General features: G+C 45.4%; 1 protein-coding gene across 2 annotated transcripts; it reads right to left on the bottom strand.

Annotated features, from left to right (window-relative positions):
- Positions 1-63674: 63674 nt before the first annotated feature.
- Positions 63675-117243, bottom strand: SOX9 (SRY-box transcription factor 9). Of its 2 annotated transcripts, XM_030208525.1 has the most exons (4): positions 117140-117243; positions 67564-67998; positions 65679-65932; positions 63675-64604 (listed from the first exon to the last, which is right to left on the bottom strand). In XM_030208525.1, exons 2-4 carry the CDS (start codon positions 67989-67991, stop codon positions 63817-63819), a joined length of 1470 nt encoding a protein of 489 aa, XP_030064385.1. In that variant the 5' UTR covers positions 67992-67998; positions 117140-117243; the 3' UTR covers positions 63675-63816. The 2 variants fall into 2 exon arrangements, with proteins under 2 accessions (XP_030064385.1, XP_030064384.1); XM_030208524.1 differs by lacking the exon at positions 117140-117243 and having other exon boundaries at positions 67564-68462.
- Positions 117244-144179: the final 26936 nt, after the last annotated feature.

Genomic DNA, 144179 nt, shown 5'->3' with positions numbered 1-144179 from the left:
AGGATCAAGAAACAGTTTATTCAGAATATTCATATCAAGGACCCGACATGGTTCGTGTTTTGGCGCCAAAGCACCTGACTCAGGGGTCACAAACAACTTTCTACAAAAAACAGGACAAATTAAAATTAAAAAAAAAACCCATAATATTAAGAGATATCAAATAATGTATCTGCCTTTATGAAATATATATATATATATCTCCCTATTGGTTTGCACACTTGTCAGCCTCTACTTTTGCTGTTTTGCTTTGATTCTCCGTGGAGGCTCCTCCTGTTTTCTTGGATTAGCAAATAATGTGTTGCATTCCTTCATTTCCCCTTGGAGGATTTCTGAATAGGTCTTCCAGCAGGTATTTTGCGACCCAAAGATTCTCAGAACTCTCTGTACTTAGTTTGTTCTATCTTTTTTTGTTGTTGTTGTTGTTACATTTGTACCCCGCGCTTTCCCACTCATGGCAGGCTCAATGTGGCGGGCAATGGAGGGTTAAGTGACTTGCCCAGAGTCACAAGGAGCTGCCTGTGCCTGAAGTGGGAATCAAACTCAGTTCCTCAGTTCCCCAGGACCAAAGTCCACCACCCTAACCACTAGGCCACTCCTCCACTGTTGCTACTATTTGAGATTCTACATGGAATGTTGCTACTATTGGAGATTCTACATGGAATGTTGCTATTCCACTAGCAACATTCCATGTAGAAGTCGGCCCTTGCAGATCACCAATGTGGCCGCGCAGGCTTCTGCTTCTGTGAGTGACGTCCTGCACGTACGTGCAGGACATCAGACTCACAGAAACAGAAGCCTGCGCAGCCTTCTACATTGAATGTTGCTAGTGGAATAGCAACATTCCATGTAGAATCTCCAATAGTAGCACATTCCATGTAGAATCTCCAATAGTAGCAAACATTCCATGTAGAATCTCCAATAGCAAACATTCCATGTAGAATCTCCAATAGTATCTATTTTATTTTTGTTACATTTGTACCCTGCGCTTTCCCACTCATGGCAGGCTCAATGCAGCTTACATGGGGCAATGGAGGGTTAAGTGACTTGCCCAGAGTCACAAGGAGCTGCCTGTGCCTGAAGTGGGAATCAAACTCAGTTCCTCAGTTCCCCAGGACCAAAGTCCACCACCCTAACCACTAGGCCACTCAGTGGCGTAGCAGGGGGTGCTGCCACCCGGTGCGGTTCGCTGTTGCACCCCCCCCCCCGGGTGCAGCACGATGATACCCCCCTCCCCCCCCGACCAGCTCCCGCACCCTACCTTTAAAAAGAATATCGGAATCTGAGGCGAGGCGCAGCACCTCGCGCCTGCTCTGCACGTAAAAGAAATGTGGACCATCGGGCCTTCTCTCGCTCTGTCTGTCCCGCCCTTGCGGAAATAGGAAGTTGCCCGTCGGTCCACATTTCTTTTACGTGCAGGGCAGGCGCGAGGCACTGCGCCTCGCCTCGGATTCCGATATTCTTTTTAAAGGTAGGGTGCAGGAGCTGGTCGGGAGGTGTCAATGCGCCGAGGGGGGGGGGGAGCTGGCAGGGAGCACCCCCCCCCCGCGAGCTGACAGTCGGGGCGGACCGCCCCTCCTGCCCCCCCTCCCTTGCTACGCCACTGAGGCCACTCCTCCTTCTTGTGGTTGGAAGGTGCTTATGGTACCGGTATTCAATTTTATTCAGAAGCTCTTTTTGCGCATTCCTAGCCCCTTCTGTCTCCCGTTCTCATCCCTCTGTGGAAACCAGTAGCTCAATCATTCTCTTTTCCATCCTTGCAACTTGGGGTTTGCAGATGCAGAAATCATTTCTCTGGTGCTCGGATCAGGCAATAAGTTCATCCTGGCCTTTCTTTGTATCCCTATCAAAGGTTAATCAGCATCAATGCCTAGGCTGTAGTAATAGACACTCTGGGGGTGCATTTTCCCAGGGGGTACTGAGCACCGGCACCTTTTCTATAACCTGCCAAAATTGACCCACTCTCCCCAAGCATTAATGAAAGAGCCCAGGCTCTGCATATCGATTCCGCCTTTTCATAGATTCCGTGGCCAGTTACAGGGGACCTGGTTATCAGTGGCGGCCCTTCTTGGAGCGGCATCTCGCGCCTTTCCACCACCCCACACCGGCCACGGCCTGGCTTCTCCCCTCTTGCTCTCTCAACCCCCTCCCCCGAGTCTACTTTCTTTTTCACTTTTCCAAATGTCCTCCTCATATGCTGCCCTGCTACCAGCACTGGCCTGTTCTCTGTACTTTCGGCCCCCCGTGTCTGAGGAATCAGGAAATTATGTCAGAGAGGTGGGGCCACAGGAGAGAAAAGAAGCCGGTGTAGATGGCAGGGCGGCATATGGGAATCACTGTCGCCAATGACTTTTGGAAAACCATAAAAGAAGGTGCACTCGGGGAAGGGGTTGAGGAAGAAAATGAGAGAAATGCCAGACTGTGGCCGGGGGGGGGGGGGGGAGGGGGGGGAGGAGTTGAGAGAGAGAGTGAAGGAAGAAATGTTGGGCAAGGGGGTGGGGGGGGGGCCAGGGCACAGAGGCACCATCTTATCCTTGCCTCAGGTGGCAGCAGGGCTGCCGAGAGAGTGAGCCAGGCCCACCGCCCCCCCCCCCCCCCAGGATTGCCGCCAGTACCACTCCTGCCCACCCGAAGTACCTTGGCTTGCCCTGCCAGCTGCAAGCAATGCGGCTCCTTCCTCTGCTCAGCATTGCCTGCCCCTACAACTGCTTTCCTCAGGTCGCACATGCTCAGTCTCAAAACTGAGCATGCATGGCCTGAGGGCCCATCAACTGCTAGGCAGGCAATGCAAGGGAGGGCCCCGGCGCTAGATCTTCTCTCTCCTGCTCCAGTTGGGACGCAATTTCTCGGGTCCCGTCAGGAGAAGGAGAGAGAGAGATACCTCGGCGCCGGGCCCGTCCCCTGGAGGCCTGGGCCCCGGGGAATTTTGCCCCCCTCCCCCCCTTTCGGCGGCCTTGGGTGGCAGATAGTCTTGGATCACCCCTTGCTGGCTAATGTGGGGTTGGTCTTTTAGTGATCAACCCAACCCTGAAGGACAGCCTGGAGTAGATATGTGATAGCAATAAGGATAATGGAGACATGGTCAATGTATGACAATCATTGGTAAGAATCATATTAGTTCCATTAGTCCGTATTTTACGCACAGCATCGGTGGCCATCTTTATGCATCAATTTATAGACTTGCCCTTCACGCAGATGTCTGAGGAGACAAAGGGACTCGCCGAAGATTACAGGGAACGTCCATGAGAGAATCTGAGTTTGACCCCTGCTTTCGCTGGTTCACTGCCTGTTGCTCTAACCACTAAGCTGCTCCTTCTACAGTTGGGAAGGTAGTTACATTCCTATGGATATTACATACTGCAGTGAGGATGAGACGATAATATGCAAACAGAAGCTCCGTAGCAAAGAGACCCAGTCTGTCCCTCTACCAGGCTTCCAGCTCAGTTTGAAGTAGAGCTGGAATTAGGTGCAATGAGCCTTCATTTGGCAATTACTTGGGAGACCCCCCCCCCCCCCCACTTATTTTATATCCTCTACTCCAAATATAGTCCCGCCAAGAAGGTGGTTAAAGTCTTCAGTCTATTGGTCACAACCACAGCTCCTTCTAGAAACAGGCTGATGGGAATCGTAATTCTGGTCATTACATAGTAACGTAGTAGATGACGGCAGAAAAAGACCTGCACGGTCCATCCAGTCTGCCCAAGAAGATAAATTCATTTGTGCTACTTTTTTTATTTGTACTGTCCTCTTCAGTGCACAGACCGTATAAGTCTGGCCAGCCCTATCCCCGCCTCCCAACCACCAACCCCGCCTCCCAACCACCAGCTCTGGCACAGACCGTATGAGTCTGCCCAGCACTAGTCCCGCCTCCCAACCACCAGCTCTGGCACAGACCCTATAAGTCTGCCCAGCACTATCCCTGCCTCCCACCACCGGCTCTGGCACAGACCAAATAAGTCTGCCCAGCACTATCCCTGCCTCCCACCACCGGCTCTGGCACAGACCGAATAAGTCTGCCCAGCACTAGTCCCGCCTCCCACCACCAGCTCTGGCACAGACCGAATAAGTCTGCCCAGCACTATCCCTGCCTCCCACCATCGGCTCTGGCACAGACCGAATAAGTCTACCCAGCACTATCCCCGCCGCCCAACCACCAGCCCCGGCACAGACCGTATAAGTCTGCCCAGCACTAGTCCCGCCTCCCACCACCAGCTCTGGCACAGACCGAATAAGTCTGCCCAGCACTATCCCTGCCTCCCACCATCGGCTCTGGCACAGACCGAATAAGTCTACCCAGCACTATCCCCGCCGCCCAACCACCAGCCCCGGCACAGACCGTATAAGTCTGCCCAGCACTATCCCTGCCTCCCAACCACCAGCTCTGGCACAGACCGTATAAGTCTGCCCAGCACTAGCCCCGCCTCCCAACCACCAGCTCTGCCACCCATTCTAGGCTAAGCTCCTGAGGATCCCTTCCTTCTGCACAGGATTATTTATGTTTATCCCACGCATGTTTGATTTCCGTTACCATTTTCATCTCCACCACCTCCCGCGGGAGGGCATTCTGGTGCTAATTGTGTAAAATCCATTTTTGTGCTTATGCAGGGCCGCCGAGAGACTGGGCCGGGCCCGGGGCAAGGCCGCCCCTGGGATCCTGCCCCCGCCCCCCGAGATCGTCATCATCACCGCCCCCTCCACCCGCCTCCCTCCGTCCACCACCGGGCCGGGCCCCCCTGAATTCAAATCATAGCGCCTCACCTCGACCTCGCTCCATGTGAAAGAAGCTCAGCAGCGGCAGTCTGCAGATTGCCTCCTTTTGGGCCTTCCCTCCCTGTGTCCCGCCCTCGCTCAAGTTACGTCAGACGAGGGCGGGACACAGGGAGGGAAGGTCCGAAGGGAGGCGATTTGCAGACTGCCGCTGCTGCACTTCTTTCACACAGAGCGAGGTCGAAGTGAGGCGCTATGATTTGAAATCAGGGGGGCCCGGCCCGGTGGTGGACGGAGGGAGGTGGGTGGAAGGGACTGCGGCGCCGGGCCCCCCTTGGATGCTGGGGCCCAGGGAATTTTGTCCCCCCTGCCCCCCCCCCCTTTTGTGCTTATGCAGCCACACACAGATGTACATGGTCTCTTCTAATATACCAACCGGTGTAAAAATATGTGTTATGACATGATGGTGGGTATCCTGCCGGAAGGTGTATACAGGGATGGAGTTTGGGCAGAGTTCGCAAGTCGGAATGTAGATTAGACACTGACCTCATTTATGCATGCATTTGAATAATCCAGATGCTGGCATTTGTACCATCTTGACAGCAGATACATGTCACACCTGAAAGGTAGGCATGACGTTTGCTGCTTATAAAAACACATAGGTGCTCTAGTGTACCGAGGGTGGGGTGGTGGGGGCGGTCAGTCCCAGGAGCAGGCAGCAAGGGGGTGCACGGAGCAGGTGTGCCATTGTCGGCTCTGCCAGTCCCTTGCCCCAAAACAGGACATTGATGTCAAAGGGGGGGGGGGGGGCATCAGATCCGACAGCTGTGTGTGCCTGATCTTCGCACCCCCTTTCTCGAATGAGGAAGGCATACTTTGCCAGGGAGTGGGTGCTCTACCTTGGGTGGCTACTAAGGTAGGTATGCCACTGCATAGGTGCCCATGTTTTTTTTATAAAATAGGACTAAGTAAGCACCTATTTGCCCTCTTAAGCTAGATGTAAATGGACAAATGTGAGGTTCACCCAGGGACTCTAAGGGGCACCTCTGGGACTAATTTGCAGGTCCCTTTGCATGGCAACTGGCAGCAGCTGCCACTGAGCCAAAGGAGCAGGCTCCTCTCTACCAGAAACTTTAATGCATCTCCAAGCTAAGACAAGTTGGATTAAGATTTTAATAAGGTAGAGAAAAGGGGGATTTCTTAGGGCCTGCAGATGTGTGAAATGTTCTCTTTCCTAGGTGTGAGGGTGAAGTAGAGAAGGAAATCTGAACTGTCATTTTTAAGCAGCTGAAATAAATCTTTAGAAAGATTCTACTGATGATAACTTTAATATTAGCATTCCTTCGCCGGGGTGGTAGCTCGGAACAGCTGTGGGCAGCTGAATCATGGCCTAAATCCCTGTACAATGCCACAGGCCCCCTGCCAAAATGTGAGCAATGGTTTTCCAAGCTGGAAGAATGTCAGAGTAACTTCGGCAGAGGCAGAAAACAGACTTATGGAGGCCGGTATATGTTTAATAGGATTAGAATATCTGAACCACAGGTTGAGCTTTCCCAGCACGTCCTGGTTAAATAGTTTGTGCCTTGAGGTAGCAAACCCTCAAGAAATAATACAGAGGAAAGAACGGCGAGGAAAGAGAGAGAAGGAGACAAGAGGAGGAAAAAAAAAAAAGATTTCGGGTGATGTGCATCTTTCTTAACCAAGTAATTAGAAACTTTAGGAAACCGCAGAACCATTCTAGGAAGTGCTCAGAATGAGAACAAGGGTTTTTTTTTTTTTTTTAAGGCTACTATGTATTATTCTTGTCAGTTTCAAGCAGAACACTTGAGGCACAGGCAGCTCCTTGTGACTCTGGGCAAGTCACTTAACCCTCCATTGCCCCATGTAAGCCGCATTGAGCCTGCCATGAGTGGGAAAGCGCAGGGTACAAATGTAACAAAAATAAAATAGATACTATTGGAGACTCTACATGGAATGTTGCTATTCCACTAGCAACATTCCATGTAGAAGGCTGCGCAGGCTTCTGTTTCTGTGAGTCTGACGTCCTGCATGTACGTGCAGGACGTCAGACTCACAGAAGCAGAAGCCTGCGCGGCCACATTGGTGATCTGCAAGGGCTGACTTCTACATGGAATGTTGCTAGTGGGACTCTGGGCAAGTCACTTAACCCTCCATTGTCCCATGTAAGCCGCATTGAGCCTGCCATGAGTGGGAAAGCGCAGGGTACAAATGTAACAAAAATAAAATAGATACTATTGGAGATTCTACATGGAATGTTGCTACTATTGGAGATTCTACACGGAATGCAGAACATCCACTAGCAACATTCCATGTAGAAGGCTGCGCAGGCTTCTGTTTCTGTGAGTCTGACGTCCTGCACGTGCAGGACGTCAGACTCACAGAAGCAGAAGCCTGCGCGGCCACATTGGTGATCTGCAAGGGCCGACTTCTACATGGAATGTTGCTAGTGGAATAGCAACATTCCATGTAGAATCTCAAATAGTAGCAACAGTGGAGGAGTGGCCTAGTGGTTAGGGTGGTGGACTCTGGTCCTGGGGAACTAAGGAACTGAGTTCGATTCCCACTTCAGGCACAGGCAGCTCCTTGTGACTCTGGGCAAGTCACTTAAGTAAGCTGTATTGAGCCTGCCATGAGTGGGAAAGTGCAGGGTACAAATGTAACAAAAATAAAATAGATACTATTGGAGATTCTACATGGAATGTTGCTATTCCACTAGCAACATTCCATGTAGAAAGCTGCGCAGGCTTCTGTTTCTGTGAGCCTGACGTCCTGCACGTACGTGCAGGACGTCAGACTCACAGAAGCAGAAGCCTGCACGGGGCCACATTGGTGATCTGCAAGGGCTGACTTCTACATGGAAGAATCTCAAATAGCACCAACAGTGGAGGAGTGGCCTAGTGGTTAGGGTGGTGGACTTTGGTCCTGAGGAACTGAGTTCGATTCCCACTTCAGGCACAGGCAGCTCCTTGTGACTCTGGGCAAATCACTTAACCCTCCATTGCCCATGTAAGCTGCATTGAGCCTGCCATGAGTGGGAAAGTGTGGGGTACAAATGTAAAAAAAAAAAAAAAAAAATAGTTTGTTGGTTTCCTGATGTATTTGCTGGTCTTAGCAAAGATAGGAAAGCTGACCCATAAGAACCTTGCCTTGAGCAAGCCATAACAAGTATTACCACAGGGATAATGATTCGGGGGGGAGGGTTTGCAATACACAGAGGACAAAGATGTGCACCAATTTCAGTCGCAGTGCTGTTGGCTTTCACTGCTGATGAGGTTTGGAATAGCCAGAGCACAGGGGGATTAAAGAGACATATTGGAACAAGTGTGGGGAATACCAAGTTTTGCTGTTTATAGCACAGCACTGATGCTTGTGTGAATCTGAGGCTGACACACACAGCAACAGCTTCATACATGATTCATCCCAAGCACCTGCCATCCGCTCCGCACAGCTGGGCTGCTGAATTTCCATATCGTCTTTAATTTCAACTTGAGCTATAGAAATTGGACTGTCTTTTTGCCAGAGGACATGGTAAAGGCAGTTAGCATAGTTGGGTTTGCAAAAGGTTTGGACAGGTTCCTGGAGGTAAAGTCCCTAAACTGTTATTAAGGTAGACCTGGGGAGATCCACTGCTTATCGCAGGGGTTGGTAGCATGGAATCTTGTTATTCTTTGGAATTCCAGAATCTTGCTGCTTTTTGGGATTCCGGAATCTTGCTACTCTTTGGAATTCTGGAATCTTTTACTCTTTGGGATTCTGGAATCTTGTTACTCTTTTGGATTCCAGAATCTTGCTACTCTTTGGGATTCTGGAATCTTGTTACTCTTTGGAATTCTGGAATCTTTTACTCTTTGGGTTTCTGGAATCTTGTTACTCTTTGGGATTCTGCCAGATACTTGTGATCTGGATTGGCCACTGTTCATAGTAGTATACTGGGCTAGATGAACCTTCGGTTTGGCCAAGTAGGCCAACTTTTATGTTCTTATGTTTTGCTGCTGCCTTCTCCATTTTCTTATCATTCCATTTCAGCTCTTCCTTTGCCTAAAACATCTGGAGTCCCATTTAACACAGAACATAGAGAGAAAGATTGAGATGTTCAGGTCGGGATGTGCTCAGTTCAGGTGTTTTTTTTAAATAAAAGGAACTGTGGACACAGCACATTTTCTAAAACACCTGCATGTGCACCTGTATTTGCCCCTCTGCCTTCCTCCCCCACAGGGCCGTGCCAACACGGTAAGCGAGGTAAGCATGGCAGGGGGGCACCACCCTCTGGGAACGCCGCCGCACCATGCTCACCTCGCTCGCCGTCCCGCTCCCAACATCCATTTTCTTTGTTTTTCTTTTTAAATTTACCTCTGTGGCGGTCCAGCAGCGCAGTGTCAGTGAAGGAGGTGGCGCTCGCCTCCCGACGTCTCTAGCCTTCCCTTCGCTGTGTTCCGCCTTCTTCTGACTTCAAGGAAATGATGTCAGAAGAAGGCGGAACACAGCAAAGGGAAGGCTAGAGACGTCGGGAGGCGAGCGCTGCCTCCTTCACTGATGCTGCACTACTGGACCGCCACGGAGGTAAATTTAAAATGAAAAAACAAGAAAAGGGATGTTGGTGGGAGAGAAGAGGGCGGGCAGTAGTTGAACAATGGGAGCGGGAGGGCAGGGGAGAGACGAGCATGGATGCGAGGTGGGGGGGGTCATGGAAGGGAGAGAGGGGAATTACTGGATAGGGATTAATGGAGGGTGACAGAGGAGCATGGATGGGAGGGGCAGGGCTCAGAGAGAGAGGGGAATTGCTGGATAGGGAATTAGGGATGAATGGAGGGCACAGAGGAGCATGGATGGGAGGGCAGGGCTCAGGGAGAGAGGGGAGTTGCTGGAAAGGGATGAATGGAGGGGGCAGGGGACAGAGGAGCATGGATGGGCATGGATTGGGAGGGCAGGGCTCAGGGAGAGAGGGGAATTGCTGGATAGGGATGAATGGAGGGGGCAGGGGACAGATGGGCATGGATGAATATGGATTGCAGGGCAGGGCTCAGGGAGAGAGGGGAATTGCTGGATAGGGATGAATGGAGGGGGCAGGGGACAGAGGAGCATGGATGGAAAGCAGGGCTCAGGAGAGAGGAGAAATTGCTGGACATAGAGGGGAGGGAAGAGAGATGAAGGAGATGAAATGAGGGGAAAGGAAGAGAGGAGAAAAACTGCACATGAATGAAGAAAATAGGCAAAAGCTGAGGACCAGAAATGAAGAAGAAAGGAGGAAAGGAAAGAAATAAATGGAAAGGAAGCCCTGGAAACGGAGTTAAGAGGACAGATAGCAGCAGAATCAGATACTGGGCCAGCATGATCAGAAAAAGAAAGTCACCAGACAACAAAGGTAGAAAAAAATCATTTTATTTTCATTTTAGTGTTTGGAATATGTCCACGTTGAGAATTTACATCTGCTATCTTATTTTGCAATGTATAGCAATTTGTTTCTAAGAATATTGCTGACAATTCTTTTCAGTGTGGGAAGTGGTGAGCGATCATTTTCACGGGGGGGGGGGGGGGGGGGGGGGGGCGCCGCCGCCGCCAACTGATAGTCTGCAGGGGGGCGCCAGAGACCCTAGGCACGGCCCTGCTCCCCCAGCCCTGAAAGTCACATCTCTTGCTAGACGCCCATGAGATAATCCTACTTCAGGTAAAACATATCCCCAAAGGTCATCTGATTTTAGACAGCCATTAAGATGGTCTCTGAACTGAAATACAGACCATCTGCAAATGAAAAACTGGTCAAGTTCTTTCAAAATAAGGTTATCAATAGAAATCAAACAAAATAAAACATGGAAAAGAAAATAAGATGATACCTTTTTTATTGGACATAACTTAATACATTTCTTGATTAGCTTTCGAAGGTTGCCCTTCTTCGTCAGATCGGAAATAAGCAAATGTGGTAGCAGGTAGTATATATAAGAGAAACATCAAAGCATTACGTTGACAGTCTGACAGAGTGGGAGGGTGGGGGTGGGTCGGAGGTATGCATTGGGGGACATCAAAGCATATCATTGATATTCTAACAGGATGGGTGTGGATAGGTAAGGGGTGGGGTGATCAACAGAGACATACAGACATCCTCCCACCCTGTCAGACTGTCATAGTAATGCTTGAATGTTTTCACATATATTAAGTAGAGGAGTGTGGTAGCCGTGTTAGTCCACTCTTAAGGTTATCAATAGAAATCAAACAAAATAAAACATGGAAAAGAAAATAAGATGATACCTTTTTTATTGGACATAACTTAATACATTTCTTGATTAGCTTTCGAAGGTTGCCCTTCTTCGTCAGATCGGAAATAAGCAAATGTGGTAGCAGATAGTAACCTGGAGAGAACTCACTGACCTGCATATTTATTTGTTTACAGAATCAGTTGGATTTCCAGTGATTCACCTATCTAGGAAGATGTCTTGTTCCCTTTCAGGAAGCCAATCCAAGCACTTCTGGGACATGAAGCCTAAAGCAAAGGAAGTCAAAGCTCCCTCTAAGAAATAATCTAGAAATAGTGATAAAATATTTATGAAAGTATTTATTTTATAGCTTGATAGTGTTACAGTCCAGCATCCGGGTGGGGGTGGGGGGAACAGTGCCGGCTCTGCAGATTCCGGAAGCATCAGGCTGTGACTTTGACGAGTACCATGATTTTTTACCCATAATGCAACTTACGGTGTGCACTTGGCAAGTCACATTTTGGGTTTTATACAGTAATGCGCTGCTTCACATGCATTTGCATCTCACTACTATGTAACCCGTGGTGACCTAACTATCACTGTGGTAGCACTTGAGTTCTTTAAGTCAGAAGAAGGAGCAAATAATGCAACTTACACTTACGGAGCTTGATAACTTTTCCCTTAAGTCCTCAGAAATGCAAAGCTCCCATCACTCAACTCCATTAGGTTGTTCTCAGTGGATATTTTTACTTTTTCTCAAAAGATATTTTATTGGTGGTATGAAGAAAAAGATCAACGTTCTCAGCGCATACCATCCATTAGGGATGGGCTGTCACTTGCAACGATTTAGGAAATCTCAAAACAACACATTCCATGTCATTAACAAAGAAAAATGAGCAAAAAAGAATCATTTTCCACGGATTCTGTATAGCGTGCCTAGAGATCTGCACTGAAATCCAAACGCATTCTATAACAATGCGCATAACTTAATTGATTTAACAAGCTAATCGATATTGATAACACTACTACTACTACTATTTAGCATTTCTATAGCGCTACAAGGCATACGCAGCGCTGCACAAACATAGAAGAAAGACAGTCCCTGCTCAAAGAGCTTACAATCTAATAGACAAAAAATAAATAAAGAAAGCAAATCAAATCAATTAATGTGAACGGGAAGGAAGAGAGGAGGGTAGGTGGAGGCGAGTGGTTACAAGTGGTTACGAGTCAAAAGCAATGTTAAAGAGGTGGGCTTTCAGTCTAGATTTAAAGGTGGCCAAGGATGGGGCAAGACGTAGGGGCTCAGGAAGTTTATTCCAGGCGTAGGGTGCAGCGAGACAGAAGGCGCGAAGTCTGGAGTTGGCAGTAGTGGAGAAGGGAACAGATAAGAAGGATTTATCCATGGAGCGGAGTGCACGGGAAGGGGTGTAGGGAAGGACGAGTGTGGAGAGATACTGGGGAGCAGCAGAGTGAATACATTTATAGGTTAGTAGAAGAAGTTTGAACAGGATGCGAAAACGGATAGGGAGCCAGTGAAGGGTCTTGAGGAGAGGGGTAGTATGAGTAAAGCGACCCTGGCGGAAGATGAGACGGGCAGCAGAGTTTTGAACCGACTGGAGAGGGGAGAGGTGACTAAGTGGGAGGCCAGCAAGAAGCAGATTGCAGTAGTCTAAACGAGAGGTGACAAGGGTGTGGATGAGGGTTTTGGTAGAGTGCTCGGAAAGAAAAAGGCGGATTTTACGGATGTTGTAAAGAAAGAAACGACAGGTCTTGGCGGTCTGCTGGATATGAGCAGAGAAGGAGAGAGAAGAGTCAAAGATGACCCCAAGGTTTCGAGCTGAGGAGACAGGGAGAATGAGAGAGCCATCAACAGAAATAGAAAACGGGGGGAACGGGGAGGTGGGTTTGGGGGGGAAAATGAGAAGCTCGGTTTTGGTCATTACAGCTCTTAACAAGTAATAATGAGCACTAATTGGCACCAGTGGCGTAGATACATGGGGCCAGGAGGGGCCTGGGCCCCTGTAGATTTGGCTCTGGACCCCCCTGATGAAGTCCCTCTCGACTCCCCCTCCCACCGCCAATCCGCCGTCGCCTACCTTTGCTGGCGGAGGACCCCAACCCCCATCAGCCGAGGTCCTCTTCTTCCCGCAAAAGGCTTCCTTCTGTTTCTGCCGGGGGGGAGGGGGGGTCGAGAGGGTCATCGGCAGGGGGAGGCAAAGTTGGTGGTGGCGGCGGCGGGGTCAGCAATGGCGGGGGGGGGGGGGGGGGGCGGCGCGGGGGGGGGGGGCTAAAATATGCCCCCTCACCTCGGGCTCTGGACCCCCCTCCCGCCGAAGTCTGGCTACGCCCCTGAATTAGAATTTATGCACACAACTCGCAAAGCGCATTCTGTATTGCAGTGCACCTAATTTCTAATGCATGCAGGCAAGAAGGGAGTGGCTAAGGGTGTTTCATGGGTGTTCCAAAATTTATATGCGTAATTATAGAATATGGCCCAGCACGCCTAAATCTACTGGCAGGGATTTAAGCCACATTTTTGTTGGTGTAAATGGATGCGTGTAGTTTTAGGAGCTAGGCTGCCATTAACTCTATGCGCCACTTATAGAATATGCCGACTACATATGTATGATCTATACTTGTTTTATTCTTTTACCACATCAGCATTGTATTATATAACTTATTTTCAAATTACTTTTTTACAATTTATTTTTGATGTTTTGCTAAAGTATATTATGCCCTGGCCCACCCAAGCCCACCTGTGGCTACGCCACTGCTCTTTGAGCAGGGACTGTCCTTCTATGTCAAATTGTACAGCGCTGCGTAACCCTAGTAGCGCTTTAGAAATGTTAAGTAGTAGTAGTAGTAGTTTTTTCCATTATCGGCCGAGGACGCCCATCTCCTAAGCACGCCCCAGTCCTGCCTTCGCTACACTGTTGACATGCCTGTGAACTTTGGTTGTCCCTGTGATGGACTGCAGTTGAGGGCGCGCAAAATCGGCTTTCGATTATGCCGATTTGGGCGACCATGAGAGAAGGACGCCCAGCTCCCGGTTTGTGTCGGAAGATGGGCGCCCTTCTCTTTCAAAAATTCACCTGATAGTGACTCTTTTTTTCTCTGTGGGGAACGTAGGAGATTACAGAGTGCAAACTGTTATAATTTTGAGCTTGATGTACAGAGCTTACACAAGACTTTTATAGTTACCGCCTTTTAAGTAAAAGTGCTAGGGTGTACTTTTATGGCCTGCTTTATCACAGCCGATTTCCTCAGATCTGCTTTTATCTTTTACAATGTTTGCTTTGCAAATCTTTGAACCTGAAAAGGCTACGCCCGCCCGACAGAAATTATGGAAGAGTGGATTGGATTTGAATTGGTGCCGGCTTATAAACATTTTAGAATTGGACAAGACCATTTGAAGTCTATGTGTTTTGAAAGCAATGAAAGTTGACTGTGATTTGGCCTCATTTTAATTGATAAAGATAGGAGGAGGGGGAACTGGGGTGAAGATGTGGCTAGGAAGGAGTTAGGATTCCATTTACGGAATCTGGATGGATGTGTCATGTCATTAGCTGGTGCTTCAGGCTACTCAGAAACAGGAACAGGTTTCTCTCCCAAATTCCAGTCTGTGCGAAGGGTTTTCTCATTAATTTTCCTTTCATTAATGCGATGTATAATATTTGCATGAGGCAAGCATGCAGTGAGCTTACATGTGAATCCATGTATGGCCAATCCCATGACCAATGACACAACGGAATGGAAAGTAATGATTCCAGTTAATTGTTCATTTCTAAAATGTCACAGGCTGGCATAAAGATTTGTCATTAATGTCTTGAATACAATAATATCCTTAATACTTGTATGGCAGTTTTATGTAATCCTATTTGGAATGAGTAAAGAGCTGGACCCTCCAAAAAATGGTTAATATAAAACATCAATGATTTATTTGCAGAAATAGAAACATTGAAACTCTGTGACTAACTCCATCCAACCGCCACCTGAAACTGAACATGTCCAAGACCGAGCTTATCGTCTTTCCACCAAAACCCACTTCTCCTCTTCCTCCACTTTCTATCTCAGTTGATAACACCCTCATCCTCCCCGTCTCATCTGCCCGCAACCTCGGAGTCATCTTTGACTCCTCTCTCTCCTTCTCTGCGCATATCCAGCAGATAGCCAAGACCTGTCGCTTCTTCCTCTTTAACATCAGCAAAATTCGCCCTTTCCTCTCTGAACACACCACCCGAACTCTCGTCCACGCTCTCATTACCTCTCGCCTGGACTACTGCAACTTACTCCTCACCGGCCTCCCACTTAGCCATCTATCCCCCCTTCAGTCTGTTCAGAACTCTGCTGCACGTCTCATATTCCGCCAGAACCGATATACTCATATCACCCTCTCCTCAGGTCACTTCACTGGCTTCCGATCGGATACCGCATTCAATTCAAGCTTCTCCTTCTTACCTACAAATGCACTCAGTCTGCTGCCCCTCACTACCTCTCTACCCTCATCTCCCCTTACGTTCCCGCCCGTAACCTCCGTTCACAGGATAAATCCCTCCTCTCAGTGCCCTTCTCCACCACCGCCAACTCCAGGCTCCGCTCATTCTGCCTCGCCTCACCCTATGCTTGGAACAACCTTCCTGAACCCTTACGCCAAGCCCCCTCCCTGCCCGTCTTCAAGTCTTTGCTTAAAGCCCACCTCTTCAATGCTGCGTTCGGCACCTAACCCTTACCGTTCAGTGAATCCAGACTGCCCCAATTTGACTGCCCCTATCGGACCGACCGTTCACTTGTCTATTAGATTGTAAGCTCTTTGAGCAGGGACTGTCTCTCTTTGTTAAATTGTACAGCGCTGCGTAACCCTAGTAGCGCTCTAGAAATGTTAAGTAGTAGTAGTATTATTTTTTTGAAGTTGCAGTCTCTAGAATTATACACCTTATTCTAAATAGGGTCACAAAGGAGACTTATACAGAGGCATAATCACCTCCTTTTTCCTCTTGTCAATTCCTCTTCCTATGCATTCAAGAATCTTTCTGGCATTTGCTGCCCTTGGCCACCTTAAGATCATCAGATACAATCATCCCCAGGTTCCACTCTGCTCCCCTAGGTTCACAGGCATGACCTTGAAATTTTAGCATTAAAATTTAGTTTCTAAATTCTAGACCATTCTCTAGATCCCTCCTCATGTTATTCATATCTTCCATGCAGTGGTATGCCTTGGGCAGCTGCTACCTGGGGCGGCTCGCATTTTCCATCTCACAGATAGGCTGCAGAGAATACCTTCTCCTGCTTCCACCCACCCTACCCCTCTACCCACCCACCCCTAGAGTGACATGTCTTATATAACCTCCCTATCAACCCACTCATTACTTTACCTCACCCATTTCTATTCTTCTATCACCTTCTCCCACTACTCCAACCAGAGTTACACCTAATCACACTGACCACCCTTCAACATCTTCTGTCCTTCTGTGACTGTTCTCTTGTGCTTGACTGCTTAAATATTTTAAATTTAAATGCTTTACTTTTTGTCTATTAGATTGTAAGCTCTTTGAGCAGGGACTGTCTTTCTTCTGTGTTTGTACAGCGCTGCGTACACTTTGTAGCGCTCTAGAAATGTTAAATAGTAGTAGTAGTAGTAGTACACCGCCCCCCCCCCCCGCGGGTGCAGTGTCCCTCCCTCCCGGTGCAGCATCGTTCCCATCCCCCCCCCCACCGGCACAGCATCCCCACCCCCCTGGTGCATCACCTCCAAACCCCCCCCCCCCTGCATTGCTCTTACCTCCTGGGGTACTGTTGGCTCTGCCAGTTCCCTGCTCCCTCTGCTCCGGAATAGGAAGCAACAGCAGAGGGAGCAGGGAACCGGCGGAGCCGACAGCCGCACAGCTGCTCCCTGCCTCCCCCCCCCCCCCTACAGCATGCCCCCAGAGCGGACTTCCCCCACCGCCCTGCCCTCAGTACACCTCCGCTTCCATGGATCTGTCAAACCTTATTTGACAGTCCTTCTGCAATATCACCTACAAAAATGTTTAAAAAAGAACCAGATCAAAGACCAAAGGGAATGCCCTTATTCTCAAGGTAAAATGATGACTGGGGAGCCATCATAACATTGTACAAGTATATATGAGGACCCTAAACAAATTAATATAAAGTTTTGTTAGGGTAGATTTGAATCCTAGCTTCCCTGGCTCTTGGCCTGTTGATCTAACCACTAGGCAATTGCTCTAATCCACAATGTAGGCCTAGACTCCAGAACGCTGCAGGATGAAAACAATATCCTTTTCTGAACCTCATAGTAGTTGTAGTTTGGATTTTCATGTGGATATAAGTTAGGTTCTTGTTTCTCTTCTCATCCACATTATAAGGCTGTGCTGTGCTAGGCTAGAGAGCTTATAGTACTACTACTACTTAACATTTCTAAAGCGCTGCCCGGGTTACGCAGCGCTGTACAATTTAACAAAGAAGGACAGTCCCTGCTCAAAGGAGCTTACAATCTAAAGAACATCAATAGAAATCAAACAAAATAAAACATGGAAAAGAAAATAAGATGATACCTTTTTTATTGGACATAACTTAATACATTTCTTGATTAGCTTTCGAAGGTTGCCCTTCTTCCTCAGATCGGAAATAAGCAAATGTGCTAGCTGACAGTGTATATAAGTGAAAACATTCAAGCATTACTATGACAGTAAAATAGATACCATTGGAGATTCTACATGGAATGTTGCTACTATTGGAGATTCTACATGGAATGTTGCTATTCCACTAGCAACATTCCATGTAGAAGGCTGCGCAGGCTTCTGCTTCTGTGAGTCTGACGTCCTGCACGTACGTGCAGGACGTCAGACTCACAGAAGCAGAAGCCTGCGCGGCCACATTGGTGATCTACAAGGGCCGACTTCTACATGGAATGTTGCTAGTGGAATAGCAACATTCCATGTAGAATCTATAGAAATCAAACAAAATAAAACATGGAAAAGAAAATAAGATGATACCTTTTTTATTGGACATAACTTAATACATTTCTTGATTAGCTTTCGAAGGTTGCCCTTCTTCCTCAGATCGGAAATAAGCAAATGTGCTAGCTGACAGTGTATATAAGTGAAAACATTCAAGCATTACTATGACAGTAAAATAGATACCATTGGAGATTCTACATGGAATGTTGCTACTATTGGAGATTCTACATGGAATGTTGCTATTCCACTAGCAACATTCCATGTAGAAGGCTGCGCAGGCTTCTGCTTCTGTGAGTCTGACGTCCTGCACGTACGTGCAGGACGTCAGACTCACAGAAGCAGAAGCCTGCGCGGCCACATTGGTGATCTACAAGGGCCGACTTCTACATGGAATGTTGCTAGTGGAATAGCAACATTCCATGTAGAATCTATAGAAATCAAACAAAATAAAACATGGAAAAGAAAATAAGATGATACCTTTTTTATTGGACATAACTTAATACATTTCTTGATTAGCTTTCGAAGGTTGCCCTTCTTCCTCAGATCGGAAATAAGCAAATGTGCTAGCTGACAGTGTATATAAGTGAAAACATTCAAGCATTACTATGACAGTAAAATAGATACCATTGGAGATTCTACATGGAATGTTGCTACTATTGGACATTCTACATGGAATGTTGCTATTCCACTAGCAACATTCCATGTAGAAGGCTGCGCAGGCTTCTGTTTCTGTGAGTCTGACGTCCTGCACGTACGTGCAGGACGTCAGACTCACAGAAGCAGAAGCCTGCGCGGCCACATTGGTGATCTACAAGGGCCGACTTCTACATGGAATGTTGCTAGTGGAATAGCAACATTCAATGTAGAATCTATAGAAATCAAACAAAATAAAACATGGAAAAGAAAATAAGATGATACCTTTTTTATTGGACATAACTTAATACATTTTTTGATTAGCTTTCGAAGGTTGCCCTTCTTCCTCAGATCGGAAATAAGCAAATGTGCTAGCTGACAGTGTATATAAGTGAAAACATTCAAGCATTACTATGACAGTCTGACAGGGTGGGAGGATGGGGGTGGGTCGGAGGTATGCATGGGGACATCAAAGCATATCATTGATATTCTAACAGGATGGGTATGGATAGGTGAGGGGTGGGGTGATCAACAGAGAAATACAGCTGTTATATATACTGTCATCTACCAACATTTGCTTATTTCCGATCTGACGAAGAAGGGCAACCTTCGAAAGCTAATCAAGAAATGTATTAAGTTATGTCCAATAAAAAAGGTATCATCTTATTTTCTTTTCCATGTTTTATTTTGTTTGATTTCTATTGATAACCTTAAGAGTGGACTAACACAGCTACCACACTCCTCAATCTAAAGGACAAACGTGCAGCCTACCGTATCCCCAAATTTTAGGGTCACTGTGAGATTACAATAAGAATAACTGCTACAATCCATCAGGAATAATTACAAATATTTACTTCCTAGTTCAACTTAATTCAAATGTTTAGAAAGGAAAAAAAAACTTTTAATCACTTCCGAAAGCGAAAGTAACACAATGACGAGTGAGTCTCATTTGGCAAATCTTTCCAGACCTTCACTGATTTTATATAAAGGAATTTGTGAAAATAAATTTAAATTTCAAATTCTTTACAGATGGAAAACTCAAAAGTAAGTGATTGTATTTACGAAGCTCTGTATTTGAACGTAACAAACCCCACTGTTTATTGAGCCGCACGGCAATGCCGACACAGCCATTCAAAGTGAACGGCATTAGCGCATGGCAGCTGCTGGCGCAGTTTAATAAACGAGAGGAAAGCGATCAAGGAGATTAGCCCATCTGGACAATGACCTTCTAAGATTTTATACAGCAAACATTCCACCTTGAAATGGACATAGGTTTGTACTGGAAGCCAGTGCAGCCCCCACATACAAAGGAATAACATGATCAAATTTTATTCTAAAGTAAATCAGCCTTCCTACAGTATTTTGGAGTAATTGAATCCTGTTCATAAGGGTGACAGGATTACCAAGATAAAGAGAATTGCAATACTCAACCTGTGCCAAAATCGTCAACAGAACTAAAATTATAAAATGATCTGAAAAAAATATAAGAACATACTAACCTTAGTTGCCTCAACTTAAAAAATACTTTTCAAACCAACTGGTTAATCGAGGGTCCATCGTAAGTGAAGAATCTGTTACTATACCTAGCACTCTGGAAGTTTTCTTGACCCAAAATAAATTCCCACCATTACTTGAGATAGATTTAGGAATAGTATTCAAATTCAAACGAAACCACAACATTTTAGTTTTGTCCATATTAAGCTTGAAACACTGCGAAGAAGCCCATTCACTAATCTTCTATATGCAATTCCCAATATTTTAAAAAGTCTCTTCTAAATTCTGATGAACAGGAACCAATAAAAAGATGTCATCCACATACGATAACATGACCTCACCAGGCTCCAATATAATACGTCCAAGCGAGCTCGTATATCATTGTACAGAAGTGGAGAGATGGGAGAACCCTGCGGAACCCCACAGAGAGCCCTCCAAGGGGACAAGCAAACACCATCCTTCAGAAGAAGATAGAACAACAACCGCCAAACCCAAGCTGGAACAGTTGAGTTAACAAGATGTCATGGTCAACTGTGTCGAAAGCTGCAGAGATGTCAAACTGCAGAAGAACCATCTCTCCGCCCCTGCACAGTGCCCACTTGACAATAGAAGTTAGAGTTAACAATAAGATCTCTGTACTATGAAAACCATGCTGAGTGCCATGCGGAAGATTATTCTTGCTCGAATACTCTGATGACTGCTTACCCACTGCAAATTCTGTTAATTTTGTAAGAAATGGTATATTCACTATGGGTTTCTTCCTGAATTTGGGTGACAAAGTAACTGAGTGTAAGAAGCTCCAGGACAAGCTGTTAGTGCATACAGAAGGTTACAATCAGGAGCTGGGCTAGTGTGGTCATGGGTCAGTGGCTGGGCTTCTTATTGTGTCCTCTCCTCCTGTCAGAGGGTCTGTAGGGCATATAATGCAAACACAGTGGAAAACTCCAATCAGAAACAGCCCGTGACCTGCTCTGACCTCCAGTGACTATGTGATGGAAACATCCTGTGCTTTACCCAGGTGCGGCTACAGGGAAAGGAGAAAGGGGTAGGGGGTAGGGGGAAGGGCAGACTTTGTATGGGAAGAAATATATCTCGATCTATCTATCTTATCCTATCAGCAACATTCAAAGTTACCAATCTTTACAAAAATCAGTCTATCAAATCTATTTCTTATCTTTTGTAATCTTTTCTATGACGCACTGATTATGGATTTATTTAATAAGAAGGGTAATTCTATAAACTAGGCACTTGTCTGCTTGTGTGCATTTAAAGAATACTTAGCAGTTACATGGATAAGGGTATATTTAGCTGCAGAAGTACCAGCAGGGGGCCTAAGACCTATTCTGTAAAGGTGCGAGTAACTTACGGGGGCGTATCCATAGGTAGGACATGGGTGGCGCCCCCATTTACACACATAGTGGTAAATTCTATAAGTGGTGCCAAAATTTTACGCACTGAGCGCTATTCTATAAATGGTACACGTCCTTTTTAGAATCGGACTTAGGGCTTAAACTGCGCCTAACTTTAGGTGCCGGCCATTGCTAAAATCAGGTGTAAATGACGGCAACTAAATTAGGTGTGATTCGGCTGAATTCTATATTTCTGCCCGTAAAATTGTAGAACACCCATGAAATGCCCCCTAGCCACGCCCCCGCTAATTTACACACCTTAGGATTTATGTGCGGATTGTTATAGAATATGATCTGCGTGTAAATCCTAGTTAAGGACAATTAATTCCGATAATTGGCAGCCATTTTGTTTCTATGCAGGAGTACATGAGATATATGTTTTGAGAACCTCTTCCCTGAGGAAGTTTTTTTTAACGAAACCTGGCCATGTTGGTGGAGGGTCTCCTGCTACTAGATACTGTCGCCAGCTTATTAAGATAACTGTTATGCTGTGCTATACTACATTTTTTGTTAAAGAATTATAAAATACTGCATAAGATATATGCCCAAAAATCACAAAATCAGGGTGATCTAATGACGATTTGCACCGCAACCACTTTTTTCAATATGAAGAAAGAACAAGATGTTCTAATGGTGTGAGTTGCATTAAGATCTGATGATCCCCCCCCAAAAAAATATTCTTATATAAAAAATGTCATATTGTTGTAGATTTTGTAGTTGTTTTTCCTGCTGCAATATCAACGTTTGGGACACTCTCCAGCTTATAATCAAAAAAGAAAAACGCCTATATTTCGACCCAAATCGGGAGATGGGCGTTTTTCTCGCAAAGGCGCCCAAATCGGTATAATCGGAAGCTGATTTTGGGCGTTTCCAACTGCACTCCGTCGCGGAAACGAATAAAGTTGATGGGGGCATGTCGGAGGCGTGGTGGAGGCGGGACTGGGGGCGTGGTTATCAGCTGAGGAGAGATGGGCGTCTTTAGCTGATAATCGGAAAAAAAAAAAGGCGTTTTGACCGCGATTTTGGGTCACTTTTTTTTGGACCCTTTTTTCTCACGAACAAGTCCCAAAAAAGTGCCCCAACTGCCCAGATGACCACTGGAGGGAATCGGGGATGACCTCCCCGGACTCCCCCAGTGGTCACTAACCCCCTCCCACCAAAAAACCCCCCACTTTAAAAACTTTTTTTCCAGCCTGTATGCCAGCCTCAAATGCCGTACCCACCTCCATGACAGCAGAATGTGTTCGATCCTGTCACAGCCTTTCCCTGGGCCAGATGTGGCTCTCGGGTGCAGTACAGGGTCACATCAGCATTGCATTGTGGTGGGTGTAGGGTATTGGGCTCCGTGATTTCATTAGCTTGTGTTACAGTCTCAAGATGTTGGTAGTTGGTAGGCTCTTCTCCCATGGTGCTTTTCCCCCTGCCTGGGTCAGAGTGTGCCCTGTTGTGTTTCCTGTTGTAGTCCATGCGGTAGTGGCCATTTTTGTAAGCCAGTTTTAGTTCCCTTTCATGTGTTAGCCACGTTACAGCACTTAGTTCTTACCTTGAATGTTGCTGAAAGAGGGCATTGTACAGCATTCTGCCAGCTCTGACCTACTGCTAATATCAGTACCAGGGAGACTCGTTGCCAGTGGGGCACAACCTATGATCTGCAGTTAACTGTGAGTAAACGTGGTTATTCCAATAAAGGACGTTTTCGGAGAGATTAGTCTTCAGGTGTCAACTGGTGTGCCAATGTTATACAGCAGCAACAAGTCCCTGGAGCACTTTTAGTGGGTACCGCAGTGCACTTCAGCCAGGTGGCCCCAGGCCCATCCCCCCCACCTGTAACACTTGTGCTGGTAAATGGGAGGCCTCCAAAACCCACTGTACCCACATGTAGGTGCCCCCCTTCACCCCTAAGAGCTATGGTAGTGTTGTACATTTGTGGGTAGTGGGTTTTGGGGGAGGGGGGTTGGGAGCTCAGCACCCGTGGTAAGGGAGCTATGCATGTGGGAGCTTTTTCTGAAGTCCACCGCACTGACCTAGGGTGCCCAGTTGGTGTCCTGGCATATCAGGGGGGCCAGTGTACTACGAATCCTGGCCCCTCCCACGATCAAATGGCTCAGATTAGGACGTTTTTGAGCTGGGCATTTTTAGTTTCCATTATCGCTAAAAAAAACAAATGCCCAGCTCAAAAACGTCCATTTTTTTCGAAAATACGGTTCGGCCTGCCCCTTCACGGACCCGTTCTCTGAGATAAACGCCCATGGAGATAGGCGTTTGCGTTCGATTATGCCCCTCCACATGTACTTTAGCTATATTTAAGTTCCCACATTTGTTTAAAAAATCTTTTTTGTCTATTAATTGAATAATTGACTGTTAGCAGCTAATTATTGGTGCTGACTGGCTTGTTGAAGAGATAGGCTTTCAGAGATTTGCGAAAGTTATTTATTTCGTTAATCGATAGGCTTCAACCTTGCCTTCTTGGGATGTCTAAGTGGAGGTGGAACTGTCCAGTTATAAAAACAGATGAAAGGTCCATTAAGCCCAGCATCCTCTCTGACAGTGGCCAGTTTGGGTCTCAAGTAGCCAGCAGGACCCTCAAGGTGTAGATAATTGATTACACTGGGGTGGAGTCCCTTCATTCTAGACCAAGAGTTCTCAAACTATTCCTCAAGACACATCCAACCAGTCAGGTTTTCGGAATACTCGCAATCAATATGAATGAGAAATATTTGCATACAACGGAAGCAGTGCATGTAAATTTATCCCATGCATATTCATTATGGATATGCTCTGTGCTGAGGACTGGGTTGAAAACCCTTGATCTAGACCCTAGTTCTTGAAGACACCTTTTTCTCAATGACATGACCAAGGCAATTTGTGTTCATTGTTATAATGTCTTCTTTTTTGAGAAGAAAAGCTGTGGGATTTTTGGGTGGATAACCTCAGGTTGGTTGTATAGATTAAACTTGGGTGAGTTTGGACAAGCAGAGGATTGTTTTTATATAGATACTAGGAAAAAATGCCCGTTTCTGAGCGCAATGAAACGGGCGTTAGCAAGGGGCCCCCTCCCTCCGTCCCTCCGAGCTACTTGCCTTGTTCGCTGTGGCGTTTCCGTTTCGGCCCTCGAGTGTCATAGCTCCGCCCTCGACATCATGACATTTTGAGGCGAGGGCAGTGCAGACACTCCAGGGCACACCGGATATCTCAGGCGCCTCAACTTCCGTGGAGGCTTCAGAACGTTGGGGTTGCCTTTTATATAGAGAGATTATTACCAGATACTCTTCTTTATTTCTGCACCCACGTTCCATGATTTTCAGCATAAGTGTTTGACCCCTGAAGCAGATGGTAGATCTGTCAAAACACAGTCCCGTGTCGGGTCACGTACACATCTGGTGCTGAATAAAGTTACGTCAACCTACCATCGGCTGACGAGATTCCTTGGTCCACCCCTACTCTTTTGTTTTGGCTGTTGGTCTGTACGTGGGGGGTTTTCTTACCCTCACCTGCTGGTTGCTGTTTTGACGTCCTTTTTTTATCCTGACACATCTATAGTCCTGGCTTTTTCCAAAATGATAACCAGTCTTCAGAATCCCCCAAGGAGGGTAGTCAGTTGTAAATTATGCTCCTCATCAGGTCTCCATTCCAGTTGAAAACTGTAAGACATTTCTAGCAGGCTCAAGTGCGCCTGCTGGGGGGGGGGGGGGCCACGCTGGGTTTACGCTTCTGTCATTCATCGCCATGCACCTGCTGCAACAGGTCAACTGAAGAAAAACTCTGGAATGAGGGGGCATATGATGAAGTTAAGAGGGGATAGGCTTAGGAGTAATCTAAGAAAGTATTATTTCACGGAAAGGGTGGTGGAAGCATGGAATGGCCTCACGGCAGTGGCGTAGCAAGGGCGGGGCGGTGGGGGCGGTCCGCCCCGGGTGTGACCTCAAGGGGGTGCTCCCAAAGTCCTCTTCTTCCTGCCAGCTCCTGCACCCTACTACCTTTACAAAGAAATCTCGGAAGCCGAGGCGCAGCGCCTCGCGTCTGCATGGAAAAGAAGTGTGGATCGTCTCATCGGGCCTTTCCTCACTCTGTGTGTCCCGCCCTCGCTGATGCAACTTCCTATTTCCGCAAGGGCGGGACAGACAGAGTGAGGGAAGGCCCGATGAGACGATCCACACTTCTTTCACAATTGAAATGGTTGAGGATATTTGTGTCACACTTTCATCAATAGGACAGTTGCAAAACTGAGGTAAGAGAGAGTCTGAATATACAGTGAACTGTAGGCTGAATTGATATAACAGGTCTATTTCAATAGAATTTGAAATCCTCAATCCTTTTACTTTAGAACAGGGGTGTCCAACCTTGGACCTTGCCAGGTCGGGCTTTCAGGATTTCCCCAGTGAACATCATGAGATCTTTTTGCATACAATGGAGGCAGTGTATGAAAATAGGTCTCATGCATATTCATTGGGGAAATCCTGAAAACCCACCTGGGGATTGCGGCCTTCGAGGACTGAGGTTGGACCACCCTGCTTTAGAATGGGGGTGGGGAATGCAGGAGTACATGCTTAGGTATCCCTCCAGCTGTTACATTAATTAAAATATGTGGGCCCAATATTCAAAGGGTTTAACAGGGCAGAAGGAGCTCCTGCTCTTTTAGAAACATAGAAACATGACGGCAGATAAAGGCCAAATGGCCCATCCAGTCTGCCCATCCTCTGTAACCCCTAATTCTTCCTGTTCCTAAGCGATCCCACATGCTTATCCCACACCTTTTAAAATTCTGACACAGTCCTCGATTCCACAACCTCCACCGGGAGGCAGTGGTGTAGCAAGGGTGGCTGCCACCCAGGCCATTGCACTCCCCCCCCCCCCCCCCCCGGGTGCAGCACGATGACCCGACCCCCCCCCCCCCGGAGTGCATTTTAACTGTTGGGAGGCTCCACGCCCCTTCTCCCATCTGTTCCCCCTTCTCTCATCTGAGTCTCCCCCCCTCGACCCAGTGCCTACCCTCAGCTCCGTCCAAAGTCCTCGTCTTCCTGCCAGCTCCCGCACCCTACCTTTACAAGGAAATCTCGGAAGCCGAGGCGCAGCACCTCCCGTCTGCATGTAAAAGAAGTGTGGATCGTCTCATCGGGCCTTCCCTCACTCTGTCTGTCCCGCCCTTGCGGAAATAGGAAGTTGTGTCAGCAGAGGGCGGGACAGACAGAGTGAGGGAAGGCCCGATGAGACGATCCACACTTCTTTTCAATGCAGACGCGAGGCGCTGCGCCTCGGCTTCCGAGATTTCTTTGTAAAGGTAGTAGGGTGCGGGAGCTGGCAGGAAGAAGAGGACTTTGGGAGCACCCCCCTTGAAGTCACACCCGGGGCGCACCGCCCCCACCGCCCCGCCCTTGCTACGCCACTGCCGTGAGGCCATTCCATGCTTCCACCACCCTTTCCGTGAAATAATACTTTCTTAGATTACTCCTAAGCCTATCCCCTCTTAACTTCATCATATGCCCCCTCATTCCAGAGTTTTTCTTCAGTTGAAAAAGGCTCACTTCCTGTACATTAATGCCCTTGAGATATTTAAACGTTTCTATCATAATCTCCTCTCTCCCTCCTCTCTTCTAGCGTATACATGTTGAGGTTCACCCAATGAGTTGGCCACATTCAGCAAGATGCAATTGGGCAGTGCCACTGAATATCACCACTAACAGCCATTAGAAACGGTACTAGTACGGAGTTGGACATGAGCCAGCGATTAAACAGGTGATGGCAATATTCAGTTCTGGTGCCTGCATAGCTAAGAGACTAAATCGAACTACATAAGTAGCAGGACCTACCTTTCGTCACTTAGCTAATGAGAATGGCGCCACTGAATATCGGCCAGTGTCTAAATAGCTTCCGGACTGTCATGGCTGCCACTTTCGCCTCCACGCCAATTTCTGAGTACTGCCCCTGGTTCCTATCCCCTCCGATCACCCTTCCTGAACCCTTCACGCAAAATCCGCCCCTCTCCAAGGTAGACTCCACCTTTTGGGCAGACAGTCTTATACATTTAAAAATGATGACTTTGTGCTGCGTGTGCGTTAGCGTCCTTCGCACAGCCGGGCGCCATTGAAGAGGTGTCTGTAGGTTCCTATCCTGTGATAGTAGACGGTAAGTTTGTTTCTAATTAGGTTTTTGAGTCTTAGATCAGGATTTAGCATGTTTTAGGTTTTATATATTTTTCTTTTTCTAGGTTTGGTCTCCTGATGAAGCGCTTGTGAAACATGGTCCATGTAGAGACCAAGTTCATGTTGAAACTTATATAACCTGAGCGGAGCGTTGCTAGATATCGGTTTAGTGATTCATTTTTTGGGAAGGAAGAATACTACTTGGTATCTATTCCGCTCATTCTGCCTCGCCTCATCCTATGCTTGGAATAAACTTCCTGAGCCCTTACGCCAAGCCCCCTCCCTACCCATCTTCAAATCCTTGCTCAAAGCCCACCTCTTCAATGTTGCTTTCGGCACCTAACCTTTATACCTTTCAGGAAATCTAGACTGCCCCTATTTGACTGACTGTACATTTGTCCTTTAGATTGTAAGCTCCTTTGAGCAGGGACTGTCCTTCTATGTTAAATTGTACAGCGCTGCGTAACCCTAGTAGCGCTTTAGAAATGTCAAGTAGTAGCAGTAGTAGTAGTATTCCAAGGACCCTGAAGGTTGGATATTATTAGAACAATTTTACATCACATCAAGAAAGTAATACTGCTGTTTTGTTTCTTTTTTTTTTTGGAGTTTTATTCATGATGAATGGACTCGTGAAAGAGGATTCCATACCAGATTTTCATCACGCTTGCTTGTCCTTAAAGACCAGACTCTCCCTATTTCAAAGAGCTTAAAACTTCTAGGTGTTGAGCTGGACCCTTACCTTCAACTGGATTTGCAAGTGCGAGCGGTCACCAAGCGGATGTTCTACGCAATGTGGAGACTGCGGCGCATTAGGTTTTGTCTCACCAGAGAGCTCTTCCGCACACTGGTTCACTGGTTAGTTCTCTCTCACCTCGACTACTGCAGCGGGATTTACGCAGGCTGCCAGGAGCAACTACTGCGAAAGTTCCAGACTGCCCAGAACACTGCTGCAAGACTCATCCTCGGCAACTCGCGCATGGTTCCCGCGCAACCTCTACGTCTCAATCTGCACTGGCTCCCAGTTAGAGAGCGAATCGCTTTCAAGCTCTGAACCTTAATGCATGAAATTATTTACGGTCTAGCTCCGGAATACATGATTCCTTTAATAGACCTCCCACCTAGAAACGCCATCAACACAGCCCGCACCTATCTCCAACTTCATTATCCGTCTTGCCGGGGTGTCAAATACAAGCTGCTTTTTGCCTCTACTTTTCACTACTCCAGCCCGAAGACTTGGAATGCTTTACCTCTGAACTTAAAATCTCAATCTGATCATCACCTTTTCAAGATGTTGAACACGTTCCTTTTTGAAAAAACTTACTCCATTAGTAATTTTGCTTATTAGTCACCCTAATTGTTGTTAGTGTTCTCTCCTTATTCTGCTGTAAAATTCATGTGTTGTACTTCTCTGCTTTTGTAATTCATGTAAGCCACATTGTGCCTGCATTTGTGGGAAATTGTGGGGTATAAATGAACCTTAAATAAATAAATTTAAATGGAGCAACTTGAGTCGGTATTAAAGAACCTGAGGCAGAACTGTTCTTTGACTTTGGGGTTCATTGGGATAGTTTTAATGTTTATGTATGTTTTGAAGTGGCCACGCATGATCAAAAATTTTATGAGGTTAAAATATTTAATAAAGAAAGATTATAAAGAGTTATTTTGTTAGTATTACTATCAACAAAATATATGTTGTAATCAATATTCATGAGAGAGATTTGCATGCACTGCCTCCTGTCATGGCTCCCGCTGTGACTCGTGCCCCGCTCACCTTCGGATGCCTTAGGTGGTGTCGAGCTGGGTTCTGTGCTGCTTTCCGTCGCTCCTCCTGCAGCCTGGTCCCGCACCGTGCGCTTCGGTGCAGTAGCATTGAGGGCTTTCCACTAGGTGTGTGTGCACGCTGAAAAGCTGCCTTTTAAGGGGCAGCGTACTGCAGTTCTGGCGATACCTGAGTGGTTCTGCTTCCGGCATGCCAGATATTTAAGGAAGGTCCCTATGTTTCCTCAGGGCCTTCGCAACAAGGTCTCCAGCCCTAGCCTTGCCTCATGTGTCTGCCTTGTTCCTGCTCCAGCTTTGTCTTGCCAACTTCCTGTGAAGTTCTAGCCCTGCCTTATCTCTGAATTCCTGCCAAACTCCAGCCCCGCCTTGTCTCTGAGCTCCTGCCAAGCTCCAGCTCTGTCTTGTTTCCAGATCTTGCTTTATCTTAGATGCTTGTTCTTGCCTTGCCAAGTCCTGTCTTGTCCAGTTCTTGTCTTGTTTCTTGCACTATCTTGCTCTAGTGTCTGGTCTTTTGTCATGTCTGTTATCTTGTCTGGATCCAGTCCTTGCCCTGCTGGCTTTGCCTTGGTTTCTGTGTCTTGCCTTGTTCTGCCTTGGTTCCAGTTCTAGCCCCATTGCCTTGCTTTTCCTTGCCTCACCTGGATCTGACTCCTGCCTTGCCTTGCCTAGTCCTGTCTAGTTCTTGCCTTGTTGTGCCTGGCTGGACCTAGTTTTAGCCTAGCTCCTTGTTTTGCCTTGTTCTTTCTGGTTCCAGTTCTTGCCATGCTGCCTAGCCCTGACTTGTGTTGCTCCTTGTTGTGTCCGGATCCAGTTCTTGCCTTGCCTTGTCCTCCCTTGCTCAGTCTAGCCCTGTCTTGTCTTGTCTAGTTTTGCCTAGTCCTGTCTGCCCTTGTTCTAGTCTTGCCTCAGTTCCTGCCTTGTGCCAGCCCAGCCTTGTGTCTGCTGCAGCTCTGGCTGTGGTCCAAGGTCTCACCATTCCTGTGGTCTTGACACCTCCACTGCATGCAAATCTCTCTCATGGATATTCATTGTGGATATCCTGAAAACCTGACTGGCTGGGGTGCTTCCAGGGTCAGGATTGGGAACCGCTGCAGTAGACTGATACTGTTACTTACTTAACCTGTTTTCCTTGTCTATGTCCTGAAATGCCCAATAATCTTTGGAAACAGGTTTTGACCTCCAGACCCACTGCACTGTGAACCAGTAACCTTACTAGAAAAAAAGAAGCCACAGCAGATTCATCAGACAAGACAGAAGCAAGGACTCATTCTGTTAGGGATCTGCATTCATTTGAAATGACATGGGAAATGTTGTTTCATGACATTTTAAGCTGAAATGACAGGAAAATTCCAGATATGTCATTTTTTCCCCGCTGTGTTATAAATAGGTGTGCACTCTTTAGAAACAGTGTGATGAATAATTTGCATTCTGTTAGAAACCAAAGAAAACACTTCTCAGTCCGCGCATGCTGGGTTTTGAAACCGAGCATGCGCTGAGAGAAGAAGCAGGCGCAGAGGTAGGCAATCGACAGCGTGAAGACCAGCACTGGAGGAAGACCTCTTCTGCTGGTGGGATCTCGGGATCCCCGCCAGCCAAGGTATTTACATTGTAGTTGTGGCAATGAAGGAGCGGCAATGGTAGCGATCCGGGAGGGCGGCAGCGGCAACGATCATGGGAAGGCGGCGGCCGTGCCCCGGGCCCGGCTCAGTCTCTCGGTGGCCCTGACCATTTGTTCAGTTTCCTTTGTTGATATTGTTGCAGTGACCCATTCAGTATTTCAGATTTTAAGCTTGTACCTTTGAAAACGTTTCTCAGTGGTAAGCGCCGATGGCCATTAGTATAAATTCTATGTTTTGTTTTTCTCTTCAAGCCATGTTTTTGTACTCTGGAAGGCTGCACTCCAAAGTGAAGGATATTCAAAGCACCAAATCATTGGAAAACCAGATGTATCTACTGGCTGTCCTTTTTTTATTTTTTTTAAATAGATGCCAAAGCTTCCCCTCCCCCCTTACACAGGTAAGACCTGTTTATAGAGTGACATCATGGATTGAAACCCAAGAACAAGCACAGGGTTTTAATTATTAAACTAGGACCGCCAGTTTCCTGGCACCTTGTCATTAACAAACTTACTGAAAGAGCCAAGACAGTAAACACTGAGGACATTAACCTGGTTCGTCTTAGTGAAATGCATAAAGATGTCTGAATCATGGTTGTTTCCGATAAGCATTAACAGAAAATACTCTACCTGGATTCTTCAAGGTTGCCAACTTTTCCCCATTAGGAGGAAGGATCCTCCTTTTGGGTCACAAAGGAAATAATCTGCGTCTAGAATCACTAACTGATTCAAAAGTTACTGATTTATATAATTTTCTTGGAGATGTTAGATTTTTGCTATCAGCCGGCTCAGAAAACACATGTCAAGGAACTTCAACTTGATTTAATTGCTTGTATGAATCATTTAGCACCTAATTTGACTACGATATTAGATAGTGCTGAGACGAGCCAGCTGCCTTGGTATGTGTAGGTACCAATGATATAGGAAAATGTGGGAGGGAGGTTCTGGAAGTCAAATTTAGGCTCTTAGGTAGAAAGCTGAAGTCCAGATCCTCCATGGTAGCATTTTCAGAAATTCTCCTCATTCTACGCAAAGGATCCAAGAGGCAGGCAGAGCTTCAAAGTCTCAATGTGTGCTTGAGATGATGGTGGAGGGATGAGGGATATATATGCACATAAGTACATAAGTATTGCCATACTGGGACAGACCGAAGGTCCATCAAGCCCAGCATCCTTTTTCCAACAGTGGCCAATCCAGGTCACAAGTATCTGGCAGAAACCCAAAGAGTAGAAATGTTCCATGTAGAACCTCAAAGAGTACCAAGATTCTACAATTGTAAAGAATGACAAGATTCCATGCAGAATTTCAAAGTGTAGCAACATTCCATGTAGAACCCCAAAGAGTAGCAAGATTCTAGGATTCTAAAGAATAACAAGATCCCATGCAGGATTTCAAAGTGTCACAACATTCCATGTAGAACCCCAAAGAGTACCAAGATTCTACAATTGTTAAGAATGACAAGATTCCATGCAGAATTTCAAAGTGTAGCAACATTCCATGTTTACATCTCTTGAACTAAACAAAAAAAAAAAAAAAAACAGCACCACGGGCCTTTAAAAATGGAACACAGTTTTTTTAATGAATGAGCCTTGACAAAAAGACCTGACACGGGCCGTGTTTCAGTGACTAGCACCTGCGTCAGGGGTCACAGTGATGACGTGGAAAACTTGGGGAATAACTTGAATATATTCCTCTACAATATATTATTCCTTACCCCATGTCTCATATAGTAAAAGCTACAAAGCAACAAGGCACTTTCACTTTCTGTATCCAAACGGATGAAAAAAAAAATTCTCTTAATCATGTTTTTCTGCAGCTCTGTTGTTGCCTTTGTTTTGTGTCAGCCATAATTACCGAGCCTGAAATGTGGCATAACAGATCATCTAATGGATTAACATGGCAGAAAAAGTGCAATATTTGGATTTTCTCCTTGCAAGTCAAAATAAGAATAGCTATACTGGGTCAGACCAATGGTCCATTTAGCCAGTATCCCTTTTCCAACAGTGCCAATCCAAGTCACACATACCTGACCGTCCCAAAGAGTAGAAAGATTCAAGAATCTCAAAGAGTAGCAAGATTCCGGAATCCCAAACAGTAGCAAGATTCCAGAATCCCAAAGAGTAGCAAGATTCCGGAATACCAAACAGTAACAAGATTCCAGAATCCCAAAGAGTAGCAAGATTCCGGAATCCCAAAGAGTAACAAGATTCCAGAATCTCAAAGAGTAGCAAGATTCCGGAATCTCAAAGAGTAACAAGATTCCAGAATCCCAAAGAGTAGAAGATTCCAGAATCCCAAAGAGTAGCAAGATTCCGGAATCTCAAAGAGTAGCAAGACTCCAGAATCCCAAAGAGTAGCAAGATTCCAGAATACCAAAGAGTAACAAGATTCCAGAATCCCAAACAGTAGCAAGATTCCATGCTCCCAAGCCCAGAAACAACAGTGGCTCCCCCATGCAACTTGTGAAAGGATGACTTTGAGAGGGAAAAACATGGCCGTGTCAGGCTGTTATTTATGTGTTTTATGCTTTGGTGTGGTGAATAAATTTGGACTTTGGACAATTCTCATCGATCTGCTGTTTTGTTGCCTGCTCAGGAGAAGGCCTAAATGTTAGTCTATAAAATGTGCACATAAAGTGTTAATCCTTGCCACGCTCTGCAAAAAAATCCTTTCCTGAACACACCTTCTATACGCTGGCTCAAACAGTGCCTAAGACAGTATTATATGTGGAACATGCTTAGTAAACAGGACTCAGAATCAACTGTGGAGCAGGAGACCAGAAATTCTTCAAAATAAAATTAAAAAAAAAGAAGAGAAGACCGCTATAACATTGGAAATCCTTTTAGACACAGGCAGGGAATGATTTTGGAAGAAGGGAGGGCATGCAGACAGTGAGCATGTAGTGAAAAAATAAATCTCTCTGATCTTAAATGTGCAGCCTTATCTGGCTTGACTTGTTTTGCATGATGTAAACCAGTTGAAAGAAAAACAGAGAAGCAGCTGAACAGAGTTCCAGTCTCAGGGAGTAACGGAATGAGGTCAGACAGAAACTTTCTTCTCTCTCTCTCTCTCTCTCTCCAAAATATAGTTTGCATTTGCTAAAACAGCAGTATTTCTGGGTTGTCCAGGATCCAATGAGGTCATGTCACCCATTTTGAATGACAATGCCTTGAAGTTGCATTATGCAAAAGGAAATGCTAATAAACTCCACAGCATCCCCATTGAAAACACAAGCCTGGAATCCTCGCATGCATGACACCTTGCCTACAACCCCACAAACCTTTCCTTGGGTACCCAAGAGAGGGAAAACTCACAGGGAGCCAACATTATTTCTTTGCATGTGTCTCTCATTCCCTCTGGATGAAACGACTCCTTTCAAGGAGATGCTTTTCCCAGAGCCACACCTGTTAGGGTATCAAGACTCATTTCATCTCCTAACATGTGAAAAGTTACTCAACATAGTTCAATTTTCTTTCAATTAAAACTAATTTTTTTTTAAGCTTTGGTATTAACAGCTGATGTTTTGGAAATGCAAATGAGGCATGAGCTACTGCAGTCAGTAAAATGCAGCCATTAATGAGATTGGTAACACAAAACCTTGACTCACACAGCCGGAAGGTGTAGTTAAGTATTTTGTTATAGGGAATGTGTTAGGCTTTGCACATTTTAACTCATGTAGTTTTTACTGCAACAATAGGTTAAGAATTTGCATGTTTTTGCATCTCATTATCTCATTTGCATACATTTTGTGTTAACACTAATAAAAGACGGTTCCCAAGCACAAATCTTTTTCATATACGTAACTCATTAATGGTTGTGACAGTGTTGGAATTTTTGCTCCTTAATTCTTTTTCTAGTCCTGCTGGCCAAAGCTGATCTCTTTCGCCCTGAAAACATGAACGGTGGATCTGAGCTCACAAACTATACAGGTCTGTTTTTCAAACCTGCTGGTATGATAAAAAGCTTTGCAAGCTTATTTTTAGAATAGTCATTTGGGGATTTTGATAGCTCTAAATGCCCACTTGAAAAAAATAATCCTTAAAATGAAAAGTCACATTAATCTTCAAGGTCACTAAACATGTTTTTGATAAATGTATGTTGCCATATTGATTGTCAAATCTTGCTGTGCTGTTTTGATCATCTTTGTTAAATAGAAATGAATTTAATACTTCAGTGAAATCCCTCTAACCACCTCCGGGCTACACACTTTTGGGGTCCTATTGCCAGGGTGGCTTCAAAGAGAGGAAAGTTAATAGGACAGGAGGGAAATGAAGGCAGCAGGGTGTGCTGATGCCAAAGGTCCAACAGTAACAAGTGTTAGAAGGGCCTCTTCAAACCTCCCTCCTGAGTCCCAGAGGTATTTCTCACTCATAATTAGAGTTTGGCTTGTAATCTGCATATTAAGTACTGGTTTGCCTTGCCTCTTCCCCTCTTTCCCTCCAGTCTCCTGTAGGTGGCATGCGATGAAGCTACAATGTAGTAAATTTAAAACGAATCGGAGAAACTTTTTCTTCACTCAACGTGTAATTAAACTCTGGAATTCATTGCCAGAGAATGTGGTAAAGGCAGTTAGCTTAGCGGAGTTTAAAAAAGGTTTGGATGGCTTCCTAAAGGAAAAGTCCATAGACCGTTATTAAATGAATTTGGGGTTATCAATGGAAATCAAACAAATATATATATTGGAGAAACAGGCCAGATGCTTAAGACAAGATTCAATCTGCACAGACATCACATGAGCATACAGACTCATGAACTTGGGGAAAATCCACTATTTCTGGGATAAGCAGTATAAAATGTTTTATACATTTTTGGGATCTTGCCGGGTATTTGTGACCTGGATTGGCTTCTGTTGGAACCAGGATGCTGGGCTCGATGGACCTTTGGTCTTTCCCAGTATGGCAATACTTGTGTACTTATGTTGCATGCATGAAGATGTACTCATGATTTTCTCATAGAAATCAGAAGCTGCATCCCCTGTATGCACTGTGGTACAATCAAAACTGGATCAGCACATGGTTAAGAAAACTGCATCTCCCTGTATGCACTGTGGTAGAGACTGACCAAGACTTTGTTTTTCCAGTTTCAGCCGAAACCTTCAAGTTTGGTTGTGTGAATGTGAACTAGCGAAAGCCACTGGGGATTGTCAGAGTTTGCATCCCTCTGCTAAAAGCACAGTATCCAAGCCAGAATATGATAATTTAAATAATGGAAAACCGTATTTTATCTCCAAGCAAAATGGCTTCCACACACATGGACCGCGGCTAATAGAAAATGAAACTAGAAGCCACCACGCTTGGAGTAACAGCTGACATCATAACTCCATAGATAGTCTCATTCCTAAGGAGCTTACCATCCCAAATTTACAGACTTAAATTCCAGCTCAAATTTTGTATCAGAAGCATTGGTTTGTACCATTCTATTTACCATCTAAACTATTGTGCAAGATCATAACTGCATTACTTGTAACTGCAGTACAAAAAAAATAAAAAGAATACAAAGTGTAACCTCCAGCCCCCCCTCAGCAGGACCACCTTACAGTCCCTGGTGGCCTAGTGGTGTAGTCAGGGCAGGAGCGATGTCCTAGTCACAGCAGCCATTTTGAGAGGAGAGCTGGAATGGGCAGGAATAATTGGGGATGGTTCCTGCTTCAACTACACCACCAGGGATTGTAAAATAGACCCAGGGTGACCTAGGGGTGGGAGAGAAGGCGTGGCAACTTCTCTTTGGGAGAGGGGGATAGAGGTAGGTAGACAAATGAGACAAAGCACAAATTTTCAGCTTCCACTGAAAACACATGGTTATGTTCAGCCAAAACCAAAAACATTTAAATAATCTTTTGGCCAAAACGAGCAGAAAATGAATTTTGGGCTAGCTTTGGCACCGTAACCGAATCCAAAATTTGGTTGGCCTCTACACTGAAGTGCAACCAAGACTGGATCTAAAACGTAGACTGTGATCCCCCTAGGGACAGAGAAAGTACCTGCACAAAACCACTTTGGTTATACCACAGAAAGGCAGTAGCCTTACTAGATCAGCCTAACATTAAGAAAACTACATCCCCCTGTAAGCACGGTGGTACAGAGGTAAGAAAGTAATATCCACCGTGGAACAAAAGACAAAGAGCAGACCTTGATGAAGAAAATACAGGCTTTAATAAGTAATATTGATGCTCTCAGGATTCACAAATGCCTGACACGGCCATGTTTCGCCTAGAACATAGGCTGCGTCAGGGGCACAAAATAGCAGTTGGTGCAAATCTATAAACTCCACCAACATAGATCAGTGTGTTTGCTCCTGGGAGCATCAATATTACTTACTAAAGACTGCATTTTCTTCCTCAAGATCTGCCTTTTGTTGCAGAGAGGCACAGCCAGGACAGGATCAGTGTACCATTGAGAAAATGGCTCAGCCGGTAATCCTAATTCATTACTCTGCCCTTTGGGCTAGGCCACCTCTTTCTAATCTCTTTTGGCACACAGGTTTAAAGAGATAATCCTTCCTCCCCTCCTACTTTGAAAAAAAAAAGTCAAACGAGAAGGGTTTTTTTTTTTTTTTTTTTTTTAATTTCTAAAGAAAGTTTAAATGTTCAAGCCTGATTTCATTCTGCAATTTGTAGAAATCTAAAAAAAAATGCAATCTAATGGAAAGGCAGTGATTACATCACTTTCACATATCAAGTGTCCCCACTCCCTCTTCCAATAGGCTGAAAACCATTTTAGGAAAAGACCAATTACTGCACATCCAGTTCCCAAGGCTAGAGAAGAATTCGATGACAGGGGAGCCCTCCTTTCATCCTCTGGAGGAACTGTCACTCTTCATGGCAGGCTCAGGTTTCAAAATCCACCCTGAAAATTCCAGCTATGAGATCAGTATTTTATCATCTTGTCTCTCACCACGTTGTCGTAAATTCTCTTCCGATGAGATGCTATCATTTATGTTTGAACACCAGCAGAAACACCGAGTTTCCGGATAGTGCCACCGGAGCAGCACACCAGAGCGACGCTGGAATGCTCAATGCTAATGTGATGCAAATATCGTCGCACTCATAGCGTTGACCATTAGGAGCTTGGCGGGAGGATTGCGCTTTGGCGCGGAAGGATTGTGCTTGGCGCATGTGCAGAAGAGTACCACGTTAAGCTCGGCTCCTGTGCGCATGCACCTGGTAAAAACCTGAACGTGAAGTACATATTGGCGTCTGTTTTCTACGGCCTAAATATAAAGGTTTAATTTTTTTTTTTTTTAGCTTGGACGCTTATATTTAAATGCAGGAAATGAACACCAGCGTGTGTTTTCACTTCGAGCATTTTTAATTATTTGTAAGCACGGGGTCTGCTGTTTCTCATGACCAGAGCTTAGGAGTTTGCACGGGCTTCCTTCTGCTTCCAAATGCAATCAAAACTGGCAGATTTTACAAAAAGAATCATGAGAAATCCTCTCTTCCAACACCGTAATGCCTGCTGCGACCTGGAGTTATTTCTTGCAGTTATTTTTTTTACAATACGAGGTTCTAGTTGGAAAGATCCACAGGCAGGATCTATATTGAAGGGACACTAAGGTGCGCCAAAGAGTGGCCTGCGCTGGTGTAGATACGTATATTGGACATGCGTAGGTCCATTTCTCAGCGCACCTGCAAAAAAGGCCTTTTTTTTTTTACCGAAAACGGACGTGCAGCAAAATGAAAATTGGCACACATCCACATTGGGCCTGAGACCTTACTGCCACCCATTCACTTAGCGGTAGGGTCTCATGCGTTAACCAGACGGTAATCGCCAGCGTGCGTACAATGCCGATTACCGCCCAGTTAGCGCTGCGCACCAGAAAGTACAATATATTTTTCTGGCACGCGTAGTGGCCAGTTTTGTTTCGGACGCTCTTTTGCTGAGCGTTGGGGAGGAACACAAAATGACCTCGTTTACATGAGCGTGACTACATTAGCATGCGTTGTTTGTCTGCGTGCTCATTTGTTCCCGTGCTCCGGGCGTCTGAACATTCTACGCAGCTCAATGCGGGGACTAGCGCGACGCTAGCGGCCACTAGCACCCGCGTTTACTTGTGAGCATCGAGGCTGGACCCGATAGACACTTAGAAGGCCTGTTGATTATTTCTGGAGTGTGAACTAATCAGAAAGTATTGTTTTATGATCTCCCCCCTCCCCCCCCTTCCGAAGTCCCAGTTTTTTCACAGGGCACTTTCTCTGGGCGCTTTGTTTCCTCCTTCTCAGGCACGGTATGGATGGTGATTAAGTCCTTAGAAGATGAGAGAAAAGGCGTAGAGCAAATAATAAAACTTTGGATCCAGCGGCCTAGACTTCCCCTGAGAAAAGTGGTGACAAAACTCATCGGAATGAGACCGAGCCCACTGAGCAGAAACATGACTTATTGTTTGATTTGGCTGAGAGACAGATTAGCAGCCCCAGGTGGAAAGTCAGAATCTGCATTTAAATGGCTTTGGGATAAAAGGTATAAAACCCAGGAGTCTGGCTGTTTTGATACCCTCTTTAGCTGCACTTACCCCTCTTTATTTTCTCCACAGTCTGACCCGAGGGCACAACTTCCAATTACAAGGTCACCATGCTAATATTGTCATTTACAGTCGGTGGGTGTGAAACCATGGTAACACCACATTTATTCCAGGCTCCCTGAGCCACTTACCTCCGGGAGAAGAAATCTTCTGTTTCAGCTGCAGAAACGTTTTTTTTTGGTCTTCTTTGCCCTTTCCTATTTCCTCTGCTGGTTCTTTCTGCAAAATGTTCTTTATGTTTATTGAAGAAAATAGAAAGTTACAGCGTGAGAAAAAAAAAACAGTGAGTCGTTCTATTTTATAGATATACAATCTAGCCTCCTCCCCCCCCCAGTGGCGTACCAAGAGGGAGGGGCGGTCCGCCCCGGGTGCACGCCGCTGGGGGGGTGCCGCGCGCCTGTCTGCTCCGCTCGTTCCATGCTCCCTCTGCCCCGGAACAGGTTACTTCCTGTTCCGGGGCAGAGGGAGCACGGAACAAGCGAAGCAGACAGGCGTGTGGCACCCCCCCAGCAGGTAAAAATGCACCCGGGAGGGGTGTCCTTTCGCCGGGGGGAGGTGGCCTTTTGCCGGGGGGGAGGGGGGCCGCGCTGCCCCCGGGGGGTGTCCTTTTGCCGGGGGTGGTGGGGGGCGCCACGGGTGTCAGCCGCCCTAGGAACGCCACTGCTCCCACCCACCTCTCAATTTTAGGGTACAATGATAAAGGTGAACAAAGTGAAAGACGTCATCATTGACAATGACACAATGATCGGGGTTTTCTAGCCCATTATAAACCATAAAATTGTATTGCTATGCTTATCACCCTCCTCTCACCTATCCACCCCCATCCTGTTAGACTATCTCTGAAATGCTTTGATGTTTCCATGCATACCACCTACCCATTCCCAACCCGTTAGACTGTCAATGAAATGCTTTGATGTTTCACTTATATATACTGTCATCTACCACATTTGCTTATTTCCGATCTGCCGAAGAAGGGCAACCTTCGAAAGCTAATCAAGAAATAAATATATAGAAATGGGCCAAATGGGGCCTTTTTACTAAGCTGTGGTAAAAAGTGGCCTGCGGTAGTTTGGACGCATGAAATTGGCATACGATGGGCCATTTTTTACCACAGCTGGGAAAAAAGGCTTTTTTTTTTTTTAATTGGGGGCAGTAAATGGCTGTGTGCTAATTTTAAAATAGTGTGTGACTATTTACTGCTTGAGCCCTTACTGTCACCCATTGACCTATCAAGGACCTGACACATGGTGTTTGCTGATCGGTTGGCTGTTCTTTTGTTCTCTCTGTGGATTAACTTGCATACATAAAGGAATTCAAGCCTATCAGCTTCTTCTCAGAGAAAGTTGATTGTGACCCCTGAGGCAGGCGCTTTGGCGCCGAAACACGGACCGTGTCGGGTCCTTGATATTGATATGAATATTCTGAATAAACTGGTTTTTGAGATTATCTCCCTAATGGTTTGCGCATTTGTCAGCCTCTACTTTTGCTGTTTTGCTTTGACTTTCCATGGAGGCTCCTGCTGTCTTCTTGGATTTGCTCTAACCACTAGACCACTCCTCCACTAGCAACATTCCATCTAGAATCTCAAATAGTAGCAACATTCCAGAATCTCAAAAAGTGGCAACATTCCATGTGGAATCTTCAATAGTAGCAACATTCCATATATTTATTTATTTAGATTTTGCTCACACCTTTTTCAGTAGTAGCACAAGGTGAGTTACATTCAGGTACTCTGGATATTTCTCTGTCCCAGCAGGGCTCACAATCTAAGTTTGTACCTGAGGCAATGGAGGGTTAAGTGACTTGCCCAAGATCACAAGGAGCAGCAGTGGGATTTGAACTGGCCACCTCTGGACTGGATTGGAAGACCGGTGCTCTAACCACTAGGCCACTCCTCCACTCCATGCCTAGGAATCATGCAGGGTGCACTAATGTGGCCATGCTGCCGATTACCACTGGGAACGCCCCCCCCCCCCCCGGTAGAAAATAGAAAAATATTTTTACCGTAGGAACCAGCGGGCGCCAACCTCAAAATTACCACCAGGTGCCTGCGCTACCCGGGCAGTAGTGTTGATCTGCCATGTGCCACCTGTGCATTAGCCCTACCGCAGCTAAGGATTTTGCTGCCTGGTGGTATAGAATAGCGTGCGGGTAGATGAGTGCGCCAAACAAAATTAATGCCAATTAACTTTAATAAGCGCAGCCAATTAATTGATAGTTAACGGCTCATTAACCAATTTCTTCACACATGCATCTTGGATCTGTGCTGAAATTTCGGCACAATATAAGGAATCCGGAGAATCATGCACCAGCATGTAACTACTCCACGTGCTGATACAACTACTTCTTCTGCGGATAATGCACACCTGTGTGTACGTTTCCATGATGTCATATGTTCATGCACAGATTTCTGTACAGAAATGAGTTGCCTGCTGTTAAGTTATAGCACTGAGCAGAAAAAACCATTTTTATGTGAGTGCCTACAAACCCAAGTGCTGAGCTTCATTACAAGGCTCTTATAAATGGTTTATTACATCCATCCCTGGATATGGCCAATGGTCCATGAAGCCCAGCATCCTGCTTTCAACAATGGCCAGTCTAGGCTGCTTGTATGAAATATGTACCGGGTCCTAATGCGGAGATTAATTCCCTGTTGTTCACACTCAGCTTTCAGCAGCAGTGATGGATGAAGTAGGAGAGAAGGATGGGGGGGATCTCACCTGGGGCCCAAGCCTAGAAAGGACCCATATGGGGCCAGATTAAAATTAATGTTCCAGGTTTTTCCTGTGTAATGAAAAGTACGCCCGCTCCATGAATAGTGTGGACTGTTCGCTAAGAGCATGGTTTTCACAAATACCGTGCTTCCTTTAAAAACAGTGCACACTGTGAAGGACATAGCTTTCTGAAACAAACAAACAAAAAACAAACAATTAAACACATGAAGGAAAAAATCCTACAAACAGCAAGGGAAACTAAACAGAATGAAAATTCATCTCCTGAGAAGGAAAGATATGAGATATGGTGGTCGATGCTCATACAGGTTAAGGGTTTCGAGAGGATTCTAGATTATGACTTTGATAAACCTATGTTTTATAGCTTTTTATTACACAGTTTCTTTGGGGGGGGGGGGGGGTGGACCTGAGGGACGACATGATTAAAACCTCCTGTCTCTGCTCTCCTACACCATTGACCATTTCTTTCATTGTTTTAGTAATTGCTCCATACTTTTTAAAATCTGCCTGATATATTTTCCCTCTCAGCACTGGTTCTGGGTTAATCAGTATTCCATGAGAAAACTGACATTGGCACCCCTCCCCCTAGCCCCTCTCGGATGGTAGCTATGGCTCCAGCACAGTTCTCCCTCCTTTGAATGTTGCAATGGCTCTAGAATAACAACCCCCTCCCCCATCTTTCTTTCAACATCCCATTTTCTCTCCCCCCCCCCCCCTCATTCTCTGCCAATACCAGTATTCTCAAATCCCATTCTCTCTCTTCCTGTGCACATAGGGCAAAAGACAGTTCCAGGGGTAAAGTGGCGGTTGAGGCCCTGAAATAACCTTTTATAGAATTGCTCAGGGGATATACATTTATCTGAGCTGAGGGGAAGCATTCCCAGACTCCGAGCTGGGGTGGGATTTACACTTATGCGCATACTTTATAAAGTAAGACAGATTAAGATTGAGGGGTCTTTATTCTACCCTTGCAGAATTAAAGTTTCAGTCTAGGGACCTCACAGGTAGGCTCCTTCAGAGAGGGTTGCCCTAGCCTGGTGTTATGAAGAATTCATTTGAGAGTGAAATTTGTTCAGCACGAGCTGTTACTTCAATATAGAAGTTCATTCTGGACATAACTTAACTCTTCCTCTCTAAGATCCCCTAATGTATCTGTCACACATGAACCTTATTCTACCACATCACCTTGGATTTGTTCATACCGGAATTGGTGAACGCCGATACGGTACCATGTAAGCCAAATTGAGCCTGCAAATAGGTTGGAAAATGTGGGATACAAATGTAACAAATAAAATAAATAAATAAATAAATAAAAGTGATCATCCAACTTGTGTACTCCCGCATTCATTTTTTATCCATGAGGATTTCTAAAACTATTCATCACCACTGGCATGTTGTACAACTGAATGGAGTGTTTGTTGAGTTTATTTATTTATTTGCAATACTTATAGCCCGCGCTTTCCCGCTTATTAGCAGGTTCAATGCGGCTTACATAAAATAACAGGTTTACAAGATAACATGGAATGGATAACTACTACTACTACTACTACTATTTAGCATTTCTATAGCACTACAAGGCGTACGCAGCGCTGCACAAACATAGAAGAAAGACAGTCCCTGCTCAAAGAGCTTACAATCGAATAGACAAAAAAATAAATAAAGTAAGCAAATCAAATCAATTAATGTGAACGGGAAGGAAGAGAGGAGGGTAGGTGGAGGCGAGTGGTTACAAGTGGTTACGAGTCAAAAGCAATGTTAAAGAGGTGGGCTTTCAGTCTAGATTTAAAGGTGGCCAAGGATGGGGCAAGACGTAGGGGCAAGTACCTGGCAGAAACCCAAATAGTAGCAACATTCCACGTAGAACCCCAAAGAGTAGCAAGATTCTAGAATTCTAAAGAATAACAAGATTCCATGCAGAATTTCAAAGTGTAGTAACATTCTATATAGAATCCCAAAGAGTAGCAAGATTCCATTCAGAATCCTAAGTGCATAAGTATTGCCATACTGGGACAGACCGAAGGTCCATCAAGCCCAGCATCCTGTTTCCAACAGTGGCCAATCCAGGTCACAAGTACTACTACTACTACTACTACTATTTAGCATTTCTATTGCGCTACAAGACGTACGCAGCACTGCACAAACATAGAAGAAAGACAGTCCCTGCTCAAAGAGCTTACAATCTAATAGACAAAAAATAAAATAAGCAAATCAAATCAATTAATGTGTACAGGAAGGAGGAGAGCTATAAACAGCTATAATATAGTGTATAAAGAGGTGAACAATTAGATGTGGGTAAGTAAGAAGGGTAAGGGAGGAGGGTGGTAGAAGAAGGGAGAGGGAAGAGGGTGTATATTGGGATAGTGTGTTGTTAATTGAGGAAGGATGTATAATGAGAGTAGGAAGAGGGAAGAATTCAAAAAGGATCAATAGGAAAGCATATTTCAGGTTCTGTCTGATCCGGATAGCGTAGATGGACTCCTAATTTAAGTCAGGTCATTTGTATAGTCTTGCTTGAAGAGGTAAGTTTTTAGCAGCTTCCGGAAGGGTATATGGTCATTGACTATTCGAATAGATCTTGGTAATGCGTTCCAGAGTTGGCTGCCTATGACGGAGAAGTTGGATGCATAATATGTTTTGTACTTGATTCCTTTACAGTTGGGAAGGTGTAAGTTTAGATAAGTTCGAGAAGAGCTAGATCCATTCCTAGTTGGAAGGTCAATCAGATTGTACATGTAGCCTGGGGATTCTCCGTAGATAATCTTATGAATCAGCGTGTGGGTTTCGAAATGTATTCGTTCCTTATTCGTTTCCAATCGTGACGTATCTTTCCCATGTCTTCTATACAAACATGGAGAAATTGAATACCATGGGGATGCACCTATGTCCAACGTGGTTGATGCCAATGGTGTTCCTTTACAATAGGTGCCTAGTTGGAAAGATCCACAGGCAGGATCTGTATTGCAGGTGCGCTATGGGGTCCTATTACTAAGGTGCTCCGAAAAATGGCCTGGGCTGGTGCAGATGCGTGTATCGGATGCGCGCAGTTCCATTTTTCAGCACACCTGCAAAAAAGACCCTTTTTTTTTCTTTGTGACCGAAAATGGATCTGCAGCGAAATGAAAATTGGCACGCATCTATTTTGGGCCTGAGACCTTACCACCAGCCATTCACTGAGCGCTAAGGTCTCATGCATTAACTGGGCGGTAATCGTCAGCATGCGTACAATGCCGATTACTGCCCGGTAAGCGATGCACACCAGAAATAAAATATATTTTCTAGTACTTTCTAGTACTTTCACATGATGCTGTTCTTGTAAAAGGGTTTCTCTGATTTTATAGTTGTTTATGACAAGAAACCGAAGAAAACAATAACCCAGATTTTGAGTTTGGAATTAAAATTTAATGCCAACAAGTGTAGAGTGATGCACTTGGGGTGCAGAAACCCAAAAGAGAGATTAGTAAACTTGACTCATGAGAGAGACCTTGGGGTGTTGGTGTAGGAGTATCTGAAGGTGAAGAAACAATGCGACAAGGCAACGGCTGTGGCCAGAAGGATGCTAAGCTGCGTAGAGAGGGGCATAACCAGGAGAAGAAAGGAGGTGATGATGCCCCTCTACAAGTCGTTGGTGAGGCCCCACTTGGAGTATTGTGTTCAATTTTGGAGGTCGTATCTTGCTAGAGATGTAAAAAGACTGGAAGCGGTGCAAAGAAAAGCTGCAAAAATGGTATGGGATTTGCGTTGCAAACCGTACTAGGAAAGACTTGCCGACCTAAACATGTATACCTTGAAAGAAAGGAGAAACATGGGTGACATGATACAGACATTCATATACTTGAAAGGTATTAATCCGCAAACAAACCATTTCTGGAGACGGGAAGGCAGTAGAACTAGAGGACATGAATTGAGGTTTGTTTGTTTTTTTGTTACATTTGTACCCCGCGCTTTCCTGACTCTGGAACAATGTCAGGAAGTATTTTTTCACGGAAAGGGTGATGGATACATGGAATGCCCTCCCACGGGAGGTGGTGGAGATGAAAACTGTAATGGAATTCAAATATGCGTGGGATAAACATAAAGGAATCCAGTTTAGAAGGATCTTAGCGGAGATTGGGTGGCAACACTGGTAACTGGGAAGCGAAACCGGTGCTGGGCAAACTTCTACGGTCTGTGCCCTGAAAATGGCTAGGACAAATCAAACTCAGGTACAAAGTATCACATACCATGTAAAATAAGTCTATCTTGTTGGACAAACTGGATGGACCCTCCAGGTCTTTGTCTGCCGTCATTTACTATGTTACTCTGATTGGGGTGTGCCCCTCATCCTAGATTTAAATACTGGAGACTGGAAACAATTTGTCATGATCTGAGGAGGGAATCGGGGTGCTATCTGTAGCACAAAGTTTTTGAAGAGGGAGAGGTGCAGAGCCAATAAAAATGCTCCCCCCTCACCCACCCATTTATCTGAAATGATACATTCTTTCACCGCTGTTTCTAACATCCTCAAATGTTACTTTAGAGTCCTGCAGACTATCTGCTGGATCAGTTTCATGCTGGCACAGAGCTGTCTGTGCTGTGAGAGGGACAGCTGATAGCTTTGCCTGGGGCTGAGGCAAAACCATTGTGGCTCTTTTCTGGTTTGGGCTGCAGAACTACGGCCACGCCTCCGTCTCTAATGCAAGCCAGCTGCAGGGGGAGAGACGGCAGCTGGGCTGGGCACATCTGGTGGGCTGCAGCAGGCAGAGCAGCCCCATCCAAGACCTGGCGGCTGCTCTGTGCAGTCTTCTGAGGGCATATGGTGACTGACTCTGCTTTCCAACCTGTGCAGCATACATGGGAGTCTGGCTTTGCACACTAGGGCTGCCAACGCATGCCATGTGCAGGATCACAGGCAGGCTGCCTGGCATTGAAGACTCTGCAGGTCACTGGCAGGGTCAGGGATAACTCACTGAAGCAGGTCTTCCTCTGGGAAGGCCTCTGATTAGTGGCAACTGTGCAAAATTATCTGCTTAAAAAATTTCCAGCTTTTCAGCGTCACCGTTACAGCACCGGAGGAGGAAAGTAGAGCACCAATCTCCTCCCCCTCCCCCCCCCCCCCCCCCCCCACTCAATTAAATTCTCTGTTTGCGCAGTCACCTGGCACCAGCTGAAGTGCTTAGACACTCCTTCCCTTTAGGAATTTTGCTTTAGTTCCCGGTGCTGTCTTCATGTTCACAGTTCCTGGTCTGTTCCTTGTTCATCCGGATCAGAGTCATGCTGCTGGCATTCACTTGGACAAGGGGGGGGGGGGGGGGGGAGAAGACCTCTTCAGAGAGCTTCCCATAGGCATAAAATAATAATAATGGGGTGGGAGGGGGGCACAGAAGCAGCTGCTGCTTAATTGGGAGCAGCTTGTTAGCTGGCTGAGCAGTGAAGCGGGTGCGAGGAATGGGCAAGGCATGCCTTTGCTATTTGGGAGGGGTTGATTACACATATTAAATCAAATAGCAGAAAGGTATCGTATGCTCAATTTAGAAGCACCAAGAGGTAATGGGTCTGTTGCATTGGGAAGGGGAAGGGGAAAGGGAAATGGGACTTGATACACCGCCTTTCTGAGGTTTTTGCAACTACATTCAAAGCAGTTTACATATATTCAGGTACTTATTTGTATCTGGGGCAATGGAGGGTTAAGTGACTTACCCAGCGTCACAAGGAGCTGCAGTTGGAATCAAACTCAGTTCCCCAGGATCAAAGTCCACTGCACTAACCACTAGGCTACTCTTCCACTAATTCCACCAATAAGAGCCAACCTCATCAGTGATGTCACAATGGCTTGATTGCCCGATACTTCGCTCACTTCTCATATTGTGATGTCATAAGGGAAAGGGGGAAAGAGAAATGGGACTTGATATACTGCCTTTCTGAGGTTTTTGCAACTACATTCAAAGCGGTTTATGTATATACAGGTACTTATTTTGTACCAGGGGCAATGGAGGGTTAAGTGACTTACCCAGCGTCACAAGGAGCTGCAGTGGGAATCGAACCCAGTTCCTCAGGATCAAAGTCTGCTGCACTAATCACTAGGCTAGTCTTCCACTCCTTAGAATGGGAATTAGATCGATCTATCTATCTATCTATCTATCTATCTACCGCAAAGATCATTTTATTTGATCCTTTTCATGTCTCTCCTCTTTCTTTTTCTCCAGCAGGCAGTCTTTCTGTTTCTGCTCCTGGGGAATATTCAGTGCTGTGTGATTTTGGTTATTGCATTTCTGTGGCTGTTTTGCCTGACTTTCAATATGTGTGCAAGAAAACAGGGTTTGGATCCTATCACATATAAACATGGATTGTAAGCTCTCTGGAGCAGGGAAACACCTGCTGTACTTCAACTGTAAAGTGCCCTAAGCTTGAGTTTGGAAAGGCAGGAGTTTAAATAGAAAATCTAGGGGGGGGGGGGGGGGGATTATGAACATGATTATAATAATCAGGTTATTTTAGTGCAGGGTCTCATTGCATAAAATTTTATTTATTTATTTGTTGCATTTGTATCCCACATTTTCCCACCTATTTGCAGGCTCAATGTGGCTTACATTGTTCCGTCATGGCGATCGCCATTTCCAGAGTGAGAGATACAAGTGGTGTCACATAAAGATCATGAGTGACGTGAGTAGATTAATCAAACAAGTATAAAGAGATCACAAAATGGGACCTGTGGGTAAAATAACCAGACTTATCAGTAGCCCATGTTGATAACCCTCTCCCCTTAGTCTTGAAACAGCAGGAGGAGTTGTGGTCAAAGTTCTGGGTTCTGGATCAAGTATCACAGAGATATGCAATGTGTCTCTTTGAAGAAGTGAACAGAGGTGCCGATGCACAAAAGTCCTCGTAAAAAACCCTTTTGCTTTTAGATCCCTGGTAAAAGTTAACGAGTTTGTTGAAATAGTGAACAATACTCAAATTGCAATTACAGCAAGCAGCCCAGTAGGGAAAGCAACAGTGCATGCACACAACAGCCACCTGCTAAGCAGTGGATGCGTACGACAGTCAGTCACTAAACGTTGATGCTATGTGTGTGCCATGGTTGCACCTCCACAGCATTCCTCTGCTACACATGGCTTTCATATTTATTTATTTAGCTTTTGCTCACACCTTTTTCAGTAGTAGCTCAAGGAGGGCTCACAATCTAAGTTTGTACCTGAGGCAATGGAGGGTTAAGTGACTTGCCCAAGATCACAAGGAGCAGCAGAGAGATTTGAACTGGCCACTTCTGGATTGTAAGATTGGTGCTGTAACTACTAGGCCACTCCTCCACGTACATGCATATCTATATAAATAATTCTCACCTCAAACATTCTGAAGCTCACTCTGAGGCAGGGAAACACTGGAGCCCTGCACTTAGGCTGTCACCACTCACTGTCACTCAGGCACCACTCACTCTCACTGATAGACCCGCCCTCAGCCACGCCCCTTCCGCACATAATTTGCTACCTCAATGTTCTAATGAAGCTGCAACTTCCGGTTTGTGAGGTGGCATAGATCGGAATTTATCCCCATTACTGTTTGCCCCGCCCTCGCGTCAAATGTGATGACGTCGAGGGCGGAGCAATGACACTTGACCAATCGCATTGCTGCGCCCTCAACGTCATCACGTTTGACGTGAGGGCGGGGCATACATCGATCTACTACTTGACGACGAATGGAGAGAGTGTGAGGCAGGCAGGCTGTAGGTCACACGCAGCGAGGGAGCCAGCCAGCCACTCTGTACGTTGTGGGGCGGGGCGAGGTGAGGCGACCACGACCACCCTCAAGCACGGAGGGTAAGTTCACCAACAAGGGGAGGGGGATGGTAACCAAAGCGCCTTGCTAGCGCCCGTTTCATTGGCCTCAGAAACGGGCCTTTCTTACTAGTAAGCAATAAACCACGCCAACATTCATGTCCCCGGGGGGAGGGGGGAATTGCCTCAACAATGTGTTTTTTGTTCCAAGACAACTCATTTACAGTGCTTTTACATGTGGAACACACACATGGAAATACTATTTAAATATGGCAGGAGACTGCTCTGCTAAGAAGCCACCATCATGCTACGACAGCTCCTGATCTCCTGTACTACTACTATTTAGCATTTCGATAGTGCTACAAGGCGTACGCAGCGCTGCACAAACATAGAAGAAAGACAGTCCCTGCTCAAAGAGCTTACAATCTAATAGACAAAAATAAAGTAAGCAAATCAAATCAATTAATGTGTACAGGAAGGAGGAGAGGAGGGTAGGTGAAGGCGAGTGGTTACAAGTGGTTATGAGTCAAAAGCAATGTTAAAGAGGTGGGCTTTCAATCTAGATTTAAAGATGGTCAAGGATGGGGCAAGACGTAGGGGCTCAGGAAGTCTATTCCAGGCATAGGGCGCAGCAAGACAGAAGGAGCGAAGTCTGGAGTTGGCAGTAGTGGAGAAGGGAACAGATAAGAAGGATTTATCCATGGAGCGGAGTGCACGGGAAGGGGTGTAGGGAAGGACGAGTGTGGAGAGATACTGGGGAGCAGCAGAATGAGTAAAAATTTCTTCTTTAAAGGTAGTGTGTTCGTCTCTGTGCACCGCTAGGAAAAGGTTGTGCAATGCTTGGACTGCTCATTTAAATACTAATCAGCTTGACGTAATATATTTGCATACGATTCTTGGCTGCTACCGCGAACGGTAAAAACCACGCAAGGCCCCTTAGTGCATTATTTCCTGTATAATGTGTACACTAAACTGCATTGAACCAGTCAAAATCGGACATTCCGAGCACGGTAAGCTTTGTGCATCGGCCCCTGAATGTGAAAAAGTCACCTTTTAATGTCCAGTGTAAGAAAGAAGCATCATCTCTTCTGATTTTACCTGTTCTGATGTGCAGAGGGCCGTATTTCAGGGCTCTGAGCCTCAGGTCACCACACAGGAGCATCGGTTCCAGCTCATGGTTTCCCATGATTCTCATCTTCTCTCGAGATTCTTTCTGCAGTATCTACTGGTTTTGATTGCTTTTGGAAGCAGAAGGAAGCCCATGCAAGCCCTTGAGCACTGGTTGTAAGAAACAGCAGACCCGAACGTGAAGCACACACTGGCGTTCTTGTCCTGCATCTAAATTTAAAGTGGCCATGCTTAAAAAAAATCCAAAACGCACATTGGCGTCTGTCACTTGCATCTAAAGGTAAGCGTCCAGAAATAAAAATTAAACACACATATTCACGTTTGGGTTTTACCAGATGCGTGTACACAGGAGCTGAACTCCTGCGCATGCGCCAAGCACAATCCTTCCGCACAAACTCCCTAATGCTCAAACCTACAAGCGCGCCTATATTTGCTTATCTGTTCCTGGGTGCAGCGGGTTCTTGCACATCCCCAGTACTGAGGAAATGCATTCACTGTGCCTAGGCAGGGGTAATTTCTGATGAATTTAGCACCCTCAATCTTTTTGAAAACTGACCTGTGCACATGCAAGCTTCAGGCTTTAGCCCTACAACTCCCCTCCGTATAGTAACGTGAGTAACATAGTAGATGACGACAGAAAAAGACCTGCACAATCCATCCAGTCTGCCCAACAAGATAAACTCATATGTGCTACTTTTTGTGTATACCTGACCTTGATTTGTATCTGTCATTTTCAGGGCACAGACCATAGAAGTCTTGCCCAGCACTAGTCCTGCCTCCCAACCACCAGCCCCGCCTCCCAACCACCGGCTCTGCCACCCAATCTCAGCTAAGCTTCTGAGAATCCATTCCTTCTGAACAGGATTCCTTTATGTTTATCCCATTCTATAGCACTTTATTTTCCAGCCTTTGTAGTTTGCTCTTGGCTCCACATCTGACTTCCCAAAATTGTCTGCATTGCTCCTGTAACAGAAACAAACAAACAAACAAACAAAATGAAAACGTTTGGGCTGCCAAGGAGGTAGAAAACGGTGGGGATTCCCAGAGAATAATGGTGTAAAAGTTCATCTGAATTTCCCACACATAAAATCGCCATCAAATATCTCCGGAAAAGAAAATTCTGAAAGAATCATCCAGCCCGAAGTCAGATGAATTCTGCTCATGTGAAACTCTTTGATATGCCGCCTATAAATAGTAATTAGCTAAACGGTTTGCAATAAAAGCAAAGTATATGGGTAGGTTAAGACTTGCTAAGAGACAATAGGAAATCTAGATGACAAGTGAAGTTTTAACCATTAAAAAAGGGGAAGGGGAGAGAGAAAGCGGTCGGATGCTACTGCCAGATACCTGGGCAAATAGAGCAACAGACTAAGCAGACAAAAGTAGCCAGAAATGACATAACTGGGAAGGCCAGACCAAAATAATATGCCTTCAGTCTTGACTCGAATTTGGTAGAAGAGGGTCCTGTATGAATATAGAGGGGGCAGCCACTGGATAAGGTGGGTCAGCCACACTAAAATGACCTCAGTGAAATTTATCTAAGTAGACTTGAAGGTGGAATGTGGTTGATGCCCTTGTTTAAAAGAGATTCTAAAATGTCGCCTAAACGTAGAAAACAATTTCTCCAGATATGGATGCCTTATCTTCAGATTCTAAGCCCAAGGGGTCGGAGTTTACTTATTAATGCTTGTTGATTTTGGATGTGGAGTGGGTGGGTGGGTGGGGGGGGGGGGGGGTTCCACCTCCTCTCTGCCCCGTAGTAAGCTGCTTTTCCTAGCGTACAAAGGTAATCGCGTAATCTGTGGGCTGCCAAACAGTTCTGGATTACTGGTCCTGTTGTACTTCCTTGAATTAACATGGATAGTAACAGGAAGGTTCCTGAGACTTTGGAAATTGAGTGGTACAGGGGTTAGGATGGAGGGGATGGGAAGGGGAGGGGTGGGATGGGGGGGGAAGGGCGGTTTACAAGCTGTATGATTCATGCATAGTATCTTATTGTTTGTAAGTTGGCAATATTGAGTATGTTGTGTGTTGTGTTGCTTAACTTTGAGTTATCAATAAAATTACTTTAAACTTTAAAAACAAAAAAAAGGTGAAGGTTTTGTGGCTTCCTCTTGAAGTTTTTGTTTTGCTGGAAAGGGGTATGTTGGCAGAATTTTGCATATAAAAGACCACCCATTGGTGACCATGCCTATCCTTCAGAGGAGGGGGGGAGGGAATGAATAGAATAATTGAAAATCAGTAGAAGGCCTTATGGGAAAGTGTCTCAGGCAGGGAGCGCAGCTATTCACCAGCTCATGTGGAATGAGCCCTATCTCAGGACCTCATGGCGGATTCAAGAGCAACACAATATCTATATTACGATGCAAATGTGTTTCGGAGGGACTGAGCATGCTCCTAGACTACAGCTGTCGTATTGCGTGGCATTCTACTGCATGTCTATGAGTCCTTGGCAATCTCTGATGCCTCATCCACAAATGGTGGACACAGACTTTCAGGTCTACATTGTTTCCTTCATCATATTTGAGTGTCTGTCCTGTAGACCAAATGTTATATATACACAATTCTATAGATTGATACAAATGTGCTCACTGCCAGTCCAGTCTTGAGATATCCATAATGAATATATATCTACCTGAACCCTGAAATATCTAAAGAAAACTTACCTGAAATATTTGATGAAATGTTTCTTCATTGTGCAGATCACCTTCCAAAATGACTACCATTAATATAAAACCAACAGTGTGGAGATGAAAACGGTAACGGAATTCAAACATGCGTGGGATAAACATAAAGGAATCCTGTGCAGAAGAAAGGGATCCTCAGGAGCTTAGCCTAGAATGGGTGGCAGAGCTGGTGGTTGGGAAGCGGGGCTAGTGTGGGCAGACATATATGGTCTGTGCCGGGGCTGGTGGTTGGGCGGCGGGGATAGTGCTGGGCAGACTTATATGGTCTGTGCCAGAGCCGGTGGTGGGTGGCAGGGATAGTGCTGGGCAGACTTATACGGTCTGTGCCAGAGCTGGTGGTTGGGAGGCGGGGTTGGTGGTTGGGAGGCGGGGATAGTGCTGGGCAGACTTATACGGTCTGTGCCAGAGCCGGTGGTGGGTGGCAGGGATAGTGCTGGGCAGACTTATACAGTCTGTGCCAGAGTTGGTGGTTGGGAGGTGGGGTTGGTGGTTGGGAGGCGGGGATAGGGCTGGCCAGACTTATACGGTCTGTGCACTGAAGAGGACAGTACAAATGAAAAAAGTAGCACATGTGAATTTATCTTCTTGGGCAGACTGGATGGACCGTGCAGGTCTTTTTCTGCCGTCATCTACTATGTTACTATGTTAGTGTGGATGCTGTTCTGTAATCCTGCTGGAGGTAAAAAGGAAAACAAAGTTTAAGAAAACAGGCATGGATCACGTACCAGGCTTTTCCCCCCAGAGACTCATAGGGAGTAATTGTATTGTATTGCATTTTTATTTTTTATTTATAAAATTTAGCAATATTTCAATGGGGGGAGGGAGATTTTATAAACTGGTCTCTGGTTTTAGGCATGAGCAAAACCTCTTTAATTCCCTTACCTCTTAGTTGTTCTGTCTGTTTGTCTGTCCTATTTAGATTGTGAGCTCTTTGAGCAGGGACTGTCTTTTCATGTATGGTGTACAGCGCTGCGAATGCTTTGTAGCGCTATAGAAGTGATAAGTAGTAGTAGTAATGTAGAAGCCTGCTCTTGCAGATCAGCAACGCGGCCACGCAGGCTTCTGTTTCTGTGAGTCTGCCGTCCTGCACGTACATGCAGCCTGCGTGGCCGCATTGCTGATCTGCAAGGGCAGGTTTCTACATGGACTGTTGCTAGTGGAGGAGTAGCCTAGTGGTTAGTGCAGTGGAACATGGAATGTTGCCACTATTTGAGATTCTACATGGAATGTTGTTTCTATTGGAGATTCTAGATGGAATGTTGCTACTACTGGAGATTCTGTTGCTACTATTTGAGATTCTACATGGAATGTTGCTATTCCACTAGCAACATTCCATTTTTAGATTGTGAGCTCTTTGAACAGGGACTGTCTTTTCATGTATGGTGTACAGCGCTGCATATGCCTTGTAGCGCTATAGAAGTGATAAGTAGTAGTAGTAGAACCAACAGATGCAAATATATCTCATGCATATTCATTGGTGATATTTAGGAAAATCCCAAATGACCGTGGGGTTATTAGGTTCAAGGCTCAACTTGATTTAATATAGTGTAAATTAAAAAAAAATCTAAGCAGTTTACAATGTCCTGGAAAACAAAACACCTTGTGAATGAAAATAGAATTACCCTACAAAACTGAGTAAAAAGGACTGAAAAAACACGCATTCACTGCTTGACGGTCTGGCTGGAAGCTCAAAATGGGGCTGCTGTGCAAGACGCCACAAAAAAATGTGTTTTGTTTTCCAGGACATCACTAATTGCTATTTGAGCAGTGACCATAAATTGGGTGTCCTTTCCCTTGAAGAAGCCCTACCGGCGAAACGGGTCCGTTGGGCGGGGTAGCCCATCTTTTACGCTGCTTCAAGCTAAGTGTTTTTGCATTTTGATTTCTTGAAAGTTTTGATTTGCACAGTGGATGTGGCATTCTTTTTGTAAAAATTCTCTTAAAAAATATTTATCCAGTATAAGGGAGGAGGTGGGATTGTGTCCGATGATTGAAGTATGGTGATTCTCTATGAGTAATTTCAGCAATCTGGCCGATTATCACCTGTCTCAGGTCTTTTCCCCCCTTCTATTAATTTTTTGATATCCTACATCCGGTTACAACAGATTCGCTTATTGATTAGTTGTATTTCACAAACTAAAGCAGAGTTTTCCCCTTTGTGCTTGTTACCTGGGTACAAATGCTAAATATCTCCTTTGACCACGAAAGCACTACTTGGCTCAGTTTGGGGTGGACCAGGGTAAGCAGGGCCGCCAAGAGGAGGTAAGGGGGTGGCAAAATTCCACAGAACAAGGCCTACAAGGGGAGCCGGGGTCTCTTTCTCTCTCCAGCTCCTGATGAGACCCAAGTGATCGTGTCCCGATAGGAGCAGGAGAGAGAAAACTCCGGTGCCGGGGCCCCCCTTGGAGGTTGGGGAGGACTCGGAGCAGACACTGCAGGTCTTCCTCCAGGCGCTGCTCCTCTGCCCATTGCTCGCTGAGCGGCTGCTTTTTCTCTCAGGTGCACATGCTCGGTTTTAAACTGAGCATGCCCTGAGAGAATAAGCAGCCACAGGGGCAGGCAATCGGCAGAGTGAAGACTCAACGCTGGAGGAAGACATCACCTGCTGGCGGGACCTCGGTATTTCAAATTTTGAATTGTGGCAGCAATCCGGGGGGGGGGGGGGGGGGGCATAGCAGAGACAATCGTGGTGGGGGGCAGCAACGATGACGATTGTGGGGGGGGGGGGGGCTGCTCCGGGCCCGGTTCAGTCTGTCTCTCAGCAGAGTGTGGGTATAGCCAGCACTCAACCAGTTAGAAGCAATATTCAGTTAAAATGCTATCCTTATCCACCAATCTAAGCATGTACTGGTCTGAATATTGGCCAGTACATGGTTAGCTTCTAGGTTGCCACATTAACCCAGATTTTCAATACCAGAGGCCAGACATGCCCTGGCACTGAATATCCAGGTAAATTCGGGCCACAGCTGTGCACAGCTTATAAGCCACTTATGCCACAGACTGAATATTGACCTGTGTGTGTACACTTCGTGACTCTGCCCACCTGTTCCCATGGACGCGCCTCCACAAAGATCATTCTCAAGTATCCACCCACTTTCCATAGTGCAGACTTGTACAGGAGGGATCACTTTATAAGATGCCTTTTACATGCATCGAATATAATTTATATAGGAAAATATAAAATTACCCGTCAAGGTCCTGATTCTATATATGGTGCTTAAAATTAAGTGTGCTAGGTAATTACGCTTAAGCATTTTCAAAATACCGCATGCAGATTTACACACGGTATTTAGAATATGCTTAGGCGTAGTTAATATGACTGAATCTATACGTGTCCATTTACGCCAAGTTTTAGTCTCTGGTACCCAGAACAAGAGCTGATATTGTGATGTCATAATGCCACATTCCACCAATGCCTAACCTCATCAGTGCTGTCACAATGGCTTGATTATCCTATACTTGGCTCACTTTTATTACATATAACAGTGATTTAACCAGAGCTGATATTGTGATGTCATAATGCCACATTCCACCAATGCCTAAGAGCCAACCTCATCAGTGATGTCACAATGGCTTGATTAAAAACTGGTGTAAATCCCTGCACATAGGTTTACGCGCACTGGCCCATATTTTATAACAATACGTGTAGATTTTGTAATGCTCATTTCCACACCCCTAGCAATGCCCCTTTTTGCCTGTGCGCATTAGAATTTAGGCGCATGACAGAATATGCTTAGCAATGTAAGCGTGTAAATTCTAATTTTTGCCAATTAGTGCCTGTTATTATTGCTTGTTAAGAGCTGTTAATGCTTAACAGCTTGTTTAAAAAAAATCAATCTACATGCATAGTTATAAAATACGCCTAGATTTAGGCGTGGAATTGCATAACTCTAGGTGCGCTATATAGAATCCGGGGGCAAATGAGAGAAAAGTACAGCATAGGACCCTTTCACATCACAGTGATTTGACTCTCTACAAGTGCTGCTGGTGCCTGCCAGCAAAATTGCACCTTCAAAAATTTGACACTTTCACTTTCTTGCAACAGTCCCCCCACACTCTTACCGATTAATAGTCCCACTTACTTACCCCTGCATTTGTTATGCCCCTTTCCCCTTTATTGCCAACTCTTTGTCTATTACCATTTTCTCTTATTGTATTGTCATTTTTACTTATCCTATGTTAGCCACATTGTGCCTGCGTGCGTGGGAAAATGTGGGGTAGAAATGTACTATAAATAAATAAATAAATAAATATATTCCAGCACGGGTAGGTGAAATCATTCAGCTGGAGTTTTCCACAGACATTGGTAGCTTGTATATGAGCACCACAAGAAAGCTTACATCCAATTTCATCTCTGGATGATTCTAATTGAAGCTCGATGAAAGCTTTCTGTGCAAAAGACAAAAAAATGTGTCCCAGACGATAACAAAAGTTTTTCATGAAAATAAGACCTTAAGGATTTTGCTCAGTGAGGGGAGTGGAGACAATTACACTTAATACGGCAGACTTTCTGGGAGATGAAGCTGACATATTTTATGCCTTTCCCTATTATTAAAGGATTTTACTACATGTTATTGGTCTAAATAACATTACCACTAGGGGGAGCTGGAGAACACAGAATGGGAGTCAAAGAGTTAAATGACTGTGTTTTGCTATTGCTGGTTGCTGAAAGTGCAACTTGGGGGGGGGGGGGGGGGGGGGGGGAATCCTTTGGGCACTGGAGACTGAATTTAGTCTATTGGAAGTTTCCAGAAGAGTTTATTGCCTGAAATTCTTGTTGGTCTATTAGAAGATGCCATTGCACAGCACCTTATTTACAAAAGATGTTTACTCTGGATGTGGAATAAAAGAAGTCAGTTTTGACCCTCCCTCACCCCCCCCCCTTTTTTTTCAAATGAACAGAGCCAGGTTTTCATTGTTGGAGACTTGATTGAAAGCTCCTGGGAGATAAGTCATTTGCTCCTGAAAGTACTGCACAGTCTACTGGACAATTACCAGAAATAGAGGTGCTGGACATTGATATGAGGCCACAAGAAATAAGAGAAGAAAGACCAGAGCTCTGTTAGGTAAACTAGATTCACTGGGGCCTGTGTTAAAAGAAATCGATTTATCTCACCAAAATTTGACTCGTCAAAATTCACATACTTGAGCACTTTTTCTGTTGGTCTCATGAAACATTTCTCAACCCACGAAACACTCCTAAACCCCAAATACCAGAGGTGGCAGGTTCAAATCCTGCTGCTGCTCCTTGTGATCTTGGGCAACAGGGCCGGTCAAACCCAGTAAGTGGGGTAAGCACTGCAGGGGGGCGCCTGCCTTCAAGGGAGCCGCTGCGCCGCCATACCACACCTCCCTTGGGGGTTTAAATCTTTTATTTACCTCCGTCCCAGCATCCACGTCATTTCAAAGCCCTGCCCGTCTCTAGATTTCCCACCCTTCGTGAGTTTGTTCCTGCAGAGTCCCATCTTCTGATGTCATTTCCTCAAGGGTGGGACTCTGCGGGAACGAACTCACGAAGGGAGGGAAGGCTAGAGACGGGCAGAGCTTTGAAATGACGCGGACGCTGGGACGGAGGTAAATTAAAAAAGACTTAAACCACGCAGGGTGGCAAGAAGAAAAAGGGGGATGTTGGGGGGAGAAGAGGGCGGGCAGGTGGCCATAAATGGGAGGGGGATGGGTGCGAAGGAGAATCGCTGGACAGGGGCAGGGTGGGAGAAGAGAGGGCTGGTCCTAGGGTCTCTGGCACCAACTGATAGTCTGTAGGGGGGCTCCAGAGACCCTAGGACCGGCCCTGTTGGGCAAGTCACTTAACCCTCCATTGCCTCAGGTACATACTTAGATTGTGAGCCTTCCTGGGACAGAGAAATAGCCAGAGTACCTGAACGTAACTCATCTTGAGCTACTACTGAAAAAGGTGTGAGCAAAATCTAAATAAAATAAATAAATTATTGGTAAGACTTCTTTAGTTCTCTATTAAAAAATATGTCCTAAAGGGTGGTGGGGTGCAATTTTCAAACTGTCCTCACTGGGACTAAGTCTATGGGCACTGTTGAGTTGTGAGTTTTGTATCAAGTTTCAAGGAGAAAGTTCCCAGGAACACTGGCACCTTCCTTTCTGTGCAGGAACTTTTTTCACGGTAAACAGTCAGCACAGAGCTGGAAATATTCCTTATCTTGAGCAAACATGCCATGGGAACACCTTCCTTGGATGCCTCTAAAAGTAGAGAAATGCTCATAGTTTTTGCTGCACAGAGAGCGATTTTCAAATGGTCAATTTATATTAATCAATTGTTATTTACTCTTCTAAAGGATATAGTTATCAACATGGGCTACTATTAAGATGTTTCATTTTACAACTAAATTCATGCTATTTTACCACAGGCCCCATTTTCTGCAATGAGACCTAGGGACTCATTTACAAAGGCACGTTTTGAAAAAAATGGCCTGCGGTAGTGTAGACACGTGTTTTGGGTGCCTGCAGAATTATTTTTCAGCACATCTGTAAAAAAATGCCTTTTAAAATTTTTTCCAAAAATGGACATGCGGCAAAATAAAAATTGCCGTGCGTCCATTTTGGGTCTGAGACCTTACCACCTGCCATTGACCTAGCGGTAAAGTCTCACACGGTGACGACCTACACACATCAAATGCCACTTGGCGTGCAACCCATTACACCTTTCCGAAAAGAAAAATTATTTTTCAGATGAGTGTATCGGATGCGTGCCAAAAATGAAATGGTAGCTGGACGGTAACTCCATTTTGGCATGCATTGGGCACACGTAGATGCTTACGCGGCTTAGTAAAAGGGCCCCCTAGTTACTAATAACTGGAATTAACAATAAAATAACACATCTCAATAGTAGCACACGTTGATAACTTCCCCCTTAATTAAAGGAAAAAAATGTCTCTAGAAATGGAAATCACTGCTGTATATAATAAAAGAAAAGTGAACCTAGTACGGGGTAATTCAGCCATTGCGACATCACTGATGAGGTTGGCTCTGGCATTGGTGGAATGAGGCATTATGACATCATAATATCAGCTCTGATTAAATCACTGCTATATGTAATATTAGTGAGCCAAGTTTAGGGCAGTCAAGCCATTGTGACATCACTGATGAGGGCTCTTAGGCACTGGTGGAATGAGGCATTATGACATCACAATATCAGCTTTGGTTCTGGGTACGAGTGACTGAAACTCTTCACACAGGGGGAAGTTATCAATGTGGATTACCATTGACATGTTATTTTATTGTTAACTTGAGTTAATAGTAACTAGGTCTCATTGCATAAAATGGGACCAGTGCTAAAATAGTGTTAATAGTAAAAAAACTGTCTTAATGATAGCCTCCATTGATAATTTCTCCCCTAAGTTACTAATAACCTAGGTTAACGGTAAAACAACGCATCTTAATGGTAGCCTACATTGATAACTACTAAATCCCTAAATGGATTTGAAAATCATCCTCCAATAGCATATGACATCCCTGCTAAATCTGCACCGGTAATGAATACACTTGGTGACTTTTTATTTTTCATGAAATTTAATATTTATTGCAAATAATAATAATACAGAATAAATGTTAAAGGTTTCACAAAAAGGAAAAAAAAAAAAAAACCTAAGAATAAAAATCCGATTTAGAATATCCGGACTTTTAAGCTGCAGAAATATTTGTTTTTAAAAGTTCTGCTTTTATAGAAAAATGTAAAAATACCCTATCTTAAGAGTGCCTTAGGTCTTCTATGAAAATCCCTAACAGCTGTTAATGCACATAGATCATTTTCTTAAATAAAAATAAAAGTTTGCTGTCTTTTTTAAAAAGAAATTCTTATATTAAACTGTAGCTGCATAAAAAGAGGTATGAGATAGTTTTGCTTTTTTTATGCAGGGGGTGTAGGGTGGGAATTGAAACATAATGACATGGATTTTGCAGTCAAAACACCGTAGCGATCTCAGGTCTGCCTACTGACACTGCTAAATAGTAAAGGAAGTCATCTGCCAAAAGCACACGGTAACACTATCATTATGTGTTATCTGCCGCAGCGTCTATTTTAGCCAATGGACCCTGTAGTAGATAATGCATGATAATGATTAACTGTTAGCAAATAAACCCCAAAACTGTCTAAACACCAATGCAAATGATTTCATAATAAACCACATTTGCCATGTTGGGGTTTTGTTTAAATCCATTTTGTACATGAGAAAAAAAATATTTCCATTTTATTTCAAACATATCAAAACAAAGAAGACAAAATGTTTCTATACAAATCTAGGAAACGGATTCCACAAAGAACAGAAGGAACATTTTTTTTTTAATAGATAAAAAGATAAATAAAAGAATGAGTACAGGTGAATCATAATTTAACGATATGTTTGATAAAATTTCAAGAAAACAGCATGGAATATTGAAAGGCATTTTACAGAGTTAAGGAGGGAAATCTTTTTTTTTTCTGTTGTTTTCTTTTCTTTTTTTTACTTTAAACATTTTTATTACAAAATAAATAATTTAGAAAAAAAAATATTGACTGTTTCAAAGGCATACTAAGGGCTTCTTTTACAACACCGTGCTAGCGATTCCTGCACGGCAAATGCGAGGAAGCCCACTGAATTCCTGTGGGATTCCTCTCATTTGCCGCACGAGAATTGCCAGCGCGCCTTTGAAAAAGAAGCCCGAAGTGTTTGTGTTCCTGAATGCCACAGAGAAGCCTATATGAGGGGTTTCTGCATCTGTTCATCACATGTGGTCAGAACTGCTCAGTAGGGGGGGGGGGGGGGGGGGGTGGGGGGGGGGGGGGGGGGGGGGGGGTCCTCCTTTATGTGACCCTGGGAACAAAAACGCCTACCACATCTGGTCATGTGTGGCCTTGGCAGGAAACAAGGAATGATTCCAGCTGTGGAATTCTCCAGCCTGCCCCTGATTACTATGGAGGAGTTAAGACTTGGTTTCTACCCTAAAGCTAAAGGCATTACTGAACTGGGCACTTGGGTAAAAAAAAAAAAATTGTTAAAAAGTAAATCCAACAATTATTATTCATAGGCTTGATACAAGATCACTTTAGCTGATTTTATTGGCACTGGTGTTAAGGCTTCTGGTTCTGTTGTGGATTGCTAACGCACCAAGTCAGCGTACAGAGGCCTGATCCTGTCCTGTTCCACTGAACATCTGGAGATGTCATCTTGACTTCTGTAAGAACAGTGGATCGACAGCTCCAGATGTGCAAGGGGGCAATGCCAGGACTACATGGTCTCTGTGGGCTGATGCCACTGAGCTGACAACTTTAATTCCTACTTCCATGCTACAAAAGTAAAGCTTCGTTTTACACAAATCAGGCAACCCACATATTACCGACACTCCTGAAATGCAATACTGGTCCTCCTTCTCCTCCTGTTTGCAGAGGTATGCTTACCAAACTCACTCTTGGTAATAGGGCAGTCCTGCAGGAAGCTGCAAGTTTCCGCACTGACACAGCAATGCTATCGACCACTCGGTGGCCTGTCTGTTTTGTCATTAAACTGATAGAAGAGATAAGGAAACAAGATGTCTCTGTACAAAAATACCTTTGATTGCAAGAAAGCTACTTGCTGCCTCTACTGTGTCACTAGAAAAGTTTTTGTGGCTGGAAAAATAAGAACTTTTTATTTTTAGAAAAAAATCTCTAAAAAGTAATGTATAAATCCCCACACGAATGGTAAAGAATCATACACAGTACATACTAGAATCTTTAAAATAGAAAACTTTCCTCACAGAGGACTTTGTTTTTCCTTTAATTACTTCTAAAAAAAAAAAAAAAATGCTTTACAAATTCAAACATAAGCAAGGGCCTGGAGCCTTCAGCTGGGTTTTGCTCTTCGGACTTTTTTAACCACGCTTGCCTTGAATGAAGGTCATATCCAGGTACGGAATGTACTCCTTCTATACCAAGTTGAGTTTTTTTTTTTTTTTTTTTTGCTGTGCTGGTCCTCGATACTTTGAAAGGATGGCTGTAGTGCAGGAGGGTCACACGTACCTCAGCAAGTTTCACCCACTGTCTTACGTTAAAAGTCTTACGGCGTGTCCTCATTATGGTCTGGTCAGTTGTGTGTAGACTGGTTGTTCCCAGTGCTGGGGGCTATGGGTCTGGGGGATAGAAGGCACCCCTGTAGTGTCTGCAATGGGGGTGTACACAGGACGCTGGCTGGGGTTCATATACGTGAAAGTGGAGTACAGGCTGGAGCTCTGGCCGGCGGCATGACTATAGTAAGAATTGGAGTTCTGGTGATCGGTATAATCATACTGAGAGCGAGTGATGGTTGGATAGGAGGAACCGTAGTGCTGCAGGTTGAAAGAGCTGTAGTTGACTTGCTGGGGCGACTGTTGCTGCTGCTGTTGCTGCTGCTCACTGTAATGGCTGGGGCTCAGTTGCTCTGTCTTGATGTGTGTCCTCTGTTGGGACTGAGCCTGCTCGTTGCCCAAGGTAGTCAGTGTATGCTGCTGTGGCTGCGGTTGAGGCTGCTGCTGTTGTGGCTGTTTGGCCATCCACGCGTGGCCCGCTCCAGTCTGTGTGGCAGATGTGCCACTGATTCCATAGCTGCCTGTATACGTGATTTGGCCACCTTGACCATGGGTGGCTGGAGCTCCAGGGTGACCGTTGGGTGGGAGGTACTGGTCAAACTCGTTGACGTCAAAGGTCTCAATTGTAGAGATGACGTCGCTGCTCAGCTCTCCTATGTCCACATCTCGGAAGTCGATGTGGGGCGGTTGCCTTCCTCCTTCCTGCAGAGGGCGCCCTTCTCTTTTCAGGTCAGGTTTTCCAGGTTGGATGTCTGTTTTGGGAGTGGTGGGGGGAGTGGGTGGCCCTTGGGACTGACCTGATGGGATTTAAAAAAAAAAAAAAGGAAATAAACCAAAATGTTGTTTACAAAATGCTCGCTATGGGCCTGATTCATTGAGACCTTTTCTCCCACTACGGCAGTGCCCCTCAACCCAGTGCTCGGAGCACACTAGCCAGAATATACTTAATAGACACCAAGGATGCAGTGCATACAGATCTCATACTTATTCGCTGTGGAGATTTTGAAATCCTGACTAGCTAGGTATGCCCTGAGTAGAGACGCACTGCACTACAGAAGTAGTTTTGTAAGGGGCTGCCTAGTTAAGTGCCTTTTAAGGCTATTTTAGAAAGAAAAGTATATGCCTGCCTCACAGCATAAATGGCAGGCACAGACATTTATATCAGCCCTAGAGCTGATGGAAATTCTGTGCACATGCCTGGAAATAATCTACCCATGTACTTGCACATTCTGCCCGAATTCCAGCCCTTTGCACGCCGTCATTTCAAAGCATGCATTTTTGTGCCGGTCAGTATTTTAGAAGAAGTTATAGATGCGTGTATATGGCCACATCAGTGCGGAAGTGACCACAATACCAGCAAAGTGGGGTGCACGCTGTCTCACTTAAAGAAGCTGCCCTTTAATAAAATTATGCTCCATGCCTACTACAGGACAAAAGCTTAGTAAGCCAAGCCCTCAGTTATGGCTGTTCTCCTCCAATTCATTCATGACATGGATTAACCTTTGCTGAGGCTGGTGTTTCGTCTTTACGCTGATATGCTTTACTGCATGCACCCATGTTATATTTACCAGCTCTTTTATCGATTGAAAAACTAAAGACCAGTACACTGCTATCAAAAGTTGTTATACAACTCTTGATAACTTCACAAATCATTTGCCTGAAAATTCTTTTCCCTTCATTATTAAACCTGCAGAGGACCCTTTTCCGTTTCCCATGCAAAGCTCAGTCTTCTCTCGTTTTGCAGCTGAAGGTGAGCCTTGCCTGCCTAACAGCCTTAATAAAGGACTTTATTTATTAAGGCTCTTGAGCAGTTGTTTAAACAAGGCAACGCAACAGGTGCCCTGGAAACATTTCCAGAAGTCTTTACTTACCGGAATGCTCCCCGGGAGAGTGAACCTCGCTCATGCTGGAAGCGGAATGGGGGGAATCAGCCTGCAGAGCTTTGAAAATGGCATTCGGGGAGATGTGAGTTTGTTCAGAGCCTTCCTCCGAGTCAGTCTGTCCGTTCTTTACCGACTTTCTCCGCCTGGGCTGGTATTTGTAATCAGGGTGGTCTTTCTTATGCTGTATCCGCAGCCTCTCGGCCTCTTCAACAAAGGGACGCTTCTCGCCCTCATTTAGCAACCTGAAGAAAACACCAATAAGCCTGTCAGATTACCCCCTTCCATGCCAACATGACACTTTTAAGTAAAAGGCTTTGGCGACGTGGGCAGATGAGAGGGAGGATTTGCAAATCTGGATTACAAAGACTAGAAGAAAAAAAAAACACATTGAAAAATACAGAAATTCTGCTCTGCGCTTGCTAAGCCTCTGCAGAAGTGGAGCTGAATAGTGACTCAGCTAGCCACCAAAACTGGGTTTCCCTCACGTGCATTTTAGTGGTACAGTGGCAGCCCAAAAGAACATTCAAATAACCTTCAGCTAATGGATTGCAGGAGCTCTCCTAACAGTTGTCAGCCCAAGGGTTAGATATACTCTTTCCGATAAGATACATAATGAAGGAAAAATAAACGAGGCACACAAATGAATAAAACAGTCAAGATGAGAACTGGTTTAGGATCCCTCACACATGTAGGAGTGCAAATAGCAAGGAAGACTCTTCTGCAGCCTGTATTCTGTTCTGCAAATTCCTTGCATTGGTTTACCTCCCAAATATCCCCAACCACCAGACTCCTCCCTACCAAAGAACCCGGGGGCACCGCTTCCTCTCTCCCCACCATGTTAGGCGAAAGTCAACCTCAAAACCAGAGAGAATCAGAGCAGATAATTTGATTTGACTGAAGGTGAAGAGGCCCCTTTGCAACTCTCCTCAACCTCCTCATCCTTACCCCTTCTTACCACCAGGGTTACCAATAAACCATGCCCAGTGAGATTTGCACCCACATTGCTTTATTTCTCTGAGCTGTGCTTTTCGCAGCAAGAAAATGTGGGGCTGCTGGGAAAGACAGACTTCCCCAAAGGTTATGAGTAGGGCACTAACTATATTTTTGGAGTCATGTTTCACAGTGGCATATGGGGACATAGTTATCAACCTGGGGTACAGTTAAATATAAGCTATTTTATCATAGGTCTCATTTCATGCAAAGAAACCTAGTTACTAATAACAGGTTAACGATAAAACAACATGTTTTAATGGTATCCGACGTTGATAACTTCCCCTCTTAATGTTTCAGATTGTCTAGTATTATACTTTGTCATCCATTTTCAGTTAATCTTAGTAAGGCAGAATTAAAACAATGAATAAACTTTAAAAAACAGCTGTCTCAAACACCTACGTCTCTCCTTAGGTTTGCCTTTCCCGCAGAACTTGCAGGAACCACACCAAGATTTCCTGCCGCAGCCCTGCAGCCTGTAAATCCTCCGGCTATAAAAGACTGGCAGAAAACTCCCACCCCCGCTGCTGTGGCCCCGTCCAGTGCCAACTTTCCAGAAGGATTTGAGGGGTGCTAAACTCAGCAGAAATTACCCCTGACTGGGGTGAAGGCGTTTGCTCGGTATTGAAGGTATCATCAAGCCCCCCCACAGCACCCACAGAGCTGGTGCATATGCCAGAAGACCTGGAAGGAATCATAGGTGGCAACTTTTCAAAATACCCGGAGATGCCAACTAAAGTCACTACAAATTATCTCTCCCTGAATGAGTCTGTCCGATACGGGGCTAAAGTAGGGTAGTGGCACCTATAGAGGGAATTTAACTAAAGTTGATCCCCTCCCCCTCCCATAGTGTAAGGTTGCTCAGAGAAAGGCACGGACTTACCTCCAGAGCTTGCCCAGGGTCTTGCTGAGTTCTGCATTGTGCAGGTGGGGATACTGGTCCGCTAGCTTCCTCCTGGCAGCTTGAGCCCAGACCATAAAAGCGTTCATGGGTCTTTTGACGTGGGGCTTGTTTTTACTGGACCCGTTGACCCGGACCGGCATGGGCACCAGAGTCCAGTCGTAGCCCTTCAGCACCTGGCTCACGGCCTCTCGGATGCAGACAGGGAACTTGTCGTCCTCTGCTTCTTTCTTTAGGTTGGGGTCGCTCTTGGAGAAGGTGTTTTCCTGGGGCCGGGTGTTCTCGGTATCCGATCCCGAGCCGGACGGGCAGGGGGACCCCGCCGACTCCTCCGACATGGCCGGGCTGGGCGCGCAGGGGATGCACTTCTGCTCTTCGGTCATCTTCAAGAAGGGGTCAAGGAGATTCATGCGAAAACTTGGAAAAGAAAAACGACCGGTGAGAAGGAAACGGGAAGCAAAAAAAAAAAAAAAAAAGGGGGGGGGGAATAAATGGGGAGGGGGGCTACCGGGCTTTCACTTCAAAAGGTGCAGGTCAGGGGAAACAAGGGGAAAGCGTGCAGCAAGATTTTGCAAAGAAGTTTCGCTCCTGCACTTGCCCAGCAGCAACCAAGAAAAAAAAAGAGTTAAAATGCACAAAAGTCAAAAATGTAAAACAAGTCGAGCTGGAATGCATAAAGTCGAATTTCCCGAGGAGGTGCACAAGTCCTTAACTCAGCAAGCGAAAGTGGAATGATTTGTTTAGCTTAGTTTGCAGTCCTCCGCTCGGCACAGCCAAGAATTCAAAACTGCTCCCGCACCTCTGCGAGCTGCGCCAATAAATACTTCTCCACTTTGCTATTTTCGGAGGAGAGCTCAGGCAAGCGGAGGACTGGCGCGCCCTTGATTGGCTGCTGTGCGCAGCGGGGCGGGGCCGGGCGGCGGAGCGCGTCCCGAAAGTGGGCGGGGGAAGGGAAGCAGACGAGAGCAGAGGGGGCGGGGCCGGGCTGCTTCAGGTTTCTGGGGTTGTGTGTATGATAATCTGGAAAGCAAATTATTCTTTTTGTTTGTCTAGACAGATTTTATTGTTTTCTGCGGGGCAGAGGAAATGAAGTCTGCTTTTTCCTTTGAAAAGATGCAACACAGGTGAATAAAAGAAGCACAGCTTATACTATGATACATTTGGCTCTCTTAGCTGTAGAGCTGCAAAGAATGATGGACGTTCGTGCCAAGCAAAGCAAATCGGTTCGGTCACTTATGGTCACTGATACGCGCATTAGTGTGTGTTTGTGCGCGTGTGTGATTTATACAAGAGGGTGTCAATCTTGGATCCATTTCCCACAGTGCAGTAGTACTTTATAGACTGACTTATGAGCATGTTGATAGTACTAGAAAAGTTTTTTTTAAATTAATTGTTGTTGACTGTTAAGGAGGGTCAGGATTTAACACTATTTTTTGAGTGTGGGAACAAACATTTAGGACTCTAGAATGATTTATATCCGCAATAAGCAAGGTCAAAATGCAAACTGGATCCGCAGACAGTCACTCTGGACAGACAGCTTGCCTGGTAGTGGCTTATATCACTTCTTCAGCCAAACAGCTCTGGATAGCTGTAAGAATCACAATTCCGCAAAACTTTGTTAACTAGCATTCCATTAGTAATTGCAATTTATACATATGATCCCTTAAAGCAGGATTGTGCATTGAATGTTTTACCTGCCCATTGGTAGCTAAGGAGGCAGTTAATGTGTCTACAATCCAGTTTATTATTATTTTTCTTGACATCTTCTTAATGACTTATAACAGAAGCCTTCAAAATTCATAGCGAAAATAAGGGATATTTTATATAATTTCAGTGCCTAGGCAAGTCACTTAATTTAACTCTCCAGGTACAAAAGTTAGATCGTGAGCCCCCTAAGGACAGAGAAATTACCTGAATGTAATCAATGTAAACCGCTTTTTGATCGTACCACAGAAAGTGTAAAGTCCCGTACAAAATAATAATAATAATAATAATACAACAACAATAACTCTCATTTCGGATGTAATGCACTTTCTTAACATCAACATCCAGATAAACGTGTGCAATGACTTTATTTTTTTCTTTCAGTGAAGCAACATTACTGAATTTGAAGGTTTGGGTTGTTTACACACTTCCCCTCCCCCTCCCCCTCCCCGTATGTGGACGTTTTAGCATAGACGGGTGAATTTCTCTCTGCAGAGGTTACATTGCTTTAGAAGCAATAATTTATGCGAGAATGGCCAAATAACACATTTTTTATTTTTGCAGGGTTTTCAACTAATTAATTGAATGCCTAACTGTAGACATTTCTTCCAAATGAAGAATATCAAATATAAAAATAAATATGTATTTTCCCAAGTGTTTTAAAATGAAGTACTAACTATCGCTGTAGCAAACGCAACTCATTGTGCTTGTAATGAGTCATTTAAGTGTTATTTGTTTATCAATCGATAGCAGACTATTGAGCAATTTATGATGCCCATTGATTATTTACATTGTTTCATTTCCCTCTCACTTTCTGCAACTTCATGAACCGCAGTTGAGAATTTCTTTCTAAGATAGATGTTCAAGCGGGTCACAATACATTTTTATGCAGAATTCCTGTTTCTTGTTGGAACTTTTAAGTTTTAAAACAGTATCTGTAGCTTTGGATAAGTTTTGGAATGTGCAGTTCAGAAGTTCATCCAGAGGGGTCACCAAAGGCCCAGAAACTTATAAGAAACTTTCACTTTAAAAGAACACTTCAGCCTACTGAATAATAACAACAATAAAAAAAAAATCACTCGATCCCTCTTACAGACCAAATGAATGCCTCTGAGCCAGGTTCAGGCTTTTATTTAATAGGATTCAACTTTACCAAAATTGCTTAGCAACATTTGTTTACTCTCTTCCCCCCCTTCCCTTCCCAAGACATGGGTATTCATTCTACTGGTTGCGCTTTTCATGCCGATCAAAAATAAACTTTTAAAAATACAGTTGATAGAAAATAAACTTTTAAAAATATAACTGGTAGACTCTAATATTTCTCTCACGAGGAAACGTAAGCTATATAAAGAGACATTTCATTGTAATCTTAGATTCTTCATTTACGTGCAGTGAGATACATGAAATTCCACAATGACAGAATCGAACTATATATGCTGAATATATGTGTGTGTGTGTGTTTTTTTTTTTAAAGCAGAATCAAAACAATTGCATTAGGAATCTAGAAATCTTCCTGTGTAACTCACCTATAATTCTACAATGGCTCGACAGCCACAGATCAAACGCTTTGTAATTTTCAACGAAAAAAGGAGTTTCAACAGTGGATAACATTGGAAGGGGGTGGCATTGTGAAACCTCATTTGGGACGTGATTCATTACCATTTTTTCTTTTATTTCAGTACTAAAGTCGATCGAAATTGTTGGGTAAAGAGAAACGCTGTTTCTGAAATAGCCAGAGCTGGTCAGTCGACTATTTGTAAGGGGAAATAATCATCCATCAGTACTTAGAGAAAAAAAAAATGAGGAAAAAGGTTTAGTTTTAGAAACCTGTGAATAATACAAATCCCCTCGACACACACACATGAATCCATATAATACATACGTAACCCAGAATTGTCTTTACTATTTGCTTGTTGTATTAATATCATGCTTTATCATTATCATGTTACTCAAGATCCTTCTATAATACTAAATGTTTATTTCTTATATATCTCCACTATTCATGATGTATTGTAAGCCACATTGAGCCTGCAAACAGGTGGGGAAAAGTGGGATACAAATGAAAAAAAAAAAATATATATATATATGGCTGATGGTGTGTATACATGTATACATGTATGTATGTACACATACATACATGTATATACATACATACATGTATATATATATATATATATATATATATATATATATATATATATATATATATATATATATATACACATACACACACACACACACACACATATACACATCCCCTTAAAAAGGAAGAAGTCAGATATTGTGAACGTGTTCATTTATTATCCTGCAAAGACAGAAAATGTGTGAGAGGGATGGAGGTTCTTCTGGTAGCTCCAGCCCCCTCTTTCATGCGGTGCAAACTTTGCTTCTGAGGAGGTGGCGGAAAACGAAGCGTTACAAAGTTCTCTTTTCTGGGCGCAGGAAAGGAAAGTTCAGAAATCCCAAAGCTTATTCAGACGCAGCCTTCGGCCGTGTGAGTTGGGGGGTGAGGGGTGTTTGACGAGACAACACAAGTGATTTAAGAAAACAAAATTGTTTGTTGTGCACTTTTTTTTTTTTAAGTGACCACGTGTATGTGTCAAATTCAAGTATACAGGTTAAACTATTTGCATCCTTTCCAATGCTGTGTATAGAAAAGAGCAAATCCTTCAGCTCTCGGAGGTCCTGAAATAGGTTGCTCATAGTCCTGGATGCATTTTAAAGACTGATGCCTATGAAGTTTTTGCGTTACTTTTTGCAAGGGCATTAACAGCACTCCTTTTCCAGTGGGAAAAAAAATCTCTCTCTTACCTCATTACCACTTAATTTTCTATATCTAGAAAGCAAACAAGCTCTGTGTTGGAAAATCTGGAAACTATTTTTTTTTTGTGTGTGTGTGTGGTGACCGTGTGTGTGTGTGTGTGCGCGCGCGCCATCGCTTCGGCTTCGCTGTCCTTTGCTGGTGGCATTTAAATACCATTCACAGTCCCTTGTCTCACCTAGTTTATCAGTTAAGCACTTTGAAGGCCGTGCACACGGGGTTCCTCCTTTATGGATTTATAGTACAATTTTAAATAAACAACCGGGGAAGTGAAGCTCAGAGCTATAATTTCAGATCGAGAGATTAGATAACGTGGAATATTCGACCAGCTGATTTCGCCTGGTTTCAGAAACTCAGATGTCAAAACAGAAAGTGTTACAGTAATTTCGGCTGTATATTGTCCCTAGCTCTTTGTGAAAACAGTACACGAACCGATATTACCGAATCTGTTCTAACCGAATAGTCTTTTGCAATTAATCCGCTTTGCAATTTTAGAAACGGAAGAAAAATGTTTTAAAACTGTGTCAGACCTATATATAAATATAATTTAGCATAAATTTTTTCGACATGAAAGTTAGATCTTAGAATTGAAAACATTAGAGAAACTAAACCCAAAGACGAAACCTTAAGCAAAACAAACTTAAATATCTTTATTATTGCAATCTGCACCTCAAATTAATTGAATGTATTTCGTAGGAACGTAAAAAGAAAAATAAAGGATCAAAATGCAAAGAAATCATGGTGGGTTAATCTGCTCACAAACAAGGATCTTACCCCCCCCCCCCCCCCCCACAAAAAAAAAAAAAAAAAATCTCCTTTTCACTGCATTGTTTCTCCATTACATTTTAAATAACTTATTACAAAGCAAGCCAACCCCGCTTTGGAAGGAACTTCAGTTTGGTTGCCGTGTCGGCCCCACTTCATCTGTGTAAAGGAATTTCCCCCAGTCTTCTGCAGTACATTGTATTCTGTCCCCACTCCCCCTGGCTTTTTTTTTTCTCCTGCTTGCATTCGTTTTTCAGGAGAAAAGAAACACACATTTAATATCCCTGTTTTGCAATAGATGGATACATGCTTTGAAATATTTACTGCACAGCAAACTGATTTTAACACAGAAGTTTCTGTGCATTTGGCTAATTTGCAAGCAAGTGGGGGAGGAGGGGGGAAAGAAACAAGAAAAACAGTTTCGGATATTTCATCTATAGAAGAATCTCTCTCTTTCTCTCCCCCCCCCCCCCCCCACCCGCCCCCAAATAATCAAGTGCTTATTGCTGCTAATTTCTGCTTTACTGCACACAGGTCAGATTTTTGCATATACTTCTCTTAAGCAGTTTGACCATGGACACAAAATGAGAAACCCCTTTTGAGCAGGTCTCCACTGTGCCTGTAGCCCACAGAAACTGCTCCAGAGCCAGTCTGGCTTTTCCCTCTTCGGGGCCGTCATCAGCTGACACAATTATTTCGGCATCTTTAACCCTTTAGCCACAAAGTTTTGAAGAATAATAGTTCCTGGTAGATGAAATACAAGACTTCTGCTTAAAATATAACAGCTAAGTTGTCCTTGGAGAATGCTACTACTTAACATTTCTAAAGTGCTACTAGGGTTACGCAGCACTGTACAATTTAACATAGAGGGACAGTCCCTGCTCAATGAGCTTACAATCTAAAAGACAAGTGAACGGTCAGTCCGAAAGGGGCAGTCAAATTGGGGCAGTCTGGATTTACTGTACGGTAAGAGTTAGGTGCCGAAGAGGTGGGCTTTAAGCGAAGATGGGCAGGGAGGGGGCTTGGTGTATGGGCTCATTTACTTATTGTTTCATAAACGGCTAATTTTTCCAAAGAACGTGATCTGAAAAGAAAATAAAAAAGTGTCGGAGGCAGCAAAGTATCTCCAGTGAAAGGTTTAAGTCTTTCTTTTTGACTCCTAAAGTCTGAAATGTTTTTTTTAAATATTTTTGATGTCAGTATATTTCGTTTTCACCCCGACCCCCTTCTCCATCTCTTGAAATAGTCTGTTCTGCTCTTGTAGGGGAAGTTTTTCTAAAAACGTATTTTGACAGCGAGTTACATACAGTCATATAAGGAGGTTCATATTGTCAGGATGGGACCTGGGGTGCCTTTCTTGCCCCTCTCCCCTCACAAAGTAATTTGGAAACGATCAGCTTCCTTCAAGATCTCAGATGTTGTTCACACTGTATTATATATTTTGAGGCAAACACTTTTATTTTTTTTTTTAAGTTTAAAGTAATTTTATTGATAACTCAAAGTTAAGCAACACAACACACAACATACTCAATATTGCCCACACTTTTTGCTTTTAAATGAAAGACCCCTCCCTGTGTGCTATTGCTGGTTGTCTGCAGTGCACCCCATTGTCCTGCACCCGGGGGGGGGGTCCCTTATTGTCAGCACGGGGACCTCTTTTCATAGCCAAAATGGTGAACCCCCCTCCCCCCAACAACTGGATATCGAAGTGAATTAGAAACCACAGATCCGAAAGGAATGTTGCAGATAGTTCAAGCCAAGACTGCAATTATTCTAGTCACCAAACCAGGTGCAGCCTCTTTAAACACCTACTGCCCCTCCCCCCCCCCCCCCCCCCCACCGTGTTCAGATCTTATTATAACAGAAGTTGAGGTTGCAACTGTTGTATCAAAATAGTTATTGGTTGGAAAAGGATAAGAAATCAATTACACAATTGTTTTTTCAATATGTATTGATTTGGTTTTATGCACAGCAGCCCTAGATTTCCATTAAGAGAAAGCTGAAGGGATGTCAAGCGTGTCTGTGTGGAAACGGAAGTATGACCCCCTCGGATTTCAGAGTTGAACGCATAGCAGATCCATCTGGTACTAGCCAGCTTATAATCGAAAGACAAAAACGCCTATATTGCGACCTAAATCGGGAGATAGGCGTTTATCTCCCCAAAAACGAATAACGCGGTATAATCGAAAGCCGAACTTGGACGTTTTCAACTGCACTCCATCGCGGAAGTGTACAAAGTTGACGGGGCGTGTCGGAGGCGTGATGAAGGCGGGACTGGGGCGTGGTTATCACCCAAACAGAGATGGGCGCCTTTCGCCGATAATGGAAAAAAAGTGTGCGTTTGTAGTTAGAATTTAGGGCACTTTTCCTGGACCCTGTTTTTTCACGAATAAGGCCCCAAAAAGTGCCCTAAATGACCAGATTACCACCAGAGGGAATCGGGGATGACCTCCCCTGACTCCCCCAGTGGTCACTAACCCCCTCCCACCACAAAAAATGATGTTTCACAACTTTTTATTTTCACCCTCAAATGTCATACCCACCTCCCTGGCAGCAGTATGCAGGTCCCTGGAGCAGTTGTTAGGGGGTGCAGTGGACTTCAGGCAGGTGGACCCAGGCCCATCCCCCCCTACCTGTTACAATTGTGCTGTTTAATGCTTAGTCGTCCAACCCCCCCAAACCCACTGTACCCACATGTAGGTGCCCCCTTCACCCTTTAGGGCTATAGTAATGGTGTAGACTTGTGGGCAGTGGGTTTTGAGGGGGATTTGGGGGGCTCAACACACAAGGGAAGGGTGCTATGCACCTGGGAGCTCTTTTACCTTTTTTTTTTTTTTTTTGTAAAAGTGCCCCCTAGGGTGCCCGGTTGGTGTCCTGGCATGTGAGGGGGACCAGTGCACTACGACTCCTGGCCCCTCCCACAAACAAATGCCTTGCATTTATTCGTTTTTGAGCTGGGCACTTTCATTTTCCATTATTGCTGAAAAACAAAAACGCCCAGCTCACAAATTGTAGAATAAAACATGGACGTCTATTTTTTTTTGAAAATACGGTTCGGTCCGCCCCTTCACGGACCCGTTCTCGGAGATAAACGCCCATGGAGATAGACGTTTTTCGTTCAATTATGCCCCTCTATGTGTTCTAGGTCCCTCGAAGTTTATGTTATTATTTATTGTTTTGTAACAGATACGTTTGTTGCTGTGTATGTGTTTGATATACCAGAAGTTTAACCTGCCAGTGCTATTTTTCAGTAGAATGAAGGGGCCGAGAGCTTATCTCAATGGGCCCCGTTAATCGAGGGCCGGGACCCATCGAGAAGGTTCGGGATGAGGGGGGGGCGGGCTGTGGGAGCACGACGCCCCATAGGGCTCTGTGGACGTCGAGGGAGGCAGCTGATTGGGTGGGAGGAAGAAGGGGGCGGGGCCTAGGGGACCTGGAGACACCTGATAGGCAGGGGGGGGGGGGAAGAGGCAGGCCAAGGGCAAAGGATAGAGGAGGGGGGTCGCTCGAGGATCAGGCGTTGTTTTTTTCCCCCTGTTCCTCGGAGGTGTCTTTTTGTTTTTCTTAAGGGTTAGTTAAGTGCAAAGAGTTGTTGCTGTTGTTTGTCTAATTTGTTTCAGGAGGAGGAGGATTTTGTCGCAGCGGAAGCAAAAAACCCGAGTTACAGGGACTAGGCTCAGGGGTGAGCCGGTGCAGAAGTGGGTCGGGTGACCCGGTGGAATGTGTGGAGGTCCACACAGGCCTTGGCTCTTGCTGCAGTGGCGGAGTCGGAAGAGGCCGGCTGGAGGAAGAGGCCACTTGCTGTCAGGGCAAGTGGCGGTGGGGGGGGGGGGGGGGCAGCGGTTGCTGCGGTGTGTCTGTAAAATTGTAGCTCGGGCAAAAAAGGGGGTCGTTATGTTATTGTTATTTAAGTAATGTTAATAAAGCAAGCTGCGGCCTGTTTTATCCCACACTGGTGTGTTGTGTTATTGAGAAATAAGGAGTACGGGGGGGGGGGGGGGGGGGGGCGGGGGGGTCAATTAGCCTGAACCAGGGGTACTGGCTGCAAGGATTAAGGGCTTTAGCATATTTGGATAATTTGCTCCCTGGCGCTTTAACTAGTGGTGTCCACCTAACAGGATCTCTCTAAGGAGCCAGCTCTGTGGGTGCCAGTGGCAGGGGCGTAGCCAGACAACAGATTTTGGGTGGGCCTAGGCAAGAAGTGGGTGGGCACCAAAAGCTCTTCCCCCCCCCCCCCCCACCACCAAAAGATATCTCAGCTGGCAGGAAAATGCTTCTTTCCACCCTGGCAGTCTGCAGCAGGCATGCGCTGAAAACTGAGCATGCGCAGGTGCCAGTACCGTGGAGAGTAGCGTTTTCATTACCATCAGGGGGAAGTCTTCAGCTGGTAGAGCTTGGGATCTCCACCAGCTACCGCTAAACATGTGCTACTGTTGGGTGGGCCTGAGACCTAAGTGGATGGGCCCTGGCCCACCCAGGCCCACCTGTGCCTACGCCACTGGCCAGTGGCAACTGCATCCCCCCCAAATATTGAGCAAGTTCCTTCATTGTGTTCAGGGAGGGTAAATTTGTGTTGGCACCTATCTCCCTAACACCCTGTAAAAACCGTGTGGTCAGGCATGGGAAGGGTGGGTACTGCATATGGGAAGGAGATTCTGCATATTCATCAACCCAGGATGGGAGAGTACACCGAAAGAAGATGAGAAACTGTGCCCAGGATACTGGAGTGATACCTGCTGGCAGCTGGGAGATATCCTTAGCAGTGCTGACAGGAATAACTGGGCAGACTGGATGGGTCGGTGAGTCTTTTTCTTCTGTCAAGACAAGTCTCTATACCTTACAGCCCGTCTGACAAAGCAAACCCCGCATCCTACCCTTTGTCCCCATATAAGATAGCAGGAAAATTGGTTACAGGGGTGGGGGGTGTTCATAGAATTTGCAAGGCTGTGGTCTCATTGCCTATTTGAACTGAAGGAGCTGTTCAAGTTTTGAGGGAGACCCCTAATTGGGTTCTCTTTAAATACCCATCATACTATATTTTTCCGCTGGGTTATAAAGACCGACACAAAAGCACTAGAGATGGCCATCTGTTTACAACAAATACAAAAAAAAAATTGTTGCATGTCATTATTCATAGTATCATAGTAAACGATAGCAGATAAAGACCTGAATGGTCCATCCAGTCTGCCCAACAAGATAAACTCATTTTACATAGTATGTAATACTTTATATGTATATCCGAGTTTGATTTGTCCCTGGCTTTCTCAGGGCACAGACTGTAGAAGTCTGCCCAGCAATATCTCCCAGCATTGTTCTTGTACTAAAAGTTCTGAAGATTCTGGAATACTAAAGAGTTACAAGATTCTGGAATCCCAATTAGTAGCAACATTCCATGTAGAACCCCAAAGAGTAACAATGTAACATAGTAAATGACGGCAGATAAAGACCTGAACGGTCCATCCAGTCTGCCCAACAAGATAAACTCATTTTACATGGTATGTGATACTTTATACCCGAGTTTGATTTGTCCTTGCCTTTCTCAGGGCACAGACCGTAGAAGTCTGCCCAGTACTGTTCTTCTACTAAAAGTTCTGAAGATTCTGGAATCCCAAAGAGTTACAAGATTCTGGAATCCCAATTAGTAGCAACATTCCACGAAGAACCCCAAAGAGTAACAATGTAACATAGTAAATGACGGCAGATAAAGACCTGAACGGTCCATCCAGTCTGCCCATCAAGATAAACTCATTTTACATGGTATGTAATACTTTATATGTATATCCAAGTTTGATTTGTCCCTGGCTTTTCTCAGGGCACAGACCGTAGAAGTCCACCCTGCACCGGTTTTATTCTCCAAATACCGGCGTCGCCACCCAATGCCCGCTAAGATTCCATAGATCCATTCCTTCTGAACAGGATTCCTTTGTATTTATCCCACGCATGTTTGAATTCCATTACCATTTTCATCTCCACCACCTCCCGCGGGAAGGCATTCCACGTATCCACCACCCTCTCCGTGAACAAAATACTTCCTGACATTAGTCCTGAGTCTGCCCCCCCTCCAACTTCAATTCATGTCCTCTAGTTCTACCACTTTCCCATCTCCAGAAAAGGTTCGTATGTGGATTAATACCGTTCAAATATTTGAACGTCTGTATCATGTCACCCCTGTTTCTCCTTTCCTCCAAGGTGTACATGTTCAGGTCGGCAAGTCTCTCCTCGTACGGTTTGTAATGCAAATCCCATACCATTTTCGTAGATTTTCTTTGCACCGCTTCCAGTCTTTTTACATCTTTAGCCAGATATGGCCTCCAAAACTGAACACAGTACTCCAAGTGGGGCCTCACTAACGACTTGTAGAGAGGCATCAACACCTCCTTTCTTTTGCTGGTTATACCTCTCTCTATGCAGCCTAGCATCCTTCTAGCCATGGCCTGTTTTGCTCTTAGTTTTTCAGCTATTTGGTTGGAAAACCATATAGGCTTCCTGTTTCTCTTGGTTTTGTTTACTTTCCTCAGTCGCCATATTTATAGCAGCCTTCAGCTTTCACCACTGATGTTCCACTTCTCCTACCCCTTCCCACTTCAACAGCTCCTTTCCCCCCATTTTATCAAAATCAGTACGTCTGAAATCCAGTACTTTTAGTTTTTGTGCGTCCACACTGTGCCTTCACCCTTATATCAAACCATACAGTGTGATAATCACTATTACATAGGTGGGCACCCACCTGGATATTAGAAACACTTCCTCCATTCGTGAGCACTAGATCCAGCATTGACTCTCCCCTCGTGGGTTCCATCACCATTTGTCTGAGCAAAGCACTTTGACAGGTATCCACAATCTCCCTACTTTTTTCCGATTCCGCAGACGGGACATTTCAATCCACATCAGACAAGTTGAAATCTCCCAACAGTAGCACCTCCTCTTTCATAGCAATCTTTTGAATATCCTCTATCAGATCCTTGTCTAGCTTCTCTATTTGTGCCGGAGGTCTGTAGATAACCCCCGTGTGGATACAGGTTCCATCTTCCCTTTTCAGGACGATCCATAAAGCTTCTTCCTTTCCCCAGGTGCCCCGCATTTCAGCCGCTCTGATATCGTCTCTCACATACAGCGCCACTCCTCCACCTCTTCGGCCCTCTCTATCCTTCCAGTATGGTCACATCCCATTCATGGGAATCGTTGAACCACGTCTCCGTAATAGCAACAATATCCAAGTTTTCTTCAAACATCAGGGCTTGCAAGTCTTGAACCTTTTTACCTAGACTGCGAGCATTTGTGCTCATTGCTTTCCATCTGCGTAGAAAGTTTAGGTGGTTTTCTGTATTTAGATGACCTTTCCCTCTGCCATCAAGTTTATTCTGGGGGTGACTTTCCAAATTCCTTTGTTTCCTTTTCAGGCTTATTTTCGAAAGTGATCGCCGGCGATCTTCCGACATAAATCAGCGATCTCGCAAAAGCGGCGAAATCGGTATAATCGAAAGCTGCTTTTTTGACACCATCACCGCTTTCCTGTCGCCAAGCCGGCGAAAGTTCAAGGGTGCGTGTCGGTGGCGAAGCGAAGGCGGAACATGGGCGGGCATGGGCGTGGCTACTAGATGGCCGGCTTTTGCGGATAATGGGAAAAAAAAAAAGCGGTGTTACTAAGTATTTTGCCGCTTTTACTTGGCCCTTTTATTTTCATGACCAAGCCTCAAAAAGGTGCCCGAACTGACCAGATGACCACCGGAGGGAATGGGGGATGACCTCCCCGTACTCCCCCAGTGGTCACCAACCCTCTTCCACTAAAACAATAAAAATAAAAACCTTTTTTGCCAGCCTGTATGCCAGCCTCAAATGTCATACCCAGCTCCATGACAGCAGTATGCAGGTCCCTGGAGCAGTTTTAGTGGGTGCAGTGCACTTCAGGCAGGTGGACCGACGCCCATCCCCCCCTACCTGTTACACTTATGGTGGTAAGTGTTGAGCCCTCCAACCCCCCCAATACCCACTGTATCCACATGTAGGTGCCCCCTTCACCCGTAAGGGCTATGGTAATGGTGTAGAGTTATGGGGAGTGGGTTTGGGGGGGGGGATTTGGGGGGCTCAACACCCAAGGTAAGAGAGCTATGCACCTGGGAGCTAGTTGTATATATTTTTAAAATTTTTAGAAGTGCCCCCTAGGGTGCCCGGTTGCTGTCCTGGCATGTCAGGGGGACCAGTGCACTACAAATGCTGGCTCCTCCCACGACCAAATGCCTTGGATGTCCCCGGGTTGGAGTGTAACAGGTATGGGGGGATGGGCCTGGGTCCGCCTGCCTGAAGTGCACTGCACCCACTAAAACTGCTCCAGGGACCTGCATACTGCTGTCATAGAACTGGGTATGACATTTGAGGCTGGCATAGAGGCTGGCAAAAAATAAAAAATAAAAATTTTAGGGTGGGAGGGGGTTGGTGACCACTAGGTGAGTAAGGGGAGGTCATCCCCGATCAGTTTGGGCACCTTTTTGAGGCTTGGTCGTGAAAAAAAATGGACCAAGTAAAGTCGACCAAATGCTTGTCAGGGACGCCCTTCTGTTTTCCATTATCGGCTGAGGATGCCCATCTCTTAAGCACACCCCAGTCCCGCCTTCGCTATGGTGCCGACATGCCCCCGTGACCTTTGGTTGTCCCCGCGACGGACTGCATTTGAGGGCGCCCAAAATCGGCTTTCAATTATGCCGATTTGGGCGACCCTGAGAGAAGGACGCCCATGTCCCGAGTTGTGTCGGAAGATGGGCGCCCTTCTCTTTCGAAAATGCCCCTGATAATGACTAGGGATGGGCTGTCATTTGCAATGACATAGCCTATGTCATTGCATGTCAATAACAAAAATGAGAAGAAAGAACATATTTTCCCCCTAAATCTCTAAAAGTCACCAAAACTTGCACCTACAAATTTGGGCGTATGCCCATTCTGCATGCGCAATTGAAAAATGAGCTAATTAGGGCCAATAATTGGCTTTTTAACAAATGATTATTGGCACTAATTAGATTTAATTGCAACCTGCGCATGTAAATTTAAGCATGGGATCCACACCTAAATTTTATGCACGTGTTAAAAAAAGGGATGCAAAAATGGGAGGGTCATGGGTGAAATGGGGACATTCATAGCATTTATGTGTGTTGTTATAGGATATAGGGGATATGCACCCAATGTAGGTGCATACATTTGCTGGTGCACATGGCCATGCCTAAAGTTAAGTGCAAGTCCTGGGTGTAAGCGCTGTTCTAAAAGCCGCGCCTAACTTTTTTCCATGGTTTATAGAATAGCACTTTTTTTCAGCACCACATATAGAATTCACGCCCTTTATGTTTTTTTTCATTCTCGAATAATAGTGCACACGTTTTGCAAAGAGTGTGCTCTCTTTTCTCAATAGTGCGTACTTGTGCAAACCATTATGCATAACCTCACTATTAGGAACAGAGTGCAAACCCTTGAAAAAACATTGCTCCCATAAGAAAACAAATGCCCAGAAAACTCCGAACAAAATGAACACTCTAGTATTAACCCAGGAAATGAAAATTTGCCAACTGCCCATCCATACAAATTACCCCTCCCTGGACTCAGTTGAGCTTGCTCCACATTGGGGTTGCACTTGCTCAGCACCCTCTGGCACCCACAGAGCTGGCTCTTATGACTGACAGGTGAGCACCAGAAACTATTTTCAGCTGTAGTATAAAAGGAAGATGTCTTACAACAGCGAAAGGTTGTGGCAGATCTTTCTGTTCCTGGACAAAGTTGAATTCTTTGGAGGCTGTGATATCTGCAACTAGAATGCCATAAGCACTACCGGGGGGGGGGGGGGGGGGGGGGTGTACACAGCAGCCATCTCCATTTAGTCCTTTTTTTCTATTTTATTTTAAACATATGTTCCACATTCCTCTGCACAAAAAAACAAAACCAAAACCGTAACCTCCGCTCACAGGACAAATCCCTCCTCTCAGTTCCCTTCTCATCTCTACCACTGCCAACTCCAGGCTCCGCTCATTCTGCCTTGCCTCACCCTATGCTTGGAACAATCTTCCTCAACCCCTACGCCAAGCCCCCTCCCTACCCATCTTCAAATGTCTACTTAAAACTCACCTCTTCAAGGCTGCTTTCAGCACCTAACCTTTCGTGAAATATAGTATGCCCTATCAGACGGACTCTACACTTGTCTTTTGACTGTACACTTGTCTTTAAATTGTTTAGATTGTCTTTAGATTGTAGACCTGTCTTTTAGATTGTAAGCTCCTTGAGCAGGGACTGTCCTTCCATGTTAAATTGTACAGCGCTGCGTAACCCTAGTAGCGCTTTAGAAATGTTAAGTAGTAGTAGTAGTAGTAGTAGGGGAGGGGCTCAAAAGTGTCTGTGCAAGAGTGCAGATCAAAATATATGCATTCATAGTTGCCAGCATCTTGTATACATATGATGCCATGTTTTAAGTTTGGCATTGCGATGACGTTGTGACTAAGAATGCATATATTTTGATCAGCAAAAACATTACTACTACTACTACTACAAAACATTTCTATAGTGCTACCAGTCGTACGCAGCACTTCACAATTGAACATGAAGAAAAGACAGTCCCTGCTCAGAAGAGCTTACAGTCTAAATCAGGACAGACAAGACAAATAAGGGATAGGGGCAGGACAGACAGATAGGACACATAGGGAAAAGGGACTATTGAAGAGAGGAAGACAAGAGAAAGGTTACGAGCAGGTGACAAGTTAGGAATTAAAAGCAGCATCAAACAGGTAGGCCTTTAAAGACATATTAGCATTTAGTCTCCTGACGAAGCTTGAATGAAAGTGAAACGGAGATCCCCGTCGGGAGAGCAGCTGAAGCTAAGCGCTTGCTATATTTATATTTTTTGATACTGATATTGATTAATGAGGAGGTTTTTTAAACACCGATGAGAAAAACAGAGTATGGCATACATAGGCAGGGCTGCCAAGAGACTGGGCTGGGACCAGGGCAAGGCCGCCACCGCCCCCCCCCCCCCCTGAGGCCACCACGCTGCAGTCTCCAGTCTCCACCTGCCCACCACCAGCCCCGTCGACAGTCCCCCTCCGTCCGCCACCGGGCCCCCCTGCATTCAGATCACAGCGCCTCACCTCCGTGTGAAAGCGCAGCGGCAGATCGCCTCCCTTCGGGCCTTCCCTGCCTGTGTCCCGCCCTCGTCTGATTTAACTTCCTGTTTCCACGCGGGCGGGACACAGGGAGGGAAGGCCCGAAGGGAGGCGATCTGCCGCTGCGCTTTCACATGGAGGTGAGGCGCTGTGATCGGAATGCAGGGGGCCCGGTGGCGGATGGAGGAGGGCTGTCGACGGAGCCGAGGGCGAGTGGGTGAGACCGGGGACTGCGGCGCCGGGCCCCCCTTGGAGGCCCGGGCGCAGTGACTTTTGACCCCCCCTGCCCCCCCCCTCGGCGGCCGTATACATAGGCATAAGATATAGAGTTCACGGTCTGGACATTTGAGGTCCTCTTTCCTCCTTAACAAATAGATTGTGTGTAACTCAGTAGAACTAATAATCTCTTCAGCTTGGAGGTATGTCAATAAGGATGAAACCACAAAATGTCAAGGGGCCCTTATACAAAGCTGAGGTAAGCACTAACACTCCCCAGTCAGACAGGACATGATAATCCTTTGGAACTCCTGCTGTGACTATGAAAAGCAGAGACATTTGTCATCAGAGAAGCTACTTGACTAATAGTCTTCTCCTGGATATCTACAGCTGGTTTCTGTGCTGTACTTTCATTGTCATTATTAAATAGAAAACAGGATTCTCCATCTGAGCATAACATCTAAAATGTTTAATTTGAAGAAAAATCTATTTTGCTTAAATAATAAACCCCTGCACAAAATTTCAACTTTTGTGGGGTGTTAATGTTTTGTTTTCTTTTCTTTCTTGTCTGCAGTTCGGAGAAAGAAGTCTCCAAAAGGCACTAGGTACTTATTCTTTACCCAGTTCCAGGAGGGAGTGCTGGTTTTGAATTTGCAGTGGTTCTGAAACTTGGTCCTGGAGGCCTGGGCCGCCGAGGGGGGGGGGGGCAGGGGGGGACAAAATTCCCCTTGCCCGGGCCTCCAAGGGGGGCCTGGTGCCGCAGTCCCACCCCCCCCCTCCGTTGTCGACCGTCTGCCACTGGGTCGGGCCCCCTGCATTCAAATCGCAGCGCCTCTCACCTCCGTGTGAAAGCGCTGCAGGCAGCAGCAGATTGCCTCCCTTCGGGCCTCCTTCCCTCCCTGTGTCCCGCCCTCGTCTGATGTAACTTCCGCGAGGGCGGGACACAGGGAGGGAAGGAGGCCTGAAGGGAGGCGATCTGCTGCTGCCTGCAGCGCTTTCACATGGAGGTGAGAGGCGCTGTGATTTCAATACAGGGGGCCCGGCCCAGTGGTGGACGGAGGGGGTCACGTGGAGAGCGGTGGCAGCAACCTCGGGGGGAGGGGGGGAGCGGCAGAAGCGACCTCGGGGGGGGGGGGGGGGGGGGCAGGGCGGTGGGGGCGGGGCCCCAGGGACGGCCTTGTTCCGGGCCCGACCCAGTCTCTCGGCGGCCTTGCTGGATGCTACCTAGCCAGTCAGATTTTCAGGATATGTACAATGAATATTCATGAAAGAGATTTGCATTCAGTGGAGGCAGTGTATGCAGATCTCTCATAAATATTCATTGTGGGTATCCTGAAAACCTGACTGACTGGGGTGCCTTCACGACCAGGTTTAGGAACCACCGACTTACATCCTAGTGCAGTGTTGCATTTGTAGACCCTGAATGAACCAATTGAAATCAGCGCTGCAGGTCCCATAGTGCATTGGGGTGGAGGTGTCAGAGATCCAGGACTGGTGTAAAAACTGATTCTTAAAACTGGGTTAACTTGATAACTCTGGGAAAAAGGAAGAAATCCTTAGTGCAAGGCTGCCAGCTGGATCTAGATTCACAGGACAGGGTTGATCCAGTCCTGGTTTTACTGCGTTGCATGCAGAGTGTGAAAATGTTCCTACCCTCCGCCGGAGGGTCTTCGGGATCTTGCCTCTCCCCGGGCCACCCAGCCTTCCGGCTCACTGCAGTCCACAGACAGGCAAGGCTCAAAGGAAATAAACTTCCAAAAAAGTAAAAGTCACCACACTCCTTTATTGTCAGGGATTCACAGTTCAGTAATTTTCAAAAGGAATCCTGCAGCCCCTTCAAAACAACTCTCCTGTTTTTCTCTCAGGGCCCAGGTGCAGCAGAACCGCAAAACAAGTTCCCTTCCAACAGCTGCACAAGTAAGTTGAAGCCCAGTTAACAGTCCCCACAGATAGGTTCCTCTGTAGTCCAACTTCACACCCCAAAAAGGACTCCCTGTATCTTGTCCACCCCCACGGGGTTTCTGCAAACAGTCCAAAACACACAGTTTTGTGGGCCTCAGCCCACAAAAAAAAACAATGTAGCTTATTTTCCCCTCCCCCACCCAAAAGAAGGTTTGTTTCCTAACATTTCAAACTCCACAGTGCTAACTGCCTTAGCACACAGTTCAGACACCCAGTCTCCTCAAAGCACCCAGCCTGAACTCTTTTGGGAAAGAGGAAAGGCTCCCACCCATTCAGGGTCACTCTATTACTTCACTGACCCTCCTCCCGCATGAACCTTCCCCTTCCCACTTTCAACCCAGCTCTGACACCAAGAGTTCACCTGGTTTTTCAGTTTAGTTTTCAAGGCATGAGCCCAGGCAGAAATGTCCATAGGTTCCCCAGAACCTGCCTCCTGCTCCTGTTCTCCAGCAGCTTGCCAGTCCATGGACTCATTCTCCTCCACCCTGATCTGCTGTTCCTCTCTTACTTGATTATGTTCCAGGTGCCCCTCCTTTGCCTTGTCAGAGCCTTCTCCCGGGGAATGCTGGGGCCCATAATCCCTATACCAGGGTTTTCCCCGGGGATGCTGGGAAATGTAGTCCTTCTCCCACCTCCATTTTCTAGGGGGCACTACCTTTTTCCTTCTCTCTCTCTGAGGAATGATTAAAGGTAGGGCTCTGCTCTGTCTTCCTCGGCTCTTAAGCCTCCTTCCTTCTTACATACCCCCACCCTTAAGATAATTGCTGCTCAACCTCAGCAACTCTGTAAGCCTTTTCCACTGAGGAGCAGCAATTCTTCCATGAGGGCATACACTTTTCCAGGCTCATCCCTGTTCTATCCCTGGGTCTCACCAACCCCCATCTAGGCTCCTCATCCCCCTCTTAGCACATCCCATGGCCCCGGGCCTCCCCATTCACCAGGCCTTGAGGGGTTCCCACTGCAGCGGGCTCTACCTGACCCTCTTCTCCTGCAGCCCCCTCCCGCCTCCTGGGGTCCCCCAGCCATGAGCCCTCCGAGGGAGGGGTCACCTAGCTCGCCTAGGTCCCTTTAACTTTCTCTTAGCACCTCACATGGCTTGGCCCATCCCCCCATTCCCAGGGACCTGAGGTGCCTAACCGCACCTCCTACCTCCTGGGGCTTCCGACCTCACCACGATCCCTCCGAGAAAGGGGTTTACACCTGACGACTCTTCTCTTAGTAACCACACATGGCCTGGGCCCTTCCCTCTCCCTAGGGAGCCCGCCACTACCATGCTCCCCCAGGCTGGGTCCCCTGCAGTAGGTCCCTTTCGACCCTCCCCCTGCAAGTCCCAAAACCTGGTTCATAATGTCCAGCTTTAATAGCTCCTGTCCAGCGGTAGTTGACTCTGGTGAGTGCTCTGGCCTTCTCCTCTCCGGCTTGAACTTTTCTCCGGCTTCTCAGGCCTCCATCCTTCCTGGCAGTCCGATGGGGTGCAGCCTGCAATCACAACAAACAAAATCCAAGTGTGGCCTGTTTTCTCTCCTGGCCCCCTCACTTGTGCTGCACCTCCCTGTGTGTCCGCCCCCCCCTCCTGGGAAGGGGTTTGTGGCCTCCTCCATCCCCTACAGCCACTCCCAAGCCTCCAGTTCTCACTTACGTATCCATTCTCACCTCCCCCCTAGATACCCTTTACCTGGGGTAGGTGAGCAAAGCGCTTTTGCTAGTGTTGGCCCCCTCGCTGGGCTTCTGGAACCACCGCCTCTGGAACCTCCAAGAACATCTCCATCTCACGCCAGCCCCTCATCTGTTTTTGAACTGGAATCCAACTGCTCCCACGTGGATGTTCAGTATAGATCCCACCACTGCCACCATTTGTGAAAATGTTCCTACCCTCCGCCGGAGGGTCTTCGGGATCTTGCCTCTCCCCGGGCCACCCAGCCTTCCGGCTCACTGCAGTCCACAGACAGGCAAGGCTCAAAGGAAATAAACTTCCAAAAAAGTAAAAGTCACCACACTCCTTTATTGTCAGGGATTCACAGTTCAGTAATTTTCAAAAGGAATCCTGCAGCCCCTTCAAAACAACTCTCCTGTTTTTCTCTCAGGGCCCAGGTGCAGCAGAACCGCAAAACAAGTTCCCTTCCAACAGCTGCACAAGTAAGTTGAAGCCCAGTTAACAGTCCCCACAGATAGGTTCCTCTGTAGTCCAACTTCACACCCCAAAAAGGACTCCCTGTATCTTGTCCACCCCCACGGGGTTTCTGCAAACAGTCCAAAACACACAGTTTTGTGGGCCTCAGCCCACAAAAAAAAAACAATGTAGCTTATTTTCCCCTCCCCCACCCAAAAGAAGGTTTGTTTCCTAACATTTCAAACTCCACAGTGCTAACTGCCTTAGCACCCAGTTCAGACACCCAGTCTCCTCAAAGCACCCAGCCTGAACTCTTTTGGGAAAGAGGAAAGGCTCCCACCCATTCAGGGTCACTCTATTACTTCACTGACCCTCCTCCCGCATGAACCTTCCCCTTCCCACTTTCAACCCAGCTCTGACACCAAGAGTTCACCTGGTTTTTCAGTTTAGTTTTCAAGGCATGAGCCCAGGCAGAAATGTCCATAGGTTCCCCAGAACCTGCCTCCTGCTCCTGTTCTCCAGCAGCTTGCCAGTCCATGGACTCATTCTCCTCCACCCTGATCTGCTGTTCCTCTCTTACTTGATTATGTTCCAGGTGCCCCTCCTTTGCCTTGTCAGAGCCTTCTCCCGGGGAATGCTGGGGCCCATAATCCCTATACCAGGGTTTTCCCCGGGGATGCTGGGAAATGTAGTCCTTCTCCCACCTCCATTTTCTAGGGGGCACTACCTTTTTCCTTCTCTCTCTCTGAGGAATGATTAAAGGTAGGGCTCTGCTCTGTCTTCCTCGGCTCTTAAGCCTCCTTCCTTCTTACAAGAGACTTGCATTTCTGATTTCCCCCATTGCATTCCCCAAGAAAATGGAAAACTTTCTGAGTTTTTTTGCAACTACATTCAAAGTGGTTTTACATATATTCAGGTACTTATTTTGTACCAGGGGCAATGGAGGGTTAAGTGACTTGCCCAGAATCACAAGGAGCTGCAGTAGGAATTGAACTCAGTCCCCCAGGATCAAAGTCCACTGCACTAACCACTAGGCTACTCCTCCACTAGCAACATTCCATGAGAAGCCTGCCCTTCCAGATCAGCAACGCAGCCGCGCTGCTGATCTGCAAGGGCAGGCTTCTACATGGAATGTTGCTAGTGGAATAGCAACATTAACATTCCATGTAGAATCTCAAATAGTAGCAACAGAATCTCAATAGTAGCAACATTCCATTTAGAATCTGAAATAGGGAAAGGGAAGTGGGACTTGATATACTGCCTTTCTGAGGTTTTTTGCAACTTCGTTCAAAGTGGTTTTACATATATTCGGGTACTTATTTTTTGTACCAGGGGCAATGGAGGGTTAAGTGACTTGCCCAGAGGCACAAGGAGCTGCAGTGGGAATTTAACTCAGTCCCCCAGGATCAAAGTCCACTGCACTAACCACTAGGCTACTCCTCCACTCACAAGACTACATGACCCAGCATGCACTGGGGTAAACCCAGGACTGGTTCAACCCTGTCCTGCAAATCTGGATTCAGTTGGCACCTTAATTTTGAGCCAGTCCTGGATTCTAACATTCCTATCACAATGCATTATGAGACCTGCATTGCTCTTTCCAATGGATAGAATCACATTTTTGCTTTGCAGAAACGGGGAGCGAGACGGAGAGCTGGTAACAGCTTGGTGAAGTCAAGGTATTGATCAGTTATGATTCTGACACTTATAGATTCTTGCCTTTGTCTCTTTATGAGCTTTTGAAGTCCCCCCAGCCCTCAGTTTCAAGCCCACAGGCTCACTTGCTGGCTCCATTTTCTTAGAAAGGGCAGATCCATTCCTGGTGTTATACCCACAACTTGAACTAGGGATATCTTATCTTCCGCCTGGACTGATATACTCATATCACCCCCTCCTCAAGTCACTTCACTGGCTTCCGATCAGGTACCACATACAGTTCAAGCTTCTCCTACTAACCTACAAAGGCACTCGATCTGCAGCCCCTCCCTACCTCTCTACCCTCATCTCCCCTTACATCCCTACTACCCGTAACCTCCGCTCTCAAGACAAATCCCTCCTTTCAGTACCCTTCTCCACCACCGCCAACTCCAGGCTCCGCCCTTTCTGCCTCGCCTCACCCCATGCTTGGAATAAACTCCCTGAGCCCATTCTCCAGGCCCCCTCCCTGCCCATCTTCAAATCCTTGCTCAAGGCCCACCTCTTCAATGTCGCCTTCGGCACCTAACCATTATACCTCTATTCAGGAAATCTAGACTGCGCCAACTTGACATTTCATCCTTTAGATTGTAAGCTCCTTTGAGCAGGGACTGTCCTTCTTTCTTAAACTGTACAGCGCTGCGTAACCCTAGTAGCGCTCTAGAAATGTTAAGTAGTAGTAATATCAGATGGCTTCAGGCCATCAGATGCAGGCTAATTGAATCCTGGCTTTTCCCCAGTGCATGCTGGGACTTGTTTTTCTGATAAGTCCATTGATTTTGCTGAGAAAGTCAGAACTATATGGAAAGAAAGAATGTAATTAAAACAAAAACTTAGCTGTGCTTTAGACAGCAAGTCCAGTACTTGAGACGTAAGGCTAGCGCAGGGCAGATCTATAGGGTCTGTGTCCCAGTTGTGGTTAGGGTTACCATATGGCTCCAGAAAAAGGAGGACGGATTGAGCCAGCCGGGTTTTACTTCCATTGCTTTCCATTGAAAGCAATGGAAGTAAAACCTGGATGGCTCAATTACTTCCATTGAAAGCAATGGAAGTAAAACCTGGATGGCTCAATTACTTCCATTGAAAGCAATGGAAGTAAAACCCGGCTGGCTCAATCCGTCCTCCTTTTTCTGGAGCCATATGGTAACCCTAGTTGTGGTTAGACAGATATAGTTGGGCTGGAGCTGTGCCTGAAATGAGTTTATCTTGTTGGAAGACTAGATGGACCATGCAAGTCTTTATCTGCCGTCATCTACAATGTTACTATGTACTGTATGTTACTATGTGATGCAACTACCAACACCTGCATGCCTGGATTAGCCTGTACCTGCTGACCTGGAGTCATCTGCTGAAGGCAGACAGGAGGAGACTTTGTGGAAGTTTCCCCCAGGGCTTTACCTCGGTTTCTGAGGTGCTGCATTACCTGGCCGGTGCTTTAAATGGACTGGGAGAGGATGGGTTGTTATAGCAACAGTTAAAGCTGAAGTAGATTAACTTTTTTTCCTCTACTGTTGTGGTGGTGTCAGACATCCCCCCCCCCCCCCCCTCTTTCCTCTTCTCATCATGCTTTCATTTTGTAATAACAAAAGATGCTCTGTTTCTCCTATTTAGGTATTGGTTTGGGTTTTAGTCTTCAAATAACTCCATTGTCTGGTGGGACAAAGGGAAGTGTCCCCGGGCAACGTTGATGACAGGAGGAAGTGACATCACAATTTTTATAAACTCTCACATGCTAGTCAGAAAGAGTAGGGAATGCGTCTGTTCTCTAGAAGTGCTATAAATAAGAGAGGGTGTACTATGTTAAAAAGGATGGAGTAAATACACATATAAACTTGATGGGTAAGCTAGACATAAGCACAGAACTCAAAAAGTACCCTGAGCCCAAGTCCCTTTACAGCTGGACTGTGCTATCTCATAGTCCAACCTAGTTACCTGGCTCTGGGTCATAAGGAACAGTTGTGACAGTCCTGGTTTTCCAAATCCCATTTCAGACATAGGATTCTGCTCTTAAAAGTGAGCAAAGCAAACTCACAGCCAGTCAGGGTTTTTAAATTACACCCCAAAGCAGCATGGGTTTTAGTGTCCCTGATTTTTATCCTGAATTCAGAGCTGTAGGTTCCATAATACATCATGATGGCTTGTCAGAATGCCAGGACTGGCCTAATGTCTCCATCTTGGAACTGGGTACTTGGCAGGTCTGTTAGTCTGAGCTGTGCACATGTATTTTGGCTGGTGGTGTACCATTCCTGAATTTGTACAGGAATATATAGAAACACCAAATTGTCCATAACACTTTGTCATTTTTAACCTCCCATTTTGAAAATATTTTATTTATTTATTTATTTATAGCATTTATACCCCGCTCTTTCCCGCTCGATAGCAGGTTCAGTGCGGCTTACAAGGTATGGTACAAGTATCACAGAGATAACCCAAAGTATGGTGCAGGTATGGTACAAAGTATCACAGAGATAACATAAAGTATGGCACAAAGTATCAAGAGATGATCCAGTTATAAAGAGTAGGACAATAGGAAGAGATGTGGGGGAGAGGATTGGAGTATGGGTAGTGCTGGTGGTGTGGATTAAGTTTGAGAATTAAGTTGGGTTTTTTGGGTAAGCTTGTTTGAAAAGGTAGGTTTTCAGCAGCTTTCTGAAGGGTAGGTGTTCATTGGTTGTTCGGATGTGTCGGGGTATTGCGTTCCAGAGTTGGCTGCCTATAACGGAGAAGTTGGATGCATAGTAGGTTTTGTATTTGAGGCCTTTGCAATTGGGGAGATGAAGATTGAGATATGTTCGAGAAGATTTGGACCCGTTCCTGGCTGGAAGATCGATCAAGTTGGTCATGTAGCTTGGAGATTCGCCATGGAGGATCTTGTGGATCATTGTGTGGGCTTTGAAGTTTGATAGGGAGCCAGTGAAGTTTTTCGCGAAGTGGTGTTGCACTTTCAAATCGTGATTTGCCAAAAATGAGTCTGGCAGCTGTGTTTTGGGCGGTTTGGAGTTTTTTCATGATTTGAGCTTTGCAGCCGATGAAGATGCTGTTGCAGTAGTCGGCATGGGTGAGTACTGTGGATTGTACTAGGTTGCGGAAAGTTTTCTGTGGGAGGAATGGTTTTACTCTTTTCAGTACCCACATCAGCACCTACCCACAAAATAGAAGCTGGGACTTGTGAAACCAGGGCTGACACTCCCCCCCCCCCCCCCCCCCCCCCCGTGTTCCTGGAGCCTAGCATTTTTCTCCAGAGAACTTTATAATTAGCATACTCTAGTCAGAACTTTAATGAAGCTTGAGGGCTCTGTTACCATATAGTTAGAAAACTGACTCCTACATTTCCAGGACTGCCTGCAATGAGAACTTTCCTTTCCCTACTGTGAATGCAATAAAATATTGTTTTTTTTCGTTAAGCAAAATTCACACAGAAATTAGAATTTAGGATTAGACTATCAGGTGGTCTATGTGGTGTATGTGTTATCCAAGATTAGAATTTTCTGCTTTGTTAAAATGAAAATTGTTCGGTTTGGGGGCTCTATGACTGAGTTTTACTGCTGTGACAGAGTTGAGGGGGGGGGGGGGGGCTTGGATCTGTCACAGAAATGGCATGTGTTGAGTTCTGGGGAAAACAGAGCTGCCAAGTTGACCAGTCCCAGTTTTAGTTTTATGTCAATAAAACAATGTGGCGTTTGTAGTCCATTGAGATCAGTGCTGCAGGCTCAATTGTGCACCAGGTGGAGCTGTGAGAAATCCAGGACTGGTCTAAAATCTCCCTCCTGGGACTGAGTAACTTAGCTGCTCTGCAAAAGAGAAGGTGACAGCTGTTACTACACCAAAACCACAGCAGGGTTTAGTCTCAGGAGCAGTGGCGTTCCTAGGCTGGCTGACACCTGGGGCAGATCGGCGATGCACCCCCCCCTGGTGAAATTACACCCCCCCGGGTGCAGTGTGACCCCCCCTGGGTGCATTTTTACCTGCTGGGGGGGGGGGGGTGCCGCGCGCCTGTCGGTTCCGAGTCCGCTCATTCCCTGCTGCTCCCTCTGCCCCGGAACAGGAAGTAACCTGTTCCGCGCAGAGGGAGCAGCAGGGAGGGAACGAGCGGACTTGGCCAACAGGCACGCGGCACCCCCCCCCCCTTGGTACGCCACTGCTCAGGAGATTTCCCTAGTTCAGCTCTTGGTCAGTGAAGGCACTGTGAATGAGGGAGAATTAAAGTGAGGGAATGAGGAAAAACCCATCCTATCTTCCCCCAGACAGACACATTTATCATATCCTCAGTTGGAGTACATATAACATTTGCCTACAGTGCAAGGCACACTTGTGATGGCAAGGAGCATGGTGGGATAGCATTTCCCAGTCACTTAACCCTCCATTGCTCCCGGTACAAATAAGTAGCTTTATACTATGTAAACCGCGTTCAATGTAGCTGTGAAAACCACAGAAAGGCGGTGTATCACGTCCCATTTCCCTTTCAATGTATACAGTGGGGAGACAAGTCCAGTATTCAATGGTCATAATCAGGCCTAATTTTTTATTTATTATTATTATTGTTAGGATTTGTTTACGGCCTTTTTGAAGGAATTCACTGAAGGTGCTGTACAGTTTTGTCAACCGACTTTTAATTTTAAAGCGTCCCAGCATGTTTTCTCATGGTTTTTAGTACATCTACGTTCTGATGGCATCATTCACGTCATCGGAACACACTCAATATGGCCACTGAAAACACATCATTTTTTTCACTTAGTTTTGGCAGTTTTTCAGCATTTTGTGTGCATTTTTTAAACTACAACATAGCGATTTGAGAAGAGCATGGTGAGCTGTGCCTGTTTTCCACCCTTGGTTTTGATTTTTTGCCATTTTTCGAGAGATCAATTTTTTATGATACCAAACACTAGAATACGTCTTCTTTTCTTTAGTTCTACTGAGTTGGGCTATAATGATCTCTTATTTTAATATGTGATTGGTAAGGTGTTTTTGTGATCCTTGATAGTCAATATAAATAATCTACTTTCTTTATGTAGATGGTACATCTTCCTCAATTCTGGAATCTCTTAATTTTATTTATTTATTAGGAATATTATTAGAAATATTTATTGCAGACTGTATCTATTGTTAATATTATTATATAAAGTAATAAGATAAGTCTTAATGAGATATTACTTCGATGTTTATTATCATATCTAATCCATGCAATATTTTCATGTACCTTGATTGTAGCACCTCTTTGTATTTATCATTCCGTTAATGGTGATCACCATTACGGAATAATGTAAGACACATTGAGCCTGCAAATAGGTGGGAAAATGTGGGATACAAATGCAGCAAATAAATAAATAAAGAAATGTTTTTGATGCAATGAAATAAAACAAAATCAAATATCTATAATAAATAGATATAAAACAAAATGAAGACAAGAAAATAAGGTGATACCTTTTTAATTGGACTAACATAATACATTTGTTTTGATTAGCTTTCGAAGGCAACACCTTCGTCAGATCAGAAATAAGGATAACTGAAACAAACTCGTGAAATTGGTTCTTAGACTATATGTCTGATGATTTGTTCTGGATATCATTGATTTATGGTGCATTAGACATTTTTGCTGCACCTGAAAAAAAATATTCCTTGGTTTACTTACATGTGAATGTGAATATCTATGTGTATACTGATGTAACAATGTTTATAATTGTTATTTGCAACATTGCACCAGGAATTCTAGAACATTCATTGTGAAACGATCTAACCAAATAGTCTTCAGTACTTTCGGGTAAGAAAATATGAGAAATGACCTTTTCATCGAGAGGGCAGTGGGAATCTTGGACGGATATCCAACAGAGGACAGAGGGATCAGAATGGAGGCAGAATTCAAGCGGGTCTGGGGTGGACTCAAAGGACCTTAGTGATAGAGGGTAGAAGACAACCAATGAGAAAACACAGTAGGGAGGCAGAACTGGGCGCAGAGAGTGGACCAACTATTCCTTACCCGATGACATCATCCATGTTTCTACATTTCCTAGTGACAGGTCAGTAGAATTTCTAGTGCTGGAGGTGTTGTAGTCACTGACGGGTACTTGATGGCACAGTATAATCTACATTAAAGCAGTAGCTAAAAGTCCACCTTTTTGATGCTGCTTTTAACTCCTAACCCTTATTCACTTGTTCAGAACTCTTATTTTATCATCCTCACTTTAATATTCCCTTATCTCTTATTTGTCCTGTTTGTCTGGCCTAATTAGATTGTAAGCTCTGTCGAGCAGGGACTGTCTCTGCTGCATACATCTAGTAGCGCTATAGAAATGATAAGTAGTAGTAGTAGTAGTAGTAATATCAAATTCTTGTCATAGGATGGTGAACTGTTTATTGATTATGAATATCTTTCTTCCCCGCTTAGATTGCTTGAGATATAGCGGGTTAGAAATAAAGTTTTATTATTATTATTATTATTATTATGAAATCTGCAAACTGACCATGAATTAGAGCTACTAAATGCTTAAAATCTCAGGGCTGTTTGTGGAAGATATTTTCAAAACCAGACTAAATACGGCTGGCAAGTATTTATTTACGGGAGCATGTTACCCCACTGCCTAACAGAAACGCTGGTTGCCCATCTCATTGCAAATCTCCTATTACATTTTAATCTTGGTTTATAAAAAGGGCCACCACTACTACTACTTATCATTTATATAGTGCTACAAGGCATACGCAGCGCTGTACACCATACACAAAGACAGTCCCTGCTCACAGAGCTTACAATCTAGATAAGACAGTACACAGACAGAACAATTAAGGGTGAGGATAAGGGACAGGGCAAGTAAGTTAGGAGTCAAAAGCAGTGGTAAAGAAGTGGGTTTTGAGTTTTGATTTGAAAACGGCCAAAGACAGGCTCGGGAAGTCTATTCCAGGCGTGAGGTGCAGCGAGATAAAAGGAACGGAGTCTTGAATTAGCAGTAGAGGAGAAAGGGACAGATAAGAGAGATTTATCTACAGAATGGAGTACTCGAGGGGGGACGTAGGGGGAGACAAGAGTGGAGAGGTACTGGGGAGCGGCAGAGTGAATGCAGTTATAGGTCAATAGGAGAAGTTTGAATTGAATACGGAAACGGATAGGGAGCCAGTGAACTGACTTAAGAAGAGGGCTAATGTGGGCATAGCGACTTTGGCGGAAAATGAGTCGCGCAGCAGAGTTTTGGATTGATTGAAGAGGAGAGAGATGGCTAAGAGGGAGGCCGGTGAGAAGTAGGTTACAATCAGTGGCGTAGGAAGGGGGGGGGCAGGAGGGGCCCCGCTGGTTCCCTGCTCCCTCTGCCCCGGAACAGGTTACTTTGAGCAGGGACTGTCTTTCTTCTATGTTTGTGCAGCGCTGCGTACGCCTTGTAGCGCTATAGAAATGCTAAATAGTAGTAGTAGTAGAGAGCAGGGAACCAGCGGGGCCGACGCAGCTCCGAGTGACGTGCACTCGGGGTGGATCGGCCCTCCCGCAGGTAAGAATGCGGTCCTGGGGGGGGGTCGCTCCGGAGGGGGGGTGCGCCGCAGAGGGGGGGGGTCGCGCCATGCTGCACCCGGGGGGGGGGGGGTGCGCAGCGGCGACCCGCCCCGGGTGCCATTAGCCGTCGCTACGGCACTGGTTACAATAATCAAGACGAGAGGTGATAAGGGTTCTGGTAGAGTACTAATGCCTTATACACTCACACATCTTTCCACCAGATATTTTCTGACTTCATATGCGCCTCAAATTTTAGCATTATTGGGTTGTTGTTGTGGAATAAGCTCCAAGACTGATCATAAGGAATGCCAAGCCAAATGCAAAGCGGAGATAAGGAGGGCAAAAAAGGACTTTGAGAAGAAATTAGCGTTGGAAGCAAAAATACATAGTAAAAATTTTTTTAGATACATTAAAAGCAGGAAACCGGCCAAAGAGTCGGTTGGGCCGCTGGACGAAAATGGTGTTAAAGGGGCGATCAAGGAGGACAAAGCCGTAGCGGAGAAATTAAATGAATTCTTTGCTTCGGTCTTCACCGAGGAGGATTTGGGGGGGACACCGGTGCCGGAAAGAATATTTGAAGCGGGGGAGTCGGAGAAACTAAACAAATTCTCTGTAACCTTGGAGGATGTAATGGGTCAGTTCAGCAAGCTGAAGAGTAGTAAATCACCGGGACCTGATGGTATTCATCCCAGAGTATTAATAGAACTAAAAAATGAACTTGCGGAGCTACTGTTAGAAATATGCAATCTGTCCCTAAAATCGAGTGTAGTACCGGAAGACTGGAGGGTAGCCAATGTTACTCCGATTTTTAAGAAGGGTTCCAGAGGAGATCCGGGAAATTATAGACCGGTGAGTCTGACGTCGGTGCCGGGCAAGATGGTGGAGGCTATTATTAAGAATAAAATTGCAGAGCATATACAAAAACATGGACTGATGAGACAAAGTCAGCACGGATTTAGTGAAGGGAAGTCTTGCCTCACCAATCTAATGCATTTTTTTGAGGGGGTAAGCAAACATGTGGACAATGGGGAGCCGGTTGATATTGTATATCTGGATTTTCAGAAGGCGTTTGACAAAGTGCCGCACGAAAGACTCCTGAAGAAATTGCAGAGTCATGGAATCGGAGGTAGGGTATTATTATGGATTAAGAACTGGTTGAAAGATAGGAAGCAGAGAGTAGGATTGCGTGGCCAGTATTCTCAGTGGAGGAGGGTAGTTAGTGGGGTCCCGCAGGGGTCTGTGCTGGGTCCGTTGCTTTTTAATGTATTTATAAATGACCTAGAGATGGGAATAACTAGTGAGGTCATTAAATTCGCCGATGACACAAAATTATTCAGGGTCGTCAAGTCGCAGGAGGAATGTGAACGATTACAGGAGGACCTTGCGAGACTGGGAGAATGGGCGTGCAAGTGGCAGATGAAGTTCAATGTTGACAAGTGCAAAGTGATGCATGTGGGTAAGAGGAACCCGAATTATAGCTACGTCTTGCAAGGTTCCGCGTTAGGAGTTACGGATCAAGAAAGGGATCTGGGTGTCGTCGTTGATGATACGCTGAAACCTTCTGCTCAGTGTGCTGCTGCGGCTAGGAAAGCGAATAGAATGTTGGGTGTTATTAGGAAGGGTATGGAGTCCAGGTGTGCGGATGTTATAATGCCGTTGTATCGCTCCATGGTGCGACCGCACCTGGAGTATTGTGTTCAGTACTGGTCTCCGTATCTCAAAAAAGATATAGTAGAATTGGAAAAGGTACAGCGAAGGGCGACGAAAATGATAGTGGGGATGGGACGACTTTCCTACGAAGAGAGGCTGAGAAGGCTAGGGCTTTTCAGCTTGGAGAAGAGATGACTGAGGGGAGATATGATAGAAGTGTATAAAATAATGAGTGGAATGGATCGGGTGGATGTGAAGCGACTGTTCACGCTATCCAAAAATACTAGGACTAGAGGGCATGAGTTGAAGCTACAGTGTGGTAAATTTAAAACGAATCGGAGAAAATTTTTCTTCACCCAACGTGTAATTAGACTCTGGAATTCGTTGCCGGAGAACGTGGTACGGGCGGTTAGCTTGACGGAGTTTAAAAAGGGGTTAGATAGATTCCTAAAGGACAAGTCCATAGACCGCTATTAAATGGACTTGGAAAAATTCCGCATTTTTAGGTATAACTTGTCTGGAATGTTTTTACGTTTGGGGAGCGTGCCAGGTGCCCTTGACCTGGATTGGCCACTGTCGGTGACAGGATGCTGGGCTAGATGGACCTTTGGTCTTTCCCAGTATGGCACTACTTACAGTATGTACTTATGTACTTATGTAAGTGGATATAGGACAGTTTTTTGTGTCAAACAGGCCCACGGGATTGACACTTACCCTGTTGATCTGGTGACGGCATTTCTGGCCGTTCGTCCATCAGAAACTCTGTCCTTCCTTATACAAGCTGACTGGGCTGTTTTAACCAGATACCAGTTTGATGCAATTTTGAGGAAGTGTCTTGCAGCGGTTGGGGAAGATCCAAAACAGTTTGGTATTCCTTCCTTCCGCGTAGGGTCAGCAACAAATTCCAGTGCAGCTGGGTTGAATGATGAGACCATTAGGAATATAGGGCATTGGTTTTCCAGAGCCTTTCAGAGTTATATTCCTAGTGCTGTTGTTGTCTTGGGTGGGGTTTTAATCTTGAGATCAACATTTTGGACTCTGAGCATTTTCTCAGCATGTTATCATTTCCTTCTTGAGCCTGTTGGTCTCTTCTTTACTCTGTTAGTGACTTGGTTACTATCCCTATATTTTGCTTGTGCATTTTCTTGCCTTCTGATAATTGGACATTCATATATTCTATGGGCTGGCCACCGAGCTGTGCATCAACAGGGCGGTATCTTTATTAAAACTTGATATACCGTTCATCCATTTGGGCATGGCGCTTCAGGGGATTTGTATTTCCTGGCTTGGGGAGCGGGGTAAGAAGTGGTGCCAGTTACTCCCACTTTTGTATAGCCTGCAATCCAAGCCTCGGCATCCACATATGATGATCATTCACCTGGGAGGAAATGGTCAGGATAACTGGACTGGAAAGTGTCTCACTGGTGCTCTTAAGGATGATTGTAGGCTCGTATTCTCTTGGTATTCATCTTCCAGGGTAGTGTGGTCTGATATAACTGCCAGGCCTGCTTGCCTGTCGGTGAAAAAGTGGACTCATGGTCTGGCAAAAATCAACAGGCAGGTTGTAGTCTGGCTGCTGGCGTGGGGGAGCAGCCTTCTCAGACTTGATTGGATTGGTATACAGTGTGCGGGATTGTTTGGAAGGATACAATTCATTTATTTGATATAGGAATGGATTTCTTTCTCAATGATATACAGGAATTTATTGAGCAACTATTGCCCCACTGAGGTGCTGCAGGCTGCAGCTTTGTGAAATTTTTTTTTTTTTTGGGGGGGGGGGGGGGGGTTGGGGGGTCTTTGACTCATGCCAAAGGTCCCTGCGATGGACACCCAAGATACAGGGGTTGTGGCTCATGGGGAATGAGTCATAACAATAAGCAAATGACAAGACTGGATTATCAGGGTGGGTTGCAAAACCCGGTTAATGGGCACGGGGGGGGGGGGGGGGGGGGGGGAGGCTATGCCTACATCAGGGCTCTTGCTGTCAAGGCAAGTGGAGGAGTGGCCAAGTGGTTAGGGTGGTAGACTTTGGTCCTGGGGAACTGAGGAACTGAGTTCGATTCCCACTTCAGGCACAGGCAGCTCCTTGTGACTCTGGGCAAGTCACTTAACCCTCCATTGCCCCATGTAACAAAAATAAAATAGATACTATTGGAGATTCTACATGGAATGTTGCTATTATTGGAGATTCTGTTGCTACTATTGGAGATTCTACATGGAATGTTGCTATTCCACTAGCAACATTCCATGTAGAAGGCTGCGCAGGCTTCTGTTTCTGTGAGTCTGACGTCCTGCACGTACGCCTGCGTGGCCACATTGGTGATCTGCAAGGGCCGACTTCTACATGGAATGTTGCTAGTGGAACAGCAACATTCCATATAGAATCTCCAATAGTAGCAACAGTGGAGGAGTGGCCTAGTGGTCAGGGTGGTGGACTTTGGTCCTGAGGAACTGAGTTCAATTCTCACTTCAGGCACAGGCAGCTCCTTGTGACTCTGGGCAAGTCACTTAACCCTCCATTGCCCCATGTAAGCTGCATTGAGCCTGCCATGAGTGAGAAAGCACGGGGGGGGGGGGGGTACAAATGTAAGAAAAAGGCGGAGCTCTGTGAAATGCAATTCATGGTGACAGATCAGCAATGGATTTGCTACTTAGCTGACAAGGAGAGTAGCCGTGGGGTGGGGTATTTCATAACATTTTAGGTGTAGCTCAGACTATTAATGCTCAGATTTAAGGTTGATAATTTAAGCATTGTGAATAAACAAAGCTGCGACCTACTTTTAATTTCCAATTTGTTTATTTAAAGTAGTGTTGGAGCTGTTGGTATGCATGTGTTGGTATGGGTAAAACATGGGGGGTGGGGGGGGGGGGGGGGGGGGGGGTGACAAGGACGTAACTGGTAAGGCAGTCCCAGCTCCAGTAGTTGATGCTGGTTTAAAGGAACCTGCGCTGGGTTAAAGGGATATTTATCAATTTGCCAGCAGAGCATTATGGACTGCAGTCTTCAAACTGTCTTCCTTGACACTTCATCCCCAGATGTCAGACCTGTTTTGAAAGTGAAATCATGCACTTCCTTTCACTTTGAAACTTGACCACCCATGTATAGTTTGCCTGTTTCCTGTGTGGGCAAAGGGTAAAAAAGTCAAGCTGGTGGTGGGGGCAGGGGAAGCAATTCAGCATTAGCAACCACAGCATTGGATGGGGAGGGGGGCTCCTCCCATGTCCACTGCAAACCAGCCTATGCTTGAAGCAGATAGAAAGTACATTTTGTGCAGGTGGTTTGTTCTTTGAAAATAATAGGAATGTAGCATGTATTTGGTTCATTAAACATTTTGGTGTTAGCAAAATCAATTTAAGGCACATTAACTTATGAATTAAAGTCCCAATTTGCATTTAAAAAGTCTATGTCTGAACAGAGAAAATGTTAAAAATTGGGGAGGGGGGAGGGGAGAAGCCAACTGGGGAAAAATAAGGGCCCTTTTTACGAAGTGGTCACCGTATGCCAAATCGGCCCTACGGCCAGGCTCGTTCAGGAACTTGGCGGTAGTTCTGGCTTCCGGAGCAGCGATTACAGAGCTAGAAAATACTTCCGTGCAAATGAATTCTTAATTTTGAGGCTAAAGAATATATATCTTGGGATTCTTTGCAAGTGGAGCAAAAGACATGAGAAATGAATTTTTCTTTGGGTGTTGTTTTGAGTATTTAATGAAGATAGGGTGCATGCAATGTTTGAATTAGAATAATCTAATCTCTTTATTAAATTTCATTCTTGATGTGGGCTTATGATTTTTCCTATGTTTAAATTGTTTTTGATGTAATGCTGAGATTCCATTCTTCTACATTTCTTGTCTTGTTTGGCATTGTTCTTTGAAAATCCATCAAATAAATTAAAAAAAACAAACACAAAAATACTAAACCTTGTAGAAAATGTGGACTTTCAGCCACATGGAAAGAAGGTAATTTTTAAACCGCAAATTTATGCAGGATAAAACATTTTCCCCAGAAGAACAAACTACACAACTTATCTTGTACCTGAACATGAAAAGAGCTCTGAGCTTATTTGCCTAAACAGGGTTAATGCGGAATGAGTCAGGGTTTCTCCAGAACACCAGAAGAAGCTCTTGCCTGCCCTTGGGAGTGTTTTCTGGTGAAGTGGACACCTTGTTGTGAGTCAGTTCACAGTCAATCATCTGAGAAGTAGTGAAACCCCTGGGCCCAATGCATAAACTCCGAAAGTGTTCCCCAGCACCCACAGAGATTGCAGTTTAAATAAAAAATAAAAGTTTATTCTTTCCAAATTTTAATTGGGATCATCTTACTCTCTCCACTCTTCCCAGTGCCTGGATGAATGTCCAGGACTGTTCTTATCAGGCAAAGACAGCAGGGAAAGGATCATTTAGGTTAAGATGAGGGGTTGATGGGGATCTGTGAATGACTTGGGTTATCAGAAACATGGCTTAAGGGGTTTCAAAATGGCATGAAAATGGAGGGGTCAAGAGGAATCTGCATTATGTACATGTTTTAATTAAAATGTGCAAGCTTGAAAGATTTGCAAGCTTGCTAGCGCGTTATCTTTCTGGGTCTCATATGCACAGTTTTTCAAAATATAAAATAAAATTGTCAGAATGGTAGGAACTAAATTTTGGAAATATATTTATCACTTCAAATGAAAACTACATTTTCCTGTATGGTGTAGAATTACAGATTGTGGTGTGTAAATATTTAACAATGTTTGTGTGTGAGTGAGTGAGGGAGATAGATGACATTTCTCTGTACTGAAATAAGAACAGTTTTCATTTCAGGATGTTCCCCCAATGCTGTGGAGAAATCCTGACATTTTGAAAAGGAAGAATTATTAAAGTCAGGTGAATGCATCTTGGATAAATCAGTTGTTCCTTCACTGTATGCTGCTTTCTTCTAATTAAGGAAAACAAAAACAGATGAGAAATAAAACACACACACACACACATGCAAACATGCAGTAACAACAGTCTCACATTCTAACTCTCTTTTGAGTAAAGTTGTGTTTTCAATAACATACTGTAGACTCCGTAAAATACAGTGCAAATCTGTAAATTGTGTCGTGAGCTTGAACCTTGCATAGAATGACAAATACTCCTAGATTCTTCTGTTCTTTCTGTCCTGGTCCTGGCCAGTGTTGGAAATGTCATCTGTGGGACTGGAGTAGAAAAGCAGAAGCCAGCCCTGTCACAGGCAGACAAACAGAGTGCCAAGCTCAGCTGTTCAACCTTCCTTTTGTGCCCACAAATGAATGAATCACTTTTACTGAGGGTCAACTTAAAACTGCCAGTGTCCTCCTCTGCGGTTTCCAAGACACATGAGCTCCAGTTCCAGGTCTGGTAATTGCAAGCTACAAAAAGGGCCATAGCTGCAGGTTAGCAAGAGGGGGGGGGGGGGATAGCCCCTTGGAGGAGGGAGGGGCAGCATAGTGATTGAAATGCCAGTGAGGACTGGCAGCAAATGAAAATTCAAGGCAAGTGCAGTTCTCCTTCTGCCATTCAGGTTGATGAGGAGAGAGAGAGGGAAAGAGGACAGGAGATCATAGTAAGGAAGGTGGGGAGAGAGAGAGGACCTGGGGATCAGGGTGGGATCATAAACACACTGGCTTGCTCCAGTCACTAAAGAGTGATGGATTTGTGTACTCGTCAATTGGACCACACAAACAGCTCCCTCATCTTAGCAGTGGCGCAATAGACGTCATGCTTTGCTTATGCTGGAACTTAGAGATTCTCAACTTAACTTTAAGACACAGGGTCAACTCTACTTGACTTGGGGATGCTACATCAACAGCTTGGTACACCGTGCGCCAGGGGTGTAGCTAGGTGGGGCCACGGGGGCATGGGCCCCCACAGATTTAGCCCTGGCCCCCCTGCTTTCACCCCCCTGCCACCGACCCTTCCCTGCCACATTCGACTCCCCCCTCCCACCGCCGCCATCAAGTACCTTTGTTGGCGGGGGTCCCCAATCCCCGTCAGCCATTCTCTTCAGCCCCGGTCTCCGAGTCTGGTGCGTTTCTGATCTGGAGTCTGTTTCTGTGAGACCTGACATCCTGCACGTAGAAACGTGCAGGACGTCAGGACTGACAGAAACAGAATCCAGATCAGCGAACACGCCGGACTCGGAGACCGGCGCTGAAGAGAACTTTGGCTGGCGGGGGTTGGGGACCCCCACCAGCAAAGGTACCTGGCAGAGGCGGGGGAGGGTTGGCGGCAGCGGGAGGGGGGTTAAAAGTGGCGGGGGCGGTGGTGCTGGGTGGGGGGGCTAAAATGTGCCCCCTCACCTCGGGCTCTGGATACCCCCTCCCGCCGAAGTCTGGCTATGCCCCTGCCGTGCACATAGCCCACATCCTTAACTAACTTGAAACTCTTTCTGACACTTGTTGGAGGGAGGAGCGGCTTACTCGAGGGGCACCCTAAGGATTTTGGAGTTTCTTTTATGGAGAGGGAAGGGGGTGGGTTGGGGAGTGGGTTTACTGGAGGAGTATTCAGGGGCTATAGGTTGGCTTGGGGGTTTGGGTTTAGTGTGGGGGGCTATAAGAATCAAAGCTCTCTACATAGGTTAATTCCTTTATTGGCTATTGCATGCTGGAAGTATTGGTTGTTATCTATATACGATAACTGTTGTGTATTCAATATCATTGTTTATTTGTTTATGGCAATAAAATGTTTTTACATAAAGAGTGATGGATTTGATATACTGCCTTTCTGTGGTACAACCAAAGCAGTTCCTGTTTATAATATCCAGGTACTTTCTCTGTCCCTAGGTGCTGCTAATGTAAGGGACCCTCAGTGGGTGGCAGTAAGTGGTAAGAGTAATCTTACCGCATGGCCTTTTTTTGGGAGGGGCGGGCTTTTTACCCGCTGCGGTAAAAAGGGCCCCTTCTTGGGGGAAAACCGGCCCCTGCCGCAGGACCCATTTTACCGCAACTTGGTAAAAACACCCCTAAGTTTTGTACCTGGGGCAACAAGGGTTAAGGGGCCCTTTTACTGAGCTGTGGCAAAAGGTGGAATTAGTGCTCCCGTACGCAGATCTTTCCCACATGCTAAGGCCATGTTTACTGCAGTAGTAAAATGTCTGATTTTCTATTTTTCCCATGAATAGTCATGAGCTGTTTATAAATTACCACGTGGGCTCCTACTGTCACCCATTTCGTAGGTGCTATGGGCTTGCACCGTAATTCTTGCGCTAACCAGTTACTGTTCAGTAATGTAGGTGTGCTAACTGGTTAGTGCAGCGATGCTCACTCTGTACCCTCTGAGATGCGCTGAGGCCCCCCTTTCTCGCAGCGGATAACAGGCTGCCTTTTTTTAGGAAAACAAAATGGCCAGGTAGTAAGTGAACTACTTGCCACGTGGCCATTTTGGGTGGGAGCACTTACTACCACCCATTCAGGTGGTGGTAAGGGCTCCGTGCTAACCCAGCGGTAACTAGGCAGCAGGGCAGCTGAGAGGGGAGGTAGGGGGGCAAAATTCCCCTGGCCCGAGCCTGCAAGGGGGGGGGGGGGGGGCCCGGCGCCAGGGTCAGGCCACCAGCGCTGCAGTCCGCAGTCTCACTTGCTTGCCTTCTTGACTCCGGGCCCCCTGCATTTGAAGCGGCAGTCACAGATCGCCTCCCTTCGGGCCTTCCCTCCCTGTTTCCCGCCCTCGCGGAAACCGGAAGTTACATCAGATGAGGGCGGGACACAGGGAGGGAAGGCCAGAAGAGAGGCGATCTGCGACTGCTGCTTTGAATGCAGGGGGCCCAGAGCCGTGGAGGCAGACAGGTGAGACTGCGGACTGCAGCGGTGGGGGGAACGACGGGGGGTGGCAGCGGCAGGGGGGGTAGGGTTACCATTCGTCCGGATTTCCCCGGACATGTCCTCTTTTTGAGGGCATGTCCGGGGCGTCCGGCGGATTTTGCCCGCACCCACGTTTGTCCGGATTTCTGGACAAACGTGGGCGCGGGTGCGGGCAGGCACGTGCGTGCGGTGGGCATGTGGGCGGGCGATCGGCGCCGTGGGTCTGGTCTCCCGTCCCCTCCCTTCCTTACCATGTTCCCTGGTGGTCTAGTGACATCTTCGGGGCAGGAAAGAGCCCCCTCTTTCCTGCCCGGAGCGCTGCCTCCCCTGTCTATCATCCTTCTCGGTCTGGCTGGGGATTCAAAATGGCCACCGAGAGTTGAACTCTCGCGAGGCCGCTTCAACTCTCGGTGGCCATTTTGAATCCCCAGCCAGACTGAGGAGGATGCAGCAGGCAAGGGCAGGCAGCAGCTCCGGGCAGGAAAGAGGGGGCTCTTTCCTGCCCCGAAGAGAAGACGCTATTAGATCACCAGGGCTAGATAGTAAGTGAGGGGGGGGTATGTGACAGGGGGCGGGGAATAGGGGCAGAACGAGGACCCGAAGGGGGCGTGGCGTGGCGGGGCATGATGTGTGGCGGGGGCGGGGTAGGGGGGGCGTGACATGTCCTCTTTTTCAGAGGACACAAAATGGTAACCCTAAAGGGGGGCAGAGGCAGGGTGGCCTTGCCCCAGGCCCGGCCTTGTCTCTCGGCGACCCTGCCAGGCAGCGCACAGCACTGCCCGATTACCACCACATAAGCACCAGCGCTACAAAATTGAAAATATTTTTGTAGCACTGGAGGTGGTGTGTGCTAGAGGTGGGAACTGCCATCGGACTCCAGTGATTGTGGGTTGGAGCATGGCAAGCTTGTTGCTGTGTGCCAACCCTTTAGTAAAAGGGACTCGTGAGTGACTTGCCCAGGGTCACAAGGAGCTGCAGTAGGAATTGAACCCAGTTCCTCAGGTTCTCAACTCACTGTACTAACCATTGGGCTATGCCTCCATGTCTCCACTCAAATACCTCATTACATCTTCAGCCGGATAAATTCTCTTTCCCTATTCTACCCACTTCCCCCATTACACCCTCCCTATCTCAGACAGCCTGAAAATCCTGGACGTAACAATGGACTGCAACTTAACACTAGAGAGCCAAGTGACATCCAGGACAAAGAAAATGTTCCATTCAGTGTGGAAGCTCAAACGCTTGAAGCAATTCTTCCCGAGGGAAACATTTTGCAACCTGGTAAAATCAATGGTACTAAGCCACGTAGACTACTGCAATGGAATTTATGTGGGTTGTAAAGAACAAACCTTAAAGAAACTCCAGACCACTCAAAACACGGCAGCTAGGCTTATCTTCGGAAAAATGTGATTTGAAAGCGCAAAACCCCTCCACGAAAAACTACATTGGCTCCCGATCAAAGAATGCATTGCTTTCAAAATCTGCACCCTGGTTCACCACAATCATCTACGGTGAAGCCCCGGGATACATGACAGACTTGATCGACCTACCAACTAGAAACACATCTGAATCAACACAAACGTACGTAAATCTGCACTACCCAAGCTGCAAAGGACTCAAATACAAATCAACCTACACATTCAGTTTTTCCTGCATAAGCACACAACTGTGGAACGCATTACCAAAAGCCTTGAAAACTACGAATGACCACCTAAACTTCCAGAAAACACTGAAAACCAACCTGTTTAAAAAGGCATACCCTACCGATCCAACATAAATGCCTAATCTCTGCAACACAACCAAACTAAAGTACGTAATGGACATAACTCAACTCTTCCATTGCACGATTCCCTAATGTGGCTGGGCCACATGAACTTTATCTTACCACAACATCACATTGTATTTGTTCACACCGGAGTCTGCAAACGCCTCTCCGGTACTATGTAAGCCACATTGAGCCTACAAATAGGTGGGAAAATGTGGGATACAAATGTAACAAAATAAATAAAATTAGGTTTAAAATTAAACTCTCCTATCTCCGTACTTGCTTGTGGAGTTCATTGCTAAATGTTAAATGTTTTATCTGAAGAAGAAAAGTTGAAGGTTGTAATTGAGGCTGAATGTGGTGTTTATACCCCCTCCCCCCCCCCCCCCCCCCCCCCGCTACCTTGGGTCTCCTACCCCCATTAGCTCTGAGCTCGGAGCCCTATTGATTTTCTATAGCAGGGAGAACAGTGGGCTCCTCAACCCTTCAAATTCAAATTAAAACAAAAAAAAAAAAAAAAGAAAAGAAAACTAACTTCTGGAACTTGTAAAATTGTTTGTTTGGGTTATATCCACACTCCCTCCCTGCCTCTTCCCTCGAAATGCTGAATCATTTGGAAATCGCGTCGGCCAGGCCCAGCTAATTGGAAGCTGTGATTTATTAAGAAAATACAAGGAGCTGCTCTGGGATCACTTTAGTTTGCTCAGAGCGGGGAATTTGTTTATTCTGCTTTTATTTATTTAAAAACTTCACCTTTCTAGGCCACGGGATAATAAACACAGATTTAGTCATATTCAAAACATGTACGTACATGCCTAATATCCATAATTTGTACGTATGTGGACAGATCTGTAGCTTTAAGCCTCTGACATCGCACAAGGCTTCCTCGTTTTCAGCAGCAGTCGATATTTCAATGAATGCACAGGGTCTTATAAAAATCGTCATACATTTAGACATTTTTTTACATTCTGTTGTCTAAAAAATACAATTCAAAAAAACTAGAAGCGTTGTTTCATTAATCTACACAAGTACGTTTTTCATATGAAAGAATAATTATAGAAATGCTTAAAAAGTAAGGAAGTATCATCTCTTCAACAAGACATATCACAAAGATCAACACACGTGAAATCCCCCACACGTATCCAGAACTGTCATATAATGTTTTCTTGTTATATCACTATTATGCTTTATCACTATCATGTAACCCAAAATCCTTCTGTAATACCAAATGTCTATTCTCTTCTTTTATCCACTATTCATGATGTATTGTTAAGCCACATTGAGCCTGCAAAGAGGTGGGAAAATGTGGGATACAAATGCAATAAATAAAATAAATAAGACACCAAAAAGTTTTCATTGCATAAGTCTTCACACCCTGAGTCATAGCAACCTTAAATTAGCTGTTTCCAAAAACTGCTTTAACAAGAATCGCAGCAGCTCAGCAGATCCAAAATTGCCTGAAAAACCAATCCGTTCGAAATCAGAGGTCAAAACACACTGACCAGGCAGGGCCAGCTCAAGAGTATGTGACACCTAGGCGAGCCTTCATCTAGACTTCTACCTCAGGGGTGAAAGGCTCTTTTCTTTCCCCTGTCTCTCAAGATCTGCCCTTCCTTTAATGAACTCCCTTCCTGATAATCCAGTATCTCCTTTTCTGTTCCCTACTCCCTTTATCCAACATCTGCTTCCAGGGCCGCCGAGAGACTAGGCCGGGCCCGGGGCAAGGCCGCCCCGCCTCTGCACCCCCGCTGCTGCCGCCCCCCGTCGCTCCCCCTGCCGCTGCCACCCCCCGTCGTTCCCCCCGCCGCTGCAGTCCGCGGTCTCACCTGCCTGCCTCCATGGCTCCGGGCCCCCTTCATTCAAAGCGGCAGTCACAGATCGCGGCTCTTCTGGCCTTCCCTCCCTGTGTCCCGCCCTCGTCTGATGTAACTTCCGGTTTCTGCAAGGGTGGGACACAGGGAGGGAAGGCCAGAAGAGAGGCGATCTGCGACTGCTGCTTTGAATGAAGGGGGCCCGGAGCCGTGGAGGCAGGCAGGTGAGACCGGGGACTGCAGCGCCGGCGGCCTGACCCCGGCGCTGGGCCCCCCTTGGAGGCCCGGGCCCGGGGAATTTTTCCCCCCCTGCCCCCCCTCTCGGCGGCCCAGTCTCCTTCATATTTCCTTCCTTGATCTAACACCACCCTACCTGCGCTGGCCAGAAGCAAAAATAAATTAGTGTAAAGTGGGGCCTTCTAGCACAGACTGGGTTCAAGCGCTATCATGCCCCACCCCCTTCAATGCGATCTTCCTTTTGGATGAGGTGAAATTCAGCAGAGCTTGAGCACGGGCTTGTGATGAAAGGCCTAGTACTGCGTTGACAGGAGTTTTGTATTTCAACTCTTCAGCTGAGCTGGAGCTGTGCCACCACCCCTTAAATTCTGCTGCGCTAGTTAGACACCCAGGACTGAATTCTATAAATGGCACCTAAGAAATTGGTGCCGAAAAATGCACTAAGCGATATTCTGTAAACGGCGCTTAAAGTTAGGCACCGTTTATAGAATAGTGTTGAGCTCTGGGAACTGTGACTAACATAGTAGATGACGGCAGGAAAAGACCTTCATGGTCCATCTAGTCTGCCCAAGAAGATAAATTTATATGTGCTAATTTTTGTGTATACCTTACCTTGATTTGTATCTGTCATTTTCAGGGCACAGACCGTAGAAGTCTGCCCAGCACTAGCCCCGCCTCCCAACCACCAGCTCCGCCTCCCACCATCTCGGCTAAGCTTCTGAGGATCCCTTCCTTCTGAACAGGATTCCTTTATGTTACTTTTAGTTATGGCCATTTAAACCAACAAAACCATGGTGTAAATCCCCGGACCTAAATTAGGCGGAAATTCCTTGAATTCTATAACAACGCGCATAAATTGAAGGAACACCCCGATCCGCTCATGACCCTCCCATAACCTCACCCCCTTTTTGGACCCATGTGTAAAATTTATGTGCGTACATTTTAATTAAAACCAATTAGCACCAATAAGTGCTTGTTAAAATTTAAATTATCGGCGCTAATTGGCTTGCTAGTCAATTAAATTGCGTGTGCAATATAAAGCACCATCTATAGTATTTAGGGGCTAGTCTTCCTAGTGGTAGGGCTGGCCCTGTGAAAATGGAGCTGGGATAAAGTTACTCAAAATTATGTTCACACTTTCCAAAAATACTAGGACTAGGGGGCATGCGATGAAGCTACAATGTAGTAAATTTAAAACGAATCGGAGAAAACTTTTCTTCACTCAACGTGTAATTAAACTCTGGAATTCGTTGCCAGAGAATGTGGTAAAGGCGGTTAGCTTAGCGGAGTTTAAAAAAAGGTTTGGCTGGCTTCCTAAAGGAAAAGTCCATAGACCGTTATTAAATGGACTTGGGGAAAATCCACTATTTCTGGGATAAGCAGTATAAAATGTTTTGTACATTTTTGGGATCTTGCCGGGTATTTGTGACCTGGATTGGCCACTGTTGGACACAGGATGCTGGGCTCGAAGGACCTTTGGTCTTTCCCAGTATGGCAATACTTATGTACTTATGTAGGGTTTATTGTATCACCTTTTGTACCAGACATAGATTGGGGAAAGGCTGTAAGAAAAATTCAGGGGCCCTTTTACTAAGCCACATAGTTGCGTACGTGTGCCCTTTGCATATCAGTTTTGAGCTACCACCCAACTACTGCATGGCCCAGGCAGTAATTTCATTGTTTACGTGCATCCACTAAACACGCTAACCGGACAGTAATCGGCATTGTACGCGTGTAGACCATTACCACCTGGTTAACGCATGAGACCTTACCGCTAGGTCAATGGGTGTCGGTAAGGTCTGAGGCCCAAAATGGATGCGTGCCAATTTTTATTTTGCCACATGTCCATTTTTGGACCCTGGATGGCTGTCTGGCTAGGTTCGTATGCAAATGAGCTACTACGTAATCGGCTCGCCTGCAGTCTTCCCTTTCATTCCCTCTCAGTGTCCCGCCCTCGCGGAAAGAGGAAATTACGTCAGAGGAGGGCGGGACAGTGAGAGGGAAGGAAAGGAAAGGTTGTAGGCAAGCCGAGCCTGCTGCCGCTGCGACTTGAGGTAAAATAAACGTTTTTAAGGCAGGGCGGCAAGAAGGAAAGGAAGGCTGTTGTAGGAGAAGAGGCAGGCAGGTGAGGGCTGGGGTTGAATTGGAACTCGGGTGTTTAAAAGGGGGGCAGGTGGGGGCTGGGGTGAGTCACTGGACATGGATAGGATGGGAGGGGAGAATCGCTAGACATGCGATCAGATGATAGCCTTGCTAGGGCCGTTTCATTTTTCACAAAACGGGCTTTTTTGCTTGTACTAGATACCCAAACTGACACCAGTTACATGTATAACCTACAGGCCCCCTAATGTATTTTTTAAATGGATGACTGCGACAAATATGTGTAAAGACTTTTACAAACCACTGTACATCTTTTATTCCACAAAAAAGCATGTCTGTCTCATTGATCCCAGCTGCATGTAATGAGTAATGTACCAGAGAGATATGTGACTCAGTTTTAGAGTTACTGAACACTTATGTAAGCAAGTGATCTGATGACTCCATAATTCAAGAAGTGTCTATAGATCAGATCTGTGGTCATATTTCTATTTACCTTGCACTTTTTAATTTTTTTCCTTCCTGGAGTTCTGGTTCTTGACCCTGATGCCAGCTTTCCATAAGGAAAGTACAATTGAGGGCAAGACCCTTAGATCTCTCCGGTCTGTCTGCCTCCAAACAGGATTCTGATCACTATTTGGGTGCAATTTTGAAATTTTATTACCCAAATAGAGCTTTCAGGTCTGAAAGTATATCTCGTCTGATGATTACAGCCTTGAGGAAAATTTATTTTGAGGAGACTAGGCAGATGGCATTCTCAATCGCAGGACCAGTATTTGCTTCCTATAAGTACATAAGTATTGCCATACTGGGAAAGACCAAAGGTCCATCGAGCCCAGCATCCTGTTTCCAACAGTGGCCAATCCAGGTCACAGATACCCGGCAAGATCCCAAAAATGTACAAAACATTTTATACTGCTTATCCCAGAAATAGTGGATTATCCTCAAGTCCATTTAATAACGGTCTATGATCTTTTCCTTTAGGAAGCCGTCCAAACCTTTTTAAAACTCCGCTAAGCTAACCGCCTCTACCACATTCTCTGGCAACAAATTCCAGAGTTTAATTACACGTTGAGTGAAGAAACCTTTTCTCCGATTCGTTTTAAATTTACTACATTGTAGCTTCATCGCATGCCCCCTAGTCCCTAGTGCAAATCAGAATAATAAATGATACCAGAAAATATTTTTTTTAAAAATGTTAAAACACATCTGTTTAGTGAGTCCTTCTGAATGAGGGCAGCAAGTACAGAGGCATGGGGCTTTCTCAATTTATTTTATGTTCAGGTTAGGGTGAGCTATTAAGCAATATAGATTTATATGCTTTCTGTTGGTTGGATTTTTTTTTTGATTGATTTTGTTGTTTCTGTTATTTTTTGTATTTTAATATTAATTTTAGGATTATGTTTGTGACCTTTGGAACCCCCTTAGGTAAATAGGTGGAATATAAATAAATTAAACTAAATTAATCTAAACTTACTGAGCTCAGAGCTTCAATCTCTCTTTCTCTAGGGATCCTCAGTACTTATCCCAGCTTTCTACAGTCCTTTTACCATTTTGGTGTCTATCAGAAAAAAAAAACTGGAAGGCTATTCCACCTGTCTAGTCCCTTCTCATGGTGCACACACAAAGCTCATAATCACAGCGATATAACAGCCACTGGTGGTTTTAATTATTTTTTTGTATCACAGGTGATATTCACTCAGATGTTATAGACATTAGTCAATGACTTACTGGCCCTTTTACTAAAGGGTTGCCACACGGCAACCCCAAACTACCACCGGTCCAATGCAGATGCTACGGTCGTCCTGCCCCCAGAAAACTTCCATTTCCAGCACTAGAGGAAATATTGAAAAAAATATTTCCACAGGGAGTTTACCCGGTGATAATCAGGCAGCATCATGCACTGCCCAGTTATTTTTTTTTTTATTTTGTTTATTAGAATTTATTTACTGCCTTTTTGAAAGAATTCACTGAAGGCAGTGTACAGTAAGAATAAATCAAACACAAGCAATAGACAATTACAGCAGTAAAAATATTCAAATAACAATATAAAGTATGGCATAGTTACTACTTACAATACGTAATAGAACATTTTAATTGACAGTGTACGGTATAAGCGAAGACGGGTTAGCACGGGAGCCCTTTCCGTCACCTCAGTGGGTGGTGGTCAGTGCTCTTACCACACGGCCATTTCATTTTTTGGCTATTTTCACGCGCTGCGGTAAAATGGGCCCTGAGCACAGCAAAAACGTCCGCCACCGTTAGCGCAGGGCCCCTCTTCCCTGCAGCTTAGTAAAAGGGCCCCTTACTTAATTGTCGCAAAGTGTAGCAAAATCCTGAATATCTCATCTTTTATTTTTCATAAAGGCTTAAAGACGTTTATACCCTTATATGACGTAAATAATGATTTGGAAATTTGTTTTATGAAGAACTTTTATTAATGATGTTACTGCTAAATTTATTTCGTTTGCTTAGATTTTAATGTTTTTAAAACTTTTTTGTGTGTAAACCATTTTGATCTTGGTCACACAAAAATGTCATAAACACATAAATAAATACATCTCTTTAAAGAGCTCTTTCTTCGACTTTAGTGGCAAGAAATGAGTCTAAGGGTACTTTTACTAAGGTGCGTTAATGGATTTAGCACTCGCTAATGAATTAGGGTGTGTTAAGCGCCATGCAGCCCATAGGTATAAAATGGATTGCGCAGCATTTAGCGTGTGCGAAATCCGTTAGCAAACCTTAGAATAAGGACCTCTAAGTGTTATAGTAAAGCTTTTAAAAGATATTCCATATTACAACATTTTTATATTGTTTAAAAAAAAAATCTTTTGAAAACAATACAAAAATGTTGTAATAGGGAACATCTCTACATGTCCTTTTTTGGATTCTTTAATCCTATGGGTAAACGTTTCTTTGTGTGCTATAAACGACTAAATAGCAAAGCAGTAAAATCCTTAAACGTGCCCAATGATTTTGGTCTGTTTACCGGTGCTGTGGTAGCCGTGTTAGTCCACTTTTCAAGGTAGTAAATAGAAACAGAAAAGAAAATAAGATGATACCTTTTTTATTGGACTAACTTAATACATCTTTTGATTAGCTTTTGAAAGTTTCCCTTCTTCTTCTACAAAAACTCTTAAATCATCTAGATAAAATATGTTATAATTGTAGAGGATAAACCAAAACCTTTACTGCAGAAAACATTTTTTTCCCTTTGTTTTATCTTTTTATATATTTTTTTTAAAGTAGGTTTTTAAGTTTTTACCCTATTGAGGCTGAAGAATGACCGTCTTTCATAATCCCCTTTTAATGACTGCTAATGTTTACCTCCCGTTTTGTGGAGAGTTTGGGGGGGGGGGCATGCAGCACTGTTTATTTTTTCTGGTAGGAAAACCCTCCTATCTGTGACCCCCTTTCCTGAAGATCTGTTCCTATGCTTTCCTGCTTGATAGATTTTAAAGACCATCCAGAGAGTTTCCTTTGGCACCAGCTCAGTTCTGAGCAAAGATTGAAATAGTCATTGGTCAAAGGATGATGAGATCATCTCGGGACTTTGAAAATATTTTTGAAAACTGTTAATTCTGTATTTTACCTAAGATTTCCCTGTAAATGTATCATAAGATACAATTCACTTAAATATGTTTTTTATGCAGCCTTCACAGTTGGCATCCTTTGTTGCCTCAAAAAGGGTTGAGATAGCTCAAATATAAGAAAAATTGTTTGTCCTTAGTTCTAGGTGTTTATCCTTTGAATTTGATTTTCCTTTTCTCCTCAGTTTGATTATCTTGGAATCCAACATTATGTGGACTTGAGTATCATTAATGGGTTATAAATTGTTCTTGTATAATTTTCCTTTGATACTGTTCTTGAGCAAGTGTTAATTCTTGATAATGTAAGAAAAAAAAAAGAGAAAAATTGTTAATTCGGATCAGGATTGGACACTGTTTGCACTGAGTCCTCCAAAGCAGCAGAGAGTTTCTAATTTTTCTGTGTGATAACTGCATCTCATTCACTCCCAGCCTGGCCATCAGTGCATGCTTTTTCCCAAGCTGCAAAATGATTGGCTGTTGAAAAAAAAAATATATATATAGTTTGTTGTCCATTTGAGAAATCCACAGGCAGAGTTTCCAGATCAGGATAGAAAAAGTTAAAATATATACACATAACTTGTGCTAAACACATAAAAAAAAATAGCATTGCCCTTTCAGAGTCTGATATTAAACATTTCCTAAGGGAAAATAGAAAACACTATCCGTGAGCATTGCAAAACTGACAGAGAACCGTCAGCATTAGAAATCAAAGCAAGCACTTTGACTTGTACCTTTGCAGAGGGTCGGCAGTTCTTCCATCTTATCTCTCTGCCTGACGGACGCCCGAGGAAGATGCTGATCCACAGCACCGGCTGAGAATCGTCTCTCACATGCACTGCTGACTATTCCCCTATACTTAAGATGAATCCAAACATTGGGGATATTAGTTTTCTCTGCCTACTCTTATCTGTGCTTTGTGTGGTTAATATTCCGCACTCCTTTGGCAGAGGCTGAAAGAGGGTATTGTTAATCCGTCACAGCGTGGGTCAGATCCTGCATTTTCTTAGTATCACAAGATGACGGTGACGTTCTTGTAAGACTGACTTCTTATGTTATTTAGAACTGATCATTACTGTACAATATGGGACAGCAGTCAGCCTGGGAAATTTGACTTTGTTATTAAAACGGAAAGAAACAGGACTGTGGACTGTTTTCTTTTTCTTTAGTTGCAAGATCAGCAGATTCCCCCCCCCCCCCCCCCCCCCCCCCACCCCCCCCCCCCCCCCCCCCCCCCCCCCTCAAATCGGAGCTATTAGCATGCACTCAACCACAGGTAAGAAGACATTTCATGGCCTCCGTCTGACTTGAAAGTCCATCTCAAAGACAACCTGAAAAGAAGAAGGTTCCAAGAAGAACTAATATAATCTGTTTTCTGGCCCTGGTGAATTCAAAATAAATTACCCCTGTCAAGTATTGCAAGCTGGCTTTTCTTTAGAAAGTGGCTAAAAAGGAACTGTTTGCAAGTGGCAGTGGGTACACTAGATCTTCACAGCACTACAGGGGGAAGTTATCAATGTGGGTTACTGTTAAGTTGGGCTATTTTAGCACACGGTCTCATCGTATAAAATGGGACCTGTGCTATAGTAACCTGACTTCAATGATAACTTCCCCCCTTAGTATGCAGAGTTTCAGCCTCTGGTAACTAGAGCTAATATTGTGATGTCATAATGCTTCCTTCCATCAATGCCTAAGAGCCAACCTCATCAGTGATGTCACAATGGCTTGACTGCCCTATACTTGGCTTAATTACATATAGCAGTGATTTAACCAGAGCTATATTGTGATGTCATAATGCCTCATTTCACAAATGTCTGAGCCAACCTCATCAGTGATGTCACAATGGCTGTGCTATACTTGGCTCACTTTTATTACATATAGCAGTGATTTAACCAGAACTGATACTGTGATGTCATAATGCCTCATTCCACCAATACCTGAGCCAAACTCATAGTAACATAGTAACATAGTAGATGACGGCAGAAAAAGACCTGCACGGTCCATCCAGTCTGCCCAACAAGATAACTCATATGTGCTACTTTTTGTGTATACCCTACTTTGATTTGTACCTGTGCTCTTCAGGGCACAGACCGTATAAGTCTGCCCAGCACTATCCCTGCCTCCCAACCACCAGCCCCGCCTCCCAACCACCGGCTCTGGCACAGACCGTATAAGTCTGGCCAGCACTATCCCCGCCTCCCAACCACCAGTCCCGCTTCCCACCACCGGCTCTGGCACAGACCGTATAAGTCTGCCCAGCACTATCCCCGCCTCCCAACCACCAGCCCCGCCTCCCGATATTGACTAAGCTCCTGAGGATCCATTCCTTTGGCACAGGATTCCTTTGTGCTTATCCTCATCAGTGATGTCACAATGGCTTGACTGCCCTATACTTGGCTTACTTTTATTACATATAGCATTGATTTAACCAGAGCTATATTGTGATGTCATAATGCCTCATTCCACCAATGTCTGAGCCAACCTCATCAGTGATGTCACAATGACTTGATTACTCTATACTTGGCTCACATAGCAGTGATTTCCATTTATGACATTTCTTATTTCTTTAAGGGGAGAAGTTATCAACATGGGCTACTGATAAGGCATATTATTTTACTGTTAACCCAATTATTAGTAACTAGCCCCCCCTGTTTACTAAGCCGCATGACCATTTCAGGTGGGAGCACTTAGGTAAGGGCTTCTGTGCTAACCTGGTGGTACCTGGGCAGCGTGCAGCGCTGCCTGATTACCGTTGGGTAAGTATTGGCAATATAAAAATAGAAACTATTTTTGTCATGCTGGAAATGGCATGCGCTGGGGGTGGGAACTACCGTTGAGCTCCTGCGGTAGCTCCGGATTGGTGGGTGGCAAGCCTGTTGTCACACATTAGCCCTTTAGTATAAATGCTATCCTTTCACCTGTAAATGCTGGTGCCCAAGTTAGGTGCTCTGAGGTTGTATTTTATAACTACACGTGCAACTTTACGGAATGCCCTGACATGTCCCCTTTGAGTTATGTGCTAGTAGAGTTAGGCACCGTGCCTTCTAGGATAGTGCACAGCCAGAAGTACATGCAAACTTTAATGAGCACTAATTAACTTCAATAATCGGTTCAATTTCTGATATATTAAGGGCGCGGTACTCAATTAACTTGAATGTATATCTTGGACATGCAAAACTGGGCACCATATATAGAATCCTTTAAATTCAGGGGAATAGTGTTTAATAACAGAGTACAATCCCATTCACCATATATCACCAGTGTACTCCAATGATAAATAAATCATTATTTAATTATTACTAATACATGTACATGCATTATCAACAAACACTACTACTACTACTACTACTTAGCATTTCTATAGCGCTGCCAGGGTTACGCAGCGCTGTACAAGTTTCACAAGGGGAAGGACAGTCCCTGCTCTGGAGAGCTTACAATCTAAAGGTTACAAACTATGTAGTCAGTGTAGGTAGCTTAGGTAGCTTAGTCCAGAACTCACTTCCTCCAACTTCACATGCTTTCATGCACTCCTATTCATACTTCATAACCACAATACTCAAACCTAAATCACAAACATAGTTATCAATCATTGTGCTATAAGACCTAAATAACCAGTTTCATTTGGCTTCAAATTGTTTGTGAAAAATTATCCAGCTGTAGTAACAGACGTAAGTTCAGAGCGGAAACACAAAAAGTGTGATGCTCTCTGTTTAATGATGGCGGAACATAGGTAACATTTTTTTTGAAATAACAGTTACCTATGTTCCGCGTCACACTTTCTGTGTGACGCACCTGTTCAAGGAGACTTACAAAAACAATCCTCCTTAATGGCTTGATTCCTAATCTATACCAGAACCAACCAATACTGATCCCTTCTAATTTGATTATTTTAATCATATTATCGTTATTGAACATTATATCTTATCCTGCTCTCACTTACATGTTACTAGTAAAAAAGGCCCGTTTCTGACACAAATGAAACGGGCGCTAGCAAGGTTTTCCTCAGAGTGTGTATGTTTGAGAGAATGTATGTGAGAGTGACTTTGAGGCATATTTTCAAAGCACTTTGGGAGACTAAGTTCCATAGGTTTCTATGGAACTTTGGGAGGCTAAGTGCTTTGAAAATGAGCTTGTTTGTGTGTGAGAGAGAGTGAATGTGCGAGTTTGTGTGTGTGAGAGAGAGAGAGTGAGTCTGGGTGCGAGTGTGTCTGTGAGAGAGAGTATGTTTTTGTGAGAATGAGAATGTGTGCAAGTGCGTATGTGAGACACAGTGTGAGAGAAAGAGAGTGTGTTTCACACAGATGCAGTGTGTGCGAGAGAGAGTGTGTGTGAGACACAGACTCTCTGTGAGACTGAGTGTATGAGACCAAGAGAGTGTGTGAGTGACAGTGTGTGAGTGAGAGAAAGACATTGACTGTGAGAGAGAGTGTGTGAGAGAGCGAGTGTGTGTGTGACAGAGATACCTCCCCCCCTCCTCTCTGGTGTCAGGCCCCCCTCCCTCCCTCTCTCTGGTGTCAGGCCCCCCCCCCCTCTCTCTCTGGTGTCTGAGCATTACTGTTCAGGACGCTGAGCTCTGGCTGTGCTTCAAGGAACTGACCAATCCTATTTAATAGAAGCACCTCCAACATTCTGAAGCCGAGAAAACTCGTGTGGTTGGTCACCTCTGCTTGTGACGAACCCGGAAGTATGTGATGTCAATTCAGGAGATGGATACAGAGAGCAGGAATGCTCAGCCCTGCAGTCAGCTTCAGAATGTTGGAGGTGTGTTTTATTATATAGGATGTGTTATCTTTTTATTTACCCTATTTACCTGATACTCTTGCACATTAATTGTAACAATATGCGGAACCTCTTACTCTGTTAATGGTGATGCCATTGCAACATAATGTAAGCCACATTGAGCCTGCAAATAGGTGGGAAAATGTGGGATACAAATGCAGCAAATAAATAAATAAATAAGTATGCTGATATACGTGCATATTTACAAACCTATATGCAGTTATTTACATGTACTTGAGAGCAGGCGTAAATGTCCAGTCCTTCATTCAAGTATGATTTCTGCCACTTACGATTCATTTTGCCAGAATGGTATTCAAGAAGGCATGCAAGAAAGGGTTCATTTCCCTTCTGAGACCAAAACACTTATGAAAATTTACAAGGGGGTTAAAAGGCAGCTCAAGTATTCAAAGTGACACTTTGTGGTCATTGTTCTATGTCTGAGGAAGAACGGGGGTACTGGACCTTCTCTCTCTCTCAAGTTGATCGAAAGGTTTAGGCAGGAGAGTCCCGTGTACATACCTGTGATTTTAAACAGCAGAACAAGAAGAAATGACCCAACTGTAATAAAGCTGCCATACATATATGATTTTGTCATTTATTAATAAATAAAAATAAAACATGAAAATGAATATAAGGGCTAACTTGTTGACTAGCTTTTGGAGGTCGTAATCTGCTTCTTCAGGTTAGAACAGCATCTGATGCAACCTTGTGTTTTGGGAAGGGGGGCAATGTTGTGGGCTTTAGGATGGCTGTTTGTACCAAAACAGTCTTGCTCACAACATATTGGTCTCATCTTCAATAAACAGCAGCTGGTTCCTGGATTAGGAAGAAATCAATCTGATTTGGATGGAAAGGATTTTTCCATCAAGCAAGCACAAGTCAAAATTCCATTGAAAAGAAGGAATGTTTTGGTAAGGAATTCACCCATCTAGGATAACGATGGCATGATTTATGAACTAAAGGGAGCCCAACTAAATAATTAGTGCAACATTATTGTCGATTTCCTTTCCAAGGGCCCTAGGCAGGAAAAGCGCAGGGAAGATCCGCACACAACTTCAATTGAGCACCGTTAAGTGGCCAATGGTTGCCAATTTCTTCATTAAGTTGTGCATGAATCTTGGATCCGAGTGCAAATTCCACTGTCCAACGTTGCGCCCTGGATTCTCTATAGATCGCAATGTTGGGCAGTGGAATTTGCACCTGGATCCAAGATTCACGCACAATTTAATGAAGAAACTGGTAACAATTGGCCACTTAATGGTGCTCAATGGAAGTTGTGTGTGGATCTTCCCTGCGCGCTATTCCATATCTTGGCACCTAATTTTTCTCACGTGCAACCAAAAAAGAGATGTGGCCATGGAAGGATCTTGGGCGTTCCCAAAAGTTAGGCAGCAAGTTATGGAATAGTGCTGATCATGCCTAACTTTGGTCACCAGACTTACACCTGTTTCTGTCAGGCATAAGTCCAGCACCCAAAGTTAAGCAAAACTTGTGTGCTATGCCAGTATCATACAATAGTCGGGCACCCTTTATAAAATAGGGGCTCAGTGCCAATGTTTTCAGCACCTAACTCTTGGCACTATTTATACAATTTTCCCCATTATGGATCGAAATTCTTGTCCTATCACAGAACAGCATCCTTCCTCACTACAAAACTGGAACTTAGATTTGGTCTTGTAACCTGTTGACTCCAAGTCATGAACTCCAACTTATTGGGAAAGGAGTCACTCCCATTAACTATAGAAAAGGTGATTACGACAAAATGAGAAAAATGGTGAAAAAAAGACTGAAAGGAGCAGCTCGCAGAGTAAAAAACTTGCATCAGGCGTGGATGCTGTTTAAAAACACCATCCTGGAGGTTCAGGACAAATATATTCCACGTATTAGAAAAAAGGGAAAAAAGACTAAACGTCAGCCGGCGTGGCTAAACAGTAAGATAAAGGAAATCATTAGAGCCAAAAAACAATCCTTCAGAAAGTGGAGAAGAGAACCAACTGAAAGTAACAGGATAGATCATAAGGAATGCCAAGCCAAATGCAAAGCGGAGATAAGGAGGGCAAAAAAGGACTTTGAGAAGAAATTAGCGTTGGAAGCAAAAATACATAGTAAAAATTTTTTTAGATACATTAAAAGCAGGAAACCGGCCAAAGAGTCGGTTGGGCCGCTGGACGAAAATGGTGTTAAAGGGGCGATCAAGGAGGACAAAGCCGTAGCGGAGAAATTAAATGAATTCTTTGCTTCGGTCTTCACCGAGGAGGATTTGGGGGGGACACCGGTGCCGGAAAGAATATTTGAAGCGGGGGAGTCGGAGAAACTAAACAAATTCTCTGTAACCTTGGAGGATGTAATGGGTCAGTTCAGCAAGCTGAAGAGTAGTAAATCACCGGGACCTGATGGTATTCATCCCAGAGTATTAATAGAACTAAAAATGAACTTGCGGAGCTACTGTTAGAAATATGCAATCTGTCCCTAAAATCGAGTGTAGTACCGGAAGACTGGAGGGTAGCCAATGTTACTCCGATTTTTAAGAAGGGTTCCAGAGGAGATCCGGGAAATTATAGACCGGTGAGTCTGACGTCGGTGCCGGGCAAGATGGTGGAGGCTATTATTAAGAATAAAATTGCAGAGCATATACAAAAACATGGACTGATGAGACAAAGTCAGCACGGATTTAGTGAAGGGAAGTCTTGCCTCACCAATCTAATGCATTTTTTTGAGGGGGTAAGCAAACATGTGGACAATGGGGAGCCGGTTGATATTGTATATCTGGATTTTCAGAAGGCGTTTGACAAAGTGCCGCACGAAAGACTCCTGAAGAAATTGCAGAGTCATGGAATCGGAGGTAGGGTATTATTATGGATTAAGAACTGGTTGAAAGATAGGAAGCAGAGAGTAGGATTGCGTGGCCAGTATTCTCAGTGGAGGAGGGTAGTTAGTGGGGTCCCGCAGGGGTCTGTGCTGGGTCCGTTGCTTTTTAATGTATTTATAAATGACCTAGAGATGGGAATAACTAGTGAGGTAATTAAATTCGCCGATGACACAAAATTATTCAGGGTCGTCAAGTCGCAGGAGGAATGTGAACGATTACAGGAGGACCTTGCGAGACTGGGAGAATGGGCGTGCAAGTGGCAGATGAAGTTCAATGTTGACAAGTGCAAAGTGATGCATGTGGGTAAGAGGAACCCGAATTATAGCTACGTCTTGCAAGGTTCCGCGTTAGGAGTTACGGATCAAGAAAGGGATCTGGGTGTCGTCGTCGATGATACGCTGAAACCTTCTGCTCAGTGTGCTGCTGCGGCTAGGAAAGCGAATAGAATGTTGGGTGTTATTAGGAAGGGTATGGAGTCCAGGTGTGCGGATGTTATAATGCCGTTGTATCGCTCCATGGTGCGACCGCACCTGGAGTATTGTGTTCAGTACTGGTCTCCGTATCTCAAAAAAGATATAGTAGAATTGGAAAAGGTACAGCGAAGGGCGACGAAAATGATAGTGGGGATGGGACAACTTTCCTATGAAGAGAGGCTGAGAAGGCTAGGGCTTTTCAGCTTGGAGAAGAGACGGCTGAGGGGAGATATGATAGAAGTGTATAAAATAATGAGTGGAATGGATCGGGTGGATGTGAAGCGACTGTTCACGCTATCCAAAAATACTAGGACTAGAGGGCATGAGTTGAAGCTACAGTGTGGTAAATTTAAAACGAATCGGAGAAAATTTTTCTTCACCCAACGTGTAATTAGACTCTGGAATTCGTTGCCGGAGAACGTGGTACGGGCGGTTAGCTTGACGGAGTTTAAAAAGGGGTTAGATAGATTCCTAAAGGACAAGTCCATAGACCGCTATTAAATGGACTTGGAAAAATTCCGCATTTTTAGGTATAACTTGTCTGGAATGTTTTTACGTTTGAGGAGCGTGCCAGGTGCCCTTGACCTGGATTGGCCACTGTCGGTGACAGGATGCTGGGCTAGATGGACCTTTGGTCTTTCCCAGTATGGCACTACTTATGTACTTATGTACTTATTCAATACAACTACCTATGGTAGCCAGGGCCAGTGCAAGAGTATTAGGTTCCTTTGATGAAACCTCTATCATTATCCTGCTTATTTTCGAAGGAGAAGGGCCCCCATCTTCCAACACAAATTGGGAGATGGGCGTCCTTCTCCTAAGGGCGCCCAAATCGACATAATTGAAAGTCAATTTTGGGCGTCCTCAACTGCTTTCCATCGCAAGGATGACCAAAGTTCAAGGGGATGTGTCGGCAGTGCACCGAAGGTGGACGGCATGGTTAAGAGATTGGTGTCCTCGGCCGATAATGGAAAAAAGAAGGGCGTCCCTGACGAGCATTTGGCCGACTTTACTTGGTCCCTTTTTGTTCACGACCAAGCCTCAAAAAGGTGCCCAAACTGACCAGATGACCACTGGAGGGAATCAGGGATGACCTCCCCTTACTCCCCCAGTGGTCACCAACCCCCTCCCACCCCAAAAAAAATTAAAAAACATTTTTGCCAGCCTGTATGCCAGCCTCAAATGTCATACCCAGCTCCATCACAGCAGTATGCAGGTCGCTGGAGCAGTTTTTAGTGGGTACTGCAGTGCACTTCAGGCACGCAGACCCAGGCCCATCCCCCCTACCTGTTACACTTGTGGTGGTAAATGGGAGCCCTCCAAAACCCACCCGAAACCCACTGTACCCACATCTAGCTGCCCCCCATTACCCTTTAAGGGCTATGGTACTGTTGTACAGTTGTGGGTAGTGGGGTTTGGGGGGCTCAGCACCCAAGGTAAGGGAGCTATGCACCTGGGAGCAATTTGTGAAGTCCACTGCAGTGCCCCCTAGGGTGCCCGGTTCGTGTCCTGGCATGTGAGAGGGGACCAATGCACTACGAATGCTGGCTCCTCCCATGACCAAATGGCTTGGATTTGGTCGTTTTTGAGATGGGCATCCTCGGTTTCCATTATTGGCGAAAACTGAGGCCGCCCATCTCTAAGGTCGAACTAAATGTCAAGATGGTTGACGTAAATGTTGAGATTTGGCAGTCCCCCACCGTATTATCGAAATGAAAGATGGACGCCCATCTTGTTTCGATAACACGGGATGCCCCGCCCCTTCGCCGGGGCATTCTTAGAGATGGGTGCCCTTAAAGATGGGCGCCCAGTTCAATTATGCCCCTCTATGTCACCTTGAATTAACTTTCAGGCTCTTATCCCCCTATCTGTCTCTCAAGAATCTGATAATTAAACTGAACAATCATGATCGACTTAGCTTCACTCCTCCCAGAACAAATTTGTAAGAATGCGTTATTGGATGTCAACATTTAAATGTTAAAAATTGGAAGAAAAAGACCTCAGTAAATAGCTAAATGCGAGCGGTTATTATTATCAGCCGCTTATGAAGCTAATAACATCCCTGGTCATTAAAAAAAAAAACCCTCCAATGAATTATACGTAATCAGACAAGTCAAAATACAATGAGAGTAGTGCAAAAGTGCTAATAACTTTGCCTTGTTTTAGAAGCTGCCACCTCAGGCTGCTGCCTACTTTGTCTGATGGTGAAGCCAGCCGTTGTGGCTCATTTGATTACAGATGTGTACTAAAAACCGCTGCACAGCATCTGATCACTCTCAGCAGCAATGCCATCTTTTTTTGTAAACTATCTTCCATTTTCAGTAGTGATTAAAATTCTTAGATGAGGTTTTACTATGTTCAGGATACGCTGCATGGATAAGAACATAATAATAATTATTATTAGCATTTGTATAGCGCTACCAGACGTACACAGCATTGAACACCTGACACAAAGAGACAGTCCCTGCTCAAAAGAGCTTACAATCTAAATAATACAGACAGACAAGACAGTTACGGATGAGGGAAGTACTGGGTGAGAAGGAAGGAAGGAACAAGAGAGGGCAAATGAGTAGAGGCTAGGAGCCAAAAGCAGCAGTGAAAAAGTGGGTTTTCAGCATGGATTTGAAAACAGGAAGAGATGGAGCTAGACGTATAGGCTCAGGAAGTCAATTCCAGGCATAAGGTGCCGCGAGAGAAAAGGAACAAAGTCTGGAGATACAGTAGCCATACTGGGTCAGACCAGTGGTCCATCTATCCTAGTATCTTGTTTTCCAGACAGTGGCCAAACCAGGTTACAAGGACCTGGCAGAAACCCAAATTGTGTGCCCGGAAGCACAGTAATACGATCCCACATCCCACTGTACATTCTTATTTGGCTGAAGAAAGTTGTCCAGACTCTAGTGAAAAGGTCCCGTTGAGTTGTTCGCATCCAGTTCCAGAGTCAGCGACGCTACAAAGGCCACCTCAGAAATTCAGAAAGGTCAGTTTGACTAATACCTATAAGCCATCAGGAGAAGCCCAACATCCAAACTCAACAAGGGGTAGGTTCAACTCCCCCCCCCCCCCCCGATGATCCCCACAAAGACAAAAAAAGATGATGCGAAAAACACCCTGATGCACCACCTGAGAAGTTATACTTTTAGAATAGCCAATTATAGGAAAATATGTTATGTTCGATGCTCTAATGAGTTATATTAGTAACGGCTTGTTCGAGAAGAACATTCTACTTATAAGCACACAGTGCTCTCTTTCATAAGTTGTCAGAAAATAATTCATCTTGCGAAACATCTTTCTCTTTCTATGGATGTGATCCGTGCTAGAGGAATACTTTAAGAAGCAGAATATCTTGTCTGGCCTCAGGGGTGTTGTTATAAGAGGAATCCATTGTATTAAACAGAAAAATTTTTTTTTAACATAAAGCTCCATTGTTTTATATAATAGATTCTGACTTTTGAAATCATAATTGCTTAATGTAGGATGACACCGTCTCAGTGTGCAACAAAAGGAATTTTGGCTGTGAATCCAAGGACAGGTGGGACGGCAGCCAAGAAGGTAGAGTCTAGAAATGGAGAGAAACATCTGTTGAGCTCTACGGCGTCCCGCATGTGTTGTGTTCCTTCCAGCCGGGGCTATAAGTGTGTTAAATGCTAAAGGACGCTTACCCCGATTCTGTAAAGGTTGCCGAAAATTGCACACACAAATATAGGCATAGTGTTGATTTTTGCGCGTGCAATTTAATACGATAACGAGCCAATTAGTGCCAATAATTGGCATTTTAACAAGCAGTCATTGGCACTACTTAGATTTGATTGGGTACAGGGCCGCCGAGAGACTGAGCTGGGCCTGGGGCAAGACCTCCCCCGGGGCCCCCGCTACTGCCCCCCCCCCCCGGGGCCGCCACCGCCGCCGCCACCTGCAATCGCTACCACTGTTGCCTCCCTGTCCTGCTCTCAGGCTGTCGGCACTGCAGTCTCCACCCACCCACCCCCAGCCCTGTCGACAGCCCCCTTCCGTCTGCCACTGGGCCCCCTGCATTCAAATCGGCAGCACCTCACCTCCGTGTGAAAGCAGCAGATCGCCCCCCTTCAGTAAGTAAAACACTTGCCGTATGGCCATTTCAAGGGGGAGCCCTTACCGTCATCCATTGATGTAGTGGTAAGATCTCCAATGTTAACCCAGCAGTAACCGAGCAGCGCGCGGCACTGCCTGATTACCGGTGCGCTAGAGGTGGGAAGTACTGTCGGGCTGTTGCAGTAGCCCAGTGGTTCTTCCTGTATAGTGAGTGGTAAGCCTGAATTGGGCATACCAACACTTAGTAAAAGGAGCCCAAAAAGTGATAAAAATGTGCGCCCAATTTGCGTGTGCATTTTAATTGAATAACAAGCTAAATAGCTCCAGTAATTGGCTTTTAATAAGCAATTATTGACACTAATTAGATTCAATTAACATATATGTATGTAAATTTAAGCATGAGATCCATGCCTAAATTTTACATGCAAGTCGGGAAAGGTGGTGCGGAAATGGAAGGGCCATGGGTGGATCATTGGCGTGACTTTTAGTCACATGTGTACTCAGTGGCGTAGCCACAGGTAGGCCTGGGTGGGCCACGGCCCATCCAGTTAGGGCTCAGGCCCACCCAACAGTAGCACACGGTAGCTGTTGGGGATCCCAAGCTCCGCCAGCTGAAGACTTCATTCTGATGGTAACAAAAGCGCTGTTCTCCACGGTACTGGCACCTGCGCATTCTCATTTTTCAGCGCATGCCTGCTGCAGGCTGCCAAGGTGGAGAGAAGCATTGTCCTGTCAGCTGAGATATTTTTTGATGGGGGGGGGGGGGGAGCGAACACTTGGTGCCCACCCACTTCTTGTCTAGGCCCACCCAAAATGTGCTGTCTGGCTATGACCCTGTGTATACTTATAGAATAAAGGGGTTCCGCATCTGAATATAGGTGTGAGCATTTGCACCACATTTTTGCTGGTACGAGCGGCCTTGCCTAAATGTAGCTGCGATCCCTGAGCTTAAGCGTTATTCTGTGAACTGCACTAACTTTAGGCACAGTTTATAGAATACCCCTACTTTTGGGGGGGGGGGGGCGCCATTTATAGAATTTCCCCCCCCCCAAAGTCCTCAATACATTTGGTTCACAGTTTCATGGCTCTAAACTCTTCTGTTGCCGGAGAACGTGGTGAAGGCGGTTAGCTTGGCAGAGTTTAAAAAGGGGTTAGACGGTTTCCTAAAGGACAAGTCCATAAACCGCTACTAAATGGACTTGGGAAGAATCCACAATTCCGGGAATAACATGTATAGAACGTTTGTACGTTTGGGAAGCTCGCCAGGTGCCCTTGGCCTGGATTGGCCGCTGTCGTGGACAGGATGCTGGGCTCGATGGACCCTTGGTCTTTTCCCAGTGTGGCATTACTTATGTGCTTCTGTTTGTCTCCCCCACCTGTCCCTGTTTCTCTAAAATGGTTCTAGACCTAAACAAACAGACCTACTATGTAAAGGCCTGGAAGGGGACTCAAGCATATCATCCCTACCCTCTCCTTTTGATTAATTTCAAGCTCTTTACTGTTTTGAAAACAAATAGTGATGTTGTAATCCGTCTCCAGGTTTGCTTGTGTGTTTAGCCATCACTGTGTATTCGTCTGTTTATTTGTATCTATTAATCACTGCTCTCAAAAGATGCTTTAATCAATTTACAAACAACATTTAAATCTACCTCATAATGGTAACACAATAAACACATTCACACCATTAGAATCTCACAACCAGTCAATACAATGCTGCAAAAATACATAAACAAAAAAACAAAAACGCCCAAGGGAGAGAGAAAAGTATGCAAAATCACAAAAAATGAATCAAGCCCACTACAAAAAAATATGTTATAAGTTTCCAAGGGGACTGTACTTAAATATCAATAAACTTTTTTATCTAAATAATTTTGAAGAATGGCAAAGGAGAATTCATTCAGCCGAGCTTAGTCTCAGGGAGTAAAGCTGGGAAATTTGGCTCACTTAAAAAGCTCTCTACATCATTAAAACCGAGGAACTGAGTTGGATTCCCACTTCAGGCACAGGCAGCTCCTTGTGACTCTGGGCAAGTCACTTAACCCTCCATTGCCCCATATAAGCCGCATTGAGCCTGCCATGAGTGGGAAAGCGCAGGGTACAAATGTAACAAAAATAAAATAGATACTATTGGAGATTCTACATGGAATGTTGCTACTATTGGAGATTCTACATGGAATGTTGCTATTCCACTAGCAACATTCCATGTAGAAGGCTGCGCAGGCTTCTGTTTCTGTGAGTCTGACGGCCTGCACGTACGTGCAGGACGTCAGACTCGCAGAAGCAGAAGCCTGCGTGGTCACATTGGTGATCTGCAAGGGCCGACTTCTACATGGAATGTTGCTAGTGGAATAGCAACATTCCATGTAGAATCTCCAATAGTAGCAACAGTGGAGGAGTGGCCTAGTGGTTAGGGTGGTGGACTTTGGTCCTGGGGAACTGAGTTCGATTCCCACTTCAGGCACAGGCAGCTCCTTGTGACTCTGGGCAAGTCACTTAACCCTCCATTGCCCCATGTAAGCCGCATTGAGCCTGCCATGAGTGGGAAAGCGCAGGGTACAAATGGAACAAAAATAAAATAGATACTATTGGAGATTCTACATGGAATGTTGCTTCTATTGGAGATTCTACATGGAATGTTGCTATTCCACTAGCAACATTCCATGTAGAAGGCTGCGCATGCTTCTGTTTCTGTGAGTCTGACGTCCTGCACGTACGTGCAGGACATCAGACTCGCAGAAGCCTGCGCGGCCACATTGGCGATCTGCAAGGGCCGACTTCTACATGGAATGTTGCTAGTGGAATAGCAACATTCCATGTAGAATCTCCAATAGTAGCAACAGTGGAGGAGTGGCCTAGTGGTTAGGGTGGTGGACTTTGGTCCTGGGGAACTGAGTTCGATTCCCACTTCAGGCACAGGCAGCTCCTTGTGACTCTGGGCAAGTCACTTAACCCTCCATTGCCCCATGTAAGCCGCATTGACCCTGCCATGAGTGGGAAAGCGCGGGGTACAAATGTAACAAAAAATACTCCTAGTATACTCCTCACCCACATCTTTTTCTTTCTTTCTTTCTTTTTATATATCAAACAGTAATTGAAGAAAAACTAAACAGGTCCACTAGGTATCTAATAAGCATAAAAACACAATGTCCGTTGACTGAAATTTTTTTTTCCAAAGTAACAATCATCAAAATATCCAAAATAAATGGCACTGGGTACGTTCAAAAAGCAGTCAAAAGCGTAACTTATCTGAATGCTTGGTGTGTGATATTTTGCCACTATTTCATAAACTGCTCCATAATTTCATAAAACTAATTAACACCAAGGGCGTAGCCAGACTTCGGTGGGAGGGGGGGTCCAGAGCCTGAGGTGAGGGGGCACATTTTAGTCCCCCAAGGCGCCGCTGGCCCCCCGCCATTGCCGACCCCCCCCCCCCGCCGCCACCACCACCACCAACAACTTTGACCCCCCCCCCCTGCCGACGACCCTCTCGACCGCCCTCCCTCCGCCAACCGTCCCCCGCCACTGCTGTCACCTACCGTTGCTGGTGGGGGACCCCAACCCCTGCCAGCTGAGGTCCTCTTCTTCCGGCGCAAGGCTTCGTTCTGTTTCTGAGTCTGACATCCTGTATGTACAACGTGCATGACGTCAGAAACTGAACGAAGCCTTGCGCTGGAAGAAGAGGACCTCGGCTGCCGGGGTTGGGGTCCCCCGCCAGCAAAGGTAGGCGACGGTGACAGTGGGTTGGCAGCGGGAGGGGGGGTCGAGAGGGTAATCGGCAGGGGGGGGGGTCCAGGGCCAAATCTACCCCACTGGTTAACACAACACATTTCTCCCTGCTGTGACAATAATCAGACCCACTCAACTTATGGGATACAAATGTAACAAATAAATAAATAAAATAAAATAAAATAAATAATGTAAAAACAAAGATACTCCCCCTGTAATTGACTGTCTACTGGCTATTGTGCCTTGTTAATTTCATTCATTATCAGATTTAGCAGAGACATGTTGAACGGAATATGGGCTCCTTTTATTAAGCACCGGTAAGCCCAACGCGAGCTTACCGCACGCTACACAGGAAGTAGCGCTGGGCTACCACAGCAGCCTGGCGGTACATCTCACCCCTAGTGCACCGTCATTTCCGGCACTACAAAAATGTATTTATTTTTGTTGTGCTGAAAGCGTACCCAGTGTTGTAGTTTTGCTTTTTAGGTGGAGTGCGTTTGGGTTGTCGCAGCTGCCAAAACCCAAGCTACAAGAGCAATGGCTCATGGGGGATGAGCCAGATCATTGAGGGCAGGTCAGGAGACCCGGATTAAATGTGTGGCCAGGGCCAGGGCTCTTGCTGTTAAGACAGAGCCGGGAAGAGTTGTGGTGACAGCAAGAAGCGGAAGTTGCTGCTTTGCTATCATGGCGAGCAGCGGTGGGGGCAGCTGCTATAAGTACATAAGTACATAAGTGTTGCCATACTGGGAAAGACCAAAGGTCCATCGAGCCCAGCATCCTGTTTCCAACAGTGGCCAATTCAGGTCACAAATACCCGGCAAGATCCTGAAAAAGCACAAAACATTTTATACTGCTTATCCCAGAAATAATGGATTTTCCCCAAGTCCATTTAATAACGGTCTCTGGACTTTTCCTTTAGGAAGCCATCCAAACCTTTTTAAAACTCCGCTAAGCTAACCGCCTTTACCACATTCTCTGGCAACGAATTCCAGAGTTTAATGCCTTTTCACCACTGTAGCTCGGGGGGGGGGGGGGGGGGGGTAGATCATTTACTGATGTTAATTGAAAGTTTAAAAGTTTGTAATAAATCAAGCTGCGGCCTATGGTTATCCCATATTTGTGTGTACATGAGTCATTGATTGATGAGGTATGGTGTGAACGCAAAGTAACTTTGGGGGGGAGGGGGAGGGTGTAAGCATGGTACAACAGGTCCCAGCTCCGAGAGTTAATCAAAGTGACCCTCCTGTGCATTGTCCGTTGGTCCCTCCCTGCTTCCTGCTTCACTACAGCTCTATCCCTTAGTGGAATTGGTAGAACCTCCAGTGTCACAGGAGATTTTCACCCCCCACCTTTTAAACAGGTAACTGCTTAATTACATGGGTAAAGTCTTTTGAAAATTGCCCTGTTCATATACAGAATTGGTGATGCCACCTAACACACCATCTCTTGTTCTTCAGATTTCTCATTTTTTAGGTTAATCCAAACATGATCCTATATAATGTCGGAGTTGTATTCCTTTCTCTGAATCTTATGGCCACATGGTTGTTCCTGGGTCAGATGCCCAAAGGCCAAACAACGCTGCTCAAGTTCCCCAATCACATTTGAAAACCAACATCAATTTCCTGTTTGAGCATTTTTGTCCCTTTAAATCATTATCTAAGGCCAATGATAGAAACCACCAAACAACGCTTATGTTGGCCTGGGGGCAGGTGCTTAATGTCATCAAACTGAAGGAGGGGATAATTGCTATTGAAAGGTGTGATTGCCAGTAAGCTAATCAGGCCCTGATTTCCACATAATATCCTAAGTCATGTGGAAATCCTATCTGGGGGCTGGATGAAATTATACTGCAAAGGGCCGTTTCCCTGTTGAAATATAAGCTGTGACCATTTACCTAAGACGGTTCCATTCTATAGGGCATAGGGTGGTATGGGCCCTATGCATTAAACCCCTTGCAAAAAACACTTAACAAGCCATGCATATGGATTTGCAAAAATATCTACAGTACTGCGTCGATATTTTTCAGGTTTGCAGGTGGTATTTAAGAAATAAAGGGGTCCTTTTACTAAGCAGCGTAGATGCCTGCGTATTATTTATTAATTTATTTAATACATTTGTATCCCGCACTTTCCCACACAGGGCAGGTTCAATGCGGGTTACATAGTAAAAAATAATTGCAAAGTCATATAAGGAGAATATTACTAACTGTAGTAAACATGGTTATAGAAATGCCTTTAAGCATAAGTGAGCTGAATATGGAGAGGTGGAAGGAGATGACAGGATAACCAGAAGGAAGAGGAGTGAGAAGGGTATGGTGTAGGGAAGAAGGTAAGGAAAAGACTAGGGGAATTGGGAGACAAGGACAGGATATGATGATCTTCAAAAACCGGAGTCACGTGATTGGGCTTATAAGGTTAATTCGGGGCGTTGGGGTAACCTTGCGTGAAGAGATGGGTTTTCAACATTTTTCTAAAGGGTAGATAGTTGTTCATTGTTCGGATGGATCTTGGAAGAGCATTCCAAAGCTGGCTGCCTAAGTAAAGGAAGCTGGATGCATAGGAGGATTTATATTTAACTAGCCGTTAAGCCCGTTAAAACAGGCGAGATTTGCAATTCTCACCTCCATGTCCATCAAACCTCCTCTTTCCCCTGCCCTCTCCTCCCTTGATCCATGTCTAGCAACCCTGCTCTCTCCCCTGCCCTCCCCACCATGTCCAGCAGCCCTCCTGTATCCCCTGGCCTCCCCCCATCCACCAACCATCCTCTGCTGCTGGCTGCAGCGCTTCCACACGGAGGTGAGAGGCGCTGCCATGTCAGTGCAGGGGGCCCGATATGGAGGGGAGCGGCGGCGACGACATCGGGGATGGGGGGGGGGGGGGTTGGAGGTTGGTGTGCCGGTGATGTTCTTCCTTTGTCTGCAGGCTCCAGCGGCAACGGCAGTGGCAGCGTCCGTTTCCCTCTCTGTTCCACCCTCTGACGTCATCACGTCTTGACGCGAGGGCGGGACAGAGAGGGAAGTCTCTACTGCGCATTTGCAGGTGAGTCGGCCACTTGCCATCTATATGTTTGATTCCTTTGCAGTTGGGAAGGTGCAAATTAAGGTAAGGTATGTAGAACACATGTCAATTTGAAATTACCTCCTGGCTATTGAGCGGCCTGGGCGATAATTCCATTTTTTACACGTGTCCACTGCACATGCCCGAAAATATTTTTTATTTTGCAACACATGGCGCTAACCGGGTGGTAATCAACAGTGTACGCTCGCTGATGATTACCGCCTGGTTAACGTGCGAGACCTTTTCGCTGGGTGGCAGGGAGGTCTCAGGTCTAGAATGGACGCACGCCAATTTTTATTTTGCAGCCCGTCCATTTTCGGCGCAGGCCATTTTTCAGCGCACCTTAGTAAAAGGACCCAAACATAAATAAATACAACCTTTAGCATGCTGGTGCTAAAACTATCAAAAATGATCAGGGAAGCTCTACAAAGTAGAAACAGTCATGCACCAATTATGCACATATGTTATTAGAATCATGGCGTGTAAACATATATGTGCGTACATGCATATATGCACAAAATCCCACCTAAGCACTATTGCGTTTTGGAATTGTAGGTATACATATGCCCCCGGATTCTAAATAGCGTGCGTAGAGATCCGTGCCGAAATCTAGGCGTATTCTATAACAATGCACATAACTTAATTGGCTTAACAAGCTAATCAGCACAGAAAACAGCACTTCACAAGCAATAATGAGCACTAATTGGCAGTAATTAGAATTTACTTCTCATTAATTGTGGCAAGGCCCTGTAATCATACATCTGCTAACACTCACTCTCAAAGTACATCTAGAACCGTCTATTATTTATTTATATGTGGGAGGAAAAGATCTGAGACAATCAACTCGTGCTATTTCCAGCTTACAGTCTAAGATGATTCAATTTGTCACTACATAAGTTCATAAGTAATGCCACACTGGGAAAAGACCAAGGGTCCATCGAGCCCAGCATCCTGTCCACGACAGCGGCCAATCCAGGCCAAGGGCACCTGGCAAGCTTCCCAAACGTACAAACATTCTATACATGTTATTCCTGGAATTTGGAGTTTTCCAAGTCCGTTTAGTAGCGGTTTATGGACTTGTCCTTTAGGAAACCGTCCAACCCCTTTTTAACTCTGCTAAGCTAACTGCCTTCACCACTTTCTCCGGCAACGAATTCCAGAGTTTAATTACACGTTGGGTGAAGAAAAATTTTCTCTGATTTGTTTTAAATTTACTACACTGTAGTTTCATCGCATGCCCCCTAGTCCTAGTATTTTTGGAAAGCGTGAACAGACGCTTCACATCCACCTGTTCCACTCCACTCATTATTTTATATACCTCTATCATGTCTCCCCTCAGCCGTCTCTTCTCCAAGCTGAATAGCCCTAGCCTCCTTAATCTTTCTTCATAGGGAAGTCGTCCCATCCCCGCTATCATTTTAGTTGCCCTTCGTTGCACCTTTTCCAATTCTACTATATCTTTCTTGAGATGCGGCGACCAGAATTGAACACAATACTCAAGGTGCGGTCGCACCATGGAGCGATACAACGGCATTATAACATCCTCACACCTGTTTTCCATACCTTTCCTAATAATACCCAACATTCTATTCGCTTTCTTAGCCGCAGCAGCACACTGAGCAGAAGGTTTCAGTGTGTTATCGACGACGACACCCAGATCCCTTTCTTGGTCCGTAACTCCTAACGTGGAACCTTGCATGACGTAGCTACAATTCGGGTTCTTTTTTCCCACATGCATCACCTTGCACTTGCTCACATTAAACGTCATCTGCCATTTAGCCGCCCAGTCTCCCAGTCTCGTAAGGTCCTCTTGTAATTTTTCACAATCCTGTCGCGATTTAACGACTTTGAATAACTTTGTGTCATCAGCAAATTTAATTACCTCGCTAGTTACTCCCATCTCTAAATCATTTATAAATATATTAAAAAGCAGCGGTCCTAGCACGGACCCCTGAGGAACCCCACTAACTACCCTTCTCCATTGTGAATACTGCCCATTTAACCCCACTCTCTGTTTCCTATCCTCCAACCAGTTTTTAATCCACAATAGGACATTTCCTCCTATCCCATGACCCTCCAATTTCCTCTGTAGCCTTTCATGAGGTACCTTGTCAAACGCCTTTTGAAAATCCAGATACACAATATCAACCGACTCCCCTTTGTCCAAACTGATTTAAAAAAAAAAAAAAATCCTTATTTTTATAAATCCTTAGTTTTGTTTTGGCAACTTAATGCTTTTTCATAAAATCCCATATAATAATTCTCACCCCCAACATTCTATGCGTCTGCCTGCCTGTGTCCGTAACTTTCTTCACAGATGGGTTCCGAAGCCCCGAGGGTTGGCAGTGGGAAGGGGGGCTTGAGAGGGTCGCGGCAGGGGGGTCCAGAGGTCAGGAACTCCGAGGGGGGGTCAGGAACTCGGAGGAAGGGGGGTCTGCAAATCGGAGGGAGGGAGGCAGGGAGGTGGGGTCTGGAACTCAGAGAGCAGGAGGGGTCTGCAACTCAGAGGGGGGAGGGGGTTTGGAATTCGGAGGGAGGGAGGGGGTTCTGGAACTGGGGGGGGACAGGGGTCTGGAACTGGGGAGGAGGGGGGGTCTGGAACTCGGGCGGAGGGAGGGGGGTCTGGAACTTGGAGGAGGGGACGAGAGGGGAGGATGGGGGGAATGCACCACCTGCACAAAAAGTAAAAAACAAAACAAAACTGGGGGATGACCCTGGAACTCGGAGGGAGGGAGGGGGAATGACGACCCTGGAACACGGAGGAAGGGGGGACACTGGAACTGAATGGGAGGGAGGGGCCCCAGGCACACACACTCTCTCTCACAGACACACTCGCACTCAATCTCACTCTCTCTGTCACACACCCACACTTGCAGATTCACTCTCTCTCTCTCTCACACACACACTCGCACATTCACTCTCTCTCTCACACACAGTCACTCTCACACACACTATCTCAAACATACACACTCTGAGGAAAACCTTGCTAGCGCCCGTTTCAATTGTGTCAGATATGGGCCTTTTTTTTAACTAGTATTTATATAAATAACTGGAAGGAAACCTGTTGCCTTGAATTTGATCCTGACAGCTCGATAATTAGAATTTATGCACACAACTCGCTAAGCGCATGAACTGCGCCTAATTTCTAACACATGCAGTTCAAAAGAGGCATGGCTATGGGCAGGGAAATGGGTGTTTCCTGGGTGTTCCAAAATTTATGTGTGCAGTTCTAGAATGTAGAAACGCCAGAAGAGGAATGAAATGTTGTGCAGTGCCGCGACCGCAAGCAGCCCAAAGAAGAGCAGAACACACGTCGACCGTTTTCATCTCCACCACCCGCGGGAGGTGGTGGAGATGAAAACGGTAACGGAATTCAAAAATGCTTGGGATAAATAACATAAAGGAATCCTGTTCAGAAGGAATGGATCCTCAGAAGCTTAGCAGGCATTGGTTGGCAGCACCGGTGGTTGGGAGGCGGGGCTAGTGGTTGGGAGGCGGGGCTGGTGGTTGGGAGGCGGGGCTAGTGCTGGGCAGACTTCTACGGTCTGTGCCCTGAAAATGGCAGATACAAATCAAGGTCAGGTATACATATAAAGTAGCGCATATGAGTTTATCTTGTTGGGCAGACTGGATGGACCGTACAGGTCTTTCTCTGCCGTCATCTACTATGTATGTTACTATGAGAAAAAGGCTTTATTTGTGGCACTCTGTAAAATGTCTCAGCGTGGCCTCGTTTCGCCTCACTAGAGGCTGCGTCAGGGGCTAAAACAGCTACTGTGCGGCTCGCAGGGTTGATAGAAACACAGCAACTGCCTCTCTCATTCAGTATGAGCTGCAAGGCTGATTGTTGCTGGCTTTCATTGGATTTTAGCTCTGTTGCGTGTTATGCGCCCTTTGAGCTGTTTTAGCCCCTGACGCAGCCCCTAGTGAGGTGAAACGTGGCCACGTTGGGACATTTTACAGAGTGGCACAAACAGGGGTGTAGCTATGTGGGGCCACGGGGGAATGGGCCCCCATAGATTTGGCCCTGGCCCCCCCCCTCCGCCGCCAACCCCTTTGACCCCCCCTCCCGCCGCCAACCCTCCCCCGCCGCCGTCGGGTACCTTTGCTGATGGAGTTCAACCAACCCCCGCCAGCTGAGGTCCTCTTCTCCGGTGCGGCCGCATTGCTGATCTGCAAGGGCAGGCTTCTGATCAGCAACGCGGCCGCGCAGGCTTCTGTTTCTGTGAGTTTGATGTCCTGTACACTCACGGAAACAGAAGCCTGCCCTTGCAGATCAGCAACGCGGCCGCACCGGAGAAGAGGACTTCGGCTGGCTGGGGTTGGGGACCCCCGCCAACAAAGGTACCCGGCGGCGGGGGAGGGTTGGCGGCTGTGGCGCATTTCCCCAACCGCAAAGGTCTAAAATACAAACTAATGCATGCGTCAAACTTTACCTGCTTGAGCACAGAGTTATGGAACGCTTTGCCGCGCAACTTAAAAATGATTTACGAACTAACTAACTTCCGCAAACTACTGAAGACCCCTCAAACATATAAACGGCGAGTGACCGTACTCACTCGCAAATGTGAAGTAGACTTCCCTCTCTGTCCCGCCCCAGCGTCAATACGTGATGACGGGGGCGGGACAGAGAGGGAAACTGCGCGAAGGGGAGGGAACCGCCGAGGTCGCCACCGCTCCCCCCCCCAGAGTTGCTGCCACTGCCACTCCTCCACCCGGCCCGTCTCTTCGCCATTCAACTTACATCTCCGGAGCAGGCAGATCAGCTGAGCTGCCGTTGGCCTTCCTTCCCTGCCTGTGTCCCGCCGACGTTATGTCACACGAGGGCGGGACACAGGCAGAGAAGGAAGGCCGACGGGAGCTCAGCTGATTGGCCTGCTCCGGAGATGTAAGTTGAATAGCGAAAAGACGGGCCGGCAGCGGCGGCAGCGACTCGGGATGGGGGTATCGGCAGCGGCAAACTCGGGGGGGAGGGGCCAGCGGCGACCTCGGGGGGAGGGGGCAGCTGCGACCCAATAGCCCATTTTAACGGGCTCAACGGCTAGTCTCTTTAATAAGGCATAACACAAAGATCAACAAATGGGAACATACACCACTCCTCCACATATATTCAGAAGTGTCTTATAATATCTGCTTGCTATATTACTATCATGAGTGTTTTATGGTTGCAACAGTTCTCAGTGTGCTGCTCGGTTCCTTCTGTTTCATTTATTTTGCTCAGTACATATACACCTTAGCATCTGGCTGCTAAGATAGGCCAAGCATGTTATCAAAAATTCTTCTGCCGTTAGGGTAAATTTCCTAGAATCTGTTGAGACCTCTGTGCTTGGACAGGGGCCTTGGGAAACTTCTCAGCTTGACTTCGAACTGGTTCGTAAAAATTCAAGGCAAATGTTGGAAGTAAACTGCTAAATCGTGTCTTAAACCCACTCCCCTAGAGCCAGATTCCACTCCAGCTGTTTAAGCTGAACATTTGAAGCCCAGGTGTGAAACTCTTGGACTGGTTGCTGAAGCCCCAGAATTCTTCCTTCTGATTAAGGCTCGGCCTTTGCACTGGAGAAACTGCAGAATGTAGAACAGGATTTTAAGGGGGAAACGCTTTCTTAGTAGTCGCTATCAATATATTTACAGTATAAAATTACTGATGGGAGGTTTGCTGCAAATTCAGAATGCTGAATGCAGAACTCAGGATTTATGGCTGCAGGTCTCACTCTATTCCTATCTCGCTTTACAGATGTGGTTTCACCACTCTGGTAATCAATAGACATAAAAGAAAAAAAGACAGAGAAAAGAAAATAAGATGTTACCTTTTTTATTGGACTAACAATACATTTTTTGATTAGCTTTCGAAGGTAACCAGTGGCGTTCCTAGGGGCGCTGACACCCGGGGCGGATCGCCGATGCGCCCGCCCCCCCCGGGTGCAGCGCGCCCCCCCCGGGTGCACACCGCTGGGGGGGGGGTGCCGCGCGCCGGTCAGCGTCGTTCGTTTCCATGCTCCCTCTGCCCCGGAACAGGTTACTTCCTGTTCCGGGGCAGAGGGAGCATGGAAACGAACGACGCTGACCGGTGCACAGCACCCCCCTCCCAGCAGCGTGCACCTGGGGCGGACCGCCTCCACCGCCCCCCCTTGATACGCCACTGAAGGTAACCCTTCTTCATCAGATCGGAAATAAGCAAATGTTGATAAATAACAAGACAATCCAGGAATGTAATACCTTTGAAGTCAGAATGATTAAATATTTTGACACCCACCAGACAGGACTTAAAAAAGATCTGGGTTTTCTAGCCCATTATCAATCATAAAATTCTACTGTTTGCCACCCTCTTATCACCATGCATATCTCCCTGTCCCTCATCCACTGGGCTCTCCCGGTCTCTCACCTAACTCACAATGACTGACCAACCAATAAGCTAACCCAACTTGACTGGTTGGGATCCCATTTGACCCTCTTCGCAATTTTCCAACAATGAATCAGGCAAATTGAACTGAATCTCCTAAAGGGTTGCCTAACCGATTACTTTATTTATTAGTATTATTTGTAGCATTTGTATCCCACATTTTTCCACCAATATGCTGGCTCAATGTGGCTTACATTTGCCGTAATGGCGGTTGCCATTTCCGGGTAACAGAATTACATTCATGAAACATATATGGTAACATAGTATATCTGGGACAGCCATCTATCCCCCCTTCAATCCGTTCAGAACGCTGCCGCACGTCTAATATTCCGCCAGAACCGATATACTCATATCACCCCTCTCCTCAAGTCACTTCATTGGCTTCTGATCAGATATCGCATACAATTCAAGCTCCTCCTCCTTACCTACAAATGCACCCGGTCTGCGGCTCCTCACTACCTCTCTACCCTCATCTCCCCCTATGTTCCCACCTGTAACCTCTGCTCACAGGACAAATCCCTCCTTTCAGTTCCCTTCTCCACCACTGCCAACTCCAGGCTCCGCTCATTCTGCCTTGCCTCACCCTATGCCTGGAACAATCTTCCTTTACCCATATGCCTTGCCCCCTCCCTACCCATCTTCAAATCTCTGCTTAAAACTCACCTCTTTATTGCTGCCTTCGGCACCTAACCGCTTGAGAAACATAGAATCCCCCAATCTATCCACCCTATCAGATTAACTCGTCCTCTAGATTGTACACTTGTCTTTAGATTGTTCTCTTGTCTTTTAGATTGTAAGCTCTTTGAGCAGGGACTGTCCTTCTATGTTTAAATTGTACAGCGCTGCGTAACCCTAGTAGCGCTTTAGAAATGTTAGTTAGTTAGTGTTAGTTAGTATATATATATACCATGTGCATATATACATGGTAAGGAAGAGTACATTATGGTATTGCATAAAGGTTCAATCGATTGGACTGTGAAAGGACCCTATTCGGTATAAGGTTTAAAGTGGTAGTAGTTAATTATTCGTGGTAAGGAGGTTAGTCAGTCATGTGATAGGAGTTCGGATTTGTATAGATCGTGTATAATGTTAATATTTAGTATTTAAGATGGATGTTTATGGTAGGCCTTCTTGAAAAAATCTGTTTTCAGTAGTCTTCGGAAGATGTGGTTAGGTCTTGCGTTATTTTTATGGCCTTCGGTAGTGCGTTCCATAGCTGCGTGCTGATGTATGAGAAGCTGGTCGCATATGTGGATTTGTATTTTTGTCCTTTACAGTTAGGATAGTGGAGGTTGAGGAGTGAGCGTGATGACCTTTTTGCGTTCTATGAGAGACCTCTAGAACCTCTCGCTATACCTATTGATTTGTGACCCCACCCGACAATTGTTAATCCCACTTCTTAACCTTCTCATTTATTTATTTATTTATTTTTTGCTCACACCTTTTTCAGTAGTAGCTCAAGGTGAGTTACATTCAGGTACTCTGGATATTTCTCTGTCCCAGGAGGCCTCACAATCTAAGTTTGTACCTGAGGCAATGGAGAGTTAAGTGACTTGCCCAAGCAGTGGGATTTGAACTGGCCACCTCTGGATTGCAAGAGCAGTGCTCCAACCACTAGGCCACTCCTCCACTAGCAGCATTCCATCTAGAATCTCAAATAGTAGCAACATTCCAGAATCTCAAAAAGTGGCAACATTCCACGTATAATCTTCAATAGTAGCAACATTCCATATATTTAGATTATGCTCCCACCTTTTTCAGTAGTAGCTCAAAGTGAGTTACATTCAGGTTCTCTGGATATTTCTCTGTCCCAGGAGGCCTCACAATCTAAGTTTGTACCTGAGGCAATGGAGAGTTAAGTGACTTGCCCAAGCAGTGGGATTTGAACTGGCCACCTCTGGATTGCAAGAGCAGTGCTCTAACCACTAGGCCACTCCTCCACTAGCAGCATTCCATCTAGAATCTCAAATAGTAGCAACATTCCAGAATCTCAAAAAGTGGCAACATTCCACGTATAATCTTCAATAGTAGCAACATTCCATATATTTAGATTATGCTCCCACCTTTTTCAGTAGTAGCTCAAAGTGAGTTACATTCAGGTACTCTGGATATTTCTCTGTCCCAGGAGGGCTCACAATCTAAGTTTGTACCTGAGGCAATGAAAGGTTAAGTGACTTGCCCAAGATCACAAGGAGCAGGAGCGGGATTTGAACTGCCCACCTCTGGATTGCAAGACATTGTTCCATGTATGCCACATTGAACCTACCAGTTGGTGGGAAAATGCGGGATACAAATGTAACAAATAAATAAATAAATGGTCAGATGAAAATGTGGGATATCTTTGACTGGTTTAAAGATTAGTGGCTTAGTGGTTAGAGCACTGGTCTTGAAATCCAGAGG

The sequence above is a fragment of the Microcaecilia unicolor genome, chromosome 6 (assembly GCF_901765095.1).
Source record: "Microcaecilia unicolor chromosome 6, aMicUni1.1, whole genome shotgun sequence".
In the NCBI taxonomy this organism is placed as follows: domain Eukaryota; kingdom Metazoa; phylum Chordata; class Amphibia; order Gymnophiona; family Siphonopidae; genus Microcaecilia; species Microcaecilia unicolor.
This window is presented reverse-complemented; position numbering and strand designations above follow the sequence as displayed.

What these genes read in the sequence shown, in the direction of transcription:
- SOX9 (XM_030208525.1), bottom strand. Translation starts at nt 67,991, where the DNA reads ATGAATCTCCTTGACCCCTTCTTGAAGATGACCGAAGAGCAGAAGTGC. An exon ending in ACCCTGGGCAAGCTCTGGAG is followed by an intron (nt 65,933 to 67,563) that starts GTAAGTCCGTGC and finishes TGTTTTCTTCAG; the next exon opens with GTTGCTAAATGAGGGCGAGA. An exon ending in CTCTCCCGGGGAGCATTCCG is followed by an intron (nt 64,605 to 65,678) that starts GTAAGTAAAGAC and finishes AAATCCCATCAG; the next exon opens with GTCAGTCCCAAGGGCCACCC.